This window comes from Eubalaena glacialis, chromosome 6 (genome assembly GCF_028564815.1).
Source record: "Eubalaena glacialis isolate mEubGla1 chromosome 6, mEubGla1.1.hap2.+ XY, whole genome shotgun sequence".
Lineage (NCBI taxonomy): Eukaryota > Metazoa > Chordata > Mammalia > Artiodactyla > Balaenidae > Eubalaena > Eubalaena glacialis.
This window is the reverse complement of record NC_083721.1, coordinates 146,136,500-146,260,549: the sequence shown is the minus strand read 5'-3', so window position 1 is coordinate 146,260,549 and position 124,050 is coordinate 146,136,500. Positions and strand designations below refer to the sequence as shown.

The 124,050-nt window shown below is 39.2% G+C and overlaps 3 protein-coding genes across 4 annotated transcripts; 2 read left to right on the top strand and 1 right to left on the bottom strand.

The window, feature by feature from the left end:
* The first annotated feature begins 4,880 nt into the window (after positions 1–4,880).
* Positions 4,881–26,856, top strand: PP2D1 (protein phosphatase 2C like domain containing 1). Its single transcript, XM_061192783.1, has 3 exons — positions 4,881–5,026; positions 9,253–10,310; positions 26,048–26,856. Exons 1-3 carry the CDS (start codon positions 4,881–4,883, stop codon positions 26,854–26,856), a joined length of 2,013 nt encoding a protein of 670 aa, XP_061048766.1.
* Positions 26,857–26,951: 95 nt separating this feature from the next.
* On the bottom strand, positions 26,952–58,385 carry RAB5A (RAB5A, member RAS oncogene family). Of its 2 annotated transcripts, XM_061193706.1 has the most exons (6): positions 58,008–58,379; positions 54,915–55,170; positions 33,521–33,672; positions 33,091–33,213; positions 31,551–31,644; positions 26,956–28,464 (listed from the first exon to the last, which is right to left on the bottom strand). In XM_061193706.1, the coding sequence occupies exons 2-6, from the start codon at positions 55,075–55,077 to the stop codon at positions 28,349–28,351; spliced, it is 648 nt and encodes a 215-aa protein (XP_061049689.1). In that variant the 5' UTR covers positions 55,078–55,170; positions 58,008–58,379; the 3' UTR covers positions 26,956–28,348. The 2 variants fall into 2 exon arrangements, with proteins under 2 accessions (XP_061049690.1, XP_061049689.1); XM_061193707.1 differs by lacking the exon at positions 33,091–33,213 and having other exon boundaries at positions 26,952–28,464; positions 58,008–58,385.
* A 5,461-nt stretch (positions 58,386–63,846) lies between these two features.
* Positions 63,847–112,214, top strand: EFHB (EF-hand domain family member B). The gene is given in 13 exon segments (XM_061193704.1): positions 63,847–64,767; positions 78,119–78,181; positions 78,640–78,783; positions 79,485–79,665; positions 81,955–82,065; positions 85,591–85,720; positions 91,622–91,705; positions 92,300–92,367; positions 96,239–96,393; positions 102,775–102,982; positions 105,957–106,169; positions 108,830–109,011; positions 112,041–112,214. Coding segments are annotated over 13 exon segments (2,634 nt in total).
* The last annotated feature ends 11,836 nt before the right edge of the window (positions 112,215–124,050 follow it).

The following is a 124,050-nucleotide window of genomic DNA, read 5'->3' as shown; positions in this document are numbered from 1 at the left end:
TTCAGTATTTTCTTTTCTGGCCACCTTTCCATTGAGCCACAGGTCATGGATTGGCCTTCAGAGGGGAGAGTGACAAGTGAAAGAATTTATTCCAGTGAAAGAAAGGCAAGAAGAGCGAAAAGGAGAGGAAAGACTTGTGAGTGTATTTGAACTTCAAAATAATGAGACTCCAACTTCCTTCACAAAATGCAACTGTTACTGTCCTCTTCTTCCAAAATGAATTGATTTTATCTCCTTCCCTGGCATCATAGAAAAGTCACCCGTTTTGCTGGTTAACACACTTGACCTTGATTCCCAGCTCTGCCGCTTACTCGGGGCAAGGTAACTCACCACCCAGAGCTTCAGGGTCCTTGTCTGTAAAATGGGTTAATGGTGCTTGTTTGCAGGGTTGTGTGGGTGTGAGACAATGTGGATGGAATGCTTAGAAATAAGCAGGGACTTCCCTGGCGGTCCAGGGACTCCGCGCTTCCAATGCCGGGGACGTGGGTTCGATCCCTGGTCCTGGAACTGAGATCCTGCAAGCTGTGCGGCACAGCCAAAAAAAAAAAAAAAGAAAAAGAAAAAGAAATAAGCACCGGCTTTGTTATTATCCAGTAATGCGTCTGTGTGTCTCTCTTCCCCATGACACTGAGCTCCTCAAGTGCAGAGAACTCTCATTGGCCTTTATATCTACTACCTACTCCTGCAAGTGCTCAAGATATAAAATGAATGGTTGATGTAGGTAGCTAATAGTGAAGGAATTCCTCTCTTCCTGCCCAAGATGGTCAATATTCTAATTTCCTACACCCTTGACTGTTTATTTAGACACAAATTGGGAAAATAAAATTAGTGGATACACTTCCAGAAAGATGTTTTCCTACAATGTTTCTACTTACACATACACATACATATTTTAAATTAAATAACTTTATTTTTAAAGCAGTTTTAGGGTTACAGAAAAATTGAGCAGAAAGTACAGAGATTTCCCACATGCCCCTTCACTCCCTTCCCTCTACTGTATTAACATCTGGCAATAGTGTGGTACATTTGTTACAACTAATGAGCCAGCAATGATACGTTGTTATTGACAAAGTCCATAGTTTACATTAAAGTTCACTCTTTGTGTTGTACATTCTATGAGTTTTGACAAATGTATAATGGCATGTAGCCACCATTACAGTTTCATACAGAATAGTTTTGTTGCTCTAAAAAGCCCCTGTGCCCATCCATTTATCCCTCCCACCCCCCAACCCCTAGAAACCACTGATCCTTTTACTATCTCCGTAGTTTTGTCTTTTCCAGAAGTTGTGTAGCCGGAATCATACAATATGTTGCCCTTTCAGATTGGCATCTTTTACCTAGTAACATGCATTTAAGATTTATCCATGGATGCAATGTTGGGAGGCCCACATGGCAAGAAGGTTGAGGGCAGCCTCTGGAAACTGAGGGCTACCTCCAGTGAACAGTCAGCAAAAAGCCAGGGTCCTCCGTCTTGGAAATGCAAGGAAATGAACTCTGCTATTGACCTGAGTGAAATTGTGAGTGTATCCTGCCCTACCTGAGCCTCCTGATGAGAACCTAGCTCTGACCAATATCTGATGGCAGCCTTACAGAAGACCCACCCAAGCTGTGCTGCACAGAAATCATGAGGTAATAAATATATGTTGATTTAAGTTACTAAGTCGCGGTAGTTTACTATGCAGCAATAGATATCTAATATACTCTTGTTGAGAGATATTTGGGTTGTTTCCAGTTTTTCCTGACTATCAACTATGCTAATATAACTGCTCTGATGCATGTCTCCTGGTGCATACCCACAATTGTTTCTATAGAGCAAATTACTCAAAATGGACTTACAGGCATAAGGCATTGGGCAAGACAGAGGGTGGCAAACTTTTTCTGGGAAGAACCAGGTAGTAACTGTTTTAAGCTCTGAAGGCCCTGTAGTCTCTGTTGCAGCTATTCAATTCTGAAATCATATTACGAAAGTGCCAAAGACAATCCATGTGAGAATGAGCATGGCTGTGTTTTAATATTTCATTTGTGAACACTGATACGTGAATTTTGAATAATTTTCACATGCTACAAAATATTGTATTTCTGGTTTGTTTCAACCAATTAAAAAAGTAAAAACCATTCTTAGCTTGCAGGCTACATAAAAACAGGTAGAGGCCAGATGGGCCCACAGGCCATAGTTCACAGGTCCTTGGGATTTTCAACTTACCAGATAGGGCAACGTTGTTTTCTGAAGTGATGGTCCTGATTTTCCCTCCCATCAGTAGTGTAATATTTAGGAGTTCTCATGGCTCCACATCCTCGCCCATATTTGTGACATCTATGCAATATTGAGTTTTCCAATCCAAAACATAGATGAGTCTTTGCCTTTATTCATATTTTCTTTTATGTTCTTGGTAGTGTTTTACAGTTTTTTCATATGAATATTTCCCTCATACTTTTTTTGAGTTTATTTCTTTTTTTTTTTTAAACGTTCTTTTTGGTTTTTTTTTGGCTGCGTTGGGTCTTCATTTCTGCGTGCGGGCTTTCTCTAGTTGCGGTGAGCGGGGGCTACTCTTCATTGCGGTGAGCGTGCTTCTCATTGCGGTGGCTTCTCTTGTTGCGGAGCATGGGCTCTAGGCACGCAGGCTTCAGTAGCTGTGGCTCACAGGCTCAGTAGTTGTGGCACACGGGCTTAGTTACTCCGCGGCATGTGGGATCTTCCCGGACCAGGGATCGAACCCGTGTCTCCTGTATTGGCAGGCTGATTCTTAACCACGACACAACCAGGGAAGTCCCGGGTTTATTTCTAATTAAGTTATTTTCTTGTTGTAATATCTAGTGGGTTCTTTTTTCTCTTGTATTTCAAATTATTTTTTGTACATTAATTATGTAATCCTCCACCTTAGAAGGTTGCTTTATTTTTTCTTTATATTTGGGCAAACTTAGTACAAGTTGTCATTTTAGTGGACACATGATGTTCTCAAGAATATTAAAGGCTTGGGACATCCCTGGTGGTCCAGTGGTTAAGAATCCACCTTCCAATGCAGGGGATGCGGGTTCAGTCCCTGGTCTGGGAAGATCCCACATGCCGCAGGGCAACTAAGCCCACACAACTAGAGTTGAGGCCTGCGTGCCACAACGAAGAGCCTGCACGCTGCAACTAAGATCTGATGCAGCCAAAAATAAATTAAAAAAAAAAAAAAGACTATTAAAGTCTTAAGACTCTGAAATAGCTTTGCATCGTTTCCTGCCCACTCTTTTAAGTTGCTTTTGAAACATGTATATGTTCATATTACATATGTGTGTGTGTGTATGTGTGTGTGTGTGTGTGTGTGTATAAAGGTGACATGGAGCTAGGGTGGTGAGGATAGATATAGACATAAGCAGGGCCGAAAGTGAGCAGAAAGAAACAAATAGGTGAAAGTGGATCATGGGGAGAGAATTTAATGGAAATGTTTATGCAAAGGTGGTTGTGGAACGTGGGGAGACTAAATAATGTTACTAAGTTAATATTAGTGATAATAACAATTACGTATTGAGCATCTATGCTGTACACTGTGCTCAGTGTTTGACAGACATCGCTCATTTCACATCAACCAGCAAGGTTCCTAGTATTATCTCTATTTCACTGCTGACAAAATTGGGGTCCCAAATGGCTAGATAACCTAAGAGAACCAACAAGCCAGCAGCAAGCTGGGATTCGAGTCCAGCCGGCGTGCTCCTAAGCCTACTTCCATTCTGCCGTGTTGACTTTCTGTGGGTCGGACATCCCGCAAGCAGCAGCATCCACATGAAGGGGCCTGGACCTCTGTGTTCGTGTTCATTGTAATGTTATTATAGCAAACAAAACAGAACAAAAGCAACCACTTCCATCATTACAGGTAAATGGTTCAATAAGCTATGTTACATATTTACACTTACTGTAGAATATAATATAGTGGTTAAAAAGAATGGGGTAGGGGGAATTCCTTGGCAGTCCACTGGTTAGGGCTCAGCACTCTCACTGCAGAGGACCAGGGTTTGATCCCTAGTCGGGGAACTAAGATCCCACAAGCCATGCAGCATGGAAAAAAAAAAAAAAAAAAATGGGGTAGGTTCATAGGTACTGACTATCAACCTAAAAAATCATCACCCCATACTAGACCCCACACTAGTAAGTGATGGGAAACGTTTACAGAATAATATTATGATTATGCTGCCATGTTATTTTTTAAGATACAGAAAACAAGACTTAATGGAGTCTACAAGTGTATTCCTGTATAAAAATTCATCAAGCTGTACATTTAGAATTTCTGCAACTGACTGTAAGCAAATTCAACCTGAATTTCAAATTAGACTGTGTCTATGTTTTCATGCACATACATATGAAAATACATAGAAACCGGTCTGGAACAATTTATACCCAATTTTTGGCAGTGGTAACTTTGGGGAAAGGACGATTTCTTCTTTTCCTCTACATACTTCTGTATTGTTTGAATATTTTAAAAAGGTGTCATTGGGTGTCTAATAAATAAATAGAAGTACATGTTTTTGTCAGTAAAAGAAATAACATAAGATAATTAATCAATTAATAGACAAAATTAACAGACAGCAAATACACTTTGGAAGAAAAGAAGCTACTGAGAATCCACGTAGAGATAGACCCAACTGCTCCCTTGCAAAGTATTTCAGGAATATGTTTTCTCTATTTTTGCCTCTCTGGAAAGAAGTTGATCCTAAGCCACTTTTGTAAGGAGGTTTTCCTACAACCCTAATCACCAGCGGGCCTGAGGGCTGCATGTGGAGATATGAACACTCAGCCACCCTGAGAGAGATACCTGACCCCGCCCGGGAGCTGGAGCTGACAGGAGATTCAGGACTTGCTTGAAAGAACCGCCTCGGTAAGCTTCCCACAGTGACGTGGCATGGGTGTGATGCAGCTGCTGGGAGTGAGCAGGCAGTACACCTGCATGAGTGGTGTGAAGGAATTATGGAATGAGGAATTCATTCTGGGGGACTTCCCTGGCGGTCCAGTGGTTAAGACCGTGCCCTTCCAATACAGGAGGCGTGGGTTTGATCCCTGGTTGGGGAACTAAGATCGATCCCACATGCCGTTCCGCGCGGACAAAAAAAAAAAAAAAAGAATTCATTGTTGAAATCTGACCTCACACGATTTGTGGAAGTAGCCGGGCAACTCAACATCTGGGAAAGGGACCTGGAAGGACCAGAGGAGTCCCTAGCCAGTCTGAGAAGCCAAGGATATCCAGCCACTGAAGTAGGACCACAGAAGGCATGCTGATGGAGGAATCTGGAGGTCCGCTTGCTGGTGGATCTGGGGCTGCTGTTGGCAGCGTAGAGGGAGCGAGGACAAGCTGGACCTGCTAGGCACCTCTGCATCTGGGGTCATCTCATTGAACCATGGCGGCGTTCAGATGTACTGCCCCCAAATTCCTTTCTTGCAAGTCTAACCTGGAACCACACAGGGAAAAGGATTCTGGAAAACATAGTTTCTAGCCTAACCAAATTAATCGTGGGAGATGATTCTGGAGGAAATGTGATGAGTTCCATTTTGGACATGTTAATTTGGGGTTGACTGGGATACGTGCTCGTGGTGATGTCCAGTAAGTAGTCGGGCTTGTCCAGTCTTCTTCAATATGCAAACAAGTTGTTCTAAGACTCTAGTTCTAATCCAGGCCTGGGGTGAGAAAGTGGAAGGCTGCTGTGGATTAAGAACCTAGGAACTAAAGATATCGACCAGGAATAAAGTCAGCCTCAAGAAATAAAGACAGTCCAAAAAACAAAACGCCTGTACCTTTCAAGCAGTGGCTTGGGGCGGCAGGATGGGAATGGGGATGGGGAGACCCTCCAGGGCAGGTAGGAAGGGGTGTCCTGGAGAGATGGCTTGAGATACCTTACCCCTGAGTGGGAAGACAACTGTACATTAATTGATAGTCACTCTTTTCATTTTTTAAGTCTTAGTATGCAGGCATAAGGCAGTCTATTCAATGAATGATCCTTCTTTCAGAAATTTCAAAGACAAGTTTGTTACTTAACACAATTTGTGACCTTATTGCTTCACAGTCCTTCAGAATCATAGAGTGAGTTCTGACTGAGGTTCCAGGTGATGTAGCAAACATTCCACGCAGAGAGGTCCAACAGCAAGTCAGGGGACCCTCCCACCAGCATCACCACCATCACCACTATCACCCACCCCTCCACTCCTACCACTGCCAACACTAGCCAGGTTGGAGGAACAGAGGCTGGGAAAGGTGGTAAAGAGAGGGCAAAGGATGGTGGCAATCCCAAAGGAACATGGAAGTTAATAGCGCTTTCAGGTAACATTTCTTCATTTGTGTTGGATAACAAATGTAGTCAACGAACAATTATATCCGCAGTTTTCTTTTTCCTCCACTTTCTCAGTCATCAAATGAAACTTTGGCTTCCTGTTAGACTATGTACGTGGAGGAGTGGTATATTCCTCTGACTACCTTATACAAAAAGGGCTTCTGTCTCTCTCTCTCTACTTTTATTCTGCTATATTTTTCATGATAGTACTTATCTCTGATATTACATGTTTCCCTGTTTCCTTTATTTATTGTCTGTCTTTCATATCAGAATATAAGTTTCATTACAGAAAATGCCTTCGTTCACATCTCTATCCCAAGCAAATAAACCAGTACCTGGCAAATTGCAGACATCCCAGTGTTTGTTGAATGAATGAATGAATGAACGAATATATGAAGATGCATTACATTCTAAGAATGGCTCCATGTGAAAGAGAGTTGTATTATGGCTATATATAGGAAAATAAAATTCTGGTATAACTTCATTGTATGCCTTATATATTGTCCCAACAGTTCCACAAGCCTCAGAAAAACTGTATCCTTTATATGAACATTACCGAATAATAGCAATTTAAAAATATTTGATACACGTTTTGGTCAGAAGAGCTGGACAGCTTTGCCGGTACCCATTTTTTCCACTACTTCTCTGCGTGCCTGTCCCCCTCCTTGGCTGGGTCCCCTTCCTCCTTCTGCCTGCTAACTGGTCATCCCTTTGGTTTGGCCTTGGAGCCCTTGCTACTCTTTATCAACTGAGCATTTTTCTAGGTCAGCTTCTCAAGTGTCATGGCGCCATTCCTAGCCAGATGAAGGTCGGGCCCCTGGTTGAGCCCTGTCATGGGGCTCTGTCCTGGCTTCATCTGACCTGTCTGGTTCTTTGTATGAGCACGTGGGTGGGACTATAGACTCCTCCCCTCATAGCTTCAAGGGCAAGACACCAGCCTTATTCGTAAGCTGCACTGTAGCTGCAGAGTAGCTGGCCTGTTGTAGGTATTGAAGGAGTGAATGGATGCTGACTAAATACTGAAATATCGATGAGTGAGATTGATAGAATTGGGGGATTTGCTTTAAAATACTCCAGTAAAAATGAGTAAAATGAAATTACGTGGCTGAGGACACAGAGGAAACAAGAGTGAAAAAATGTTGGTAATGGTTGAAGCTGGGCCTCATTATATGTTTCCATTTTTGTGTGATTTTAAAATTTTCCATTAAAAAAAGAAACAAGTTTCTTTTAGATTCTTAGGGTGGTTTTCTGCTGCTAAATCCAAATATTTGTACATTTTATAGACAACATTAATAAAATATATTGTTTTAATTAAGATAACTGAATAAAGAAAAAGTTAAAAATAGAAAAACAAACAAAAAAAAGAAACCAAAATTGGTTGGTGAGGCAAAGCCAGGAAAGCTTGCTAATAGGCTTATAGTTCAATGAGCATTTATGAAGTGGAAATTTGTAAATGAAATTTTACTGTAGGGATGAGTAGCTGTATCCAATAGAGTTGTGCACATCAGGGAATTAAATACACATAAGGAAAGGAGCAGACTAAATATACCCATATCAAATACAATTCATATGTGAGTTGAGTTGAAGTTAGCTAATTTTTTTAAATTAAATTGAAGTATAGTTGATTTACAATGTTGTGTTAGTTTCTGCTGTACAGCAAAGTGATTCAGTTATACATATGTATACTTTTTTTTTTAATTTTAATTTTTTATTTTTGTGTACTTTTTAAATATTCTTTTCCATTAGGGTTTATCACAAGATATTGAATATAGTTCCCTGTGCTATACAGTAGGGCCTTGTTGTTTATCTATTTTATATATAGTAGTTTGTATCTGTTAATCCCAAACTCCTAATTTATCCCTCCCCCACCCCCTTTTCCCTTTGGTAACCATAAGTTTGTTTTCATTTTTAAAATTTATTTTATTGAAGTATAGTTGATTTACAATGTTGTGTTAATTTCTACTGTACAGCAAAGTGATTCAGTTATACATACATATATTCTTTTTCATATTCTTTTGCATTATGTTTATCACAGGATACTGAATATAGTTCCCTGTGCTGTACAGTAGGACCTTGTTGTTTATGCATCCTATATATAATACTAGTTTGCATCTGGAAGTTAGCTGGTTTTAAGATATCACATTTCATAAACATTTAAAGTCACTAACTTTGATTTTTCAGGTTTTAAAATATTTTGTAACCAAAGCATTTTTTTTCAGGTCTCTCATACCTCCACAGGCCCTTTCAAAGATCTCCTGCCCTAGGAATTGCCCATAAAAATGGATACAAATAGCTTCATGTGCTGAGTACTGTTGTAGATGCTTCAGATAGGAAGGAGTGTAAGAAAGGGTGTCTGCTTTCTGGAAATTTATCATCCAGCTCCTTTCCTTTCCTCAGGCCATACCTCTTTCCCTTTGCAGTCCTAAAAAATTCTGTCCTTACTATCCATTCTTTTCATCATTCTGCTTGGTTTTGGCATCTCCCACTCATTTTCTTGAGAACTCTTTAATTAGGACAAAAGTGTTTTTAAAAAAATTATTATATTTCTTTATATAATATTATTATATAAATAAAATTATTTTATTATTAAGACAAAATCAAATACAAAAATAATTATGCTTATATTTGAAATCACATTCCTAGGTCTCAAGCATATACCTTCACTTGCCTAGATAAAATATTGTGCTGATTTATCTGAGTATTTGTTCTTCGAGGTCTAGCTGACCTTCTGGAGATTTTGCTGAATTTCACTCGGGCCTACACAGGCCAATCACCAATTCCTTAAGTACTTACTATGTGTTTTGGGGGGGAATCATAGAAAGAGGAATAAGAATAGTCTAGGCCGATATAAAATCTCAAGGAGCCAAAGCAAATTGCAAAGACAGGGGCCTGCTTGAAGAGATTTTCAGTGCATCATTCCAGGCATGTAAATATCTTTTATCCTGTTTGCAGAGTGTTTTGGAAATCAAGGCAATTGTACACAAGAAAACTGACATATGATTCAGATGAGGGAGTCCCACTTACACGGAGAACAAAGCATTTTAAAAGGAAAAAGAAGAGACCATCAAAAGACTCTGAAAAACACGAAGTGCAGGTCTATAATGAGATGATCACATTTCCCTGTTCCATATGCAAGCATGAAATTGACCTACCTGGAATATTCCTCCATAAAAAGCAGCATGTAGCTCTGGCTACATTGGGCTTTCAGTGGATGGGTGGGAAGAAACCAGGGCTCTCAACGATTGCTGATCAGAGGCAGTCCATCATTGCTAAACTATTGTCATCTTTTGCATTTACTGAAAAAATCTTACAGAGCATTAATAATGCTTTTGAGCTTCTTTGGAAGAAACAAATACCAGCGTACTATAAGATTACTGATAACATTCACAAGAGTTCAATATATCCTCAAAAAATCTGTCACCTATTAATTAAAGGAGCAGCCATTTGCGAAGACAGGAATTCTACATGGAGAGCTGACATGAATGATAAATTCACTGTCGTGAATAATTTTGGCAACAAACCCAATGTGTGTTTTTTTGGTTTGTTTGATGGACATCACGGTGCCTCGGCAGCAGACTTGACATCAATGGAACTCCCAGTTTTACTTCTCCACCAGCTTTCCAGACTTGATCCTTCCTACCAAATGACCCCTGAAGAGCAAAAAGTAATCAATTCTTTTCACACAGTGTTTAGAGAAGACTACAGAGCTATAGAAGACTCCTTCTCCTCCATAAAGAAAAAGGCAAAAGCATTGAAAAGTGAGTATGAGAACATACACAAAGCCTTTGCGAAAGCATTTTGGAGAATGGACAGGCTTTTACGTCTTGGAAGGAAAGAAGTGTCCAGGGCTCGATGGAGCGGCTGTTCTGCGGTTACTTGCATATTGGAAGGCAACATTAAAAGTCCCAAAGCTAAGAAGTCTTGGAGAAGATTCAGTGACCTTGATGCTTTGGTCCCTTTCCAGGGGATGCCGAAAATAATTTCTGGAGTGCTACATATTGCAAACACTGGTATGTATATTGAATGGTACCAGGTTACACCTTAACATGTTTTATTCCTGGCAGCAAAACCTCTCTTGCTTCCAGAATTATCTAGTGACCTATTATTTAATGACTTACTAGTGCCTAGATATTTCACTGACCAATTTAAGAAAGGATCAATAACCACAGTATAAATGTAGATTTGCAGGCACAAAACGAATTGTAATTATGTCTCAAGGAGGCACGTACATGAAATAATGTGACCAAAACATGACGTTTTCCAAATGGGGTAACAACACAGTTATTGATAAAGGCAAAGCAAATCTATTACATTTGCTCAGATCGGAATGAAACCAAAACATTTCCCACACTTACCTTTTTCGGGAGAATGGAAAGTTCTTTGAGTGTTATTAATATAGCTGCTCAAACTGGTCAGCTTTTCTGGTAACTAACATATTTGCAACAGGTCATTCTTGTGCTCACTGGCCAAGTTGCATCGATTTCATCTTAGGAAAAACAATCGTTCATGATTCAGTTTTATAGGTGTGTATTTCCTTCTCCAAAAATTTTGGCTGGATTCTTTTAATTTTATTTCAAGAAGCAAGTCTTTTGACATGCGGTGCTAAAGTTCTAGCTAAGGAGCTTGCCAAAATGGACAGCCCAGAGGTAAAACAGTTTTAGCCAAGTTAACCCGAGTTCCATGCTCATTTCCATGAGATGCTTAACTAGGGTTCCACCACCCCTTTCCTCGGTAGAATTATTATTAATGACAGTGTCCACTCACTGAATATTGCGTACAGAGTAATTTCTCATGTAGTCTTCCAAGAACTCTGATATCTAAAGATATCTAAGTATTGTTTTTAAAAAAATATATTCGACATGTAACATTGTATAAGTTTAAAAAGCACAACATGTTAATTTGATACATTTTTATATTGTAACATGATTGCCATTGTAGCGATAATTACCACTTCTATCACATTACATAATCATCATTTCTTTAGAGTGGTTGAAAAAATTAAGTTCTAGTCTCAGCAAGTTTGATGATTAAAATATATACGTTCTCTCTGTTCCCAATATTGTGCATTAGACCTCTAAGATGTATTTACTGCTCGTTGCAAGTTTGGACCCTTAAACCACATCTGTTCTCCTTCCCAAACCCTGCTGCCATTTCTAAGTGGTGTTGACCCAATTGCCCAGATGAGAAAATAGAAACTCGGAGAGGTGAAATTATTTGTTCAAGGTGTCAGAGGTAATAGGAATTGGAGGTGGAAATCAAACTGCCTCTGAAGGGGATTGCTTCCAGAGTCTGAGGAGTCTGGGCCTCAGGGAGTGGGACTTTGGCCCATACCAGGGCTAGATATACTCACCAAGACCATTACAATGTCAAGGTCCCTGGAAGCCAGCCTGTTTCTGATCTAACTCTGGTTGTGAGCCCAAAATGAGAACACCAGATTAAGCAATACCATGGAGCCAAGTGCAATGCCAATTTCCTCGGAGCAGTTGCCATTTCTCAGGCTCTACCTTGAGGTTCCTAAGTGCTTCAGAGCAGGCCTACTTCATGGATAGAGAGTTTTCAGATTTCAGACTAATCTGGGAACTGACCCATATCCTTGGACTTGGGACCTCTATTAGAAAATATCATTTGATATCATGGTTCCTGGGAAATTAAAGGAAAATATACGAGATACTCAATAAGTAGATACTATCATCAAATGTTCAGTTTACTATGATTCATTACTTCCAAGCTCACTGTTGTTTAGCAGGTTCTAATTTCCAGGTCAAACATTTTTTGGATCTAATTTACAGGCTTACATACATAACTGTGTTAAAATGTTTTCATTTGGGCATCCTTCATTCTAATAGAAACAAATAAGTAGGGGAAAAAAATCCAACTTGTGAAAGGGAGGTCATGATTTATGATACAAAAGTGCTCCTAAAAGAAAGTAATTTAAACGAGTTACAAAAAATAAATGTTCACACAAATTTATCAAGGGCATGTTTTGTATTTTATAAAACAAGACCTATAAAGATAACAAGGGAATTCATTTTTCTTGTTTGAAATTTGTCAAATACCAGTATCATCACAACTCTGGAATTAAAACCAAGAAAAAAACTCCACCTCACTTTATAATGAAACATGAGTGTGGTGATACAGTCATTGAATAAGTGTTGAATTTGTGCATGTGGAAAAAGATCCTTCCAAACAGACATTCTTGACTTTTTGTTCTTAGCACTTCTCATTTATATTGCATTTTATCACTTCTCCTGGTGCTCTCTTATTTTACTTCAGTTAATCCTCACAGGATTAAAACTCAAACATATTGATACAACATACATAATTACACTTTTTTCATAACATCAAATAAACCACAAATTTTTACATTTCTAATTAACCACACTAATCCCTTATAAACATATGGGATTCTTAATTGATCCCTTAAATCCTTTTCCCCAGTGATTTTATATTTAATAGCTTTATTGAGATACAATTCACAAAGCACACAATTCATCCAGGTAAAGTCTACAGTTCAATGGTTTTTAGTATATTCACTGATATAGCCTTTTCTCCCCATCTTTTTGTCTTTGAATCAAGTGTCTTCTTAGAGAACATATAGTTGGATCTTGTTTGTATTCGTTTCCTGTGGTTGCTGTTACAAATTTACCATAGATTTTGTGGCTTACACAACAGAAATTTATTCTCTTACAGTTCAAGAAGTTCTAAACCAGCATAACTGGCCCAGTGTCTTCATGGCAGTGCTCCCTCCAGAGGATGTGGGAAAGAATTTGTTCCTTGCTCCTTCCACCTTCTGCTTGGCTGCCAGTATTCCTTGGGTTGTGGCCACATCACTCTGATCTCAAATGTGCCTCCATATGCACATTTCCTTCTTCTGTGTCTGTAGCCAAATCTCCCTCTTGTGGTTGAATTTAGAACCCACCCAGACAATCTGGTGTTAAGCATCTCAGGATCATTAATCACATCTTCAAAGTCTTTGCCATATAAGGTAAAATTTACAGGCTCCAGAGATTAGGTTCTGATATCTTTGGGGATTCTATTCAGCCTGCCACCATGTTTGTTTGTTTGCTTTTCCATTCTGCCAATCTTTGCCTTTTGATTCAAGTTTTTAATTCATTTACATTTAATGTAATTAATTATAGGGTAGGATATATGTCAGACATTTTGCTGTTTGTTTTCTATATATATCTCTTTTGTTTTTCAATTCTTCCGTTACTGCTTTCTATTTTATTTTTTTCCTCAACTAAGATTAGTCATCCTTTTTTTTTTGAATTTAATTTTATTTATTTTTTTATACAGCAGGTTCTTATTAGTCATCCACTTTATACACATCAGTGTATACATGTCAATCCCAATCTCCCAATTCATCACACCACCACCCCCACCCCCGCCACTTTCCCTCCTTGGTGTCCATACGTTTGTTCTCTACATCTGTGTCTCAACTTCTGCTCTGCAAACTGGTTCATCTGCACCATTTTTCTAGGTTCCACATACATGTGTTAATATACGATATTTGTTTTTCTCTTTCTGACTTCACTCTGTATGACAGACTCTAGGTCCATCCACCTCACTACAAATAACTCAATTTCATTTCTTTTTATAAATTTATTTATTTATTTATTTAATTTATTTTTGGCTGTGTTGGGTCTTCGTTTCTGTGCGAGGGCTTTCTCCAGTTGCGGCGAGCAGGGGCCACTCTTCGTCACAGTGCACAGGCCTCTCACTGTCGCGGCCTCTCCTGTTGCAGAGCACAGGCTCCAGAAGTGCAGGCTCAGTAGTTGTGGCTCATGGGCCTAGTCACTCCGCGGCATGTGGGATCTTCCCAGACCAGGGCTGAACCCGTGTCCCCTGCATTGGCAGGCAGATTCGCAACCACTGCGCCACCAGGGAAGCCCAATTTCATTTCTTTTTATGGCTGAGTAATATTCCACTGTATATATGTGCCACATCTTCTTTATCCATTCATCTGTTGATGGACATTTAGGTTGCTTCCATGTCCTGGCTATTGTAAATAGAGCTGCAATGAATATTGTGGTACATGACTCTTTTTGAATTATGGTTTTCTCAGGGTATATGACCAGTAGTGGGATTGCTGGGTCATATGGTAATTCTATTTTTAGTTTTTTAAGGAACCTCCATACTGTTCTCCATAGTGGCTGTATCAATTTACATTTCCACCAACAATGCAAGAAGGTTGCCTTTTCTCCACACCCTCTCCAGCATTTGTTGTTTGTAGATTTTCTGATGGTGCCCATTCTAACTGGTGTGATACCTCGTTGTAGTTTTGATTTGCATTTCTCTAATAATTAGTGATGTTGAGCATCTTTTCATGTGCTTCTTGGCCATCTGTATGTCTTCTTTGGAGAAATGCCTATTTAGGTCTTCTGCCCATTTTTGGATTGGGTTGTTTGTTTCTTTAATATTGAGCTGCATGAGCTGTTTATATATTTTGGAGATTAATCCTTTGTCCGTTGATTCATTTGCAAATATTTTCTCCCATTCTGAGGGCTGTCCTTTCATCTTGTTTATGGTTTCCTTTGCTGTGCAAAAGCTTTGAAGTTTCACTAGGTCCCATTTGTTTATTTTTGTTTTTATTTCCATTACTCTAGGAAATGGATCAAACAAGACCTTGCTGTGATTTATGTCAAAAAGTGTTCTTCCTATGTTTTCCTCTAAGAGTTTTATAGTGTCCGGTCTTACATTTAGGTCTCGAATCCATTTTGAGTTTATTTTTGTGTATGGTGTTAGGGAGTGTTCTAATTTCATTCTTTTACATGTAGCTGTCCAGTTTTCCCAGCACCGCTTATTGAAGAGACTGTCTTTTCTCCACTTTATATCCTTGCCTCCTTTGTCATAGATTAGTTGACCATAGGTGCGTGGGTTTATCTCTGGGCTTTCTATCTTGGTCCATTGATCTATGTTTCTGTTTTTGTGCCAGTACCATATTGTCTTGATTACTGTAGCTTTGTAGTATAGTCTGAAGTCAGGGAATCTGATTCCTCCAGCTCCGTTTTTTCCCTCAAGACTGCTTTGGCTATTTGGGGTCTTTTGTGTCTCCATACAAATTTTAAGATTTTTTTGTTCTAGTTCTGTAAAAGATGCCATTGACAATTTGATAGGGATTGCATTGAATCTGTAGATTGCTTTTGGTAGTATAGTCATTTTCACAATACTGATTCTTCTAGTCCAAGAACATGGTATATCTCTCCATCTGTTGGTATCATCTTTAATTTCTTTCATCAGTGTCTTATATTTTTCTGCATACAGGTCTTTTGTCTCCCTAGGTAGGTTTATTCCTAGGTATTTTACTCTTTTTGTTGCAGTGGTAAATGGGAGTGTTTCCTTAATTTCTCTTTCAGATTTTTCATCATTAGTGTATAGGAATGCAAGAGATTTCTGTGAATTAATTCTATATCCTGCAGCTTTACCAAATTCATTGATTAGTGCCAGTAGTTTTCTGGTGGCATCTTTAGGATTCTCTATGTATATTATCATGTCATCTGCAAACAGTGACAGTTTTACTTCTTCTTTTCCAATTTGTATTCCTTTTATTCCTTTTTCTTCTCTGATTGCCGTGGCTAGGACTTCCAAAACTATGTTGAATAATAGTGGTGAGAGTGGACATCCTTGTCTTGTTCCTGATCTTAGAGGAAATGCTTTCAGTTTTTCACCATTAAGAGTGATGTTTGCTGTGGGTTTGTCGTATATGGCCTTTATTATGTTGAGGTAGGTTCCCTCTGTGCCCACTTTCTGGAGAGTTTTTATCATAAATGGGTGTTGAATTTTGTCAAAAGCTTTTTCTGCATCTATTGAGATGATCATATGGTTTTTATTCTTCAATTTGTTAATATGGTGTATCACATTGATTGATTTGCGTATATTGAAGAATCCTTGCATCCCTGGGATAAATCTTACTTGATCATGGTGTATGATCCTTTTAATGTGTTGTTGGAGTCTGTTTGCTAGTTTTTTGTTGAGGATTTTTGCATCTGTATTCATCAGTGATATTGGTCTGTAATTTTCTTTTTTTGTAATATCTTTGTCTGGTTTTGCTATCAGAGTGATGGTGGCCTCATAGAATGAGTTTGGGAGTGTTCCCGCCTCTGTAATTTATTGGAAGAGTTTGAGAAGGATGGGTGTTAGCTCTTCTCTAAATGTTTGATAGAATTCACCTGTGAAGCCATCTGGTCCTGGACTTTTGTTTGTTGGAAGATTTTTAATCACAGTTTCAATTTCATTACTTGTGATTGGTCTGTTCATATTTTCTATTTCTTCCTGGTTCAGTCTTGGGAAGTTATACCTTTCTAAGAATTTGTCCATTTCTTCCAGGTTGTCCATTTTATTGGCATAGAGTTGCTTGTAGTAGTCTCTTAGGATGCTTTGTATTTTTGCAGTGTCTGTTGTACCTTCTCTTTCATTTCTAATTTTACTGATTTGAGTCCTCTCCCTCTTTTTCTTGATGAGTATTAGAATATTTTGTATTAGATATTTTCTAGTACATCATTTTAATTCCTGTATTTCTTTTACTATATATTTAAAAAATATATTTTTAGTGGCTATTCTGAGGATTATAATAAAATCTTAACTTAAAAACAATTTGGCTTGTATTAATGCCAACTTAACTTCAAAAGATATATATGGCATCTTTGCTCCAATATAGCTCTATTTCCTCCAGCCTTCTTTTTACTTTATAGAATTACATCTTTACACATTACAAACCTATAAAGTTTTATATTATTGTTTTATGCAGCTTTCTTCTAAATAAGACAGGAAAATAAAAGTGTTAAAAATAAAATACATTTTTTACTGTTTTATATTTACCTATATACAGTTGACCCCTGAACAACATGAGTTTGAACTGTGTGGATCCACTTATATGCAGAATATTTTCAATAGTAAACACACTATTACACAATCCATGGTTGATTGAATCAGTGAATGTGGAACTGCAGATATGGAGGGCTGTCTATTGGACTTGCATATCCACAGATCTGTTGTGTGTCGTAGAACAGTGCTCCCCAGATACTAAAAGACAACTGTAGTTACCTTTCTTTTTTTGTGTGGGTTTGAGTTACAATCTAGTGTTTTCATTTTTGCCTGAAAGACTCCTTTAGTATTTCTTGTATGGAAAGTCTGCTAATGATGAATTCTCTCAGTCTTTTTTTAACTGGGAATGTGTTAATTTCTTCATTTTTAAAAGGATAGTTTTGCATTTTGAATATGTCATCCCATTGCCATCTAGCCTCCATGGTTTCTGATGAGACATAATTGTTGATCTTATTGAGTATCCCTTTGCTGTATGTAATGAACCACTTTTCTCATTCTACTTTCAATATTCTTTCTTTCTCTTTGTCTTTTGACAGTTTGACTATGATGTGTTTAAGTACTGACCTCTAATTTATACTCTTTGGAGTCTGTTGAGCTTCTTGTATGCTTTTATTCCAATTTGGGAAGTTTTTGGCTACTAGTTCTTCAAATATTCTTTTTTTTCCACTTCTGTCTTCTCCTTCCATTATGCATATGTTGGTATACTTGGTGGTGTCCCACAAGTCTCTGAGACTCTGTTCACTTTACTTCATTCTTTTTTTTTTTTCCTATTCTTCAGACTGGATAATCTCAATTTATCAATCAAGTTTGCTGATTCTTCTGCCAGATCAAACCTGATGCTGAGCTCATTCTAGTAATTTTTCGTTTAAGACATTGTACTTTTCAACTCCAGAATTTCGATTTGCTTCTTTGTTATAATTTCCATCTCTTTATTGATAGTCTCTAGGTTGGTGGATCATTGTTCTCATGCTTTCCTTTAATTTTTAGCCCCATTTTCCTTTAAACATGTTGATAAATTTTAAAACACTTTTCATCCAGTTAACTAATGCCTAGACTTCCTCATGGACAGTTTCTATTGACTTATTTTCTTTCCTGTGTATGGGCTATGCTTTCATTACTATGTTTCATTACTCTCATTACTCTTTTTTTGTTGAAAACTGTACATTTAAAATAATATAGATACCCTCCCTCTCCAGGGTTTGTTGTTGCTACTGTTTGTTTTGTGACTTTTATGAACTAATTCTGTAGAGTCTATATTCTGTTGTGTGCAGACACAAAGTCTCTTCTTGGTTGGTTATCTTAGTGTTCAGCTAAGGACTAGATGGAGATTTCCTTAAATACCTACTACTAATATGTATGTCTTCCAGTCTTTGCTGAGGCGCTGTCTTTTTTGAGGCTTGTCTTGTAAAAAATGGCAGGCAGTTTACAACTCTGCCTATGCTTTTACTTCCTACTTGGGTCAATCATCAAGATTAGCCATAGGTTAGAAATTAAGGCTTGTTCAGGTCCTGGGCATGTATACAGCCTGCACATGTGCATGCTCTTCTGTTTTCCCAGGAGTATGTTTGAGCTTTTCAAAACCCTCTATAGGTTCTCATTCCTCAGCTCTTTCTTATACGTTTTGGGGGGGTCAGCCTCTTGTCATCCCCAGATGCTTTCACTGCCTCAGGCAAGTGTGATTTTAAACAACTGCTGCTGATTGTTTTTGGCAAACACACTGAGGATGAGTTATTTGCATAGAGTAAGCTCTGAGTCAAGTCAAATGATGACAAGATTTGAGAATGGAGCTGTCTTCAGGGAATTGCAAGATAGTTCACATAATGACAATTCTCCAGGGATAGATATTTTTAGGGAGGTCCGAAGCCATCCTTTCTCCTGCAGAGGCTGCTAGACTGCAGATTTTCAGAGCTAGCATCACTATAAAATGTTTGGTTTTCAAGGCTACTGCAGAGCTGAGGAGAAGTGGTTGGAAGTAGGCCAAGTTACAAGGCCATGACCACTTGGTTTTACCTACTTTAAGTTGTTTCTCTTCAATGTTTCTCAGATTTTTGCAAGCCTTTGGTTAATTTCCAGCATTTTAGAAAAGTTGACTTTAACAATTTTTGCCAGTGCTCTCATTCCTTTTACTGAGGAGTAGATTTTCAGAGATCCTTACTCTGCAATATCTAATCCTTTCTTCTGCAATATTGAATCTGCTGTTAATCACATCCAGTGTATTGTTCATTTTAAATTTTGTATTTTTCATCTTCAGAAGTTTGATTTTTAAAATTACCTTCCATGTCTGTATTTAACTTTTTGAACACAGGCAATGCACTTATAACATTGAGAGTTCTCGCCTACTATTTCCCACGTCTGTGTCAGTTCTGGGTTGGTTTCAATTGATTTTTCATTTTATTATGGGTAGTATTTCCCTACTTATTTGCATGCTTGCTGTTGTAGTTTCTTAGGGCTGCCATAACAAATTAGCCGAAACTTGGCAGCTTAAAACAACGAAAATCCATTCTCACAGTTCTGGAGGCTAGTTGACCAAAATTAAGGTGTTTGCAAGGCCATGTTTCCCCTGAAGTCTTCAGGGAAGAATTCTTCCTTGCCTCTTTCAGCTTCTCTAGTGGCTCCAGGCACTCCTTAGCCTATGGCTGCAAAAACTCCTCCAATCTCTGCCTCTCTCTTCACTGGCTTCCTACTCTTCTCCCTGTGTGTCTCTTCTCTTTTCTGAGGACACTTCTTGGGTTTAGGACCAACTTGGATAATCCATCTCAAGACCCTAACTTAATTACACTTGCAAAGACTCTTTTTTTTCCAAATAAAATCATACTCACTCTCTCTAATCCTTCTCAGATAGATCTTTCCCAGTGTTAGGTGGTTTCCTCAAACACACACATTGATCAGTAACCTACTAAACACTTGAGGAGGCTTCTCTTCAGATCTCTGGCCATCTCTGTGCAGCATCCTTCCCTCTGGTACTCTTTCCTAGGTGAACTCTAGGTGCCTTGCTCTCCCTGGACTCTCAGTTCTGTCTCAACACAGATGAAAGGGTAAATCCAGTCACTGTTATTTTATCTTGGCCAGAAGCAGAAAAATCCCCTATAATTTATATTTGCGGGGATTTATTTGAAGCCTGTGTCATCCTGACTATGCACTGGCCACTGCCTGATACCTGCCTGTTAACACTATCAATCTGAGTTAAATAATCGATTTGAGATTTTCCAGATTACACATACACAAAGGTTGGTTGTTCCAAATTCTTTGTGGTTCCCTTTCTTTCCTCCACTGTTCAGCATCAGTTTGAAATAGTCCATTATTCTGGCAGTCTGCGTGGTGGGTGAGAGGCATATATTTATTTTCGGTTCAGTGTTTCAGTGAGGGCATGGTTCTTTGGGCTCCTAGCTTTGTTGGGGAGAACCACTAGTTTTCCCCACCTTGAACAAGCCTAGGTTTTGTTTCCTGTTCCATAACCCTGTGAAAAGTCTAAGCTCATTTATTCAGCTCAATAAATGCTCTCAGGTAAAAACTGGCTTTTGCTCTTGGCATACTCTGGGATTCAGCCATTATTCTTTTGACAGGAGAATTCTTTACTTTCTTACTAGCTCATCAATGTATACGACTTAAAAGTATATACGTTATCCAGGATATTTTCCTATTCTCAGTGGGAGAGTCAATCCAAGACCCACACTGGCACATTACTGCTCCTTTATAATATTTGAGTGTTTTAGTGTATCTGCTATTCCAGTATCTTTATGTCTAGATTATACATATTTGTTAATACTTTCTTTTAATGAGGCCCAAGAAACTACCTTTTTTTCCCTAGTGTCCTTGTTCTCTGTCCTGTGAGCTCACTCTAGATCCAGAGGCCAAGCATGACTTTACCCACTACTTCCCTATTACTCACAATTCTTTTAAAAAAAATTTTTTTTATTTTTAGCTGCGTTGGGTCTTCGTTGCTGTGCACGGGCTTTCTCTAGTTGCAGCGAGCGGGGATTACTCTTCGTTGTGGTGCGCGGGCTTCTCATTGCAGTGGCTTCTCTTGTTGTGGAGCATGGGCTCTAGGCACGTGGGCTTCAGTAGTTGTGGCACGTGGGCTCAGTAGTTGTGGCTCACGGGCTTAGTTGCTCCGCAGCATGTGGGCTCTTCCCAGACCAGGGCTCGAACCCATGTCCCCTGCATTGGCAGGCGAATTCTTAACCACTGTGCCACCAGGGAAGCCCTCACAATTCTTTATTTGTTCCTCAAGCCCCCTTTCTTCTCTCTTCTTCTCAAGGTTACCAATGACTCCTTTATCTAATCCTCACAACCTGTGAGGTAAGAATAATCCCATTTTAATAGAAGCTTGAGGTTCACCAAAGCCTTATTATATATGGTTATATCATTAGTAAGTGAGCCAGAACCCATGTCCTTTAAAGTCTCATTACTTCAAATGAACACCAGCAGCTTCCTGTTTCTAAGGTGTCCCTTCATTCTTATGTGTCTTCACCTTCCTCATTCACAACTGATGCTGTGTTTGCAGATCTTTTCATTTGTTGTGATTTTCCTTTCTAGATGTGATTGTCCTTAGTGGTTTAATAAGTTGCTTTTAAAATTACTTCCAGCCCCATCTTTTTCCCCTAAAACCTAATTCAACTCCAGAATCACCTTATCTTAAGCAGGGGGAAAAAAAAAATATATATATATATATATACACACACACACACATACATATTCTTAAATAACACTGACCTTTATAGACTTTTTCTTCCCCATCTCCCTTTTTTGGGGTATGTTGGTTTGTATATATGTGGACTCACATATATACAAACTGGATTCTGAGAATACAATCAACAAATATTTGACAGATAGTTGAGACTGATGTGTGAAGTACTGTTAGGCTCCAGTTGGAAAATGGTGAAAATGAGTTTCATGCTCACACATCTTACAAAACAATCAAAGGAATCTTTTGAACATACAGTGAAAACTAGCTCCACATCAATAAGGCTCTCATGCTAATCACCAGTAGGAAGAGTCAAAACCTGGCACCCATGCATACAATTTCAGCCTTTTGCCAAAATTAGAATCCTGAAAAAACTGGATATAAGTTGTTTTCCTAAGCTCATCTACAGGTATTTCTACTATGCTTCCATTTTAGGGATACTTCACTAGGGTTTAAATTTCCTTAGTTTGTTTATGCTGCTTTTCAACTGCTCCTTTTTCTTTCTCCAATAACTATTTCCTCATTTCCCAAGTTCCAAGTTCCTGCTCCCTACTCCCTTAAGCCTATAACTCTTTGTAAGGATTTTCTTGTAAGTTTTTTTTAAATGGGTCTGAAATGAAACATTCATAGCTTCATCTCAATCTCTTTTGGATAGACTCTCTTCACCTACTTTCCCCCTTCATGGAACACAAAGGAAAATAACCTTTGTCAAGTGTCTACTTATTAAATTACCTCCTTAAATATAAACTTGACAAAAAATATTGCAGGTGGTAAATTGTTACTCACGGAAATAAAGTGACTTAATGAAAGTCACACAGACAAAACTGGGATTGAAGTCCCAAGTATCGAGCTCTCAAGTCTCTCCTCTTCCTCATGCTGCTGCTTCTAAGCCAAGCTGTCTTTTTATCCAGGGCACTCATGCATCCTAGGGATGCTTCCTTTTCTCACCACCATATAACATTTCTCTTACTCTTTCCTCCAGTCCTTTCCTAAAACTTCCATTATTTTCAACAGTAAATGACCTTCATGGCCTCATCTGAAAAAAAAAAAAAAGATCTTGCCCATTCAGATCTAGAATTCCGTTTGGGATTCTAGAGGTCATTCTGAAGTTGACAGGGACACTCCTCCTTTTCACAAACTAGAGACAACCCAGCAATTGCAGAAGGCAGTTATGTCATTGCCTTCTGCATAAGGAGCACTTTGCCTGACTATACATGTCATCTATTTTATTATTTATTTATTTTATTGCTGAGTTGGGTCTTTGTTGCTGCGCACAGGCTTTCTCTAGTTGTGGCGAGTGGGGGCTACTCGTTGTGGTGCGCGGGCTTCTCATTGCGGTGGCTTCTCTTGTTGAGGAGCATGGGCTCCAGGCACGCGGGCTTCAGTAGTTGTGGCTCGTGGGCTCTAGAGCAGGCTCAGTAGTTGTGGCACACAGGCTTAGTTGCTCCACAGCATGTGGGATCTTCCTGGCGCAGGGCTCGAACCCGTGTCCCCTACATTGGCAGGTGGATTCTTAACCACTGCGCCACCAGGGAAGCCCCCATACGTGTCATCTTAAAAAGGCTTAAATATCATCTCAAATCAGTTCATTTTAGTTCCCATTAATGTCCTTAACCATGTTGCCCTTCCAGTAACACTATTCCGTTTGTTTTTTTTTTAATTGGAGTACAGTTGATTTACAATGTTGTGTTAGTTTCAGGTTCCACTTCTGTTCGATAACATTTTTCTGAACAGCACCATCTCTCCAACTACTGAAAGCTGGTAACTTTGTGTCTAGGAATTTGAATACTTATTTATGCTCAGATTCATTATGTTTTTGTGTAAAGGTCTTCTTCATCACAGTTCACTTAGTTATTCTCATTTCCTCCAAACAGATATTACAGGAACCCTTCTTTAAAGCCAATCTGTCTCTCAAACTGTCATGTCTTGCTCCTCTCTCTTCCTTCAGTTCTCCAAGACACATGGATATAGTGTTATTTTTAAATCTCCCTCCAATTTCCCATCTTCCTTGAAGCTCTTTGTTCATTATTCTATTCTAGCTTTCAGCTTAATGTAGACAACCACTTTCAACAACCCCAATTGCAACTGACAGCACATGCAACCCGAGGTTCAGGAAATAGAACTATTAACTCTGCATATCCACTTTTTTGCCATGTCTATTCCATTGATACTCTTCCAGGGCCTCTCATTATCCTCTATTTCCTGAGCTATGCACGAATAGTTGAGAAACACTGGGTACTTCTCCTTCACTTTCTTCTTCCTTCATGCAAATTCACACAGGTTAAGGATGTGAGTTAGTCAGAAGGCACCATTTATCAGGATGAATAAACTGTCCAAGTAATTAAATAACTCAAAAGTCAGATAGCAAGTCAATGGCAGGGCAAAACCTGCAGCCATTACTTACTGTCCTCATTTTCTAGAAAATTTTACTGTGCTGAACTTAAGGGATGTTCACAATAAAATCAACGAAAATGGCATTTCCTACTCTGTAGCACAGCAATTAAAAAAAAAAAGGCAAAGAGTAGTACATAAGATATGTTTACCAAGCTCTCTGCAGAGGCAACTAAAATCAAAATACCAATGTATTACCCTTCCACTGTAACTACATAATCATATTAAATGCTTTTCAAATCACACAGAAGAAACACAATGCTTTTCCTTTTTGCTGAGTGAGCTTTGGCTTGACACATGCAAATAAAACATTTAGAAGTCAGTGGATTGACTATTTTGAGCCCCCGTGTTTCCAGAGCTATGGTCGCACTATTTATATGTGTAGGTACACAAAGAAATTTTCTAATTTAAAAGAGGAACTGAACCATATGTTCTAAGAGAACAATTCAGTCTACCCAGTTGGCATGTTCAATACCAACCCATGCTGCTTTGCTGGTACAATAATAATTTAAAACTCAGCAGAAGTCAAGAATTATTTTACTGATTTCTCTTCTGCAGAGTGTAAACAGAATGACCAGCAAAAAAGTTAATAGAAAATATTAATAACCAAACCACAAATAAGAGGTTATTCAGTTTTGAGGACTATCATTTATACAGTTATCAGGTTTCCAAAATATTTTCCACACAATTATCTTTTGGTCCCATCCAATAGCTCAGATATTAACAATTGCCATTATGTAAATGAGCCAATAGGCTCACTCTATGCCTGACACTAATGCTTCACCAGCCCAGGCTCTGTCCAACATATTAGGTGTGTGAACCTTACCTTCTGAAACCTAAATCCCTTTACCTAAAACGTTAGGGGATTAGAAATGAAGGCCTGCAACAACAAAATTCTGATTCCAAGTACGGTGCGATGTTTGAAATCAGAATATTCTAACGTAAATTTTGCCTATGATTCCAGCAATATTAACTCTCATAGGTATTATAAATATACAATTATGTTCCTAAAAACTTGGGAAAGTCAATTTTTCCTAACAAACTAAAAGATTCTGAGTCTTTTTTTGTATACCAAAGAAAATTTTGGTAATACAACCATCCTTCAATCTGTTCAGAGCATTATGTTCAGATTTTCTTAAGATTTTAATAAAGCACACATCACAGGTTCATCTGAACCATGAACAAACTACAATCAGATTTTTAATACCTCAGTTTTCAATCAAAGGGTTTAATGTTGGTTAGCTATTATCCATTTAATACATTAATAACACATTATTTTTTTCTTCACGGGGCTGACTTAATTTCTTTTTAACACACATAACAAACCTAATAAGATGGACATTAACAGTGGCTTTCTAATTTTTTAATCACCCATACCTATAATATATTCAGGTTTTAACTTTGACCAGTTAAAAATTTACCGAACTGCACTCTTAGAAAAAAATCAATGTTTGTATTTTTAATTGAAAAGGCATTTATTAAAACATTTTTAAAATGTCTGCTCTATGGAATATGTTGGTTATAAAAAAGTTCAATTCTTGATTCTACAAATATGTAGCACTCAGAAGCTGCTTCATAAAACAATTACTTATTTTTCATTATCTGTAGTTTCAGTTATTTTAATACTAAATTCAGTATTTTAAACACTAAATTGCTTAAAAATGAGGAATAAATTAGCCCCCCAGTTTGAAATCTGAATTACTGTAAATCTTCTAATAATGATATCAACACTACATATATTTTAAAAATATTTTTAAGCGGCCTGATTTCTATTTATGAAGTTAACAGCATGCTTTGATATAAATGGTTATAAATCTCAAGGATCAATTTTTAAAAATAATCTTTTAGGTAATGTGCAAGCAGTCTTATGCAGAAATGGGAAAGGCTTCTGCCTAACCAAAGAACACACTACACAAAACACAGATGAAAGAAGAAGAGTACTTCAGAATGGAGCAATAATTAGTTCACATGAACCATACGGGCTCCTACAAGGGCAAATAAAAACCACACGAGGACTTGGATTTCATGGAAATCTCAAACTGAAAAAATTCATTATTCCAGCACCTCAAACTATTTCTGTGCCTATAGATGACTTATGTCAATTCCTTATCTTAGCTACTAATGGACTCTGGGAAGTTCTGGATACAAAGGAAGTCACTGCACTGACAATGACAGCTTTTCAAGTATATAAAGAAGCACAGTGTTCTATCACAGGAAACAAATTGTCACCATCCAAAGGGTCTCTGCTTCTCCCAATCGATGAACGAAACACATCTAAACCAGAAACTAACGTCCATATAGTGTTTCAGTGCAAATCTGAAGAATGTGTGTCAGCTATAAGTTCAAAAGAAAATTTGTCAGATTCAAAATATTCTATTTGTAACCTTAAAAATATAGGAACATTTCCACCAAAAATGACTAAGCATGATCCTTGCAGTGAGAAAGAAACTGATGGACCGACCAGTGTAGATGGTGTGCCAAAAGACTCAAGTGAAAAAGAGAAAGGATCATGCACTAAGAGTTTCTATGGAGGTGCTGCTGAGTATATCAGCCGTGAACTTGTAAGTGCTGCTTTGGCGGCTGGCTCCAGAGACAACATTACAGTCATGGTCACACTTTTCAATGGAAGCGAGTATCTCCAGAGAGCAAATACATGAAGACAATTCTTCAGTGAACCAGATGCTAGGATAACATATCAACACCACACAAATCATTTTTAAGAATGTAGTAAAGGAAATATAAAAGCAGATTGTGGGTTATACAGTACCATTTATATATGTTCACTGTTTCATGTCAAAAAAGAGAAAAACCAGTACCTGCTTTTTATACCACTTTATTCCAACCTGAGCACCTCAATATAAAACTAAACACTGGTGAACTGTTTTTCTTACTAATTTTGAATTACTGTAAATGTACAAGCTCTGCTAGCAGTTCAACATTTAAATAGATTAAATCATCTCTGACACATGGTAGATTTCATATAATGAAAATACCTAAAACAATTAGTGCAATATACTGAACTGATCAAAATAAAATGAACTTTGGAAAACAAGGCTGCAAGATTGTTACTAACATATCCAATACTTATGTTACAAATTACTGGTACATTGTTTATTATGGTTCTAGCCAGGTAGGAACAATTCAAGCCCCTTCCTTTCAAAGGGGGAGAGAAGGAAAAAATTAGCTGTTTTAGTAACTGTACATTTTGTATACTTTTAAGCAACTCTTAAATATTACAGAAAAGTAATAAACATATATGGAGACTACAATGCAGTATCCTATTTACAGTACAGCTGAAGATCGAATTTGAAATAATCAAGTTTGAATGTACATAATTGTTAGTGCATTGACTATTTCTATGTCCAAAGGGCACAAAAGCCCCTCCCTACTCCCAAACAACAAAAGCTATGTAATGGCCAGCAGTGATTAAACAGAAATCACGGACACCTGGTTTGTTTCATTTTTGTTGAAGAACTTACATGTTTGAAGGGAACACTATTCTTTAAGATGCATTTTATCAGTTTTCATATTCCTAAAATAAGACAGGGTTACATATGACTTTTTTTTTTTTTTTTACCCCATTTAAAAAATAACAGGACTAGCTATAATTCAGATGCCACTAATGTTCATTTTTTCCCCCTGAAGATGTGGGACTGCTTCATTGTGGCTAATTTGTTAAAATGTGGAATGTGTACTTTAAATAAGGATACTAAGAGAAATTACAGGTGGCCTGAATATCGTAGCTAAGCATAAATATCTTTAGAACCTCCTTCCAAAGAAAGAATTTTTTCTGAAAAGCCCAAATGAGTAAGTTCCAAATCTTTTTCACAGAACTGGCTGGTTACCTGTGGTTCAGAGTCATCTGTTTATATCCCTGGTGAAGAGAAGTGAGTCCCGCTAACATTCCAAGGAAATAAGTGTACACACAGCTCTCATTTTCCCCTTTCACTGCTGAAACATTAGTCAGAGGGTCACATGCATGTTATTAAAAATTAAGTTCAAAACACTTAAAATAATTCTGTATTAGAAACTTGACTATCGTAAGTCTCTTCTTTTTGGAAGTCATACTGGGCTGGTTAAATGCTCCAATTCCACTGTTATTAACAATTAGGAAGCAGAAGAACATTCCAGTTAGTTTAAACTGGAGGTTTAGTTACTACAGCATTGACTCCTGGTTGGCTGCGTGGGTTCAGTAAGGTCTACTCCTCTTCCTCTGGCAGAATTTGCTCCTGGATTCTGTGGTTCACTCTTCGGCAACTTTTTAGCTGAGAGATAAATTATCAGAATAAACACAATTAGAATAGCTGTATTTAATTCTTTATATAGATTCACTTAACAATACCAGAAAAGTTGTACTTTTAAGAAAATCTAAGTAAGTTCCTAAAGATAATGGCCAGCCATTATGTTTATAATAAAGAAGCTCAGCTCCAACCCATCAATGTTCTCTGGACTGCCACAAACTTTCTGGAACAAGTCAGGATATAAACAAATACCATCACCCCAGGAGAACTTGTCCTCTACTGTGCAAATTATTACCCCACATCATGACAGACTGTATCTCCTATTTTCTTTACTTATAGACTTTACCCTTCAAACATCTATCATTTTCCTCTCTTGTGGCTGATTAAGAATCCTAATCTGATTCAATAGTAGCTCTGCCTGATATACATGGACTTGATCCTGAAGGCACTATCTCAAAAAAACATTTTCCAATCTTGAGCCAGATAAGCATGGCTTGCCACACATTTGGACAAAGCCCCACAACTGGCAGTTATGGCTTTAGCTTTGCTAACGTCTATGGAGCTTAACAGCTGTTCTCTGGAGCATGGCTCCCACTGATGAGAAAATGTACCCGCTAGATGTAGTCTGCTTGGATCCCAAAGATCCTTGATGTGTTGGGATTCATTAAACATTAAATATCTCTAAGAGCACCGACTGTAAGGGTGGCTAGACACACTGGTTTCTATCAGCCTTGGGGATACATCACTGAGGTAAGACTCTAGCTTTACCTTAGCCGTGAGGTTACACAAAAGCTGAACAAGGTCTACTTCAAAATCTAAATGCCTAGTTGTGTTCTGGATCTTTTACAGTTTCTTTGTTGTAATATTCCACGATAGCATTAATCATCTTTAGAATCCTAGATGCTGGGCTGGGCACTGGATCTGGGAGCCAGGAGCACTGAGGTTTGTGAAGAAAAGCGTTCCCTTGGGCCACTTCTCTAGGAATGGCTCTAGGGATGGTAGTGTAAATGGTAATAAAATGGTAAATTTCCAGTCAAATGTATTTACAAACAAAGCCCCGCCAGGACAAAGAGTAGGCTAACATTACAAACTTTATTATAATTAATACCAAATTAGGTTTTGGACTAAGTGATCATTTCTCCCTTTGGCATACTTCTGCAAGGGCTTTTTGTAATTAGATCTGAGTGAAATTAGGAGGCTGAAAGAAATAAACTGGAATGAGGAACCTTTAACTTGTATTGGTTAATTTTTATTGTGTGAAGATGAACTAAAACATATCTTCAGGGGGTCTCAAAAGAAGTAGTTTCCTGTCTCCTATCTTAGTGAGTGCTACCCAAAGCGAAGCTGGTACTATCTGCTTTGTATATAGATAATTGCAGCTTACCAACCTGACCCTGAATTGATTAGGACTGTGAGAAGCTAAAAATCCTGAACCAAGTTAAGGAAGATGTGCAATGAAAAAAGCCACTGAAGACCTTATCAAATTAAAAGCAGATGATAAATTTATTGTAGACTCTCCCACTAAACAAGTGTACTCTACTTGGGAACCCATCAAAAGTACAAATATGAGTTCACTGTGTGATTTATTTAAGTTACTAATGGAGAGGTTACAACTCAATTTACACTTGGAGTTTCTTTCAAGGAAAGAAACATTCTAATTTTAGAAAAGTAAATGAAAGCTCTAATACGTAGGCTACTTTCTGACTGAAAGAAATACCTTATTAGCAAGTCTAAATAAAAGGTACAAATTAAATAAAGCCCATCTGGTGGAGTCTTAATAGCATCAGAAAGGTTTAAAAGTTCAGCCTGATTTGAGGGCCCTATTATCTCCTTGTTTCCTAACTTTTCAGATGTGGTTGTGGGTGTGATGTCCCATTTATTAAAAAAAAAAAACAACTATATATTGTCTCATAATCCTTCACAACTATGCTAGTATTTCCCTAATAAAATGCAAGCCTGAGTTTCTCAGGAAAATATTTTACACAGTACACAGGCAAGTTTTTCCCTAAATGAAGCCACCACTAAACTCTCTCATCTAGTGAAAGATAACGCGACAGTACCTGCAGCTCTTATTGGGTTTTCTTTAGCCTCTGAATCAGCTGTTAACTGGTTAATTTGTATGACTTCAGTATAAAAGAATACTTATTTGGGACCAAGGATGTGGACACCCCAGTTAATAATCACTGCTGTATAATAAAAGATGTTGTGGGATGAGATGAGCGCTTAGCACACGGACAGTGTGGACGCAGCAGACTGTGAGAGCCACCACAGTAGACCCCTCCCATGGGATCTGCACCTGAAAACTACTAGGAGGCGGCTAGGGTCAATAAAAATATTTTAATTGTTGTTATAGAAAAAAGGAGGCTTCAACTTCATTACCTATAATCAACGACTGTGCAACAGCAATCATTATTAGTTAAAAGTACTTAGAGGAAAGGTAAGAGCACAGTGTAGGATCAAATGACCATCGAGGCAATAGAAAGCCTGGATATTGTTTTGCTTTCCCTTGTTCTCTCTGTGCCTCAGTGCTTTGAAACTTTCTCCATTACAGTATTTGCGTTAAAACAATTTGTTAAATCTGTATGTACAATGTACTTGTCTGTGTTATAGTTGTCAGTAATCAATGATTTAAAAAGAACTTGAAAAATAAAAAGTGTTCAGAGCAAAGGAGATGAAAATAGTTATTGATCAGTAAGAAACAAATCTCATCATGCCTATATGTTGCATTGAAAAACATTACTGAGTTTATCTTCCTTTTACATAAAAACTAAAATCTAATAGAAAAACATGTATTTATCCAAAATTTTTGGTGAAATCTTTAGAAAATCTATCTGCTTGAACTATCAGCTCCAAGTTCTGGCTTTCCACTTACCTAGAAGAAACTTAACTAAACTGAAAGCACTGCAACCTAATGGGTAATAATTTTTCAAATTTAACAATATGCCTAACAAAGTAATGCTTCTGGAAGAAATCTAGGATAGTAGTATAATCATTAAAAACAAAACAAAACAAAATTCCAAGAATTAAAAAAAAGACAGTCAAACCAAATATGCCCCCAGTGTAACTTGTTCTACCTATATTTTTACTGTTTGCAAAAAAGTTAATCTTACCTATTGCCATGAATATTTCATTTACATTCATTGATGTTTTAGCTGATGTCTCCATAAATAATAAACTGTTGTCATCTGCATAGGACTGTGCTTCCTGTTTATAGAACAAAAATTGAGATATATCCTTTGCACATACTATTACTATACCTGCCTTATTTTTGTTATAGAAAAAAAGAGGCTTCCTTATTACTACTCCAACTTGATCACCTATAACCAACATCTGTAGAGTAAGCAATTATTTATAGTTAAAAGTAAAACAAAGGTAAGAGTACTGCGTAGTTTATAATTTCCCTTTTGCCTTAACTTCTTGCACTATCCCATCCTAGTTTATCTGGTCTCACATTAAATCTACTTTCAGATGACGAGTTTCGGAGAGAGGGACGACAATCCTAAATATAAAACTCTCTTTGATCTTTATGGCAATTTTACCTATGCTTGTTATTTGCAAGGAAGGTAAAGGGAAACCAAATGTTTAACACTGGCTTCAACCACTAAATGGTACCCTTGTATTTAATTCTGAATGACTTCGGCAAGTAACATTTTAATTTTGAATATGTCATGAATCATTCCTTTGAAAATTCTATTACTACTTTACGTTGTCACGCTTTACAGTTTACATGTATTATCGCCTTTGATCCTCACAGCTGTCGTGAAGAACAACCAATTATCATTCCAATTTGATAAAGAAAAAAATGAGGTTCCTTTGAAATGTTATGTGACAGGGCCACTTGTGACTATAATGTAAGTGCGCTATCTGCCTCTCTATGCTGAGGAGGTATCTTAGAAAGAGTAATAGATACTATACCTCACCTGGCTGTCACCAGAATTAAATGAAACCACATGTGTAGATGCTCAGTTTACTACCTAATGGTGCAAGAAATATTAGTGCCCTTTCTCCCAGTACGTGCACTCCATCATCAAAAAAGAACATTAACCCATCACTGATATTATACATATAATGGCCACAACCAAACTTCTCTGGTAGAGAAGCTGAAGAGCCAGAGGAGAAGTTTTAAAATGTCTAACTAGAGACATTGCTTTATTTTAAATGACTGTACTTTATTTTGCGGCTGGGAACACTCTTAATTAGCTATATTAGATAACATACATACTGGATTTTTTTAAGCTTTTATTTTTGAAGGCCCTTTTAAGAACCACCACATATATGTATGCGTACATGTGGGTATGTATATGTGTGGTGGTATATATAGGTAGATAAAAAAAGTTAGGATACTAAAGTATACGTGGGGTTGGAGGGATTAGGGTAGGAGGCAATCACCTTTTGCTTTATATATTTCCAGTTTGTGAACAATTACTTCTTTTGTAATTGTTTAGGTCAACAAAATCTTTGAATCAACTTATATTATACAATTAAATAAAGATATTTAAAAATTCAGGTTTATCATGAGATTTTATTACATAGTACACATCTGTCTAAAAATTTTCTATCATTTTCATCGTTTTAAAATTGTAACTGTAAATCAAGTGTGGGTACAGAAGAAAAATATGCGCCTCCAAGTGAAAGTTAAATTCAACATACCTGGAAATCGACAGCTCTTTTATTTGCGAGGTCAGCCTTGTTTCCTGACAAAGCTATAACAATGTTAGGGCTGGCCTGCCTCTGAAGCTCTTTAACCCAGTTTTTGGCTCTGGCAAAGGACTCCTGGGAAACAAAGAAACAGCTATTCGGCACAGGCTCAAAGAATGGCTAGGGAGCGTGTCTGTGAGGCGAGGCTTTAAAGACTGTCCAGTGTGACTCCTGGAAAGCAATTCTTAGCACTACTGTAGTAGCTGAGACAATTGCCTCTTATTTTTTAAAATCAGCTTCTCTATTTCATAAAAGCTTTGGCAGAAATGTCATGCTTGGCTAACAAAAAAAGATTAAGAAAAAATCTTTTCTATAATCGAAATTCTGAATACCAGAAACGGATATTCAAACAAGTTTCACTGTAGAATGCATTTCTACTTACCTCGTTTGTGATATCATATACAACTATGGCTGCTTGTGCTCCTCTGTAGTACATTGGTGCTAGGCTATGGTATCGTTCTTGACCAGCTGTATCCCATATTTCAAACTTTACCGTTGTGTCATCAAGACACACCGTTTGGGTTAGAAAAGCAGCTGAAAGAAGAAAATGTCTGCAATAAGTTTATCATTTTCCTACTAATATTTTAATACTACAGAAAACACCTAGAAACCTGATACACTGTGTACCCACAGTTAATAGTGGCTTTAAATACCTGTAAGATCTATGCTTCAAAGCTAGATAAATATATGCTTACATATAAAACCTTCATAGTAAAATCACAGCTTGAAAGTGTTTCCTACATTCTTAAAAAGTGTGTTGTAATATTAAATAAGTTTTTTAAAGTTTTAAAAATTGTTTTACAAATTGTGTATTTAAAAACTTTAAATTGTCACATGATTTAAGAAATATATATATTGATATTCTTGAAAAAACGGGGGGAAGGTGGATCAGCATACCTATACCTACCATCTATACTGACAACAGCATACCTCTTGCTCCATTCTCCTGGGTTTAATTGGCATAATCTGGGAATTTAGTCCCAGTCCATTACCACTAATCAATATATTTTTTATATTATTCCATCAAAACATCGACACTAATTTTTGTAATCGTTATTACCTCAACCTAGACTTAATTTGTTTAATAGAGATTCAATATTAACTCCTAGCTTTCATTCCTTGCCTTAAGGATTTTGTGATTTGTACTTTTTCCATCTGTTCTTTTCTGAGACTTTAATCTTAATAAGAAAGTAGCATTTTATAATGATATTCCTCTTTTTAAAATTAAGAGATTGCCGTCACATCTTGCAAAGAATTACTGTATCATTTATTTTCTCAATTGCTTCCTGAGAACAATATGAAGTAAAGTGTCTATTATAAGTATGATTCTCTTGGCTCTAAGAATAAACATCAGGAAAGACACCACATGGATACTTCTGAAAATAAAAAATTGATTTATAAGAGGTACATTATAATCAAGTGAATTGAACTTTAAAATATAACTCTTAGAGTAAGTTTTTAGATGTTGTTAGCTGCACCAAAGACCTACACACAGCCATTTTCCCCAGCATGCTGGCCAACAGTAAGCACACCTTACAGTTCCTTTCCTTCATTAACTTTGGTAGTTAAACCCTGCTGCTCTATCACTCAATATTAGTTGGTATGCTCCTTCCTTTTTCTTTCAGCTCAAGGTGTATTCAACTCCTCTGAAACTGGCATAGAATTAAGTTATAAAGTTTTCAAAAACTCTGTCCTCCCATGCAAGAGAATTATGATCCAATCCTGTAAATTGTAGCAGTTTACGAGTGATGTCAATCTTAAGAGATTTACTAGTTAATACCAATGTGCTGAATAAACCAAGTCTAATTTGATTTACATCTCTTTTATATTAGACATAACATTTATTTTCTGTGCTATTTTTATTAGGTCAACTGACTGCTGTACTGGCTTTGGTATCAACAAACTATAATCTCAATTTTGCAACCATCATGATTGGAAATTTCTTTATTTTTAGTTAATTCTATTAAGGGTTCTGTGAATTCTCACAATTGGCTAGTCATATTTAAAATACACTCCAATTCAAACTTCTTTTACCATCCAAAATTAGCAAAAATATCCATTTTTAAAAATCCTGTATTTATGATAAAGGATACCAAGAAAGTACTATGTCACTTTTTCCCAGTCACGAAAAGTTCTCATGCAGAATCAGTATTTTTAAACACTTAAAATTAAGCCCTAAGACAGAACTCCTTTCTTAACAAAAGGGGATAAAAGGTAAGGAATGGATCACAAAATATAATCCCTTTCTCAAGTACAGTTTGATGCAACTTGAAAAAAACTGGATTATAATTTGCATTCAAACTTTGTTTTCTCTGTTCCATAACCACAAAGTACACTGGTAGCAAAATGATTCATTTACACTTCCGTAAGTCAATTCTAGGCTTAGGGAAGAACTATTAATTATGCTGCCTTAAAGGAAATAAAATCTGATTCTCAAACCAGTTAAAGATGTCACAAAAGGCTACCAATTCTTTTTTATAAAGGCACGTACAAAAGTGACAAGATACAGGAAAAGAAATTCCAACCAATATATTAAAAGAATAACAGCCCATGACCACTTCTTTCAGAAATATAAAGCTATTACACCAGTAGGCTAAAAAAGAAAAATCATGCATTATTTAAATAAATTACAAAAGGGCATTTGAATCAATATTCCTAATATACACACAGAATTCTTCCTTAAAATTTATCAAGTGTCGGGCTTCCCTGGTGGCACAGTGGTTAAGAATCTGCCTGCCAATGCTAGGGACACGGGTTCTAGCCCTGGATCCCACATGCCGCGGAGCAACTAAGCCCATGCGCCACAACTACTGAGCCTGTGCTCTGGAGCCCGCGAGCCACAACAACTGAAGCCCACGTGCCACAACTACTGAAGCCCGCCCGCCTAGAGTCCGTGCTCCACAGCAAGAGAAGCCACCGCAATGAGAAGCCTGCGCACCGCAACGAAGAGTAGCCCCCACTCGCCGCAACTAGAGAAAGCCCGCGTGCAGCAACGAAGACCCAACACAGCCAAAAATAATAAATAAAATAAATAAATTAAAAAAAAATGTATCGGGGCTTCCCTGGTAGTGCTGTGGTTAATAATCCGCCTGCCAATGCAGGGGACAAGGGTTCGAGCCCTGGTCCAGGAAGATCCCACATGCCGCAGAGCAGCTAAGCCCGTGTGCCACAACTACTGAGCCTGCACTCTAGAGCCCGCGAGCCACAACTACTGAAGCCCACGCGCCTAGAGCCCATGACCCGCAACAAGAGAAGCCACCGCAATGAGAAGCCCCCGCTCACCACAACTAGAGAAAGCCCACGCACAGCAACGAAGACTCAACGCAGCCAAAAATAAATAAATTAATTAATAAAATTATTTTAAAAAATGTATCAAGTGTCCATTCCATCCTTAAGCCTGAAACCTGCATTTTGCACAAAGCTCTTAGGCAATCTCTCTTAACCTAGAAACCAGAAGAGAATGTCCACCATCACGATTATGTAATATCACTTCAGATATTCTTATAATAATTAAAGTAATAAATTACTGGAAAGAGACATTATTTGGAAGAGGCAAGAAGACTGAAATGAAAATCCAAAGGCGTCAGCTAAAATAAAGCAGATAGTAAATTCTTTAAATTGGCTGGAACAGATCAAAGAAACAGCCTTACGATACACAGGCAGTGACCAGATTTCAGTGTTATGCTGGGAGGAGACTGGATACCTATCAAATTAACAAAGAACAAGAACAATCAATTCAGTCAACTCCTCTCAGAAGCCATCCTTCATCACACCCTTTTAAGCAGGTCCTACCTTTGTGCTCCCAGAGTTCCCTATGCAAGAACATGTTTCACACTTTATAATCACTGGTTTACATTATCTTCTCCTAGACTGGGAAGTTCCTTGAGAAACTAGCTATTCTTGTCCATATTCAATACCTAAAATAAATCTCAGTTCATATAAATGTCCAAAAAGTTTGCTGAAGTCCATGAAAGATATGTACAACTATTTGGGGGCTATTCTGACTAGATACAGTTCCCAAATGGGAAAAAATAGGTATTTCAAAAGGCCTCTCTCTACTCAAGTTATTATGTAACAAACACAATCTCAAAGTACCAACAAGATCTTTTTACCTGGGTAACACCATACTGTTAACATGATATGATAAAAAGAGCATAATTGGGGGGGAGGAGAAAAAAGACCAATATTAGAGGCCAGTGGAATGAGTTTTAGCGTACAATCAAAAACACATTAGAGGGCTTCCCTGGTGGCGCAGTGATTAAGAATCTGCCTGCCAATGCAGGGGACACGGGTTCGAGCCCTGGTCTGGGAAGATCCCACATGCCGCGGAGCAACTGGGCCCGTGAGCCACAATTACTGAGCCTGCGCGTCTGGAGCCTGTGCTCTGCAACAGGAGAGGCCGCGATAGTGAGAGGCCCGCGCACCGCGATGAAGAGTGGCCCCCACTTGCCACAACTAGAGAAAGCCCTTGCACAGAAACGAAGACCCAACACAGCCATAAATAAATAAATAAATAAATAAATAAATAAAATAAAATAAAAAATAAAATTTAAAGCAAGATAAATAGCATGACATTTCTTAAAAACAAAACAAAACAAAACACATTAGAACTACTTCAAAGTGCTGTAGTGCCACAAGGGCAGAAATATTATGGGAATAGGATAACCCAGTATTATAAACATTATATACCACAAAGACCATCAAGATTTCCCAAAGCTCTCAAGTTTTCAAATACTACCAAAGTATTTAACTTCTCCCATAAAAGTCAGTGAAGTATAGCTTACATCTTCAAATCCTCAGTGCTTCTACATTACTAGTAATTTACAAAGTTGTAAAAATATATTCTAGCACTCAAAATATAAACTACTACATAAATACTGTAGCAACATTAACCAACCACCAACTTACCTGAATCTGCAAAACCACCTTAATTTATCCAAAACATCTATTTTCTGGCTAAGAACCATCACTTTCTTAGACCTCTTCATTTTCTCTTCACTTCCATCACCAGCACTAGCAGTTGGTTTTCTTTTCGGGCCCATATTTCACAAAGAAACAGCTTTTATCACTTCGAGAGTTACTGTGTACGCGATGACAAGTAAAGAAAAACAAAGCTGCGTTGAGATGCAGGTGCTGGCCTGTCTAATAGGCTCCCTCTTTGGGCTTCCACGATCAGTTCCTATGTGCAACCTTGGCAGCAAGCAAGTAACACTTCAGTCTCAGCAAAACTACAAATTACTGAATGACAGACCTTGGGGTCAGCTGAGAGTTGGTGAAACTGTAAATGTTAAATCTGTAAATACCAAAGGCCTATAATGTGTAAGACCTTGATAAATAGTAAGCAAGGAGGAGACACTGCAATACACTGGGCAAGGGAAAGAACATCCAAAATCAATAGCATTAACCAAAGGTTAACAACTCATAAAAAAAGTTTAAACTAACACCTAAAATGATTCTACATGAACTAAACAGAAGGGCAAAAAAGGAAAAACCAAGGAACCAGTATCACCCCAACCCTCAACTTATTATTTTATCAAATTTGATAGGAAAGAATTACTTTATTAGAACTGACCAAAAATCCTATAAGACTATCAGGTTTGATTATATAAAAATTAAAGACTTCAGGTTTGTAAAACATGTATCATACACTCAAAACACAGGGACAACCCATTTAGAAAAATCTCTATAGTGGATGTTATGAGATTAATTTTTAATATGTAGAAAGCTCATATAAATCTTAAGATAACTCCAAAAGCATCAAAGATAAATGTGTAAGAAAATCCACAAAAGGCATGTAACACAGAAAAAAATCAACACCACTAGTAATCAATGAAATCATCCTCACAGCAAAAATAGTTAAGTATTATCCCTTAACTTAGCAAAATTAAAAAATGAAAATAAAAGAGTGTAGCAAAAACTCATGCTCTGCTGGAGATACTGTATAACTGTTTTGAAATAATTTTGCCAACATGTGGCAAAGCCATGAAAACTCTATTTGTTAACCTAATATCTCATGGAATCTCTAAAAGATGATATGGGAGCAGGAGCATAGGGAGAACACACCTTTAAGTTCAAAGTATTTTTGTATTTAATAATAAGAAATAACCTAATGTATAAGTGAAAAAGCACTGATGGCTTGGTTAAGTATTAAGAAGCAACTAAATTTAAAATACTAATAAAATGACCTCTTAATTGCCAGAAAGTAAAAAAACAAAAACAAAAAAAACCACATACATACATACACGCACACACACACATATATATATATATATATACATATTTTTTTTTTTTTCCACGACTATGTCCTCCCTTACATAAAACTTGCACGGAAGTGGTGGATTTGATGCCCTATTAAAATTGAAAGGATATAGTTGCTAGAGAGGGGAAGAGCCTTGTTCAACATCTCAGATGCTGATCAGGGGCTTGTGATCATAAAATCCAAGTTAGAGGTTGTTTGGAAGTGATGTGTAGGGGAAGCAAAGGTTTTTAGAGCCAAGTAATTCAATGGTTGAGTTCGATGGATCTGGATCAAACTTCAGGGAGAAAGATGGCAGAAACTGACCAAGTGGCATCAAGAACAAGGTATAAAAGTTATCTGCGAAGGTAGAAATTGCTTTGCTGGGAAAATGAGTATCAGTGGCAGTAGTATTATAATACAATATAATGAATTTTATCAGACAGATGAGCACTGACTTCAGATGATAAAATCGTACACAGACAAGGCTATATGGATGGTCTGTGGCAGTGGTCCCCAACCATTTTGGCTCCGGGGACCAGTTTCATGGAAGACAATTTTTCCACGGATTGGGGGAGATGGGTTCAGGAGGTAATGCGAGCCATGGGCAACGACGGAGAGCAGCAGATGAAGCTTCGCTTGCTTGCCTGCCACTCACCTCCTGCTGTGCGGCTCGGTTCTTAACAGGTCACGGACTGTTACCAGTTCGCGGCCCGGGGGTTGGGGACCCCTGGTCTATGGGACTTCCTTGGTGGTGCAGTGGTAAGAATCCATCTTACAATGCAGGGTAGGTGGGTTTGATCCTTGGTAAGGGAACTGAGATCCCACATGCCGCAGGGCAACTAAGCCCGCGTGCCGCAACTACTGAGCTCACACGCCTCAACAAGAGAGCACGTGTGCCGCAAACTACAGGGCTCACGCGCTCTGGAACCCGTGTGCCGCAGCTAGAGAGAAGCCCATGTGTCACAATGAAGAGCCTGCGAGCCGCAACAAAAGATCCTGCATGCCGCAACTAAGACCCAAAGCAGCCAAGAATAAATAAAATAAATAAATAATAAATAAATGATAAATCTTTAAAAAAAGAATATATGGATGGTCTAAAAGCCAACAACAGCCAAAATAAAAGCTGAGGCCATTTTTTATTTTCAATTGTATATGTGTATAGAAGAGAGTACCCAGTAGACCATGGCAGCAAAGAAGATGAAGACCACGTAGTCTTGGAAGAGTTACAGTTCAACTAACGCAAGGAGGAAGGTAAGAAAGGGGATAAAAAAAGACTGGGGCAGAAAGGAAAGCGTACACAGTGATTAAGCCCAAACAGAAAACACTCCAAAAGCCTGGCAACAAAGTAAAAATTTAATATAGAGATCATATATAAAAGATGGCCATACAGATGGCCAAGAAGCACATGAAAAGCTGTTCAACATCACTAATTATTAGAGAAATGCAAATCAAAACTACAATGAGGTATCACCTCACACCAGTTAGAATAGGCACCATCAGAAAATCTACAAACAACAAATGTTGGAAAGGGTGTGGACAAAAGGGAACTTTCTTGCACTGTTGGTGGGAATGTAAATTGATACAGCCACTATGGAGAACAGTATGGAGGTTCCTTAAAAAACTAAAAATAGAATTACCATATGACCCAGCAATCCCACTCCTGGGCATATACCCTGAGAAAACCATAATTCAAAAAGAGTCATGTACCACAATGTTCACTGCAGCTCTATTTAAAATAGCCAGGACATGGAAGCAACCTAAATGTCCATCGACAGATGAATGGATAAAGAAGATGTGGCAATATTACTCAGTCATAAAAAGAAATGAAATTGAGTTATTTGTAGTGAGGTGGATGGACCTAGAGTCTGTCATACAGAGTGAAGTAAGTCAGAAAGAGAAAAACAAATACCGTATGCTAACACATATTTATGGAATCCAAAAAAAAACAAGAAAGGTCATGAAGAACCTAGGAGCAGGACGGGAATAAAGACGCAGACCTACTAGAGAATGGACTTGAGGACACAGAGAGGGGAAAGGGTAAGCTGGGACAAAGTGAGAGAGTGGCATCTACATATACACACTACCAAACGTGAAACCGATAGCTAGCGGGAAGCAGCCGCATAGCACAGGGAGATCAGCTCGGTGCTTTGTGACCACCTAGAGGGGTGGGATAGGGAGGGTGGGAGGGAGAGAGACGCAAGTGGGAAGAGATATGGGGATATATGTATATGTATAGCTGATTCACTTTGTTATAAAGCAGAAACTAACACACCATTGTAAAGCAATTATACTCTAATAAAGATGTTTAAAAAAAAAAAGACACATGCACCCCAATGTTCACTGCAGTACTATTTACAATAGCCAGGTCATGGAAGCAACCTAAATGCCCATTGACAGACGAATGGATAAAGATGTGGTACATATATACAATGGAATATTACTCAGTCATAAAAAGGGACGAAATTGGGTCATTTGTAGAGATGTGGATAGATCTAGAGACTGTCATACAGAGTGAAGTAAGTCAGAAAGAGAAAAACAAATATCATATATTAACGCATATATGTGGAACCTAGAAAAATGGTACAGATGAACCGGTTTGCAGGGCAGAAATAGAGACACAGATGTAGTGAAAAAACGTATGGACAACAAGGGGGAAAAGTGGTGTGGGGGGTCATGGTGGTGTAATGAATTGGGAGATTGGGACTGATATATATACACTAATATGTATAAAATGGATAACTAATAAGAACCTGCTCTATAAAAAAATAAATTCAAAAATTCAAAAATAAATAAATAAATATGCCATAAATTAATCAACCAAAAAATAAAAAATAAAAAAATAAAAAGATGGCCATATTCCCAAAGTAAATCCAACTTATGAGATGATCTATATAAATACTCATCATATCGAACTCATTCTTAAAGACCAATAAGCATCTGATAAGGACTGATATCCAGAATATACACAAAACTCCTACAACTTAGCAACACAAAAACCCAAACTACCCAATTAAAAAAATGGACAAAGGACTTTAATAAACATTTCTCCAAAGATAAATGGCTGGGAATTCCCTGGTGGTCCAGTGGTCAAGACTTGGCACTTTAACTGCTGGGGCCCAGGTTCGATCCCTGGTCAGGGAACTAAGATCCCACAAGCCATGCAGCATGGCCAAAAAAACAAAAAACATACACACACACACACAAATGGCCAAGAAGCACATGAAACGATGCTCAACATCACTAATTAATAGGAAAATGCAAATCAATACCACAATGAGATACCACTTCACACCCATTAGAATAGCTATTATCAAAACGAAAACAAGAGTTCCCAGGATATGGAGAAATTGAAACCCTTGTGCACTGATGGTGGGAATGTAAAATGGTGCAGCCACTGTGGAAAACGGTATAGAAATTCTTCAAAAATACTAAACACAGAATTTCCATATGATCCAACAATTCCACTTCCAGATATATGTCCAAAAGATGTGAAAGATATTTGTACACCAATGTTCACAGCAGCGTTATTCACAATAGCCAAAAGGTGGAAGAGACCCAGGAGTCCATCAAAGGATGAAAGAATAAGCAAAATGTTGTATATACATAAAATGGAATATTATTCTGCCTTAAAAAGGAAGAAAATTTTGACATGTTTACAAGATGGATGAACCTTGATGACATGCTAAGTGAAAAAAGCCAGTCATAAAAGGACACTATCATATATAATTTCTCTTATATGAGTGAGGTTCCTAGAGTAGTCAAATTCAGAGACAGAAAGTAGGATGGTATTTGCCACAGGTGGGGGGCGGAGTGGGGAAATAGGGAGTTATTGTTTAATGGATAGGGTTTCAGTTGGGCAAGATAAAGTTCTGAAGATGGACATGATGTTTGCACAACAATGTGAATATACCTAATGCCATAAAACTGCACACTTAAAATGGTTAAAACTGTAAAATTTTTATTATGCATATTTTACCACAACAAAAATCATTCAAGCAACATCTAAAGATAATTGTTGCCAAATGAATGCAATCTTGGAAAATATTAATGATACATAGGGAAGTCTGCATGAAGTCATGCAAAATGAGGATCAGTTTTTCTCCATCATTATCTAGGAGGAAGATATACTTTTCAAAAGACTAATTCATGCAATTTTTTTCAGAAATAATATAGGAGTAACAGAGGTCAATGTGTTTTTCTTTTACTGTCATAGCTTGACAGTTACTCTTAAAGGACACGAACTTTTCTAAGGGAATCTACTAGCCAGGACATAAGCTAGTCACATGTCACTAGCTGAACATTAACGTACTAATATTTCTGATAGTACATTAATGTACACTGTTTTAAAATTAGTCGTAGGAGTTTGAACTTGGTTAGTATTAAGTTAGTACCCCAAACCCAATCACCCTAGAATGAACTGATAAAACCAATATTTGAACCTTCAACGCTGGGAGTCTGTGGTTACCACACCAAGGGCACAATCCTTAAAGTCTTTACTCACCTGATTGGTTTTATATAACAATCATGTTCCAAATACTAAATTGCAAAGCAGAATGAAGGCACACGTCACAAAGAGGAAAGGTGAAGAAATGGGAGAAAGGCGAGAGGTTGTTACTAGCTATTAGCTAGTATCAGACAAATGCTCCCCAACAAACATCAAGAGAAAAAGTTAATGAAATTAACTCAGCTTTAAGGGATATATGTCCATGAAAGATATTTATGGACAACAGATACTTAGTTAAATAGTTTAAACAGTACTTTAAAAAATTCCTATAATGTGCAAGCAAAGATGACTTCTGGTTCTGCATATAAGGAACTTAGAAGTCGCCACTCCATCCTGACAAATGAAAAGCTAAATAAACTGAAAAATCAACAGTTGTTCTTAGATCTGAAAAAGAAGTGAGGTCACAGGGCAATCTGCTGTCCCCCAAATTGGAGAGACAAGCCAGGTGGATACAGAAAACCACAACATGAAAGAGCAGAAACCTGAGGAAACCAGTGCTGGTGTAGGAAACTGTAATTGACAAATTGCTGGAGGTTAGGTATGGACAAATCTGAGTTAAAAACTCCAGGGGAAGCCACCAGCCATGGGGGAGGAGGGGGGCACCACACTTTTGTGAGTTTTACATCCAGGAACTTGATCAGGTTCTCACAGTACATATCAGAGAAAAATCCCTACCTGCTTCTGGCAAGGTAAGAGGAAAAGGAACCATTTTGAAATAAACCAGACTACCATGTTCTTAACAAAGCCTGTCCCCATGAGAAACTAGTTAATCTGAGAATAACCTGTTGGAGTATTATCAGACTCTTAACTGACTTGGGGGAAGAAATATCCAACTCAAGCCAGTTCTATCCTTCCATGTGGGAGAAGGGAAATCTCTAATTCCAGCCCATTCTAGCCATCCTGTCTCATCTAAGGGGGGGAGAAAAAAAACTGATGACCACTTGTGAAGTTCACTGTTTAGACAAACAGGCTCACTAAAAGACAGACCTAATCACAGGACTACAGAATGGTTCCCCCCCCCCCCCACACAACTCTTTACTGCACTACTAAAGGCCTATTTATGGCACTTGCTTTTACCCACTATATCATATCCAGCTAGCAAGAAAAATCACAAGGCATACTAAAGGCAAAACACAGTTTGAAGAGACAGAGCAAGCATCAGAACCAGGAGCAGCAGAGGTGCTGGAATTACCAGACTGGGAATTTAAAACAACTAGGATTAATGTGCTAAGGACCCTAATGGTAAAGACAGAATACAAGAATAGATGGACAATGTCAGCAGAGAAATGGAAATCTTAAGAACACCCCAAAATTGCCAGAGGTCAAAAACACCATAAGAGAAATAAACAATGCCTTTGATGGGCTTATTAGATGACTGGAAAGGGCTGAGGAAAGAATCTCAGACCTTGAGGTCTATCAATAGTAACCTCCAAAACTGAAATATAAAGAGAATAAAGACTGAAAAACACTGAACAGAATATCCAAGGACTGTGGGACAACTACAAAATGTGTACTATATTCATAACAGGAATACCAGAAGAAAGGAATAGAATATGTGAAGCAATAAAGACTGAGAATTTCCCCAAAATAATGTCAGACACCAAACTACAGATCCAGGAAGCTCAGAGAACATCAAGAAAGAGAAATGCTGAAAATTCTACACCCAGGCATATAATTTTCAAACTAAAGAAAATCAAAGATAATGTGCAAGGGTTGTGCCCTGGCTATTTTGCAAAGGAGGCCTCTTTCCCCCTTCTCCTTAGTGATATTCCTTCTCCATTTGGTTTAAGAACCTAGCACTTAATACTTCCCAAGTCTCAAGGAAATCTACCAGACTTTAAAAAAATTACTGGCTTTGAAAGTGACTCTTTTAATGCTTAGCAATAAGCCTATCCATTAAGTGAGCTTAAAATAAAAGTTCCGATATCTGAGTATTTTACAATATAAGACTGGAAAAGGGCAAGCTACAGAAGGCAGAAGAGACAGAGAAGACTAAGCCCCAGAGTAACAATTACAGGAAACCTGTAATCCCAAAATATAATTATCTATGCCAAGCAAGGCCCAAAGAAATTGCAAATATCTATCTTTAAGGGAAGAAAAAAGTGATGAAGAGACTGGAATCCCTTTGATTCCATAATCATTAAATAAAATTACTTTAGTTCAGTAACCACATCTAGAAATTGATCCTACAGAAATAAGTCCAGAGAAGAAAAAATTCCAAGAATACATCCACTATTAGATGATTACCTAAAACAGCAAACAAAAATGCAAACATTAAATGTCTAACAATAAGGGTATGGTTAAAAAATAGGAGACTGCCAGTTACTAAAATTAGTATGAATACAATATAATACAATACAGATATTGAGTATTATCATTAATAAATGAAATACAATAGTATGACTACTATAAATGATTCTATATAAAAATATCATGAAGTTATAAATCACAGAGAATGGAAACATAATGGGCTCTAAAAATATGAAAAGATGCTTGACCTCGCCCTTATTATGGGAAAAATATACATTAAAAAATACAGAGATCAATGTACATAAGCATGGCAAAGATCTGTAAGTATGACACTACCTTGAGTTAGTATAATAGGATAACAGGCATTCTGTGCGTTGCTGGTTGGAGGGCAGTGTGGAAAAATGTATCAGAATTACAAAAGTATATAACCTAAGACACAGCAATCAACTTCGAGGAATTCATGTTACAGAAATACTTGGAATATGTGAGAAATGACTATGAATTAAATTATTCAATGCAGCACTGTTAAAGCCCCAAAATATAAAACAATGTGCAAATCTGAAACTGGAACTGAAAAAGCATATTGATTATGACCCATTCAAAGGAATGCTGATACAGCCAAGAAAAATGAGGATGCTCCTCATAAAATGATATGAAAAATCAGATTGTATTTTCCAAGATGGCCAGAAGATTTCACACACATTCTTGTTACAACATGACATTGACATTCTTTCCTCAAATCTGTACAAGCCTGTGATATGAACATAATTGACGCTATCTATGTGAACTTCTGGGGGGTAGGTCATAAAAAGCTACCCAGCCTCTGCCTGGTATTTTGCGGATATTCATGTTTGAACCCAGCCATCATGCTGTGAGGAAACCCAAACGAGGTGCAAGGCCACATGCAGGTGTTCTGGCTGACAGCCCCAGCTGAGGTCCCAACCAATAGCCAGAATGAGCTGCCAGATGTGTTGAGATGATTCTAGCCCCAGCACTGACTGCCACCCATGACATCAGAAAATCACCTAAGCCCACTCAACCCCCAGAAACAAAAGAGATAATAATTGTTTTAAATGACTAAGCTTTGGGTTCATTTGTTTCTGAGCAGTAGATAACTGGGACAGTATTAAAGTGAAAAATAAAAAGTATACTACAGTAGGTCTGGTATGTTTCAAATTGCATAAAAAGGAGAAAATACACAGGTTTAAATATAATAGTAACTTTGCAAGGACAAAGTAACACTACCTCTGGGAAAAAGAGCTAAGTGGGTAGAAGATAGGAGGGAGACTTTTCGATGTCAACCATTTGAGATTTGACTTATAAGAACAAATCAATGAAATAATAAAAATGTGATACATGTGGATGGCATAAAAATGAACACAGTGGTGCTCACCTTGGAACATGAGTGATTTGAATTTTTATTTAAAAATACTTTCACATTATTTTCCTTATATCAATAAATCAATATATAAGGGGCTCTGTACCTGCCAAGTACCACACATTTTATAACAGAATGCTTATGTCATACACATCCTGACCCTAAACTTTATCAATTCCAGAATACAGGTGGCAATGAAGAAAGATCTGTCTTTAATCCCAGCTGTCACTTAGTTGCAAAACCTCAGGCAAATCACTTTTGTTGCCTCAGTTTCCTCATCTATAAGATTAGTATTTCCTCATATAGCTATCTTAAGGTCCAGATGACACTGTGAGAATGCCGTATAAGTTCTATGACTGCATCATATGACATGTAACTAACTTAAAAATTACCTTACAAACTATCCTAAAATTACCCTGTATTTCCTTGAAGTCACATTTTTCTAAAATTTACAAATTACTTATGAATACAATAGTTAGGATTGTCTAAGTTCAAGCTCAAGCCCTCTAATATTAAAGTACCCTATGTGTCCAAGATACATTCACGTTACACCTCAAATAGAATTGATATCAACTAAGTGGAACCCCTCCTGGCTCTCGTTCTATGTGAGGATAAATAACTTTTTTTTTTTTTTTTTTTAATTTCTTGGCCGTGCTACATGGCACGTGGGATCTTAATTCCCCAACTAGGGATCGAACCCGCACCCCCTGGCAGTGGAAGCAGGAGTCCTAACCACTGAACCACTGAAGTCCCTAAATAACTATTTTTTTAACTGAGAAACGCTGAAGGTGTCTGATAATTAGAGTGACTACAGTCCCATATCATCACAGTATCTCTTCTTTTTGAATCCAAAGAGTGCCTGCTATCTTCAGCTTTGCAAACAGGCTAAAAAACCACGAATGACTGGTTCCTCATCCTGCTGTTACCCTTCCTTATCTATATTACCTGGAAAAGAGGATGAATGTTGTTCACCAGCACTTCCCTCAAATACTGTTTTGCAACACTTGTAAAACACTAAGGATTATTTCTTATTTTCAAAATCCAGTATGTGACTTCACTCTCATCTTGAGGAATTTAGTAATTTGGTAGTCGCAGTTCATGTTTACATCAAAATAGCCAATGATCAAAAATCAGAAGCCTCTGGAATTACTCCTGTTGCTTTTCTCACTCTAATACATCCCTACTTGCCACCAAGAGGCCTGGTAACAAAAGGCTCTCAATGATGACTCCAAATGATGAATTAATTCAGCATGCATCGTAAGGAAGACTGCATATAAGTAACCTCAGATTACTATGGTGTAAAACCCAAAAGGGGGAAAGGTTATCTTTGATTTCTAATATTTAGCACAGTGCTAGGAGCTTGGTAAATTTGTTGAGTAAATGAATTTCAGAAAAGCTTGATAATCTTATTTCCCAGTAATAGCAGAATAAAAGCAGCAAATTAGTGAATCAACAGAGGTAGTTCACCATAGTTAGAGCTAATTGGCAAAATCATTCCACCAAACAGCTCTGAACACTTCAGCAACGCCAGAAGGCATCGATGAATTAAGTAAGACAGGGCAAAAACAGACGTTCATGATCCCAAATTGTGTAATAAATTTTAAGAGGAAGAAAAGGTTTAACTATATTGATTGCATTGTTTAATGTGGAGGAGAGTACACACTTTAAAAAAAGTCTGCCCTAAAAGAATCCTTATTTAGCTCACTCTTCTCATTTTATAAATGTGTAAACAGTGCTGTTTGTAAAAGGAAGCCAGGATTGAAGCTAAGCTTATTGGCTCCTAATTCACAGCAATGCTTCAGTAGCCACATATGATAACATTTTAAACTGGAACACTGGGGAATAACTGATGTTAAGACTATTAAATTTTTTTAGGTCAGAACTGGTACAAACATATAAAATACCAAATCTTTACCAATTTCTCCTAGTAATACAACCTATCTCAAATACTGAATATGTACTTTCTAGAAGGAAATATTATTATGCATAAAGGGAATATTCTTTCACTTAAAACCAAAAGATAAACTCCCACAAATTTTAACTCTCACTGTAACAGAAAGAATAATGAATATTTCAAAAACCATTTTTCTCATGAATTGAAAACTATATGCTGGTAGTTTGTCCCTAGGTCTTCTATCCTTTCTCAAAAGTACTTTTAACTGAAAACAATATGCAGATGCAAAAAGATAAAGGAAGTAAACAAATGCACAGATTACAATTACACAAACAAGTCTTTCTTACAGCTAACAAGTGAAGGGCAATAATAGAAAGCTTACTACTACAGGAAAAACATGAGTTATTCAGATTTAAATTTTCTAGCTGCTTTTATTTCTCAGTTTAGGAAGCAACTTTAATATCTACATACATGTCGTATTCTATCTAACTGTGTAATTTCTCTCTGAGAAAACTTCCAAAATATCTTAGTTGATGTGGGGAGCAGGCATTCAATGTAACATACATGAATAACCACTTTTTTGAAAATCAACAAATGGTGGGAGGGTTAAGCAAGAATCTACCATATAGAATTTAAAGAAACTTAGTTGTATATGCTCATGCTATTTACTTGAAGGAATCTGCAAAAACTCCATTTTTGGAAAGGCTCAAATTTAGGAAGTACCTGCTCATAAAGTTTTTTACATCTTATTTGTTCCTATAACTTTTAATAAGAAACTTTATCTTCCAAGAGGAGAAAATCTGGACATAAAATTCTTTAACACTATCAAATCCTAAATCCAATGCTCTGCACTAGGTGGAAAAGTCACGGTTCTAAAATAACGTCATATGACAATACAACAAAAATATCAACAGCGATAAAAATGACTCAGCAAAAAGTAATGGTGGTGATGGTAATGGTAATAGCTAATATTTAATAAGCATTTTACTCCATGCTAGGCATTGTGCCAAGAAATGTATATGCACTTTCATTTAATCCTTACCAAAAACTTCTCAAGTAAGGTACTATTATTTCCATTTCATATAAGACACAAATAAAGCTGGGTATGACTTGCCTCAGATGATACGTGGTATGTGCTGGAGCTAGAATTTTAAATCAAACAATGTGGATATAGAGCCGCCCGCCACCCCTTTCTTAACCACAACGCTCGACTCTTAAGAAGGTCCTGGGGGGCTTCCCTGGTGGCGCAGTGGTTGAGAATCTTCCTGCCAATGCAGGGGACACGGGTTCGAGCCCTGGTCTGGGAAGATCCCACGTGCCGCGGAGCAGCTGGGCCCGTGAGCCACAACTACTGAGCCTGCGCGTCTGGAGCCTGTGCTCCGCAACAAGAGAGGCCGCGATAGTGAGAGGCCCGCGCACCGCGATGAAGAGTGGCCCCCGCTTGCCGCAACTAGAGAAAGTCCTCACACAGAAACGAAGACCCAACACAGCCATAAATAAATAAATAAATAAACTTGAAAAAAGGCCACAAGCAAAATTATTAAAAAAAAAAAAAAAAAAAAAAAAAGAAGGTCCTGGTCGTAAATTGATAAGGTAAGGTAAAAGACTGTTAATAATAACTTTGAAACCAACCTTGTTTTTCTTAATTTTAATAATTTTTCCCCCAGATGTTTTTGAATCTGAATAGAAAAACAAGTCCTGGTAGCCCCTTAGAGGAAACTGGACGGATGTTAAATATAGAATAAACTTTGTTCTTCCAGTAAAAACGACCCTGAAATAATTATTTTAGACACTCTACTTAGGGTTAATAACTGCTGAAAATAGCTTAAAAAAGAAGGCACTTATTTCTTTAATTTCGTGTATAACCAGTCCTTGATTATTTGTGGCAATAAAAGGGAGCAGCATCGGTACAGATAACTGAAAACTATGGATATTCTAACTCCCGTAAGTAAAGACAAGGCAGGGTATCCTTGATGGAACAGAGAAGGAAAGGAGCCATCCTCTCTTAAAGAGGCCTAGCAGGTTAACAGGAAGGAGTTCCCATACAGAGAAATAACAGGTAATACGTAATGTAACCAGTGCATAATACTTGTAATTCTCAAACTGGAGGAGTTAGATAAACAGTAAGTTTTTTAAAAATCCTACAGTTTAAAAAGAAGAAAAGCAATTATTCCATTCGTGGGAGAACTTTAATATGTAGTGTAAATGTAATACTGGCTCCTCAGAACACAGAAAGCAGGGGTTCTCAAACTTTGGCATGTATTAGAATCACGTGGAAGACTTGTTAAAACTTAGGATAAATCTTTAGGTGTTCAAGGTGTTAAATGAAAGATGGCCAGTCCAAACATCCAACAAGTATTTACTGAAGAGCCATGCGCCTCCAGATGAGATAGCAAGAAGGATGACAACCCTCTGAGCCTAATGCTCCCTGCTAACCTTATGGGCTCGTCTTAGACAAACAATGGGAACATAAATGTCATGCAGACTTTAAACCCCTACAGATAAGCTAGAACTCCCCAAAGCGCTAAACCCACCACCTAACTACCTATCTCATTATGAGTGCTATAGAGTCAAGGCGCAGGGGTGTGGGGTATTGTGAGACAACATGGATTCTTAAATCAAGCTATCATGTTTAGGAAGAACCACAAAAACTAAAGAAACCTTCATGTTCTTGATGAATATAAGGTTCTAGAATACACAAATTCAAGAGTGCAGTATATGATTTCCACCTTACAACACAATCAGAGATGAAAATTTTAAGTGAGCTCTTCAGACCGCAACTAATGTTATTAAACATAAACAGTTAAGTAAAAAATAAAGAACAGATGAAATGTAAACATCTGGCCAGGTTCATTTTTAGATAGCTCTTACCACACATCACCCAAAACAAAAAGACATATTACCTACAAGTTACAGACCTTAAATAGCTCAAACCTTGAGATCCTTAAATGCTTAGATTCTACTCTAGTCCTTAAGGGTGAAGAGCTGCTAGCAAAGAGCATAAAAAAACAGTGCTCACTTTGTAGGCAAGTTAAACCAATACGTCTTACACCTTAAACTTACACAATATTATGTCAGTTATCTCTCAAAAACAAACAAAAAAAAAAACCAGGGCTCAAAGCTGTAATCATAATGGCACTGTCATACCTCCTAAGGATATTAATATGTGGTCAACATAGTGGAAAGGTATCCAGCCAGTAACCATTAACATAGAAACTGGGGGCTTCCCTGGTGGCACAGTGGTTGAGAATCTGCCTGCCAATGCAGGGGACACGGGTTCGAGCCCTGGTCTGGGAAGATCCCACATGTCACGGAGCAACTGGGCCCGTGAGCCACGATTACTGAGCCTGCGCGTCTGGAGCCTGTGCCCCGCAACAAGAGAGCCCGCGATAGTGAGAGGCCCGCGCATCGCGATGAAGAGTGGCCCCCGCATGCCACAACTAGAGAAAGCCCTCGCAGAGAAACGAAGACCCAACACAGCCATAAATAAAATAAATTAATAAATTAAAAAAAAAAAAAGAAATTGGGATGTAAAGTCCTTCTAAAGTTGGTTTAAAAAGCCAGCTCAATCTGTACTCGTAGAAAATATTAAGGAAGTTTTATGTGTTAGAATGAAAACCTTTTGACAATTTCATTAATGAAATGTAGACAATCTAATTGGTATTAAATGGAAATGGAGATTACATATATATACACACCCATACACACATATCAGAGGATATGTATATTTAGGATGATGCACTGATAAGGGGTTAAATTTCTCTTTTAAATGTCCTTCCTGAGATGTCATTAGGAAAAAATACACTCCGAAGATAATTGGGAGTATCCAAAACAAAAACAAAGTTCTAGTCTTAGGCTACATTCCCCAGGATTTAAGTCCTTTACTACAGTACTTCAGTGTTTTTGTTATTTTAATATGTACTGTGAAGGGGGTCAGGGTTAGCACATAGCAAGTCCCAAACATATCGGCCCAGGTATTTTGCCTACGATGCATATGTACTTTGGAAAATGCTGCAACTGACAATCACTTGCCAAAAAGCAGTTATAATAACTAACTTTTTGCACCAGTTTAAGGTGGGTGGACATAACCTCAAACTCTTTAAAACTCTTCCTACCATGTGGGCTAGTTAACTTTGGCCCAATTTGCTTTCTGGAGGAGACTAAAGCTTGAGAGGTAATACTTCATTATTAAATCATACGTATATATATTTTTATATTTCATTATTAAACGGTATACACACACATACACACAAACACGTATTAACAAAGAAACCACAAAGAACGTGTGATACACTTGATTAAAATTTTTTAAAATACCAAGATTTCTGAATCAAAATAAAAGCTGCATGATATGGACTATATTTTTGATGCTCATCCATTATAAAAACCATAAAATACTAAAATGGGATCACACTGTAACATGATATACAAATGGAGGGGGTTGGCAATCACTGTTATACTGCTGAGTCTATTAAAGTGGAAATACCACTCATCTACTATATTCCCTATATGTAGGGAAAAGCCAGGAGTTCTGTAATTTATCTTATTGGGAGGATCTGAAACTACAAATAAAATTCTCAAGTGTAATTACTTGAGAACATACACTCAATGCATAGCATAAAATTATGCTCCTGAAAGACGGACTCCAAGAAGTTGCTACGTGCCAATGGGTATCTGCCTTACATATTTCAAAAGTATGACTTTAAAACGTATAAAATACCTGGAAAAAACATGGTACTGCTTAGTTACACACCCCCTGCAAAATACTGCTAATCTTAAAGCTGTCCACACAGTATCTAATTCAAAAGCTTCATTTGGCAGATGAAACTGACGCCCAAAAAAGGCTGTTTTGCCCCTCTGCTATATACAGTTGTGGATTTCTCTGATGAGGTTCAATTATCTAATTTCTTGTCTTCTATTCACAACAATGCTCTGTTAGTTGTCTCCTCTTTGTCCTGCATCTTACCGTCCCCTTGCCTCAGTCTTACCAAAAACACTGTAAGCAGGGCTTACTCTACCTCTTTCCCCTCTCCTTCCATCTTTCTCTCCAGGCCCCATTTCCCTTTCATGTCCCTCTTCATTAATCACTCACTTTTTCTCTTCCCTCAGTTATTTAGAATTAGAATTTTAATGTTAACTCTTTTACTATTTACTTTTACTATTTTCACTATTCATTCTAAAGCCAATATAATTCAGCACAAACATGTATTAACTTGAAGAAGCTTCTAATCATTATCAAGAAAGATACCAATCAAATCTTATACTTGAGGACACTGTTTCCACTCATGTTTGCATCTGTATTTTAGCTTCCATACAACCATCTTGGGGATAACCAGTAAATCAAAATATTAAACAACATTATCTTAACAAAAATCAAGTTATAAAGCTTGAGTCTGCTGCTCAGCTCTTCACTCTGTGACCTATTTAGTACCCATCATCATACAATCAGAACAGGAAAATCTTGTCAACGTATGATTCAATTAAATGAAGAAAGGATAAAAGAAAATCTTACCCCCAATGGTACTCTCTTGAAATTCATGAAATTGGCCCTTCACAAAACGAAGCACCAGGCTCGATTTGCCAACAGCAGACTCTCCCAGAAGTACTAATTTGAACTGGCATATTTTATTTCCAGTATTTGGCCCATTGGGTCTTGTTGCTCCTCGATTAGCCATGTCCAAATTTGAAAGAAGTCCCTAATTTCAGTCTCTTAAATGAACTTCCAGGATGCAAGGTGTCAATTTTTTTCTTTCTGGAGGTAGAGAAACCTGTAAAAAAACAAATATGAAGTAATTAAGTATACAAATCAGCAAAACAAAGCAAATCTACTATTAATCACTTTGGTAAATTCTCCCTGTAACACATTATTGCATGACAATTATAACCTCTAATAGACACTGAATGTCATTTAGTTTAATTCACTACCTTTGTCAATACTGTAAAGGCATGAGATTTGAACCTAAAATCATGCTGTAATTTTCAAGGCTTTTAAAACATTTTAAAGCTAACCTTTATCAAAGACTCAATTTTGTGCCAGGTGGTTTTAAGTACTTAACACAGCCACTCAACAATCCTGTAAAGTTGACTATTACAATCCTTAAAAATGAGGAAAACAGGCACAGAGAGGTTAAGTAACTTGAGGTCACACAGTTACTGTGACAGAGCTTCAACAGAGCTGAGTTTCAAACCCTGGCAACCTGAGAGGTGACTCAAGTACTTAGGTTAAAACAAGGGCTGTTTTGGGCTTCCCTGGTGGCGCAGTGGTTGGGGGTCCGCCTGCCAATGCAGGGGACACAGGTTCGAGCCCTGGTCTGGGAAGAGCCCACATGCCGCGGAGCAACTGGGCCCGTGAGCCACAACTGCTGAGCCTGCGCGTCTGGAGCCTGTGCTCCGCAACAAGAGAGGCCGCGACAGTGAGAGGCCCGCGCACCGCGATGAAGAGTGGCCCCCGCTCGCCGCAACTAGAGAAAGCCTTCCCACAGAAACAAGGACCCAACACAGCCAAAAATAAATAAATTAATTTTAAAAAAATTAAAATTAAAAAATTAAAAAAAAAGTTTTGAGTAAAATTAATAAGTGGAAAGCTCTTAGAATAGATCTTAGAACATAGTAACAGCTCAATAAATGTTGGCCATTATTATTTGAAGGCTTCTGTTAAACGGTACATGTTTTTTGTTTATTTAACGGTAGCTTTGGAGCAACAGACATATTAAGTAGGTGGTGTGTCTGGTGCCTAAAAGACTTAAAACTGTTTTCTGATGTGCTCAAGTACATCAGACGTGGAACTGTTAACTGTGGTTCTCTACGTGGTGAGTGAATTAGTGTCTTATTTAGTTATACTTTTCTGTAGTTCTGGAGCTAACAAACGTGTCGTTACTTTCTATTTAACACATTTAGAAAAAACTAGCCTGAAGGGCAACTTCTATGTCTTCTACTATTATTTAAGAACGCTAATTTTCAATCTCAAAGGAATTAGGGAACTTTCAAAGAACTCTTTTCCAATCTACTCACAAATCAATCATAATAGTTTTCTTCCATCTTTAATCAAAACCTGATCATGTGCTAATAACATTAAATCTGATGATTCCCCTTCTCAAATCACTGTTCTGTTTCATTTAGGTACCTAATAAGAAATTTGCCTTACCGATGAAATGAGTTTATACAAGAATCCCTCTTGACCATGAACTCATTAATAAACATATCCATGAGACCTTACATTCATGGCAATAAAATCACCTCTGCCTTACCTAAACAGCAGCTTTGACGAGTCCTTATCTTTTAGTAATACGTACTGAAATATTGACAAATGAAATAATAGGTCTGAGGTGCTTCCAAACAATGGGGGCGTAAATAAAACAAGATTGGCCATAAGATAACTGAAGCTAGGTGATGGGTTCATTATACTATTCGTCCTACTTCTGTACATTTAAAAAATTTTCTGTAATAAAAAAATGCTCCAACCCCACATCTACCCTCCTACCATCCCAAAAACATAACAGATTTGGGGATCTAATCCTGGCTAGCTATACCAATTTCTACTGGAGCAAGTGCTTTCATTTCAAAGCCTCTATTTCCAGTATACCTAACTTTCATAGCTGCTGTGGGAAGTAAACAAGAGACTATATATATTTTGATCTTTGATCAAAACTAACAGCAGCTTACATTTCTGGGTACTTATTTTGTGCCAAGCACCATCCTATGAATTAGGCTCACAGCAACCCTACGAGCTCTTTTTATTACCCCCATTTTACACTAAGAATAAAGTTTCTGAGCTGTCCTGAATTATCGCAGTGGTGTCCATGTGGGTTTTTTCCCTACTAGTTATGTGAAAGGCAATTGACTGGACACTTAGGCACCACTTCAGCAAAAGACAAAAACCAAATATGTGAATTATGACGTTCAGAGCTTGAAAAAGTCTCAGGAGGGTAACCAGCTTCCAGGGAGGCGAACAACAGAGAACGTTTAAAGGGCTCTACCCACTGAGTATATTCAGCGACCTACTTGTGCCGAGTTGTTTAAGGCTACGGTTCACCACCTTCCAACGATGAGACAAGAGTCCCTAGACAGCCCGGCTTCCCGAGCCGCCTCCTCCCTCCATTACCCGGCTCAGGGAGTCGGGGGGTAGGCGGAGCTCCCCAAATTCACACCTGCTGGAGGCCCCAGTTCCTCCTCCGAGAGCACCTGAGCAACTGACACCCAGCTCCGATCGCCCAAGCAGGCAGGCCCCGCCAGGCCCCTGGGCCGTCTCTCCCACCCTCCTCCCCCGAATCCGGCCTGCTTGTGGCCGGAGACCACCCCCCCAACCCCGGGCTGCCAGGACGGAGCAGGCGGAACCGCGGCCTCCGGCCCTCTCTCGCGGCGCCATCTTGAGAAGGGAACAGGGTGACACCCGTCGCTCCCTCGGCCGGTCCCCAAATCCTGGTCTCCGGAGCCCCTCGAAGGATGAGTCACCAGGGCCGGCGGGTCGAGACGCCGGGTTCGGCCCATCTCCGGTCCCGGGCCCCGACGCGCGAGAGAGAAGGGCGGAGGACTCCGCGCCGGCAGGGCCCGCGGACCACCCGGGGTCCCGACCCGCTCCGCGCAGGCGGAGGGCCGGCTCGGTTACCTGAGTCCGCAGCGCGCGGGGCCGCGGCGCCGAAGCTTCCGGCTGCAGGTCCCAGGCGGAGCCCGAGAGGAGGCTGAGGCTAAGGCGGCGGCGGCGGCGCGTCTCCTCGTCTCGCCGCTCCCCTCAGACTGGACGGTGCGGGGCTCGTGCCGCGGTGCCGCCCCCGTCGGTCTCCGTCTCCGCCTCCCGCCGCTCCGCCTTCCTCTTTGCTTTTTCCTCCTCCGCCGCCGCCGGCGCTCGAGTTCCCACTAATTCTTCTTCCTCCTCCCTCCTCCCCTCAGGCCGGCCGCCGGCTCCTTCGCTAACCAAAACACAAACACTCCAGTCCCAGCGCGGTAACCACTTCCGCCGCCCGGCGCCGGCCTCGCCGCCACGTCGCCGCACGTCGCGGACTACGCCCCTTCGTCACTTCCGGTCGTCCCCCGTCCGCCCGTTCCATCCACTCCCCCGCCCCTTCTCAGAGCCTGAAGAGTCCGGGCTGGGCCGCGGGGCGGGCGGCCGCGTCACGTGACCCCAGCGAGCCGCGGGGTCGGGTACGGCCGCGGGCCGCCTCCCCTCCCCCGCTTCCCCGGGGCGCGCGCGGCCCCGCCCCCGCCGGCGCCATTGTTATCTGGGCGGCGGTCCGTGGCTCTTCGTGGCCGAGGGCGGGGACGGGGCGGGGGTACTCCTTGGGCGGCCTGCTCTAGGGGGAGCCCAGGAGAACTTGGGTTTGTTGCTCCCAGCCGGTGTGGGGCGGCGAAGTTCCCTCTGTGAATATTAGCTCCCAGTTCCCCTTACCCTACCTCTGCAACACCCCAACTCTGCCAGCTCGGCTAAGGGGCCTTTTTGTGGGGGCTTTTCTAGCACAAGAGAGCCTTCCAACACGTCCCTGGGGATGGGTGGATAGGTAAGGGCATTTACTCCAGGGAGGAGGATGCGATCCTCCCCCCCCCCCCGAAAGTTGTCTTTAGGCGGGGACATTTTCCATAATAACTTGCTTTTCTTGAGAGCCTACCTGTTTTGGGTGCGGAGGGGCAAGTTATAAAATAATAGGTAGCTTTTACAAAGAATTTCCCGTCGCGGGTTACTGCACTAAACGCTTTACAGGAATTATGCCATTTTCTTCCTACGCTATGAGGCTCTCACTCTGAAACTAGCTCTATCGTCCGCCTCTCTACATTGGAATATTACCTCCCCAAAGTGGTCCTCGCCGCAGTCTAGCACAGCGGCTGGCAGCCGGGAGTCTTCAGTCGTGGCTGTGGAATTCACGAATGTGCCGTGCCTGTTTTACAGGTAAAGAATTTGAGGCACAGAGATTGTGTAACTTGTCCAAAATCACCGCGGAGTAGGTGATGAAATTGTGTTCTAACCTGCAGGCTGGCTCCAGAATCTGAGTTCTTAAGCACAATTCCAGTAAAAGAACCCAAGACATTCATTAGCTTCCATTGCAGACCTACTTAAGACAAGCTGTTTTGGCTCCATCTCACACAACAGTCCCTGGCTGGGCATCTGAAACAAAACAAAACAAAATTCCTTTCGGAATTTGGTAGAATGTTAAATCGATTTTTCCTCAGGATGAGGGTTGCTTTTTCAGTTTGCTGTTTACTATTTATAGCCCTGCCGTGAGGCCATCAGTATTGATCGTCTAGATGTGTACTTGGCCTAAGGTATCCTGTCGGTGCTCAATCAACATTTTGCAATGAAGGTGATTTGAACCCTTGAACAGCCAGCCTTTCAGATCAACCTCCCAGTTACTAACCCCAAGAACATGATGTGTCATGTGCAAACGGTGTCTGTGGCACTTTATCCCAAGGGGTGGTTCCAATATGGTATGTTAGTCATGGTGATACCTCTTGGACAATCCCAGGAAGAATCAGGAAATAGGATATGTCACATCAGTTTTGGCATGTCAACAGTATGCCCCAAACCAAACCTATTCCATCCCAAACATGCTTCTGCTTGGTGACTGGTATTAACAGCCTCCCAGTCACCTAGACTTGAAAGAGCAGAATCATCTTCAGCTCTTCGTTGTCCCAGTCTGTCACCCAAAATTCTCTAATTCCAAATCTAAGCTCTAATCCCAAAGCCTGGGCCATGGTAGTATTTGTATAAGCTGAAATTAATGCACACTCCTGCCTTTTCAACCCATTCTTTACACTTTGGCCAGTCACTCTCCTACTCAAAAATATGCAATTGCTAAATAGAGTACAAAGTTCTTCAACTCTGGTCCCAACCCATGTTTCTTTCATTCTATTTCTAAAGCCTCCCTCTCCCCAAACTCTTGCCTTGTGACCTAATCATACCAGTCTACTCTGTGTTCCCAGAGTGTCTCCTGTGTGTTTCCATCTTGGCATCTTTGATCACTTTGTTCTCTGCACCTTGGAATACCACTACCTCTCATCACTGCAGGTCTCACCTTGGCCAGGATGCCAACTCCTCTGGATGGCATCTGAGGCTACTTCTACTGGATTTAGTGGTCTTTTTCCTGTAGTTTCATGATACTTTACTCTCTGTAATAGTTCTAATATGTATCTGCCTTACTTTACAGTTAGAGAGTACCTGCCTAGACTTTCCTCCTCAGGCTTTCATTCCCATTAGAATTTTAAAGTTCTTAAGGACCAGGACCATAATTTATTCATGATTTAAATTCCTCTCAGAGGAACTTTGATTGATATAATAGGGACTCCCCAAAATTTGTGAGCTTAATTGCATTTTTTGTTTTGGCCGTGCCATGCAGCTTGTGCAATCTTAGTTCCCTGACCAGGGATCAAACCCGGCCTTTGGTAGTGAAAGCACTGAGTCACTAACTACTGAACCGCCAGGGAATTCCCGAGCTTAATTACATTTAGAATGGTGAACATTTGACTTAAGTCCTCACAAATAACACCTGGATGCTGAAATTTATACATTGTTAGGAACTCCCCATCATTGTTCTAGGGTATTGCTTCCTCATTCATTTCTTTCTACCAATTTTTAAAATATTTATTTATTTATTTATTTTGGCTGTGCTGGGTCTTAGGTGAGGCACACAGGATCTTTGTTGCGGCATGCAGACTTCTTAGTTGTGGCATGCATGCGGGATCTAGTTCCCCGACCAGAGGTCTAACCCGGGCTCCCTGCATTGGGAGCGCAGAGCAGAGTCTTACCCACTGGACCACCAGGGGAGTCCCACTTTCTACCAATTTTGTCTTTTAATTCACCTGCTTCGTGAGGGAATTCCTGGTGGTCCAGAGGTTAGCAGCACTTTCATTGCTGGGGCCTGGGTTCAATGGTCGGGGAACTAAGATCTTGCAAGCTGCGGGGCAAGGCCAAAAAACCCCCAATTCTCTGTATTCATGAATACATTCCACAGTATTTTATAGTTTAGTCATAATGTTTACCTGGGGAGTGCTGCTCCAGTGGCTGGTACCTCTAAGATCCAGTAGTAATTTTGGAGAGATGGAAATGCCACAGTAAAGCTTTGCTTTTGTACTGCCACTCACAATAGGCCTGTTTTTTTTTTTCCCTAACCCTGGATAACTGAGGAGGACTGATAATTGGATACATTCTAGTAGCAAATGAGAGATCCTACTGAAGCCGTGTAACTTGGAGTGGGACTTGAACCCACAGGCCGGGACCTAAACCCAGCCAAAACCCAGACTGGGACTTGAACCCATGGTCTTTTAACGGAGATCACACCTAGTCTCAGGACTTAATGAAGCTCAGGTTCTTGATGTCTCATCGCAGAAAGAATTCAGTGAGAGACAAAGTGATAGGTAAGAAGTGGATTTATTTAGAGAGAGACACACTCCAAAGACAGGGTGTGGGCCATCTCAGAAGGTGAGAGCAGCACGAGGGTACGGGGGTTGTCAGTTTTTATAGGGGTGGGTAATTTCATAGGCTAAAGAGTGGGAGGAGTATTCCAGCTATTTTGGGGAGGGGGTGGGGATTTCCAGGAATTGGGCCACTGCCCACTTTTTGACCTTTATGGTTGGTCTTGGAACTGTCATGGCGCCTGTGGGTGTGTCATCAGCTTGCTGATGTGTTACAATGATCGTATACTGAGGCTCAAGGTCTAGTGGAAGTCGACTTGTCCACCATCTTGGACCTATCTGGTTCTAATCTGTTTATGTCATGTCCTCAGGCTATGTTATTCTTTTAAAGGTTGTGCCCTGCCCCCTTCTCTCCTGTTTAACTACTAGGTGGTAAAATTTCTTAAGGAAGCTACAAAATGGATGGAGCCTAAATAAAGTCATGCAGAACTGAACACTGCCCTTAGTGCTGCCTTTGCCCTCAAATCTCTAAACACCGACTCAGGAATTCCCAGCACCTTGCATCTCTCAATCATCCACAGCACTCCATGTCTTCTACCTTCTCCTCCAGGAAATCTTTCCATTGTGTAGTTGAAGAATGACTTTTTGCCTAGATGGTAATGAATGGTAACATTTACTTTTAACTGGGACTGTCTGGAGGCAAACTGAAGGGTAATTCTGGCATAAGGAATTGTAGGCATGGTGGCAAGGCAGTGAGAAAAAGGCTATGGAAACTTGAGCTATTCAGGTTTAAAAGCTAGTGTCTTTGCAGGGCATCATGAAAGCCTCAGCTCAATGTCACATACTTAAGGGATTTCTAAGCCCATCAATTCTAAAGTAGCTTCCCTCCATATTAAAGTGTTCTGTTTTCTTCATGATACTCATCACTCATCATGGGAAATGATCTTATTTATTGGTTTACTTGATGGTTATCTATCTCTACTAGAATATAAATTCTATGAGGTAGGGATTGGCTTAGTCCATTGCATTCCCAGAACTGACACAAAATGAGGACTCAGTACTGTAGATATTTGTAAACAAAAGAATCGAATGAACACTTATACAGACATACCTTGATTTACACACAATCAAGTCATTTAAATTGCTTAGGGGGAGAAGAATATTTATATTAGCTATCTAGAAAATTACAGTACACTGTTTTTACAAATGTAAAATAGTATCCCTTAACCACTTTTTAAAAAAATTTGGATTTTGCAAGTTTTTCATTAGGCTTTCTTAAAAAAGTGGAATCTCATAAATTTCATTCAAATTCTAAGCGAGGTGTTCTGTATCCCCTATATGTGTAGAGCATGACAAATATTCACCAAATACACATTCATTAAAACTTGAGTTTAAAAAAAATCCCATACTTAATTTTGAGTTCGCCACATTATTTTAAAAATTCAATATGCATTATTGTGTAATGCATTTCAAATTTTAATATATTTACTTGAAATGCTATTTAAAGCCTATTTATTGAAGTGTGTTTTCAAAGACTTTAAGATGTTCCTTACCACAGCTGCCAAATATAGTAACTTTACAGAATTTTTAAAGGATGTCTTAAGCGCTGAAAGAACTACATGCAGTGTGCATGTACTTTCACAAGGAAGGATCTAAAATTGGTGGTCACCACCAGAAAGAGGGTTATTTATTCTCTGATCGCCAGTAAAATTAATAGACCCGTGGCCAGGAGGAGGCCCCTGGCTGAAACCATCCTAACGGGACTGCGTTGCTTGGGAAACCAAAGAGAAGTTTGGGGTCATTTGCTCTAGAGCCCAAGACCACATCCTTCAAGTTTTCCTGCCCTCCAAATCTACTAAAGAAGGGGGAAAAAAGAGAGAAGGAATAAGGGAGGATGGGGGGAATGAAGGGGAGAGAAAGAGGAGCGGGGGAGAGGAGAAAGAAGGAGAGAGATGGGCGGGGGCCTGCCCTGGAAAGAGCTGCGCTCCAAGCCCCGCCCCCGTTTCCCAGGTAACCGGTTAAACAGACCTCCATCTCCTTTTCCCCAGTGAACTCTGCTAGGTGTGAAGTGGCGGGCAGGAAGCAGTGGGCAGGGAGTCCGAGTGGAGATGTGCTCTTTTGTGAGAGTGGGGTCCCCCAAAGGGTTGGGGCCCTCCAAGGGATTGTGATCTTCCCTCGAGCCAGGTACAGCTTACCCCTTAGAGATGAGTGCCCTTGGAGGAATGAGGGTATCTGAGAGGAAATCTCCCCTGAGCATGGACGTGGCACTCACCCAGGAAGGAAAAGATGACTTAGGAGAGAGAAGGGTCTTCATGGGAACAACATCTCCCACGGAGTTGGGGCTCAGAGTCGGATTAGGAAAAGAAGATTCTCCATGCAGTAATAAATATGAGGAGAGGATGGCTTCACCGGAAACAAAATGTCCATCGAGCAATGGGCTTGATATAAGATTAAAAAGACAGAATATTTCTAGGACTTTAATGGACAGGAGTAATTTAGGAGTCAACAGGGTCTCAGCCTCACAGGAAACAAACTGTCCTCTGAGAATGTTGCCAGGAAGAGCGGGTTTAGAAAATGAGCGTTTTCTGGCAGGGTGTTGTCCTCGAAGGGTAACACAGTCTCCACTGGGCCTGGTGTGTGAAAGTCCACAGGCTCTAGGGAGCAGGAGATGTCCTGTGGCTGGTGACCCTAAAGAGTTAGGGGCTTCAGTGGGGAAGCAACATACTTTGGGTATGGAACCCAGACAGGAACTGGAAAAAGAGTCCACCTGTGTGGTGATGAAGCCCAGCATGGAGATGCAGCCTCATGTGGAGGTGGACATAGGGCTCCCCCAACCAAAGGATCCAGATGAAAGTAAGCCTACAGAGCCCCAAATGGGCTTGGTGATAGAACCTCCTGAGTGCCAGTTGGCTCAACAACCTGAAGTGCAAAGAGAGGCTGAGAACATTGAACCAGGAGTAGAACCTCCAGATCGCATCAGACCCATATACTCTGGGAAATTTTTTGATCGGTTGCCTTGCTTGCCAAGTGTAAGTTTTTTCCTAGTACTTTCCCTAGGAACTATGTATAGCCATGTCTCTATCAAGATGATAAAGTAGTGAGACTTGTTTGGATTTGCGGAGTCAAACTGCAGAGATTTTGTTGAGATTCTGATATTCCTTGTCCCAAGAGACTCTTTCCAGCTGTTACTTTGTCCGATCTCTGACTCTCTGCCTCCTTTTCTAATGTCAGCTTTGTTTTCTGTGCACACGAATGGTTCCTCTTGATTTTTCCCTCCTTTCTCCTTTGACCTACATTTCATTCCTCAATCTGCATTTTCTCAACCCTCCAACTGCAATACATGTTATATCCTAATATTCACGTACTTTTTTCAAAAACAGTTTGCTTTTTCTATTCATTATTCTGTGAGTTATTTATTCTTTCAGCAAAGACTTGTGGTGGTCCTTATGCTGGGTCCAGGGCACTATCAAATGAAAAGCACATGATTCTTATCCCATGGGTTTAGGCTCTCACTCCAATGTTGGCGACAATAACTAAACAAATATTATATAGATGTCTAAATGCATAGAAAACAAATTCTTCCTTAATAGAAGTACACTCTAAATATGAAGCACAATGGAAAGTTCGGACAATTTTTTTTTGGAGGAGATAGGAAAGGCTTTACAGAGCAAGTAATATTTCAGCTAATTTAGAAAGGTGTCAGTATTTGTCAGATGGAAACGGTTGGAGCATCTTGGGCAAAGAATGGCGTAGAGTATGACCAAAGCTTCTTGTGTTGGGAGGTATAAGCAATTCTGTTTAGCCAGCATGGTGGTAAGAGATGAAGAAGAAATCTAAAGGTCCAGAATGCAGGGGTAAAACATATGGGTACAGAAGCAATGGTGGATCTTCATGAGGGAAGAAATAAATAAAATTTGCCTTTTGGAAAGATAATTCTGATATGAATAATAATGGTGGACTGGAATTGGGAAGATATTGGATGACAGGAAAAAGTTAGAAGGCTATTTCAAGGTAATGATGGCCTGAAATTAACGTAGAGTTGGAAAGAATTGGAGAGGAGAGAGCAATTCTGAGAACGTTTTAGGAGATGGTATTGTTAAGAATTGCCATCCAGTTGTGGATCTATGTGGTGAAAGAGAGGGAAGTTGATGGATGACTTAGGAATTTCTAGGTTGATAATGAGACATCTTCTGGTTTGGTGACACACGAATATCTGGTGTTGGCCATCCTGAGTTTCAGATATTTACAGGATATCAGATGAAAAAGCCAGGGAGACAGTTGGAGCCATGGGTGGAAATGGGACAAAGAAGGTCTAGGCAAGATCTTACCTTGGGAAACACATGAGATGATCAGAGAAAGAAATGTCAACTAGGTGAGTTCTTGAGGACAAGGATTTTCTCTTATTTATCATGTAGCTTCATGGCATATCACAATGTCCAGCTTATACTGGTCATTCAGTAAATATACGTTTGATAAATGGAAGGAAGGCTGGATGATTAAGTGGGAGAAAAAACAGTCAGAGAAGAAAGAGGTGAGTCTGAGAGGGTGGTATTGAGCAACATAAGGGGAGCATCCTTAAAGTATTCTGGGAATAAAGGAGAGATTAGAGAACACAGTTCTGCTGAAGTGGTCACAGGGATTCTGCAGAACTGTTTGTTTGTTTTTTTTTTGGCATCTGCAGACTTTTGTTCCCCTTGGGACTCAGGGTGTTCTTTTGTCTTCGACCCACTTTGCTTTCTGGTTCCGTTACTGGATTTCCCCAGCCACTCTCTTCTCACTTGACCATGCCTGCTTCTCCTTTCTGGATCTGTTCTGCAGTCTATGGGTCTATGGCTTCAGACCTGATCTCACGCACAAGCAGAAACCAGCTTCCGGTTTCCAATACTGGCAGTTCTAAAACCTCTGCTTCCTGCTACCTCTCACGTCCTCCTTTCTAAATGTGAGAGGACAGGGAAGAGAGCTTCAAGGAGAAAGTGACCAACAGTGTTAAAACGTCTCTGATAGGGTAAATAGAATAAAGATGAATTAGCTTTGGGCATTAAGGGAATTAGCAACATAGTGAGAATGCAGATTCCAATATACTGAAGAGTGAAATTAGAATTGGAGAAAACTATTGTAACTTTTTTTTTCCCTTAAGAAGTGTGGCAGTGAAGAGAACAGAGTAAAGATTCCATTTAGGAATACTTTTATTTATTTAGTGAATCTGTAGGGGAGTTTGAGATAACACAAATGAGATAATGGGTGGAACCAGACCCTAGATAAGCAGGAGGCAGTGGAAACGGGATCACAGGCCAGGGGAGAGATTAGCCTAGACTAGAAACAAGGTTCCTTTTAAAATAATTTTTTAAATATTAAAATATCTACTTTCACTATAAAACAAAGATAATAACATGGAAAATTTAGAAAACAGGAATGAAAACACAATAATATTATCACCCTAACACTATGCCTACTGGCACTTTGCTGCCCTCACATTAATTGTTATCAGTGGCTTTACTATATCAACATCACTACCCATGGAGCTTTGCAGGTATTAACTCTTTACCGGTGAGGAAACTGAGGAAAATTAGATAATTTGGCCAAAGTCTTACAGCTAAGAAGTGGTAGCCCCAGGATTTGAAGTCACCACTTCCAATTTAAGAGTCTGAGTTCTAGACTGTACTATACTTCCCATGACACTTTTCTCCTAATTCATTTTTATGTAGTTGTTACAGCAAGCATAAAAATTGTCTTGAGTTTTCACTTACTATTATTTAATAAAATTTTCAGTGTTATTACAGAGAACTTAAAAGGTGTTTTAGTGATAAAAGCAATATTTCCTTAAGCCCATATATGATTCTTTAGATAACTCATTCCCTCTCTTTTTGGACAATAGATTTTTTTCCAGATTTTTCTGTAAAAATAGTCTATGAACTTCTTTATGTATATGTTTTAGAATATTTCCTTAGGATAGAGTTTCCACAGAAGCCAAAGGATGAATCTTTCTCTAGTTCTTGTTGCCAAATCCCTTCCTAAAAGATTGTACCACTAAGTTTTAAAAACTAATAATGATTTGTAAGGCATTGTTTTAATTCACATTTCTTTGATTTATAGTGAGATTGAAAATTGTTTCATATGTTTGTTTTCATTGTTTTGGTTTTTTTTATTCTTATATCTGGTCATCTTGCTGAACTCTGATTGGTCTTAATTGCTTATTATTTCTTTTGGATTTGCTAGGTAGACAATCATATTGACACTTTTGTCTTTCCTTCTTTAATATATATAACTCTCATTTCAATTTCCTATCTCACTGCATTGCCTACGATCAATAATACAATATTGAAAGGTCACTTTTCAGACTTTAATGGGAATGATTCTAATGGTTCACCATTAAGTATTATTTTTGCCATATCCAGTCCCAGTTTGCTAAGTATGTTTAAAAGTCAGGAATAGAGCTTGAACTATGAAGAGCTTTCCCCACGTTTGTTGAAATATATCTTTCCTGAATTAATACAGTTAATTTTCTAATAGCAAACCATCTTCATATTTTTGGGCTAAACCCTACTTGGTTGTGATATATTATTATTATAATATATTCTAGGATTTGATTTGCCAGTTTTTAGTGGGATTTTTGCATCTATGATCCCATGTAATATTGGACACAGTTTTCCTTTTTGTGTTATCTTTCTGGGAGTTTGGTATTAGGGTAATGCTAGCACATGAAAAGAATTGAGAAGTCTTCCATATTTTCATTTTCTTTATGCTTGTAACAGTTTAGATATTGTGTGTATTATCTACTTCTCGTAGGCTTAGTGGAACACGTACAACTGATAGGAAAAGAATAGGAGATCCCCAGCATCCTGATCAAGGGATGGGATGGTGAAGTATTTGATGCCCCTGAGTTCATCCAGTTTCAGAGAAGGGAAGAAGTTCATTTGGGAGAGGTCAAAACCCATTTTCAAGTATGACAGTGAGCAGAGTTCAGATGGAAATACCTATGTGAAGAGCCTGCTAAAATCAACCTGCGTGGACACTAGCTTTTCATCAGGGTGCACTCAGGAAACTGTCGTCTCCACGAGAGGCCGCTCCAGTGTTGGGGGGAGGGGAACAGATGCATCTCACTGTAAGGACACTCATACTGTGGTTTGAAGTTGCTGCCCAGAGTTGGCTGCAAGTGAAGGTCTGCTCTGATGGATTTATGAGACCCCATTAGGCCTTCTCGTCCTGCTGGTAAAACAGTCATTGGTATAGCAGCAAGGACCTGTATTCAGGAAAAGCCAAGAAATGGTGGCCCAAGAGGAGAGTTTTGGAGTGCTCTTCAAGAACTAAAGAGTCTGGTAAAATGAGGTCCTCTCTGTGTAGACCCTTGAAAGGGCTCTTGGACAGCACTCTGGTAGAGATCAAAATCTCTCTAATGGTCATTTCTCCAAGACATCCTGACGCTGTCCCTTGATTGACATTAATGCACTGACTATGGCAGAAACCTTGGGGTTATTAAGACTAAACAACTCAACCTTACAAAGTGCATTGATAAATGGTATTGAGGCCTGAAGTACAAAGAGGAGGAAGGAAGAAAAGTTTCAAAGAAAGGTTTTAAAAAGATAATATTGTCTACAATGACTAGACTGTATCATTTTTCATCTTTGTAGGCGCTAGGGCTACAAAGATGAAAAATGATACAGTACCGTCTTTCCAAAAACCTTACAGTCTAGAGACTTGAGACCAATAGACCAATGATTTTACAATGTGGTAAATGTCATGCAAAGGGATGCCTTATTTTTTTCCTCTTCTACACAAAGAGACCCTGATAGCTATTTGGGGGATGGGTAGAGGCAAAGGGGTCACCTATTTGTAAATCTTGTGAGAACCTGATAGTCATGCAAGCCCTGATACTCAAAAAAAAAAAAAAAAAAAAAAAAGTCACAAAGATTCATTCTGTCTGAATTTGCAAAGAGCCAATCTCTGCAGAATTCTGAGAAGTGGGTGGTTTTATTTGCCTAATGGGTTCAGGGCCTTCTGGGCAGAAAGATTGATGCCATCATTCCTAACTTTTTTGCTGAGATATTCCAAGTTAGGAATATCTATGAGTAAAACAGCGTGATCTTGACCAAGGGAGAGATTGGGACCATTATGCCAGCCCACACTGAGTTTGGAGAGTGGATGATTATGGGTCAGTGGGTCTTCAGCAGCTGAAAATGGTCTTGTATCAACCTTCCTGAGTTGACTTGAATCATACTTGGTCACTGAAACCTGCAATATTGGGGACCAACTGATGAGGTGGCCAAGGGAGGTGGCACTGCTGTGGCTGGGAACTGAGGAAGGAGGTGCCTGAGTGAGGAGGTGGTCAGTGCAGTTGGGAGTTTGATTACAGACAGAGGGCCTGAGCAGATAAGTAAAGACTGAGGACAGTAGGAGCCAGGTTTCTTACTGGTAGAGAAAAAACTTAGTAATACGAAAAGGAGAAGGATAGAAGGAATCCTGTTGTGTTGGATTGTAATTGGAGGTATTGGTGGAAACTCATGGTATATCTATGTCTATGTCTATGTCTATATCTATATGTATATCTATATCTATATATCTATGTCTATATCCATGTCAATATCTAAGCTAGATACATTTTACTAAGCAGAGTATCATAGAATTGATATAGATGTAAGTGTGTGGGGTGTGTATACACCACACATTTCCTAGCTCCATCCTCTAAGAGGATCTAGAAACAATGTTTACTTAGTAGCAATGAACACACCAGAACCGGGATCTTGACTTCTAAATATCATTCTCTACTAAAAGGAATCAGGACTCTTTGGGGGAATGGCTGACTCTAGGGCTGGTGTAGTACGCTATGAACTTGGAACACCTTTGAGAACAAAAAAGTAAGAAAATGCTCAAAGAATAATGCAGATATGTCAAAGGGGTGCAGAAACAAGCTTGAAGGAGCTCCCAGTGGCCCAAACTGTTATACTTTGAGCACTGAATAAAATTAACATTGAATAAAAGGGGAAGGGAGGGAGAGATAAACTAGGAGTTTGGGATTAACAGATACACACTGCCATATATAAAATAGATGAACAACAAGGACCTACTGTATAGCACAGGGAACTATATTCAATATCTTGTAATAACCTATGGAAAAAAATTGAAAAAAATAACCAAATCACTTTGCTGTAAACTGGAAACTAACACAATATTGTAAGTGAACTATACTTCAATTAAGAAATTACCATTGAATAAAGCAGAAATCCATGAGCCCATACTGATATACATACATGAGTGTTTGAAAAAATAGCAAGAAAAAAAAATTTCCTTGCAGTATAGTGTAGATGGAATGATGGAATTAGAAAGTCACCATTTGGCATCCATCATAGTAGTAATGATTTAGGTAAGAGTCATCAGTGGATGACTCTTAAAACAGTAGGTAAAAGTTTAGTGAGGAACTGGATATTTACACAGAATAATTTTTTAAATTGATACATAGTTGATTTACAATGTTGTGTTAATTTCTGCCGTACAGCAATGTGATTCAGTTACACATATATATAAATCTTTTTTATATTCTTATCCATTATGTTTATCACAGGATATTGAATATAGTTCCCTGTGTTTTACATAAGACCTTGTTGTTTATCCATTACATAGAATAATTATTGATTACAAACTTTACAGTGGAGAAACCTAGCTGGCTTTACCTTCCTTTAGTGATCAAAGTTAACACTATCAGTAATAGGACAAATTGACAGCGTGTGCTTCCTGATAGAAAAACACAGCATTGTTCCTCTGATAGCCCTGACAAAAATGTATAGCTTTCATCATAAGAGAACACTAGTCAAACCCAAACTGAGGAACATTTAACAAAATAACTGACCTATACTCAATAAATGTCAAGGTCATAAAAGATAAGAGAACATTAGGAACTGTTCCTGACCAAAGAAGACAGAACAGACATGACAAGTAAATGCTATGCATGTGTGCTGGTTACCGAGGCACTTGGATCCTGACTCCCCTCAAGAGGACCTGCTGGGTGGGGGTCTGGGCCGGGGTCGGGGGGTGGGGAGAGTGTAGCCGGTTGACAGACTTCACCTGCTGCCCCATGGATCCCCTGCAGCATTCCTTCACCAGGCCTCACTCCCCAGGACAGAGCAAGGCAGGGACTCTAGAACTGAACTTGTTTGGCCAACACAGATTCCTTTAATGGGAAACGTAGTCTCAGAGACCACACACTGGCCTGGCCAAAGTGTTCTCAGACCTGTGCTGTGGCCTGAAGCTCTTCTTAATACTTCCTTCCTGCTCTCCCTTCACAGGTGACATGGTCTGAAAGCTCTCCCTGCCTACCCTCCTCCTCCCCCTTCATCTTTCACAGGTGTTTCCCTTCATAAATCTCTTGTATGGCTAATGGGGGTGTCTGGTTTTCAGCGGAGCCAAGCACTCACGCTGTGACCTTGGATTTACTCCTTTTTCTAGAAAGGACTGTACTGGGGCAACTGGTGATATTTGAATCTGGTCCTTATATTAGATACTAGAATTATATCCATGCTAATTTCCTGACTTTTGTGGCCTGCAATTGTTTTTTTTTCTTAAGATAATAAACCATGAGGAAAAAGAAAATAAAAGAGGGCACAACAGTTTAAAAATTTCAATAAATTTTAGAAAATAGGAAGATGGAGACATGGCCACTGATTTTGCAGGGAGAAATGAAATATGAGGGAAATCAGGGGGTAATTTCCACCAGAAATGATCCCATTTGCCTGGAATAATCCCTGAGAAGCTCAGCCCATGGAAGAAGATGTAGTAAAACTTGGATCTGAAAACTGAAGGATTGGTTGAAGGTCCAAATTCAGTGTAGCTGGGTTTCCAGTTCCCCTCCTCCATTCTATGCTACCATGATTCCTACCTCTCTCCACCAGCTCCCACGCCGTTCTGCCAAAACTGTGGATTTATTTTCCCAAAGTGGTTTTTGGAGTCAAAAGACTCCAAGTCAAAGATAAGGCAGGAGGGCAGCTCCAGGATGAAAATGGGATGTTAGTAAGTAAAAGTGTAGTTTCTGTAGTGCAGTTTCCCTAGCTTCCTCTCCTGGTGGGCCCTTCAAGGGCCAGCAGCCGGAGGTAAAGCCCACCCTCTCACCAGTAGGCAGTGACTAGAGAGACAGGAGGGCATGACGGATAAGAGTAGAGACTCAGAAGCCAGCCTGCTTGGGCTCAGATATCTGCCAATATAGGAGCAGTGTAACCCTGTTACTCAAACTCTCTGTGCCTCAGTTTGCTTACGAAGGAGATGATAATAGTACCTACCTTGTGGAAACCATTATGAGTATTAAATGAAATAATACATAGGAAGCCCTTAGAATGGTATCCAGCCTATGTGATGTGCTTTATTATCGTCAGTTATTATTACCATTATTATTAATCTCTGGAAATTCTGAATAGCCTAGAGGAAAAAAGAAATTTATACTGGGGATTCTACCAAAATAAAGGCTGCCTCATTAACTGATCATCTTATAGGAAAGCCTGAGAGTCAACAAGCCCTGTAACACGGAGCTCCATAATCATCTCTGTGGAGCCTTAAACTTTGTGATGATCAGACGCCAGCTGGAAGGGAGGGGCCGAAACAAGCTAACAGAAAACCCAGAGAGAACAGGGGAAATGTAAGCACACAGGAAAGTTACTTGAGAGATAAAAGATGTTGCATTAGTAAGACAAGATTGGAACTTTTAAAAGAACAGCCAGAAACTAACACAACATTGTAAAGCAACTATATCCAATAAAAATTAATAATAAATAAATAAATAAAAATTAAAAAAAAAAAGAACAGCCAGAGAAGAAGAAACGACATTTTAGAACTTAAATATAAGTTATTTAGAGAGTCTAAATAAAAATTCAGTAGAGGATTGGAGGATGAAATCAAAGACATTTCCGAGACATTAAAACAAATGCCCTTGAGGCAAAAGGAAAAAGACTCAGAAAAGATCATTGTTCCCTTTCTCGGGTTAAGGGGTCCCTAGGATCAGCAGAGGTCCCCCCTTTAGAGCTGAGGAAGTAGAACTTAAGGTGACCGTTAAAGCTGCTCTTAACTTCTGTCCTGGCTCTGCATATACTTGATTCTCATTCTTATTTCTAGTGCTCTTGCAGCTGTTTCCCTTCTATTTGATATTGTTTATAGATTTTTTGAAAGCCTTCATTGCTTTCTTTTGCTTAATAAAGCAGTACGCAGTAAAATATTGAGAAAACAGTACAAAGAAGAAAATAAAAGCACATGTAATCTCACCACTCAGAAATGGCGATCACAACTAACAACTTTTTGTCTATGGTGTTCTGTGCATATCGCAGATAGAGATGTGATTCTTTGAATTTGTACGATGCAAATTTACGTCTTTGTTTTAAATTCATGAACATTTTCCTATACCATTAAAATGATTTATATACATCATATTAAATGATTCCACGATAGCATATCTTTTGAAGGTACCATATTTTATTTAACCATTTGCCTGTTGTTGCGTATTTAGTGTGTTTATATCTATATAAATAAAACAAAAGTTCATTCCGTTTGTCTCTTACTGGACCACATGAAAAATTACACAACAGATTTTCACCAAACTTGGGAAAGCCAGATTCAAAGTGTAGGCTATGAAGAATAGAGTATATTCATGTTGTGGAGCTTGATGGAGAAATAATAGGGGAGGGAAAATAATTTTCCCTCTACCTTTCTGAGTTCTTGGCTGAGACTTCCTGTGACAAAAGACAGATTAACAAGAGAAAAGCAAACACATTTATTAACATGTATACCTCATGTATACATGGGAGATACCCAGGAAAATATTTCCCAAGATGGCCCAAGTCACCACCTTAAATACCATCTTTAGCTACAGACAAAAAAGGATGTTGGGGGACTTCCCTGGTGGTCCAGTGGTTAAGACTTCACCTTCCAATGCAGGGGGTGCAGGTTCGATCCCAGATCAAGGAGCTAAGATCCCACATGCCTCGTGGCCAAAAAACCAAAAACATAAAACAGAAGCAGTATTGTAACAAATTCAATAAAGACTTTAAAAATGGCCCACATCAAAAAAAAAACAAAGGATGTTGACAGAGAACTATATTAACCATAATGGAAAAGAATATCAAAAAAATAACTGAATCACTTTGCTGTACAGCAGAAATGAACAGAACATTGTAAATCAACTATACTTCAACAAAAGAAGAAAACTCATCTAACTATGAAAAAAAAAAAAAAAAAAGATGTTGGGGCAAAAAGAAGGCCAGCTATGGGAGGTTACCAGGGAAAGCATGGTAAACAAAGGTAAGGTTTATTATGCAGATTAAATCGGTGACTTCTCCATTGATAAGAGTTCCTGGACATTTAGAGTCAACCTTCTCTTCCTAGTACAGAGAGGGAAACACCTTTACAAGCGATTTCCTTTGTAAAATGTACATGTCCCTTACAAAAGGGTAATTCCTACTCTGTTTTCAGAGCTTCTGCTGTTTCTTAAAATAATTGGTTCAAAACAATCCTTATGCCAAAGAGGCATATTTGGGGGTGGCAAGTTCTGCTATCCTTCACACCTCAAATTGATGAACAGGCATCCTTGAAAACAACTGAAATAAAAAGAGATAAAAAGAGATCCATGGCTGGAGCGAGACTTGTCACACATAATATGACACTGTAGATAGAAATCAGACATAATGGCTTCCATCTTTGTGTCCCCAGTCAAATGGCCTGAGAACATCCAAACCTGATTACAGCTACTGATTTGGAATCTACTGATTTTCAAGTAGGCAACTCGATGAGGAATACCGAGGGCATTTCTGTCCAACAGAATGTTTACAGTGATAGAAACCTGGAATATCCACTGTCAAACACTTGGAAGGTCAGCAGATGACGGACAAGTAAAGTCATCTCTCAGGCCATGGACTGATTGATCTGTCAATCAATCCATCCTTCCTTCCATCTCTCTCATCATGTAGCACCTGGCGAGTAGCTGCCCTGGGTATCCCCAGCCTTAGGAGTTAGTTAGTCTTTTTTCTTTTTAACTTTTTATTTTATATTGGAGTATAGTTGATTAACAATGTTGCGATATATCGTTTCAGGTGTAGAGCAAACTGATTCAGTTATGTATATGCATGTATCAATTCTTTTTCAAATTCTTTTCCCATTTAGGTTGTTACATAATATTGAACAATAGTTCCCTGTGCTATACAGTAGGTCCTTGTTGGTTATACATTTTAAATTTAGCACTGTGTACATGTTAATCCCAAACTCCCTAACTATCCCTTCCCCCAACCCTTCCCCCTGGTAACCATAAGTTTGTTCTTTAAGTCTGCAAGTCTGTTTCCGTTTTGTAAATAAGTTCATTTGTATCATTTCTTTTTAGATTCCTTTCTCTTTCTCTTTCTCTGTCTGACTTTCTTCACTCAGTATGACAATCTCTAGGTCCACCCATGTCGCTGCAAATGGCATTATTTCATTCCTTTTAATGGCTGAGTAATATTCCATTGTATATATGTACCACATCTGCTCCATTCCTTATGAGTTAATCTTTACATTAAATATTTAAAAGAATGTCTGGAGCTTCTATAACATGTATAGCAAGAGAGACTTTATATTCCCTGACATATCTGAGATTTCTTACAATTTCCAGCTGAATTAAAAATCACTTGTATCTCAAAAAAAAAAAAAAAACCAAACAAATAAATAAAATAAAAAACAAACAAAAAGAAATTTTAAAAAATCACTTGCATCCCTCCTCTCTTTTCCCCACCCTGCTTCAGCTCAAGTTAGAGCACAGCCCCTTTCCTTTTTAACCCAAGGTTCTTCTCCCATTGTGTAGTTGTGTAAGTAGAATTTACTCAAGATTTGGCATTAAGGTTGGGCTGCTTGTGACTGGCCAGTTTCGCATCTTGGGCCCCCTGGTGTCTGACCTTGTTGCTAGATCATTCCCTCCTCCCACCTCTTTCTCAGTCTTTCTCTCATCTCTCTTAATCCTTCTTTAGTCTATCCCATCAAGAGTTCATATTTTCTCCCATTTTTTAGCAAAGCAATTAACTTCTCTGTCTGACCATGTCTACAGGCTTCCTCTTTTATACACAGAGATGTCATCAAGATACTCTCTTAATGTCTTTTTTTTAAATCAATCAATCAATTAATTTTTGGCTGCGTTGGGTCTTTGTTGCTGCGTGCGGGCTTTCTCTGGTTGCGGAGAGCGGGGGCTACTCTTCGTAGCGGTGCACAGGCTTCTCATTGCGGTGGCTTCTCTTGTTGTGGAGCACGGGCTCTAGGTGCACAGGCTTCAGTAGTTGTGACACACAGGCTCAGTAGTTGTGGCACGTGGGCTCAATAGTTGTGGTGCACAGGCTTTGTTGCTCTGCGGCATGTGGGATCTTCCTGGACCAGGGCTCTAACCCGTGTCCCCTGCATTGGCAGGTGGATTCTTAACCACTGAGCCACCAGGGAAGTCCCTACTCTCTTAATCCTTGATGGTTCTCCCTCTAAGAGGAATCCCGCAGTTAACATTTAACATAATAAAAAACTTTCACCTACCCATCTATATCCATCTGTCTTTATTGTCATCCAGTCATCCCTCATTTATCTAATTGATCCATCCCCCTGCCAACACCTACACATTCATCCATTCACCCAGCTCTCAGCCTCTCTGCTTTTCACTGATTTCCTCCCATCCTCCTCCAGAGACCTAGAACATTCTGTATGGGAAGTTTCTTTCTCTTGGTTTTTTAAAGAGAAACTTATGCTTTGCAGAAATAACTATCAGCTGCCTTGAAATGATAAAGGGGAAATAGATAAGAGGTGCATTGCTGGGAATGAACTGTTATAATCTTTGCTTGGGCAAGGGAAGGGCAGATAAGACCCAAATTAGAATTAAGTGAACAAAGCCAAGTGAGGTTTGGGCCATTCACTGAAGGAGCTTGGCCAGGGGTGACATGTTCGCATATATCAAAAGTTAGGGTGTTGGTGGAAATACACCCACAATGCAAACACACCCACACTCACTCAGAAATACTTAATACTTTGAGTTTAGCTTGAATTCAGCCACACTCTCATTGTACTGATGACAATAGGACAGCCGATAATTAACCTGTGAACTATGACAGGATTATTTCTGAAAGTTGAATCCCTCAGCATGTTGCAGAGGCCCTATAATTGATGGATCACTAACAATGCTGCACTGTAAAAAAAAAAGGTACACTTGAATATATGTAGCATCTAATGTTTATATTATACATCAGGATTGTCTTAGATTTGCTAATTGTTCTTACTACTTTTCTTAATTGTGTTAAGTAGTTGAAAGTAACTTTTTAGCATTAGATACATAGGCCAAATTTGAAATACATTCCATTCTTCAAAACACTCCCCCTGGACCTGACAATGACCAATTATTGCTTTTTTCCTCTTTAGGCAGGGAAAATTCTTCCGATTGGATACAGAGCTGCAAACTGCTTGACTGAAAAACTTCCCAGGGTGAGTGTTTTCAAAATGCATTTGTGTGAACATAAGATAAGCAACGCTCAACATTCCTCCTGAGAGTTGCATAAATTTAATGTGGTCAATTTGGATTATTTTTACTGTATTTTGGGGCCTTCTATTGAGTTTGTCCGAGGAAGTGAAAATTCCAGGCTTACAATTTCCAGCTCTACAAAAACTACTGGGGATTCCATTTATTTCGATGGGAAATAGTCATTTATGGTATGCTTCCTAACCTGGATACTTCTTGGTTGTTTTCTAAATATAACTTTTAAAATATGTTGTTTATTTCCATTAAAAAAATTTCAGGATGTTTCATTTTTTGGAGCTGTAGATCCCCAGGTACTGATTAAACTCATGTAATGAAGGGTGTTCATTGATTGGTATAGATCAGTCTTGCTAATAACTAATCGACTGTACTTAATAATTCTATTTTCTTCTCTCCCTGTTGGTAGCTAATGACCCCACCTGAGGCAAAAAAATTTTTCAACTTCAGATATCCACCTGCTGGAGCCGAAAGAGTATTTTACGGCAGAGCAAATGATCCCCAAATTGCACCTTCTTTGACACATGGAATAAGATCTAAAATTTCAACACCGGTAACTTCTTTTCTATTTTTCCCTGTGCATTATTCACTTACCAAGGTGAAAATGCACAAATGAGGTATTAGTGAAATATCTCCTTCCCACTCTTAATCTTGGGCAGTGAAAAAAATCCAAGCAGCAGCAGCCAAGAGGGTGAGTGTAGAAAAGTCGATGGTTTAAGCCACAGACTAATATTCTCCCCTCAGATAATAAAAGCCAAGCTGCACTTAATTTTCTCCCAGTAAAGAGAAGTGCTGTCAACGTTTGTTAAAGCATGGTGAGGACAAAGGCTGGGTGATATTGCTGGAGATGCTAAGAGCGCTTGTACATGCATTGTGTGCACGCAGGGTGTCGGTGTTACCTGCTACTGATTGAATGGACAGTCAAGGGTCAGAAGACCTGATCTTATACCTGGAGGGAGCTGGTGGGAAGCACGTGGCTCTTGCGCTTGTCATTCCTACTTTTCTGGAACCTTTGAGTCGAGTAACCAGGGAGTTGCCCTCATAAATGCTTTAGCCCCAATGAAAAGTCATGTTTAGACATGTCTAAGCTGCATAGCCCCAATTCTGATGGTTCATTTGAAGGTGAGCCAAGACAACGATCATGAAATGTTTTCGCACAATCATATTCTCTTCTCCCCAGCTATTGAGTTTCAGTGTTCAGATTTTTTTCCTTTTTTTTGGTTGTTACATCTTTGCTTTGTACGATTTCTTTAGGCAAAGGTACTGATCAACCCACAGCCTATTACAACATTTCAACAGAAAATGAAAGATAAGAAGGAATCAGTATATTTTAGCAATCAACGGGCACCGTTAGGAAAATCTCATGATCAGACGCCAGGATTACCTAAAGGCCTGGATATACTCAATACGACATTTGGGACGGCAGTCATCAGAGGTAGTGAAAATAAAGGGTGGGGAAGGAGTGATAAAAAGTCTTCTTAGAAAATGGGATTAAATATCCTGTTGGGATTTATTTAGTGCTGGTGTAAATGGCGATCCAAGAATGAAATATGGGAATCATAGCAAGAAAGTTACTCTCAGACTCAGAAGCCTTAGAGTTGATGTATGTCAAGGCAGTAAGAGTTCAGGGTTTGGGGAGGAGATTCAGGGAGCAGAGTAGAGATGGTGTAAAGACAGGAAAGAGACTCAGGGAAGTTGATGTTGGGACCAGCTGTGAGGGCTGCTATCTCTTTCCCCTGGACATCTATTTGTGTGTTTTATTTCCACCAAAGCCTCTAATGTGTTCATAACTCTTAATTCTTTTTAAAAAATTTTTTTGTATTGAAGTATAGTTGATGTACAATGTTGTGTAAACTTCTGCTGTACAGCAAAGTGACTCAGTAATACACATATATACATACTTTTTTGTATTCTTCTCCATGATGGTTTATCCCAGGATATTAAATATAGTTCCCTGTGCTATACAGTAGGACCGTATTGTTTATCCATTCTATATATACCAGTTTGCATCTGCTAGCCCCAAACTTCCCATCCATCCCTCCTCCACCTCCCCTCCCCCTCGGCAACCACCAGTTTGTTCTCTAGGTCTGTGCATAACTCTTTAACTCTTTATGAAATTCTGTTTCATACAAAGACCACAAAACAGATAAGTTAGGTAAATGCTGTGTACAACACTCATTCATGAAGATCCATGATGTGTACACTTGCTTATTAACCGAACAGGCAGTATCAGAGCAGATTCCCCTCTCATCTTGAGAGGGAGTGGAGCAATCTTTCAACAAACGACTTAGAATAGAATTGGTCACAGGCAATTTTTTCTTCTGCAGCCCCAGCGTCCTGCCACGTTGTTGGGTGCTTTCCCTTTACACCTTCTCACATTTAGCCTTTTCTGGTCTCTTACCCTCTCCTTCCAGGGATCTTATTACAGGAAAACTCAAATTCCATCTTTTTTTCATCCTGCAGAGGAATTCGCTTCTTTCTTTGTCTTTCTGCACCCACTGAGGCTCTGCTCCAGGAACTTACCTTTTTTTCACCAAAATGTCCATTAGATTATTTTCCTTAACATAGTAACATCCGTTCTGGAGATAAATTATGCCTTTCTCTTGGAATGCAAAATCTGCAGTTGTACTTTAGTTTATCAGATCTAAAGTTAAAACTTGTTAAAATTTGAAACATGAAAAATGTATTTTAGAACAGATAAAATACCTTTTTTTTTCTTTTAAATAGGATTAAAAATTGTATTTAAGTACACCAGGCATTACAGAATTACGGTAATTATATCGTAACCGCTATCAAGGATTACTTCATTTAATATGGAAAGTACTGTCTAGGTGTGTCTCATTTAATTATGTAATGGAAAGAATGTTCCAAAATGTGTATGTGTGTATTCATAGGTGTAATGGTTCCCACATCAAAAAGAAGCACTGCTTTACAGGATTATTCTGAGTAGGGCTACCTTCTGGTATTCTTAACTGTTTACAGACCCCACTTCTTGGCAGAAAGTCCAAAAGAAGACATCTTAATGTATGTTGTTAGGTTGAAAGAGAAGAGTGAAATTGTAAATGGAATTATATTTAAAAATCATTACATGAAACAATAAAAACAAAATAATTCGCTGTATATAAAACCAGGGACCACCAGTCCTGGGAAAGCAGCTGTTCAACAAAGATCTTCTAGCTCTAGGTTTGGGAGCAGTAAGAAGAAGAATTTCTTTCTGATTCCAGTGACTTCCCTGGCACTTTGGGCTACTTTGAAGAGGGATATTCACATCTAAACAGATTCAGGGTGTGTGCTGTTGTCTACAGCTGCCAAAATTTGCATCAAGTCTTCCCCACAGGGCATCAGGGTTTCTGAAACTGATATGTGATTCAAATTTGCCTAGATCATCTTGGGAAGTCTGGAGCAAACTAAAATAAAAAGTATCCTGAGATCCTCAAAATTGGGAATTTAACTGGGCTTGGCATATAGCTCAGGACAACCAAAGTGGTTAACCAGCATGGAGTTCTTCAGAATTCTAGGGATTGAATCTGTTCAAGTGGGATCCTTAAGACAGTGACGCCTGGGCTATTCCTGTCTTTGGTGATAAATCTCTATGTATGTTGGCTTTTTACCCATGTAGCTTAAGTAGTTAGCATACCAGTTTGTCATTTGCTCTAGTCAACTTAAATATGTTATAAAGAGCTGAAAAATGCCTTAAAACTGATTTCATTAATTCTTCTTTCAGAATTATCCGCTAGAGAGGTGGTGAATCCACCAAAATCCTATCAAGAAGTATTTGAAGAAGGACAGGCAGGACACGATCTGTATATTGTATCTCACAATGATTATTATGCAGGTAAGTCTCCTCCAGTGTAAAATGGGCCTGAGAATATGAGACTCAGATTTGTGAAGAGGAATAAGGGAGATGATGTGCTTAAAGTTAAAATGCCTGGCATATAATAGGTGATCAATAAATAATAACTTATTACTTATAAGGTTATAAACCCCGATAGCTGGGAACACATACACTTACGCATTTTGTGTGTAAAATGTAGAAAGATATGTTTCATTAAAATGAAAAAAATAGCTAAGTAAGATTAAATGTTGGGTAGTCTAATCTTGTTTTTTATTCAAATAGTAGGATTATTCTAAGTGCTTCGCTTTACATGAGGAATATTAGATAATGGTCAAGCGCAGAAATTTTCGAGTCAGATCAAGTTCAAGGCCTAGCTTGTCCATTTATTATCTTTTAGACCTTGAATATTTTACTTATCACCATCTATTTTAAATTTCTTAAATAGGGATAATAATGTTGCGAGGATGAAGTGAGTGCCTGCAAAATGCCAAGCATGGTGCCTGGAACATAGTGAGGGCTCAGTAACTATTATCATTATTATTATTATTATTAAGTGATCTTGACTAAAAGCCTTATTACTAGAATTATTCTATAGCATAACTAAAAGGCATTGGATGTTTAAGTGCTGTAAACTACAACTTAATTGTTGACATGTGGATGCTAAGTAGAATCTTGATCTAACGGAGGATTGACAATTAGACTCTGATACCTGTCCTGAGAAAGCCGATGGCCTGTGCATGATTCACGAACTAATCTGCATTAGTTAGAAGCAAGACTAGCCCTTCACTGCAGCACAAGACCCCTCTCTCCGTCTTTATTTCTTTACTTTTCTCCTCCACCGCCCCTTCACATCATACTCCTTCTGGGGCTTGTCTGCTATGCCCATTGCTCTCCGGCTGGAGTCAGCCATTCCCTTCTCCCATGACCAGTCTCTGCTGGTTCCTTATGCTGCCCGGTACACCCCGGTCCTGAGATCATCTCCATCCTCCCACGGCTGCTTCCACCCCGTGCTTTTTCACAACCTTGACAAGGCTTCTCTCCGTGTCTCCTCCGCTGCCACTTCCTTGGCTCTGTCCTTCCCTTTCTTCTTCTTTAATATTATTTATTTTATTTTATTTATTTTTGGCTGAGTGGGGTCTTTGTTGCTGCGCGTGGGCTTCCTTTAGTTGTGGTGAGCGGGGGCTACTCTTCGTTGCAGTGCGTGGGCTTCTCATTGCGGTGGCTTCTCTTGTTGCGGAGCACGGGCTCTAGGCGCGTGGGCTTCAGTAGTTCTGGCACGCGGGCTCAGTGGTTGTGGCTCGCGGGCTCTAGAGCGCAGGCTCGGTAGTTGTGGTGCGCGGGCTTAGCTGCTCTGTGGCATCTTCCCGGACCAGGGCTGGAACCCGTGTCTCCTTCTCTGGCAGGCGGATTCTTAACCACTGCACCACCAGGGAAGTCCCCTCTCTTTCTTCTTTTCCTCCTTTTAGTCTTCCTTTTCTTTATTCCTCCTTCCCTCCATTCCTCTCTTGTGAAAATATTTTATTCATTTTTGGAAAAGTTTAGCATCGATAGCACAATCTAATCCAATGCCATTTGATTGTTTTAAGAAAGAACGATTTCAATGAATATGTATATAGACGCCCTTTACGTGCATTTAGCATTTGGAGGAAAATTTGGAGGAAAATGAGTGTAGTTTTAAAAATTATTTATTTATTTATTTATATTGGAATATAGTTGATTTACAATGTTGTGTTAGTTTCTGGTGTACAGCAAAGTGATTCAGTTATACATATGTGCATTCTTTTCCATTATGGTTTATTACAGGATATTGAATATAGTTCCCTGTGCTATACAGTAGGACCTTGTTGTTTATCCATTCTATATATAGTAGTTTGCATCTGTTAGTCCGAAACTCCCAGTCCAATTTTTTTTTTTAATATTTAGAAGACTCTAATGGACTATCACATGACTGAAATTACTTTCACTTGCTGATTTTTACAGAAGTTTCACTAGCCTCTTGAAAAGGAATAGAATCCAATCCTTTAAATATTTATTTTTTACTTTTTCCCTTTAATGAAAGCACTATTTTTTATTATAAAAATGTAATTGTAGAGAATGTAAATATCATGGAAAAATGAAGAAAAAGTAAATGTAATCTTGAAATCCCATTAGCCAGAGATAACTACATTTGATATATTGAACATCTTTCTAACCCCCATCCACGGAGCTATCTTCAGTTAAATGTGACAATAATCTCCATGCTTTTGGAGAACCTGCTATATGCATTTAAAATTTTTTACTTGAAATAGTATGTCAAGGGCATCATTCAATAACAATAACAACCTCTTTTAAATACACTTAATTTAAATTATTACTAAAGTAATAAATATTTTCTTTTATAAAATGCAGGTTGTATAGAAGTATATGAAATGCAAAGAAAATCTCCCACAATTCCCAGTCTGCCATAGGTGATACTTTCATATATGTTTTTCTTTGCTCATTCATATATGAGTGTATGTGTGTGTTTTGCATCCTACTGTACACACTTTTTTTTTTCCCTTTTGCTTCCCCCCACTCCCCACATACGAAATTTCTTGGTTGTCTTTTCAGGTCAGTTATCGATATTGTATTTTTCAGGATTACAAAAATGTATTGTTTATTTATCTTTGTGAATGTGATTTGTTTCCATAGGATACATTCCTAGATTTCTGAGCATCTGAAAATTTCACTCTTAGAGCCAAACTCTCCACCTGAATAGCTGCCCCAGTTTGCCCTCACAGGCACAGTGTATGAGAATGTCCATTTCCCTGCATCCTCCCCAATGGCGAGCTTTGCCAATCTTCTTTATTTTTGCTTAACTGAGAGTCGAATTATGACTGCGCGCTATTGTTTTTGCTTACATTATCTGGGTTACTGGTGAGGCTGAATATCTTTTCTCCATCATTTTATAAACTTTTAGCTGATCTCTAGTTTCAGTCTTACTTTCTTATCTACAAATAGAAAACTAATACCACATCATGACTCGAAAAAAGTATAGTACTAGATCTTAAAAATAAAGACCTCCCTGTTGGGTTCTCAGCCCTCTATCACCCTTTGAATGTCTCTAATATGAGATAAGTGATTATAACGAAATGTGAAGGTTGTAATGCAAATCTGAGTGGGAGCAAGTATAAAACACCAATCTCTCAAATCTTAGCATAGCTTAAAGCACCACTGGGGTCACAAAGCCTTGCAGTACCTCCCCTGATCTTCAGGATTTCTTTAACATTGATGGGGCCTGAATTTTTCATCAGTTATATGTCTTTCTCCTACATCATTTTTCTACTTACTTTCCAAATATTAACACAAGGAACCCTTGTTCCACCAGTCTCCCAGCTCACATGGGAGAATGCGTCTGTCATCTGTAGCCAAATGTGTGCAGTTTCCTGCGCGGTGACAGTTCCATTCTTTTTCCCACTCTCATTTTCATTGTCAATGAGAACATCATGTGCTTCTTGCACAAAGTTGTGTTGCTTAAGTCAGAAGTCTTCCCTTTTCTTTTCTTAGGAGAAGCAAAGCACCGAAAGTATAACCCATCAAGTTTTCATAGATTTAACTTGTATGGGATCCCAACACCACATTTTAATGATGGACGAAACATGGCAAAAACTTTACATTGGCTTCACGAACTACAAATGTAAGTTTAAGTATGTTGTGTCTTGGAACAAGTGTTAGATATATGGCATACGGACTTGAAAGTTTATTACGTTTATTTTTGGAAGAGGTAATGCAGTGACATGGTTCAAACATAAAAATAATAGAAAAAGATACACAGTGATATGTCTTCTAAACTGTCCAGTTCCCCGAGAGATAACCATGATACTGTCTTTTTGTTGTTGTTGGGTTTTTTTCTGTTTGATTTTTTGTTTGTTTGTTTTTGACCGCGTGGCTTGCAGGATCTTAGTTCCTGCAGCAGGTATAGAACCTAGGCCCCCTGCAATGGAAGTGCAGAGTCCTAACCACTGGACTGCCATGGAATTCCCTGTGTGTGTGTGTTTGTGATTCTAAAGTTATTTCATGTCTTTTCAGCAGATTGGAAGACATACATGAATGTTTTTAATCTATGGGATCAACCCTACTACGTTTCTTAAAGATAGTGGGCTTTCAAGTCTCTAAAAAGACAATCATGTCACATATAATTGACCTGTCATTTAGCTTTGTTTAATAGTTATTTGGGCACCTGAGCATCTGACTTAACTCTCACAAACTGTGACCTTTTTACACCTGCATTATACATTTTGACTACTTTCCTAAGAAATTAAAATAAGGTTCCTTAGTTTTTCATTCCCTGTCTTATATTTTATATCTAAGCCAACAAACAAAATAAAAACCTATATTTCCTACTATGTTTAAAAAATCAGAAGATTGAAAATACTGAGGTACTGGGTTGAATGGTGGCCCCCAAAGATGTCCATGTTCTAATTCCCAAAACCTATGAAGGTTATATTATATGAGAAAAGGGTCTTTGTAAATGCAATTAAGTTAAAGATCTTGAGATGAAGAGATCATTCTGGATGATCTGGGTGGGCCCTAGATCCAATGACAAGTGTCCTCATAAGGGAAAGGCAGAGGGAGGTTTGGGACAGAAAAGCAGAAGACATTCAGAGGAGAAGAAGGTGATGTGAAGATGGAGGAGGCTGGAATGATGTGACAGCAAGCTAAGGAAGGCCAAAAAAAAAAAAAAAGAAAAAATGCCAACAGCCTCCAGATGTTGGAAGAAGCAATGAACATATTCTACCCTAGAGCCTTTGGAGGGAATGCAGCCTTGCTGTCACCTTGATCTCAGACTTCTGGTCTCTAGAACTGCGAGAGAATACATTTTTATTGTTTTAAGCCACAAGTTCATGGTAATTTGTCTAGCACCCACAGGAAACGAATATACTGGGCTTGCATTTCTATACATCAATGGTGGGAGTGGATTTGCTTTGCTCTCTGCCCTCTTTATTTTTTTATTTTTATTTTTTTAGTTTATAACTTTTTAAAAATTAATTTTTATTGGAGTATAGTTGATTTACAATGTGTTGGGACTTCCCTGGCCGTCCACTCCGAGCTTCCACTGCAGGGGTTGCGGGTTCGATCCCTGGTCAGGGAACTGAGATCCCACATGCCACACAGTGCGGCCAAAAACAAAACCAAAAAAAAACAAAAAACAAAACAAAACAAATACAATGTTGCATTACTTTCTGCTGTACAGCAAAGTGGATCAGTCATACATGTACATCTATCCACTCTTTTTTAGATTCTTTTCCCATATAGGTCATTACAGTGTATTGAGTAGAGTTCCCTGTGCTCTACAGTAGGTCCTTGTTGTTTATCTATTTTATATACAGTAGTGTGTATAAGTCAATCCCAATCTTCCAATTTATCCCTCCCCCCCATTCCCCCTTGGTAACCATAAGTTTGTTTTCTACATCTGTGACGTCATTTCTGTTTTGTAAATAAGTTCATTTGTACCATTTTTTACACCCTCTGCCCTCTTTAAAGGATACACTGGCCCTCCAAGTTTCCATAGGCCCCCAGGGTGCACACAGAGTTTGCACATTCCCACAGGCACCCACCTGCCTCGCTCATTTGCCTGTCTGGTCGCTGAAATAACAGTTCCTAGTTATAGAGGCCAAATGCTTAGTACTTTATATATGATTAATTTAATCCTACCAACACCTCTGTGAGGTAGGTGTACTATAATTTTTTTTGGGGGGGGTATGGAAAAGTTTATTCACTGAACCTATCTATGAAACAGAAACAAAATCAGGGACACAGAGAATAGACTGGTGGTTGCCAAGGGGGGGAGAGGGTGGGAGGGGGTAGGATTGGGAGTTTAGGATTAGCAGATGCAAACTGGTATATACAGAATGGATAAACAACAGGGTACCACTGTACAGCACAGGGAACTATATTCAACATCCTGTGATAAACCATCATGGAAAAGAATATGAGAAAGAATGTATATATATGCATAACTGAGTCACTTTGCTATACAGCAAACTAACAACACTGTAATTCAACTATACTTCAGGTGTACTATAATTTTTAGCCTTTCCATTTTACAGATGAAGAAACTGAAGTACAGAGAAGTGAAATCATTTGCCCAAGATCATGCAGCTGAGAAATACTAGGGGTAGGGATGAAACCCTGGCAGTGTGTCTCCAGGGGCTGCCTTTAACCACTACACCAGGGGTATAGGCACTGGATTCTGTGATCACAGGCCTGAAATTTTGATTTCCATTCTTCTCCCACTCCCTTATTATATGAGTTTCTGATACTTGAATTATTGAAAACAATAATGTTAAAACACAAACACAGAAGAACTTCTTTCAATATTATACTAAACGCATATGAGATAGTTTTTCTTTAGGGTATAGAAGAAGAGCTTATAAAGCAAATATTCATTAATTTATCGCTATTAAAGTTGTTAAAACATACATAAAGTAAAACAAGAAGAAATGATTTAAGTATTTAACTAGATATTTATAATTAAATATAACATAGAAATTGATACTTAAAAGAAGATGACAAATATGGTTTATCCACTTCTGAGAGCTTAGAAATATTAAACCTACTATCCATTTCTTAAAGATATGAAATAAACATATTCACAGGGTGGTCCTTAAGAAGGTCCTAAGAGCAGAGCTTTTGGGTCATTAACAAGCACATATTTATCAATGATTTGGGATAGTCATAGAAAAACACACTGAATTTATAAAAGCAGGCCATATGCAGGATGCATTTCCCACCAACTTGTCTCTACCCACAAGGAAACATCATTTATGGAACACTTTTATTTGATCATTCTTTCTGTATTTTGAAACTTAGTTGGAAAATTATTGCTGAACTGATAGATTCTTTATTCCCTTGATTTGTTGTATTTCAAAAAGGACTCACTACTTCGTTCTTCAGTGTGATTTCTATTATAAACTTGGAGTGAAGTATATTCGTTTACATCTCTTTTTTATTGTGTTAGTTTCAGGTGTACAGCAAAGTGATTTAGTTATTCATATATATATAAATTTAATCTTTTTCAGATTCTTTTCCATTCTAAGTTATTATAAGATATGCAGTATAGTTCCCTGTGCTATACAGGGTCTACTATATAGCACAGGGCCTACTGTATAGCACAGAGAACTATATTCCCTGTTATCTATATTGGTTATCTATTTTATACATAGTAGTGTGTATCTGTTAATCCTAAACTCCTAATTTATCCCTCCCCCCACCTCCCCCTTTGGTAACGATTAAGTTTGTCTTCTATGTCTGTGAGTCTCTTTCTGTTTTGTTTACATCTCAATTTGATATGCACTATTTGAACATAAATTTTGTTTACTCTTAACTTTTGAGAGTTATTAGGGATATATACTTTTAAGGAATATATTTCCTCTATAAAACTACCTCTATCTATATTCTGTTTATGAACTTTGGTCTGAAAAATCAGTTAGAATGTTGAAATGGGGTGTGTGTGTGTGTGTGTGTGTATGTGTCTGAATGAAACAATTGATTGGCACACAGAGACTTTACTCTGAGTTGGTTAGTGGATACTGTGAGGTGTGTAATGATGTTACAGTTATTGATATTCTGACATACTTGGCTGCTCACAAATACTTCCCGATTCTCCCAGAAACATAACCCAGGCACTTTTAGGCTGAGAAGCGTAGGCTCCATGACTTAGAATCCTTACCTTTACCATCCAGGCATGTTCCTAATCATGCCCCTTGGAGCTGGTTTTATTTATTTATTTATTTTTAAAAATAAATTTTATTTTATTTATTTTTTATTTTTGGCCACGTTGGGTCTTCGTTGCTGCATGCGGGCTTTCTCTAGCTGCGGCCAGCAGGGGCTACTCTTTGTTGTGGTGCACGGGCTTCTCACTGAAGTGGCTTCTCTTTGTTGCAGAGCACGGGCTCTAGGCGCATGGGCTTCGGGGCTCCGTAGTTGTGGTTCTCGAGCTCTAGAGCGCAGGCTCAGTAGTTGTGGCGCACGGGCTTAGTTGCTCCGCGGCATGTGGGATCTTCCTGGACCAGGGCTCGAACCTGTGTCCCCTGTATTGGCAGGTGGATTCTTAACCACTGTGCCACCAGGGAAGTCCTTGGAGCAGGTTTTAGATTGTCAACTTTATTTGTTCAAATTACAGCCCTTAAACTGCCTCTGATTTATTCTGACTTTACCCATATTGCTCTTTTTCTCCCTTTTTGAACTAATGGGAAGTAAATGAAGAAATAAAAGATGAATTACTTTATATTTCATCTTTCGTTTCTCCACAGAGTGTCACTCTTCTCCAGAAATTTATTCAACTCCATATTTCTTCAGTACAGGAAATAGTTTTAAAAGCAAATGGAATCTAAGAGTTTAATGTTCATTGTTTTTAGTCTTAGCAAAACAATAGAGAATTTATTAATTTTAATGTTATTAAATAGCGGTGTTGTAATTTTGCAGTTCTCAAAAGAAATTCTTACTCATTTAATCACAGTGATAGAAGTAATGAAATTATATTACAGAAAATTGGCAAAATAAAATCACCCGTAATCCTGTCACCTTAATTCAACCTTTATTATCTTTTTAATCTATTCCTTTCTAGTGTGGCTTCCTGTGTTGATTTTTGCATAGCTTTAATCAGAGTGCAATACCATTTTATATCCTGGTTTTTCACTTAACATAAAATAATTTTATATTGCTGTGTATTCTAAATAACCAACATTTTGAATGTGCACAGAGTGTGTTCTTGTTAATACGACATAATTAATCACCCTCTAGGATTGAACATTTAGATTCTTTTCTTTTTGTTTTTTTTTCATCGTAGACAGTGAGGCTACAAGCATTTTTATAAATGTAACTTCTTTTCACACTTAATTATGTGGATTATCTCCTTATGATTGGTTTTCAGATGTGGATAAAAGAGGATGAACATTTTTATGCTTTTTGAATCATGTTACCAAATTATTTCCAAAAGGGTTATAGCGATTTGCACTCGCAATCTACAAGTGTTTTACCATACTTTTTGCCAATGTTAGATATTCTCTTTCTCTGCCTCTTGTCTCTCTCTCTCTATATATATGTGTGTGTGTACATATATATATTTATTTATGTACTGTGTTAAAAGTGGTACTTTGTTGTTCTTTTATCTTATATTTCTTTTATTACTGGAGAGTATTATAATTTCTCCATATATTTGCTTACTAGATTTGAGTTATTTGTTTATATCCTTCGGTTATTTATTTCTTTGATGCTTACTTTTCCGTTAGCAATTTTAGGAGTTACACTTATAAGAATGATATTAACACTTTTTGTTTACTGAAAAAAATTTTGTTTGCTTGTCTTATTCTTTAATCAAAATTTTATATTCTATTATAAACTTATCTTTATAATAGAATATACATGATAGAAGAATGAACATATAAAGCTTTCTTTTTAGCATATCATTTCTTTTGAAACTGGATTTATTTTTTGATGGCCCAAATGATACTATGGTATTCCTCACCATATGTATATTTGGTAGCCAAGAATACTTTAGGTAATACAGATACCTGACAATTTTCTAATTTTATAGGAAAAGAGGAGCTAAGGTTGTATCCAAGAGAGTTGATGATTTCAAAGAAAAATTTCAACATAAACTTGGAAGAATTTTAGATCCGTAAGTTCATGATTAACTTAGAATTGAAAATGTTTTTGGATCAAATTTACAAACTACTCTTGTGGTAAATTTTGGTTTGTGTTCTATTAGGTTCTATCTATTAAATGAGAATCATCCTTTTGTGTTAATCAGGGAACTCTTGTTAGCCTCTATAGCGCTTGGGGTTCCAGGAAAGTACTGAGTCTCCAAAATGGACAGGGCATTTGGAGAACAGGGTGGAAGAATTTTGTGTAAAGCTTTATTTCTGGGATCTCAGAAATTTAACTTATTGCATTAATTTTCCTCTCTCTTCCCTGCCCCCCCCCACCCCCCATATATATGTATGTATGTACTTCCATAATTCTGCTTTGAGTATGTTCTGTTTTTTTCTTTTTCAGTCTGGACTTTTTCACTGGAAGCCAGTGAAAGCATTCAGCCATTGCTAATGCAAGTGGGAGATTAGGAAAAAGATCTGTTGGAGAACTTCTGTTTGATTCTCATAGTTTGGTTATAGGAGAAAATATAGGCGATTAAAAACATATGGCAAACATATTTTAAATTCCAGGGATGCCATGTGGTGGGAATTTTCACTAAAGGATTTGTTTTCTTTGATAGCATTGCAGAAACAATGAATGTTCCCCCAGACCACACATTTGGGGCTTGTCTCCGTCCTGAGGAGTATGGTAAATATACAAACTTTCTTCTTAAAAAACAAACAACAAAATCCCCCCCCACCCCCCAAATCATGCAGTTAAGTTCACCATCTCCTTCTCTCAAAGCTTCTAATTTTAATGGCTTAAAATATTACATTAGCAGTAAAGAGAACAATTTGTAGCACAAGAAAGAAACAAAATTTTCATATATTTGAAATAGGAACAGTTTAAAGCCCTTGTAATGAATTCCTTAAGTGTATTTAAGGCTCAGAATTTTATTTAGAAAATAAATGAGGCCTGTATTAAACAAGCCAAAGTGAAGTGAGGCAGCTTTTTAATGAATTCCAATATTGTACTAGGCCCTTGTTACTCAAAATGTGGTTGCAGATGGGCAGTGTTGGTGTCCCCTGCAAGGTTCTTAGAAATGCAGAATCTCAGGCTCCACCCCAGACCTACTGAATCAGAAACTGCATTTTAACAACATTCCCAGATGAACTGTAGGGACATTCAAGTTCCAGAAAGCCCTGTACTCTACAACCACATACTTAAGAACTACTCTTCCCACCAGCCAATCAATTAATCAACCTATAAAGTGGCAGAAGAAACTTCCCCGGATTTTGTCTTTAGTGCTAAGGGATCTAAACAGCAGACTTCCAAAGGGAAAACTATGCCAAAACTTATCAGGATTGGGCTGTATTTTACTGGTTTTCAAAATACAGTCTGCAGTCTACCTGCATTAAAATCACCCAGAGAGTTTATTAAATACGCAGGTTCCTGGGACCCATGCTCATATATTCTCATGTACACTAAACTTTAAGAACTGCTACTAAAAATGTGTTAAAGTCCACTCACTGACAAATAAAATAAATATTTACTGAGCTTCTGCAACATGGTGTTTCAGAGCACCATGAATCACCACATTAGGAGATTATATTTTGGTTGTGTTTTTAGATCAACTGTTACATGTTTAATGGATGCCTGCCCATCTTAGAGGCTTTTCATAGCTCTAGAAGTGGGTAAGGGATGATTTAGGAAACCCATCAGTTAGCCTGAAATACAAGTAGATAATCATGCCCAGCTGCCTACTTGAGGGCAGGTTCATGATGGTTGGCACCCCATCTGGCTGTCTGTTGGATTCTTGGGGTCTAGCGTACAGTACATTGTTTTCCCCGGTATCTATAGCATGAATCAATGAATCTAACACATAGTTTATCATGTTGACAATTAGGCAACATTGACAAATTTCCTAATAGTTGAGCTACGTTATCCTTAAAAGTTGAATGATAAGATAGAGCTATAAAATGAAAAAGAAGGACACTGACATTAATAGTTTAAAAAATGTGTCAGTATTGGCCTTGGCACTGTACAGCGTAACTGTGAAAGGTGACTGTCAGCCCTCTCTAGACTTTTCGTGGAGCTCATGGACGGACACAGATTAACCCCAGTGGCCTTTTGTGACTACTATTGGGGTTAACTAGCAGCATCTATTCCGTGGAAAGCTTCAGGGTCTGCCTGCTTCCGAGAACATATTGGTTTCTTTACTGGGCCTGGATTGCTCCCTTACCCTTACTTAGGGAAAGAAAGGCAACTGCACAAAGAATGCCTCATCCCTCAGGCCTGGGGTTGTTGGTTATGTTACGATGTTTCCAGGAAGAGTGCAAGGGCTGTGTCCAGCTCCCAGAATGCACCAGGGCAGAGGCGATGTGGAGGAGAATCATGGGCAGTTGTGCATCATGGGAATTGGTTGCAGGCAGGGTGTAACTGAGGAGCAGGCGTGGCTTTTCTGATGTCCCTGGTGTGGTAGCGAGGTCATGGTTCTCTCTCTTAGGGCCACAGCTTGTACTCCTGATTTCAGCTCTTTAGAGGTGGCTCTTGAGTAGTTGTCAGTGATTTTTCATGAGCTTCATAAATATTCTCTCAGGGCCAGGCCCGAAGAGGGTATCAGCGTACCTCTCATCCACTAGGCAGTCATACCTGGTAGGGTTGTGGTGGGAAAACCAGGTAGAGTTGGAGATACCACCATTCAAATGGTTATTTTTGGATGTTAATGGAGAGGGAAGGCCTCTCAAGATAAAAAAAAACTCAACCAAGAGCCATCTTTTGGAAGAGTTGGGGTGGGGGGAGGTCCTTATACAGAGCAGCCCCCCAGAGGGTTGACATCAGGGGAAGGAATGTGGAAGAGAAAAGGAAGTCACACTTATTTGTCAAAAATCACCCCTAACTACTTTGATTTCCTCTCGCAGAGCCTTACCTGGGTTTTGCCTATGTTAGGATGGTCTGATAGTAGCTGACCCCATTTCAGATGATCTTGTTCTGAGGCACTTGCCTGGTTGCTGGAACCAGCACTGGTTGTGGGCTTTTCACCCATACTTAGGGTCTACCCTTAGAAAGAAGGCTTTTATCAGAATATGCAGGATTAACTCCTGATTTTATAATAAACTTAGAGGTGATATGAGTACCTATTAAAAGAGACCCTTGACAGAGCCTAATAATATAGGGCCTTGTACAAAGTAGGTGTGAATATTAGTTGCCTTGACCTGCAACCAATGTTGCAATTTATTTTTTTTCAATTTTTAAAAATTGAAGTATAGTTGATTTACAATGTTGTGTTAATTTCTGCTGTACAGCAAAGTTATACATACATATACATATACATTTTAAAAAATTCTTCTCCTTTATGGTTTATCATGGGCTGTTGAATATACTGCCCTGTGCTATATAGTAGGACTTTGTTGTTTATCCATTCTACATATAATAGTTTGCATCTGCTAACCCCAAACTCCCAATCCTTCCCTCCCCCAACCCCTTCCCCCCTCGGCAACCACCAGTCTGTTCTCTATGTTTGTGATTCTGTTTCATAGATAGGTTCATTTGTGTCATATTTTAAATTCCACATATAAGTGATATCCTATGGGCTTTGTCTTTCTCCTTCTGACTTACTTCACTTAGTATGATCCTCTGTAGTTGCATCCATCAATGTTGCAATTTAAATTAACCTACCCAGGATATCACAGCCAACTGCCAGCATGACCCTGTCACAAGAAAGCAGGAAGGGAGGGGTATAGGCCAGGGGAAAAAGAACAGAGGCAGAAGGTTTCTTCTGGTGACATCCACCAAGCCGTCACATCTGAAGCAACATGGTCAACTCTGGTCTGATCTGTGTCACCATTAACATCCAAGGAATGGGGTTTAGAGGTAGTGTATTTGTACTTTCTTTGTGTCATAATTCAGGAAAGTTCCTTTAAGTCATGAAACAAAAGTGGAAGCAAGGGCCGGGTCTGGCGGTGGTAGCAGGTGGATTGGAGGGGCTATTGCTTGGGGTTGTGGGTCAGGACGCACTTAATGGACTGTGGATGGAGGTCTCCTGTGCTGGTCATAGTGTAGGGGAAGCAGGACAGAAGTGGGGACTTGGCATGCAGACTGAAGGCAGACTGGAAACTCACATTAGGAAGGAGTAGGGAACTTGTGTCCAGGTTTTACAAGGTTTCCCAGACGTTTAGTCAACCCCGAGGCACACAGAGTGACCCCCACGTGGAATCAGCCCCAGCTTTCAGATCCTCAGCCTTGTAGACAAATGTCTGCCAAGAGGGTGCCAGGCAAGGACTTTGCTGTCTTAGGAAAGGATTTGACAGCTGAGTGGGCTCATGATTCCCCCATAAAATTCATTTTTTCAGATTTTTTTCATTGAGCAAAGAAGTCGCATAAAGCAGAAGTATTCATTTTTATCACTTCGTACTTTTTTTTTATACAAAAGAATTTTCTGTCATGCTGCATGACAGTATTGGAGTTAGGCTTTTTCATTCACAGAAGTTGCTAGATCTCTCTCTTTTTTAGTGTGGGAATAATTGTGACAGACTTTAAATTCAGATAAAAGACTTTCTTTTCCCCTTCTCTTCAATAGGAGCTGGTGATCTCATCCACAGAAGACTTCCGGGAGAATATCTCCGAGGCAAGGACAGACAGAGAGCCCTGGTTGCAGCAGTGCGCCATCACTTAAAGAAAGTTAACTACCAAAACTTTGACACTTTGCTGGCAGCCTTCAGACACTATGACAAGGCCAGTAGTAAAGTGAAGCTTTTTTGGTCTACCCATGGGCTTACAGGTCCCAGCAGGCTGGTGTAGATCAGGATCAAGTCCAATCCACCACCTGTTTTTGTAAATAGTTTTACATGCCTATATTTTAAAAAATTGGGGTGCATGTATCTCTTTGAATTAGAGTTTTCTTTGGATGTATACTCAGGAGTGAGATTGCTGGATCATATGCATGCCCATTTGTTTTAAGTATTGTCCACGGCTGCTTTTGCAACTACACATGCAGAGTAGTGCATCAGAGACGGAATGGCTTGCAAAACCTATGATATCTACTTTTTGGCCCTTGACAGAAAAAGTTTGCTGGAGTAGATCTGAGTTGTCAAAATGTGGTTCTTTCACCATCATCAGTATCACTTGGGAACATGCTAGAGATGCACATCCTAAGGCCCACCCCAGACCTCCTGAATTAGGAGCTTGGGGTTGGGGTCTAGCAATTGTGTTTTAACAAGCTTTTCAGTGATTCTGATGCAGGTTCAGGTTTGAGAACCACTGCTGCACATCATTAAACTGGAGTGTGCTGGGAGCCTGGGGGATGGACAGTCTCTGCCTCCCTCTGAATCTGTACACACGGTACTGTCAGTCTGGTCCAAGTCAAGCTTAGAACACTCTCCCCTGGGGACCAGGTGTGGTTTCAGTTTTGAGAGCAAGATCACTCAATTTTCAAGCTACTCTAAATTTTATTCTTTGATCAAGTCAGATCGACCCGGGGCTGCATAATTACCTGACATCATTTTAGGCTATCACAGGATTTACCAAGCTGCACAGTGCCTTAGGCTTGCACTAAGGAGCGCTACTACACAAACAATTTGTGAAACGTGGCACATTTTTTATTAGTACGCCCATGCGGCTGTTGTTTATTTTTGTCACATGCATCCTCTTTATAAGGAAACCCAGTCTTTCTAAAGCACATAACTGTGCTTTGTCTAAGTATCTGGTTTGTTTTTACTTCATGTACAGCATGACTTTGGACCAATAGTGCATACCTTTTTGACTTGGCTGCCAGGAAGCTTAGAGCCAACACAAACACATCTAGTTTGTGAACGTGATCTTATAGCATACATTTTGTGCACTCTTTTTATTTCAGGTTTCATCTTATTTTAGTCCAACTTTATTTTCTCTTTGCCCTGATTTCCTCACTTTTTTTGGCTCTCATTGTACTTCTTTTTCTAGGCAGCCTCAAACCGTTTTAGAATGAGTCTAACATAAACAAATAAAAGCTCATAAATAAACCCGTGATGATGTAGTGCATCATAATCTTAATAGGAGAAGAAAAGAAAGAGCAGAATAATTTTAGTTTATCTTGAAAGGAAAAGATAATATTCTTATCTCCATTCCGACGTTGAGTGCGGTTTTAGAAAAGTGACACCTCACAATTTTTATCTTATAAAAAAATCTTGATCGCTCATTGGCTAATTCATTTTAAGCCCATTCGTTTTATTTGATTTTAGATTAGGGGCCTGTGTGCCTGTGATGTACTGGTGAATAAAAAGTGGGTTAAATATCTCAGTTAAGTTTGTACTAATTATGTCGGGACAAACACCAATCAGTCATCAACGACATTTCTCACAAAGTTGTGTTTAAAGAAAATGTAAGTATTCAACTGTTTCTCTGGTTTTTAGTAGAGACCGATGGCTATTTACAGGTAATTTAAAAATTATTCTTCAGAATTAAATTACGTAAGCAAAAACAAGTATATTTTAAACTTTACTCAACTCCAAGTATCTACAAAGATGATATTGGGGAAATTTACATGGTAGTAAAGTGAATAAGGAAAACGAGCGGGCTGTATAGTGCTCCTCTTTCTAAAAATTCCTCATGTTAAATGTAATCATAGTCAAGACGATCATCTTAATAGCTGTTGATGATCTCAGTGAACCACCAGGCATGTTCCTTATGATAAAATTAAATTAAGCAGGAGGAAATTACTGAGAATTAGTTAATGCTGATATACCTTTTAAATAGTTAACTTTTAATATGTACAATGTAGTGTTCAGTGTCCTTGAGGAGCTTTTTTTTTTTCTGAGTGGGTAATAAGATGTGGGTCTTCCTAGTACAGCTGTAGGATTGTTTTTGATGATTTGAATCTTATACTGTTGAATGCCCAGATTTAATTTAATTGAAAAGCAAAACAAAACAGAAGAAATAAACTGTGATTTCCTAAATGACTCTTCTTGGCTTAGAGGATTAATTCTGTTATTTGTTGAACACTCCCAGCACATCAAACATTATCCCAGATCACGTGCAGGCTTTTAACTCAGGGAACTTAAAATCTAAAGCAGGGGGAAAAATAAAGACTCATCACGTCCAAGAATGGTCACAGCAGAGTCTCAGATTTTCAAAATAGGTATCTATAATTCCAACTCCTTTTATTCTGCTTATTATCCAGGAAGTAGCTGAGATGGGATGATTCCTTTTGGGGGACAGTTGCATTCATTGACAAAACTGGTTTACTAAGACGTGTGAGCTGGGAGCTGGTGAGGAAGGGAGGTGGTTTTTGAGAAGGCTGTTCCAAAACTCAGTAATACCAGACTGCTGTGGATGGTTGGGAGCAGAAAAGGTTCATTGAATACCTTGACTAACAGCTCATTGTTGAGTAGCCTTTGTGTTATAAGTCACGCCACTGTCAGACTGAAAGTGGTCCAGAAAGCAAAGCACGTGACTCAGATGAATTGCATGGGCCATACTTTTGTGTCTGGAGCTGGCTCATTGGACTGAAATAGCAATTCTATAACTTGAAAATGTGTCAACAGAGAGATGCACCATCAATAGCTCTGAGTGGGGACAAAGGTTCATATAGTCAGTATGCCAGGAGCATGGGGCAATGCCTTGTGTGTGATGTGTCCTCCCTCACCATGAGACAAATGGGTCAGCTTGTGGCAGGAGTCACAAGTTAGGCATGTGGTGGTAGCCTCTGCCTCAGAAACATCGACTGCTTTTTTGGCACCTGGTCTAATGGTGCATGTATTGTCATGTCTGCTACAAGGATGGATCCAGGCAGCGATGGTGCAACCTGGGTGGTGCAGGCTCAGTCCAAAGCTTGATTCCTGTCATCCACATTGGAGGATGGACCCTTATCCTGGGCATCTATATGAATTACCTGGATGGTTCACTCAGCAGCTGTGATTTGTTTCCATAGTTCTCTTTTTTCTTTTTTTTTTTTATTGGAGTACAGTTGATTTATAATATGTTAGTTTCAGGTGTACAGCAAAGTGAGTCAGTTATACATATACATATATCCACACTTTTTGTTTTAGATTCTTTTCCCATGTAGGTCATTACAGAGTATTGAGTAGAGTTCCCTGTGCTATACAGCAGGTTCTTATTAGTTATCTATTTTATATATAGTAGTGTGTATATGTCAATCCCAATCTCCCAATTTATCCTTCCCCCCCATTCCCTGGTAACCATAAGTTTGTTTTCTACATTCGTGATGCTATTTCTGTTTTGTAAATAAGTTCATTTGTACCCCCTTCTTTTTTAGATCCACATATAAGCGATATCATATGATATTTGTCTTTCTGTGTCTGATTTATGTCACTCAGTATGACAATCTCTAGGTCCATCCATGTTGCTGCAAATGGCATTATTTTGTTCGTTTTTATTCCATTGTATATATGTACCACATCTTCTTTATCCATTCCTCTGTTGATCCATAGTTATCTGTCTCAAAAAGAGGTGTCTTTGGGGCTTCCCTGGTGGTGCAGTGGTTGAGAGTCTGCCTGCCATTGCAGGGGACACGGGTTCGAGCCCTGGTCTGGGAAGATCCCACATGCCGCAGAGCAGCTGGGCCCGTGAGCCATAATTACTGAGCCTGCGCATCTGGAGCCTGTGCTCCGCAACAAGAGAGGCCACGATAGTGAGAGGCCCGCGCACCGTGATGAAGAGTGGCCCCCGCTTGCCGCAACTAGAGAAAGCCCTCGCACAGAAACGAAGACCCAACACAACCATAAAATAAAATAAATTAAAAAAAAATGCAAACCTTTAAAAAAAAAAAAGAGGTGTTTTTAATCTCCCAATCTGTAGTGTTCTTTTTTTAAATTTTTTAAATTTAAAAAATTTTAATTTTCTATACTTTTGGCCATGCCGGGTGGCATGTGGGGTCTTAGTTCCCCAACCAGGGATCGAACCCATGCCCCCTGCATTGGAAGCATGGAGTCCTAACCACTGGACTACCAGGGAAGTCCCCAGTCTGTAGTTTTCCAAGTGGCAACCAAGCAGGCAGGCCATTGGCAACTGTCCAAGAGTCAGTAAAAATATAACAGATTCATCAATGGCAGTATTGGCCAGAGCTGTGAGAATAAACTTGAGTTCTGCCCACTGAGTAGAGTGACTATGCCCTTTTTTGGTCCTTAGCTCTCACTGAGGTTGAAAGCCACAGCAGACCAGTGAAGACCATTGGGTTTCAGGTTAGTGAACCAGGCCCAGTGGCTCTACGTGGTGAAATCGTTATTCATAGAGACTTGCAGCTCAAAGGGGTTATGAGGGTTGAGGGGCCCCAAAGGTACTAGCATTCTCTCCATGTGGCTTCTCTTGATCATAAGTGCCTGAACATTCATAAGACAGGTATGGAAAGCATCAATACCAATTGACACATCCAGCAGTGGAAGCCACAGAAATAATATATTGTTAACTTTCCTTCTCCACTTTGAACAAACCCTGCCCAAACCCCACCAGCTGATTCCTGACATCTCTTCTTGCTGCACACTCAGTAGGGTGACGACTTTGGCACCCATAGCCAATGAAGCCATACTAGTTTCAGTCTCCACCCCTCTGAAGTTCCACAACATACTGGGACAGATACTTGTGGCCTGTGATCCCCCTTGGGGACAAGGATATCTTGTCCCATACTTAGTCCTCCTTAGAACAGCTGAGGTTGGGGTATGGGGGGAGGGAAACGTCAAGGCTGCAGAGGCAGGAGTGGCTCTGTACCCAGTGAATAAGAAGCATTTTCTTTCATTATCGCCACCATCTTTTTCAGATTTGGGGACCCTCGATTCAACAGCCCACCACCCCCCCTTTGCTTTTCAGTTAGGGCTGTGGGGCTCGTAGTTTTGGTTGACTTGGGCTGGCAGCAGAGACTTTCATAAAGCAGTCTACTTTAATCCAGGGCATTGCAGCTCCCTGCCCATATAATATATTTTAAATTCTCATTCTGTTTCAACATGAGGGTTAGGAACATTCTCCAGGTCTATGGGTCTGGCTGCAGGAATTTATCTAGAATTCACTGGGTCAGTTTCTTGTTCTCAAGGGGATTGCCTTCACCAGCGATGTGAATCCAACCCTGGGCCTAGGAGCTGATTGTTAGTGAGTCATTTATGTTTTCCCTTGGGAGTTTAACTATCTCGGGGAAATATCTCTGAGAGGGCCAAAGCTCCCTTATAGCCGCTGGTACCCACTTTGAAAACACTGGGACCTTTCCCTGTCATCTCGGATGGATCTAAGTTTGGCTTGACGGGCTGCAGTAGGGCTGAGTGGTAAGACGCCCAGCTCTGGCCATTCTTCCTTAACAAGCATTATGTGCTCCGGCCCCTCACCCCGCAAGTGAATCAGCCGGGTTCTGCCCAGAGCCTTTCTAAATTTCCCTCCTTTCATGCTCAGCGTAGGTGCTTCTGTCTTTAACTGTTGTCTGAAAGGGGTGGAAACTTCCCCTCCTCCCGCTTCCAGGATGAATCTGAGTGAATCCTCTTGTCCACGTGAGCGTTAATATCCAGGGACAGCTGCCTTTGAATCCACTCTCTGTGCTTGGCCTGCAGCCACTTCCCTAATTTCTTCTTTTTACCAGGCAATGGAGTGTAGGATAATCACTGCCCAGTTGACTTTTAAATTTTTTTCCCCCACACCGCGCAGCATGTGGGATCTTAGTTCCCCGACCAGGGATTGAACCCAGGCCCTCGTGAGTGAAAGTGTGGAGTCCTAACCACTGGACCACCAGGGAAGTCCCTGACTGCCTAGTTGGAACACCAACTTTGAAAGCATTGAAAATTGCAGAAAGCTGTCAAAAGTACACAACATTGGTCAAATGAAATGTCAAGCATGAATCATGCTTAGGCCTGCTCAACCCGAGTGTAAACAACATGATTTAATGAGAAAGATATTAAAATGAACAAAGGCTGTGAGCCACACTCCACTCCAACCAGGGTTGAAATTACCGCGCACATATCAGATGGACACGATGGAGACCAATCTCGCTTAATATCTGTCTCTCCTTACGTGAAAAATAGGACCGATTCTTTGAATTTATGTGATAGAGCTCTTTCTTTTTTTCTTAAAGGAAATAACAGATGTTGCCCACTCTACTCTTGAAGACAATGCTCACGTCATCTTTTTTTGCTTCGTGTCTAACAGAAGGGAGATGGGGCCATAGATAAAGCTGAGCTTCGGGAAGCATGTGACCAGGCCAGTGTGCACATAGATGAGAAGCTCCTGGACCAGCTATTTGAATACTGTGATGTGGATAACGACGGGCTGATTAACTACCTTGAATTTGCAAATTTTCTTAACTGGAAAGATAAAACCCCCCTTAAAGAGTATGAAGAGAGGGTCATTATTAAAGGTATTTAATTTCTGAAGGCTTGCTAAATTCTTAAATGGACTTTAGTATTTTCTTTTTCTTAGGAGTTTGACTCTTGTCAACTTTAATATTATATATTTAAAGATATGCACATATACATATATTTGTTTTCGTTTTTATGCATAGAATATCTGTGGAAGGTTAGGAAAGAATTTGATAACATTTATTATTTCCGGGGAGGGGACACTGGTTGCTGAGGGTCAAAGTGGCAGCGAGACTCACTTTTCAATCTATGTTTTTGTATCTTTTAAGTTTGGAACCGTGTATTACTCATTCAAAAGAAAACAATTACAAGCAAAACAATTTACACAGAAGCCCAAAATATGAAAGAGAGTTCCTCAGAAAGCTGTTTGAAAACCATTTTCTTAGAGAAATTAGCTCCCCTCCCTCAGGAAAAGTCAATTGTAAAATAGAATTTGATCTGTTAAATTTTTTAAGAAAAGGAAAAACATAATCTTTACTTTTATTCAAATATCTTCATGTTTACATATTATCTTCCTGCATCACTAACCATATATAGATATACATATATACATATGTGTGTGTGCGTATGGAAATTTTTTTTTATAAGCTTGTTCTTTGTTGTTAAAATTAATTAATTAATTAATTTTATTTTTGGCTGTGTTGGGTCTTTGTTGCTGCATGCGGGCTTTCTCTACTTGCGGTGAGCAAGGACTACTCTTCGTAGCGGTGCACAGGCTTCTTATTGCGGTGGCTTCTCTTGTTGTGGAGCATGGACTCTAGGCGCACAGGCTTCAGTAGTTGTGTCACGCGGGCTCAGTAGTTGTGGCTTGTGGGCTCTAGAGCACAGGCTCAGTAGTTGTGGCACATGAGCTTAGTTGCTCCGTGGCATGTGGGATCTTCCCAGACCAGGGCTCGAACCTGTGTCCCCTGAATTGGCAGGCGGATTCTTAACCACTGTGCCACCAGGGAAGTCCGTGTATGGAAATATTTTAAAATAGCTAAAATCACGGTGACTGTACCATTTTTATTTGGCTAAAAAAAAAACTTAGTTCTCAAATTTCTATGGAATGAAGAGATACTTTTATGGTTTTTGTAAACTTCATTCTCAGTTCCCTTAAGCTGAGGTATTATGAATTACTAAATCATTTCCTCACTTTTTAAAACTTAGGTTATTTCCAGATATTTTAAAAGTAATATGGGTGACGCTATAATGATTATCATCTCTCAGAAAGCTTTCTGTTTCTAATTATATCTCATTTCTTATGAATGTTATTTTTGTCCCAGAAGTAACTCTCTCTTTCATTAGGCTTTTTTAAATGATTGTACCAATTTGCAATTTTATCAGTCACGGTGGTGAGAAGGTTTTACTCCAATCTTGCTACCATTGAGTGTTATTTCAAACTTTCTTGTGATTTAGTTGTTATATAATGATACCTCGTTTGCTTTAATTTTCAAGTCTTGATTCTTACAGACGATTAACTTTTGAAAGATTGTCTACATTTTTATCTCCTCTTGGAATATCTCTCCTCTAAAACGTGAAGATACTCCTGTTTTCACTTTTATTCCTGCAAAGCCAGTACCACACTTGGGGCTTTATCGATCACGGGAGCCCTTACCAGTTTCTGGGATGGCTTTTCTCTGCTGTCCACTAGGAGAGCAGGAGAATCTTCTCTACGTAATGAAGCTTTTTATAGAAAACAAGTCTACCCTAGTTCTCTCAGAAATAAATAGAGGGTGACAGAGTACTTTCCTTCTTGGTACAACTCATGAAGCAGTGGGGGAAACAAAAGCCTGCTTTCAAACCAGGTGGTTCTTCTAATTGTTCCTGGTTGGGGGGTCCTGACTTGAGCAGCCATTTTCAATGGAGTTCTTGAGGTTTTCCTCTTCTTCTAAGACAGTGGCTGGTGGGTCAGTCAGAAGGGACTCGGGAATGTATTGCCAGGAATTTTCTTATATCAAGTTCCATCTTACTGTTGACGGCTGGAGAAAAGGGGGTGCGTCCTTTCAGGCAGGGGCTTTCGAGCAGTTTTCTGAGAAACTATCTTTCATACTTGGTCCAGATTTCTGACTTTTGCGGAGAGTGGGTGCAGGGAGGGGATTAGAGGGTCTGGAACACTGGGCCCGACGCTTTCACGGCAGCGATTGGCAGCGGCTGAGTCGGGGGGTGCAGACTTTAGATGGGCCTGTCTTTTCTGGTTTGCCACGCTGAGCTGGCACTGGGGCACCCTTCGCCTGTGTAACCGGGGCTGGGCCTTCCCCAGCACCTTGAGTTCCTCCAGCGCTCGAGAGACCACAGCGCCGCCTAGTGCTAGCTGTGTACTTAGCAGCTCCGTGAAAAAGCTGTGTCAGGAATTTCCTCCTCAACTTCAGAACTGACTCAGCAAAGCAAATCTGCAAAAGAGAACAGAATCTTACAATCGTAGTTGTACCTCAGGGTTTTCTCTTATACACTGATTGGAAGGGAGTTATTTATAGAATCGATTCCTGCGCTCACAGCGAGCTCTCGTCGCCTCTCCAAATGTCACAGTGCATGGGGGCTCCCTCCCTACCGCGATCAGGTATGTGTGGAATTTACAGCTCCAAATATTTCTTCTCCTGTCCCTCCCCAGGGCACAGTCTTAGGAACAACTCTGGTAATCCTGTAGTTCAAGTCAAATATGAAAATAGGCTCTAATTTTAAAAAAGAGGAAAGAAAAAAAAATTCTCTGTTTTCATTTGGTGTTTCAGATTTAAAAGCTTTATTCTAGCATAAAATGAGCGAAGTGGTGAGCAGAAACATTAGACCTTGTTCAGATTTCCTGGTGTGTGACCTTGGACTGAACTTGTGATTCCACAGTGGCTACTGGTGTCAGCGGAGTGTCTACACCAGCTCAGCCTCCGTTTCCACCAGCAAGAAGAGACTAAATGGGAAAACTCATCGTGTTACAAGTTGAGCACCAGGTAGTAACTTTGTCCTGTACTTTTTTCCCCCCCTTTCCGTCTTTGCTTGAAGGTGGAAAACCAGATTGTGCAAACCCTGCTGAGGCTAATGTAGAAGAATCTGAACCAGCTCTCCTGATAAAGCCTGAAGATATTGTCTTGAAAGAGCCAGGGAGCTCAGAAAAGACTCTGCGGACACTTCTGAGGCCAAGCGATAAAGTTTCTAATCACTACAAGACAACTTCTTCGGAGATCAGTGCAGTTGTAGGCGCTGTTCCTTCTACTTGTGAGTATGTCACATTATTTGCTGAGTGTTAAAAGGATCAACAAACACAGAAGGGGAGTGTCCTTTGTCTGTCCTTGCATTGTCCCCCAGCCTCTATTAGACTCTAACTTTCTCAAAGCCCAGGACCTTTCATTCAGTTCTGTATTCTAAGCACCCAGGAGGGCTCAATAAATGTAGGCTGAATTGAACTAGTGTTCATGGTGACCCAACTAAAATGATTCTCTCTGTATTAATGAAACTGAAACCATCATAGCTCAGAACCTGGAATGTTAGACCTCGTCGGAATTCAGACTTCACCAAGTGCTAGGAGACTTTTGAACCACGTGATTCTTAGCTACAAACAGATTTGCCTTCAAATATTTGAAGAACTCTTACAGAACAGTTCCTTACGTCTTTATTCCCCGTCTGTTAGTCTGCTAGGGCTGTCATAACAAATACCACAAACTGAATGCCTAAACAGCAGAAATTGATCATCTCATGATGGCTGGAAGTCCGAGATCAAGGTGTTGGCAGGGTGGCTTCCTTCTGAGCGCGGTGAGGGAGAATCTGCTCCAGGCCCTATCCTGGATTCTGGGGGTTTGCCGGCAGTCTTTGGTGCTACTCAGCTTCTGCTGCACCAGCCTGATCTCTGCCTTCATCTTCATCTGATGTTCTCCTGTGTGAGCATCTGTGTCCCAATGTCCCCTTTTTATAAGGACTCCAGTCATATTGGACTAAGGGTCCACCCTTCTCCCGTATAACCTCATCTTAATTAATTATTCCTGCAATGACCCTCTTTCCAAATAAGGTCACCTCCTGAGGTACTAAGGGTTAGGACTTTAACATAAAAGTCTGGGGAAGATACAGTTCAACCCATAACTGCCCAGATCTCAATATCAAGCATGATGAATTTAGAAAGACTCTTTTATATTGGTCAAGATCCCTTTTTTGGACTAAGGCCATGATTAAGGATTTACATATTTTTCTTAACTGGATTTCATAGACATGCTTTACATTCTGTTGTGACGAGAGCTTGCTACTTGCTTTGGAATAGTGTTGCCCAATAGAAATACAATTGGTGTTGTATGTTTTTTTTTTTTAATTTATTATTTATTTTTGGCTGCGTTGGGGCTTGCTTGCTGCGTGCAGGCCTTCTCTAGTTGCTGCGAGCGGGGGCTACTCTTCATTGCAGTGCGTGGGCTTCTCAGTGAGGTGGCTTCTCTTGTTGCAGAGCATGGGCTCTAGGTGCGCGGGCTTCAGTAGTTGTGCCTCGCGGGCTCTGGAGCGCAGGCTCAGTAGTTGTGGCACACGGGCTTAGCTGCTCCACGGCATGTGGGATCTTCCCGGACCAGGGCTCGAACCTGTGTCTCCTGCATTGGCAGGTGGATTCTTTTGTTTGTTTGTTTGTTTGTTTGTTTTTAAACATCTTTATTGAAGTATAATTGCTTTACAATGGTGTGTTAGTTTCTGCTTTATAACAAAGTGAATCAGTTATACATATACATATGTTCCCATATCTCTTCCCTCTTGCATCTCCCTCCCTCCCACCCTCCCTGTCCCACCCCTCTAGGTGGTCACAAATCACCGAGCTGATCTCCCTGTGCTATGCGGCTGCTTCCCACTAGCTATCTATTTTACATTTGGTAGTGTATATATGTCCATGACACTCTCTCACCCTGTCACATCTCACCCCTCCCCCTCCCCATATCCTCAAGTCCATTCTCTAGTAGGTCTGTGTCTTTATTCCCGTCTTGCCACTAGGTTCTTCATGACCTTTTTTTTTTTTTTCCTTAGATTCCATATATATGTGTTAGCATACTGTATTTCTTTTTCTCTTTCTGACTTACTTCACTCTGTATGACAGACTCTAACTCCATCCACCTCATTACAAATACCTCCATTTCATTTCTTTTTATGGCTGAGTAATATTCCATTGTATATATGTGCCACATCTTCTTTATCCATTCATCCGATGATGGACACCTAGGTTGCTTCCATGTCCTGGCTATTGTAAACAGAGCTGCAATGAATATTTTGGTACATGACTCTTTCTGAATTATGCTTTCCTCAGGGTATATGCCCAGTAGTGGGATTGCTGGGTTGTATGGTAGTTCTATTTTTAGTTTTTTAAGGAACCTCCATACTGTTCTCCATAGTGGCTGTATCAATTTACATTCCCGGCAGGTGGATTCTTAACCACTGCGCCACCAGGGAAGTCCTGGTGTCATATGTTTTTAAAAAATTTTAGTAACCACATTAAGAAGAAGAAACAGGTGAAATTAACTTTAATAGTATGTTGGGAATTCCCTGGCAGTCCAGTGGTTAGGGCTTGGTGCTTTCACTGCCGAGGCCCAGGTTCAATCCCTGGTCAGGGAACTAAGTTCCTGAATGCTGCGTGGCACAGCCAAAAGAAAAAAAAATTTTTAATAGTATATATATATATATATATATTATATACAATATGTATCTCCAAAGTACTATCATCTCAACAAGGAATCAATATAAAATGATTAATTAAATGTCTCACATTCTTTTTTTGGGTTCTACATCTTTGAAATTGTGTATTTTACACTCAGAGCACAGCTCAGTTTGGACTAGCCACATTTCCAGTGCTCAGTAGCCACATGGTTGGTGGCGGCTGTATTTAGAATGTCTGTTTTCCTCCCCCATCCATGTCCTAGGTTATCCCATCTACGGTGTTCCAACCATTCGGTCCGATATTCCCGCCCCCCAAATTCGCCGCATCAGTGACAGAACTAATTATGGTGAAGAGGGAAATGCCTATTCATTGCTGCATCCTACCATCTTTGGCCAGAAAGGATTGTTTGAAAGAGACTTCTTCAAGACCAGATCCAAAAAAGAGGTACAACATGTGATTTCAAAAGGGTTGAAAGAAAGGCCAACTACACACAAAGGTGGAAATGTTTATTTGCTTGAGCGTTTATATTACAAAAGTCATCAGGAGCACCCCGCCCCCCCCCCCACCCCGAATTAGGATTCTTGAGGATAATGTTCAATTTGGTTGTGATATTTGGTACAATTCTTGAAGTAGAATTTACTCTAATAAGAAGCATTACACTCACATCATATATTCACTATGACCTATGTATAAAAAGAAAACTGTTTTCCCAAGATATTCAACACTATTCTTTGTTGAGTAAAAGCAAAGAGGCTCAATCCCTTCCTTGTGTAAGTACCCTTGTGGTCGTGGGTCTCCGAAACCAAAGAATAAGTGTGAGGAGGGCCACTCTGCCATCCTTATGAGCTGCTATCTCAGATTATCTGCAACAAGCACTGATTTAAAATGTTCTGTCCTGTTGCCACGTGTCAGCCCATGTATCTTGTTTTTTCACTCGGTAAACATGGTCTTCATGCCCCAGGTGATTTTCTTCCTAGGTTGGTTATAAAGCAGGTGCAACTGGCTAGGCCAGAATAGCCATTGGGGTTCTGAGGGCCAAGGAGTAATGGCAGGTCTTGGTCAGAGCAGCCTGTCTAGATCTGCCATTGTGGAAAGCAGGCTGTGATCAAGGGAGCAATTGCTTCTTCGAACTTTCAAATCCAGAGCTAGAAATGATGTGAACAGACGTGTGATGCTTTCTGGGACTTCACATGCAGGGTTGATGGCTTGCAAACTTGCAAACTTAGTAACAGATTCATTCCAATGATTCATTCCCACTGAGATGGGGGAGAGGAGGGGAGAAACTCAGAGGAAGGTGCCTACTGGCTGGTCCCAAAGAAGGAACCCAGGATCCACCACAGAGGGTCAGAGAAGAGACATTCACAGACTGTATTTTCTCGTCCCTCAGTCACTCTAAAGGGCCTATGAAATAGGGCTTCAGGGCCACCAAAAGAAACAAAAATCTCCTGCTTGTTTCCTGATGCCTAAAATTCTTTTAACTAGGAAGTCATCCTTTATCTCACAATTCTAGGTAGGAAGTAAGAACCCAGAGGCCTGCACATATAGTATTCCAACTAAATGACATTCTAGAAAAGGCAAAACAATGGAGAAAGTAGAAAGACCGTTGCTTGCTAGAGGGTTGGAGAGAAAAAGGGAAGGATGAATAGGTGTAGCACAGAGGATCTTTAGGGCAGTGAAACTATTTTGTATGATACCATAATGGTGGATACGTGTTACTATACATTTGTCAAAACCCATAGATTATGCAACACAGAGAGTGAACCCTCACATGAACTACGGACTTTGGTTAATAATAATGTATCAATATTGGCTCATCAACTGTAACAAATATACCGCGCTAATGCAAGATGTTACTAACAGTGGAAAAGAGGGGGCAAGTGATAGAGCATACAGGAACTCTCTATAATTTCTGCTCGATTTTTCTAGAAACCTAAAACTGCTCTAAAAAATAAAGTCTATTAAAAAAATAAAAAAAAAAAAGAACCCAGAGACCTGGTTGGAGTAATAACGTCACCTTGAGAATAGATGGGTTTCTGTAAAAGTTAATCAATACACGAGGATGGAAAGCTGAACGAGGGTAGGAATGCCTCCCAAAGAGTTGGGAAGGAAGCAGCGGAGAAGGGCTGGGATGCCCAAGAACGCACCTCAGGGCTTCACTCTGCAGGGAACTTTTTTTTTTTTTGGCTGCACCACATGGCATGCGGGATCTTAGTTTCCTGACCAGGGACTGAACCCAAGACCCCTACAGTGGAAGCGTGGAGTCTTAACCACTGGACCGCCAGGGAAGTCCCTGCAGGGACTTTCTTTACCTTTCACTGGGTGGAGGAAAATAGCAACTATGCACGGGTGCCTTGAGGCGCTTCTGCTGTGTAGCTGCTGCCCCTGACAGCACTGCTCTCCTGAATTTCAAGTGTATTCGATTATATTGTTAATTTCCCACAAGGCACATCATATCTAGGGGACCTTTTAATTGTTAAGATTTAGTTTAATAGAGGTATTCTGCAGCTCTTCTATTTCTTTGGCTTTCCTATTCACTGTCTAACCTTTCTTTCCATTTCCCTCTTTGCTTCCCTCCTGTATGCTTCATAGTAAATGTCTTTCCTCTTTTAAATTTAGTTTCATTTTTTTTTTTTCCAAATCTTTTCTTCCCTCTACTCATTCTAATATTTCTTCCCACTACCAGTTCTTATCTTTCCTTTCTTATATTTTCCCTGGGACATATAAAGCATGTTTCCCCCCTCCCTTTATCTCTTTTACTAATTATCACTGCAGAGAGATGATTAATAACCAAAGTTTGCTGGTTTTCAATACGCTCAGATTTTAGTCTGCTCACTTGCTCGCGCATGCACTATCTCTCTGACATTTGCACACCCCCAGCTATAATTAAAGTTTACAACAGGCCAGTTAGAGACATTCCATAAATGTTCTTTATCTTTTGGCCACGTGGCTCGTGGGATCTTAGTTCCCCGACCAGGGATAGAACGTGTGTCCCCTGCAGTGGAAGCGCCCTGGACCGCCAGGGAAGTCCCATAAATATTCTTATTTTAAAGAAGAGAAACTAATATGCAAGGGGTTTAGATAACATACATAAGAGGTGACTGGGATAGAAATCAAATCCAGCAAGTCTTCTATCTTTAACTCTTTTACCCTTTCTGCTTGAATTTGGCCACCTCCCTTTAAAAGAAACAGAAACACTTAGAGTTGAAAGTAATTTTGTATACTGGCTAGTAGAGTTGAACATGCTCATATTCATTCATATTAGCAAAATGATTCCTGAGCTGAAAGTACTGGAATTTTAATATTGGCTTATTATACGTAATAAGCCCTCCTCCCCCACCACACACACACATCCACACATCTTTTTTGGGGATAAATGTCCATAGTCTTAGATATTATAAAGATATTTTTAAAAATACAAACTGAAAAACACATAAATATTAGCCTGACTTTCAAAGTTTTTTTTTTTCCCCTAGATTGCAGAGATATTATGTAACATTGGTGTCAAGCTTTCGGAGGATGAATTTGAAAATGTATGGAATCTTGCATCAAAAAGACATCACAGGGGAGAAGTTTGTGTTGAGAATATCAGAAATGTTCTGAATGAGTTACAACACGCAGACTGGACCAAGTGCAAAACAGCCGTGTGATCTTTGTGGAGTTCATTCATTTACACCAAAGAATTGTTAAATCCGTGTTCATCTAAAATATTCAGTCCATTCTGGTTTTAGATATTATAATTCAGCAATCACTGTGGTAGGGCTTATATGCCTGCATGCGTTGCTAATAAATTAGATCTTGGACTTTAAACTTTATTTTCTTGTTTCCTATAAAGCACCAAAGAATTTGCCAAGCACTTGGAGTTAACCTTTAAGCTCACCAAAGGCGTAGCTCAGAATGATGCTGGAAGTTTGTCATGTTTAGTATGCTTAAGAATGCTATGCGTTTGAGTGGGTGGCTTGATATTCAAAGTCTGGTTTGTGATACCAGGTTCACAAAATTCTGCCTTCAACATTTTGTTATTTTTCTCTTTAGGTGTCACTGTGACACAACTGAAGCTTAATGGGCTTTTAAGTCTCTGTCAGCATCTGGGGAAAACAGACTTAATCACAAGGAGCAGAATTTTGGGAATAAAAACTTGAGTTCCAACAACGACATGATGTCTGGTGGCTTTTCACATCTTTTTATGGCCAGAAAAGCATATTGTCCTTGGAGTATCTGAAGAGGACACAGCTGACCACACCGTTAGATGTAGCTTTAGAGAGTTATTGTAGCAAATTGTGCTGAATCATTCCCTCCCTCCTGCCTCGGCTCTTTGATATACAAATGTGATGCTGGGGCGGGATGAGATCCGGATGGTGATGGGGAAGTGGGAGCCCGGTCCAGCGTGTTCTTTCTGCGCATCAGGAAAGCCCCAGGGTGGGTTGAATCCATGACTGAAGCTTTCTCAGCAATATCACTTGATGAATTGAATGATCAATAGCATGTATTCTACCAGTATTTCTCTGTGATAGACCTTGACATTTTGTTGTTTGGTTTTTGTCTATTAGTCTAAAAAAATTACTCTTTAACTTAGATGTTGTGGTTATTCTGTAGTCTACTGTTACTTAAAAAAAAAAAAAAAAGAACTAAGGTTCAAAAGATTGCTTTACCCAATCCCTAGGAAAAATTTGTATAATCCATTTATTTTATAGGTAATTTATGTGAAAATTTTTAACTTTTTATTTTGAAATGATTTTAGACTTCCAGAAGATTTGCACAAGTAGCACGAAGAATTATGCAGGGGTGGGCTGGAGCCTTCTCCTACTGTCCACTGCGGTCAACTGTGGGCATTTCTTCCCAGCACTGTGTCTGTGACCCCTTGTTGGTAGCCTGAAACCAGCTACAGTGAGAGTATTTACACTAAGCAAACCAACACATGCTACAGATCGGGGATCCCCGCCCTTCCCAAAGAACATTTACAAGCACATCTACATCTATCTATCTATCTATTTCCCTGTCTATCTATCTATTTCCCTGTCTATCTATCTATTTCCCTGTCTATCTATCTATCTATCTATCTATCTATCTATCTATCTATCTATCTATCTATCTATCTACCTATCTGTCTATCTACCTATCGATCTATCATCTATCTTCCTATCTATCCATCCATCCGTCCATCCACCTACCTACATACCTATATATGTCTCTATCTATCCATCTATCTTCGTATCTATTTATCTATCCATCCATCTACCTACCTATGTCTCTATCTATGTCTCTATCTATGTCTCTATCTATGTCTCTATCTATCTATCTATCTATCTATCTATCTATCTATCTATCTATCTATCTATCTGATCTGTCATCTGTATATTCACCCATCTATTGACAGAGGCAGGCTCCTTGACCAAACTTTAGTCAGGCTCCTTTGAACCCTTTTCTCAATTAGGTTTTGACCTTGAGCTTCTGTGTCTGTCCTTCCTGGGCCTGCATTGCACAGTTTTAGCAAGAATCTTGCTAAGTCAGTTTACAGAGAATCCTCCCATCGTCGATATCTGATTACCCTCCATATCTGATGAAATTCTTCATCCCCCAACTATGATGTATTAACTTTGGCCTGCTTTTTTTTTTTTTTTGATAGCTATTATAAAATGTTTATTATTGATTTGTATTTACTTCCTGAATTTTTTCTTTTGAATTTTATTTTATTTTTTTATACAGCAGGTTCTTATTAGGCATCAATTTTATACACATCAGTGTATACATGTCAATCCCAATCGCCCAATTCAGCACACCACCATCCCCACCCCCCCGTGGCTTTCCCCCCTTGGTATCCATACATTTGTTTTCTACATCTGTGTCTTAACTTCTGCCCTGCAAACCAGTTCATCTGTACCATTTTTCTAGGTTCCACATACATGCATTAATATTCGATATTTGTTTTTCTCTTTCTGACTCACTTCACTCTGTATGACAGTCTCTAGATCCATCCACGTCTCAACAAATGACTCAATTTCGTTCCTTTTTATGGCTGAGTAATATTCCATTGTATATATGTATCACATCTTCTTTATCCATTTGTCTGTCGATCGGCATTTAGGTTGCTTCCATGACCTAGCTATTGTAAATAGTGCTGCAATGAACATTGGGGTGCATATGTCTTTTTGAATTATGGTTTTCTCTGGGTATATGCCCAGTAGTGGGATTGCTGGGTCACATGGTAATTCTATTTTTAGTTTTTTAAGGAAGTTCCATACTGTTCTCCATAGTGGCTGTATCAATTTACATTCCCACCAACAGTGCAAGAGGGTTCCCTTTCCTCCACCTCCTCTCCAGCATTTGGTGTTTGTAGATTTTCTGATGATGCCCATTCTAACTGGTGTGAGGTAATACCTCATTGTAGTTTTGATTTGCATTTCTCTAATAATTAGTGATGTTGAGCAGCTTTTCATGTGCTTCTTGGCCATCTGTATGTCTTCTTTGGAGACATGTCTATTTAGGTCTTCTGCCCATTTTTGGATTGGGTTGTTTGTTTCTTTAATATTGAGCTGCATGAGTTGTTCATATATATTGGAGATTAATCCTTTGTCCGTTGATTCGTTTGCAAATATTTCCCCATTTCTGAGGGTTGTCTTTTCGTCTTGTTTATGGTTTCCTCTGCTGTGCAAAAGCTTTTAAGTTTCATTAGGTCCCATTTGTTTATTTTTGGTTTTATTTCCATTACTCTAGGAGGTGGATCAAAAAAGATCTTGGTGTGATTTATGTCAAAGAGTGTTCTTCCTATGTTTTCCTCTAATAGTTTTATAGTGTCCGGTCTTACGTTTAGGTCTGTAATCCATTTTGAGTTTATTTTTGTGTATGGTGTTAGGGAGTGTTCTAATTTCATCCTTTTACATGTAGCTGCCTAGTTTTCCCAGCACCACTTACTGAAGAGACTGTCTTTTCTCCATTGTATATCCTTGCCTCCTTTGTCATAGATTAGTTGACCATAGGTGCCTGGGTTTATCTCTGGGCTTTCTATCTTGTTCTATTGATTTATGTTTCTGTTTTTGTGCCAGTACCATATTGTCTTGATTACTGTAGCTTTGTAGTATAGTCTGAAGTCAGGGAGTCTGATTCCTCCAGCTCCGTTTTTTCCCCTCAAGACTGCTTTGGCTATTCGGGGTCTTTTGTGTCTCCATACAGATTTCAAGATTTTTTGTTCTAGTCCCGTAAAAAATGCCATTGGTAATTTGATAGGGATTGCATTGAATCTGTAGATTGCTTTGGGTAGTATAGTCATTTTCACAATATTGATTCTTCCAATCCAAGAACATGGTATATCTCTCCATCTGTTGGTATCATCTTTAATTTCTTTCATCAGTGTCTTATAGTTTTCTGCCTACAGGTCTTTTGTCTCCCTAGGTAGGTTTATTCCTAAGTATTTTATTCTTTTGTTGCAATGGTAAATGGGAGTGTTTCCTTAATTTCTCTTTCAGACTTTTCATCATTAGTGTATAGGAATGCAAGAGATTTCTGTGCATTAATTTTGTGTCATGCAACTTTACCAAATTCATTGATTAGCTCTAGTAGTTTTCCGGTGGCATTTTTAGGATTCTCTATGTATAGTATCATGTAATCTGCAAACAGTGACAGATTTACTTCTTCTTTTCCAATTTGTATTCCTTTTATTTCTTTTTCTTCTCTGATTGCCATGGCTAGGACTTCCAAAACTATGTTGAATTATAGTGGTGAGAGTGGATATCCTTGTATTGTTCCTGATCTTAGAGGAAATGCTTTCAGTTTTTCACCATTGAGAATGATGTTTGCTGTGGGTTTGTCATATATGGCCTTTATTATGCTGAGGTAGGTTCCCTCTATGCCCACTTTCTGGAGAGTTTTTATCATAAATGGGTGTTGAAATTTGTCAAAAGCTTTTTCTGCATCTATTGAGATGATCATATGGTTTTTATACTTCAATTTGTTAATATGGTGTATCACACTGATTGATTTGCGTATATTGAAGAATCCTTGCATCCCTGGGATAAATCCCACTTGATCATGGTGTATGATCCTTTTAATGTGTTGTTGGATACTGTTTTTTAATATTTTGTTGAGGATTTTTGCATCTATATTCATCAGTGATATTGGTTTGTAATTTTCTTTTTTTGTAGTATCTTTGTCTGGTTTTGGTGTCAGGGTGATGGTGGCCTCATAGAATGAGTTTGGGAATGTTCCTTCCTCGGCAATTTTTTGGAAGAGTTTGAGAAGGAAGGGTGTTAGCTCTTCTCTAAATGTTTGATAGAATTCACCTGTGAAGCCATCTGGTCCTGGACTTTTGTTTGTTGGAAGATTTTTAATCACAGTTTCAATTTCATTACTTGGGATTGGTCTGTTCATATTTTCTATTTCTTCCTGGTTCAGTCTTGGAATGTTATACTTTTCTAAGAATTTGTCCATTTCTTCCAGGTTGTCCATTTTGTTGTCATAGTGTTGCTTGTAGTAGTCTCTTAGGATGTTTTGTATTTCTGCGGTGTCTGTTGTAACTTCTCCTTTTTCATTTCTAATTGTATTGATTTGAGTCCTCTCCCTCTTTTTCTTGATGAATCTGGCTAATGGTTTATCAATTTTGTTTATCTTCTCAAAGAACCAGTTTTTAGTTTTATTGATATTTGCTATTGTTTTCTTTCTTTCTATTTCATTTATTTCTGCTCTGATCTTTATGATTTCTTTCCTTCTGCTAACTTTGGGTTTTGTTTGTTCCTCTTTATCTAGTTCCTTTAGGTGTAAGGTTAGATTGTTTATTTGAGATTTTTCTTGTTTCTTGAGGTAGGCTTGTATAGCTATAAACTTTCCTCTTAGAACTGCTTTTGCTGCATCCCATAGGTTTTGGATCGTCGTGTTTTCTTTGTCATTTGTCTCTAGGTATTTTTTGATTTCCTCTCTGATTTCTTCAGTGATCTCTCGGTTATTTAGTAACGTATTGTTTAGACTCCATGTGTTTGTGTTTTTTACGTTTTTTTCCCTGTAATTCATTTCTAATCTCATAGCGTTGTGGTCAGAAAAGATGCTTGATATGATTTCAATTTTCTTAAATTTACTGAGGCTTGATTTATGACCCAAGATGTGATCTATCCTGGAGAATGTTCCGTGCACACTTGAGAAGAAAGTGTAATCTGCTGTTTTTGGATGGAATGTCCTTTAAATATCAATTAAATCTATCTGGTCTATTGTGTCATTTAAAGCTTCTGTATCCTTATTTATTTTCATTTTGGATGATCTGTGCATTGGTGTAAGTGAGGTGTTAAAGTCCCCTTTAGTGTAAAATAGTGTTAAAGTAACACTATTACTGTGTTACTGTTGATTTCCTCTTTTTTAGCTGTTAGCAGTTGCCTTATGTATTGAGGTGCTCCTATGTTGGGTGCATATATATTTATAATTGTTATATATTCTTCTTGGATTGATCCCTTGATCATTATGTAGTGTCCTTCCTTGTCTCTTGTAATGTTCTTTATTTTAAAGTCTATTTTATCTGATATGAGTATTGCTACTCCAGCTTTCTTTTGATTTCCATTGGCATGGAATATCTTTTTCCATCCCCTCACTTTCAGTCTGTATGTGTCCCTAGTTCTGAAGTGGGTCTCTTGTAGACAGCATATATATGGGTCTTGTTTTTGTATCCATTCAGCAAGCCCGTGTCTTTTGGTTGGAGAATTTAATCCATTCACGTTTAAGGTAATTATCGATATGTATGTTCCTATGACCATTTTCTTAATTGTTTTGGGTTTGTTTTTATAGCTTCTCTTCTTCTCTTGTGTTTCCCACTTAGAGGAGTTCCTTTAGCATTTGTTGTAGAGCTGGTTTGGTGGTGCTGAATTCTCTTAGCTTTTGCTTGTCTGTAAAGCTTTTGATTTCTCCATTGAATCTCAATGAGATCCTTGCTGGGTAGAGTAATCTCGGTTGTAGGTTCTTCCCTTTCACCACTTTAAGTATATCATGGCACTCCCTTCTGGCTTGTAGAGTTTCTGCTGAGAAATCAGCTGTTAACCTTATGGGAGTTCCCTTGTATGTTATTTGTCATTTTTCCCTTGCTCCTTTCAATAATTTTTCTTTGTCTTTAATTTTTGCCAGTTTGATTACTATGCATCTCGGCGTGTTTCTCCATGGGTTTATCCTGTATGGGACTCCCTGCGCTTCCTCGTCTTGGGTGGCTATTTCCTTTCTTATGTTAGGGAAGTTTTTGACTATAATCTCTTCAAATATTTTCTCTGGTCCTTTCTCTCTCTTCTCCTTCTGGGACCCGTATAATGCGAATGTTGTTGCATTTAATGTTGTCCTAGAGGCTTCTTAGGCTCTCTTCATTTCTTTTCATTCTTTTTTCTTTATTCTGTTCCGCAGCCGTGAATTCCATCATTCTGTCTTCCAGGTCACTTTTCCATTCTTCTGCCTCAGTTATTCTGCTATTGATTCCTTCTAGTTTAGTTTTCATTTCAGTTATTGAATTGTTCATCTCTGTTTGTTCTTTAATTCTTGTAGGTCTTTGTTAAACATTTCTTGCATCTTCTCAATCTTTGCCTCCATTGTTTTTCTGAGGTCCTGGATCATCTTCACTATCATTATTCTGAATTCTTTTTCTGGAAGGTTGCCTATCTCCACTTCATTTAGTTGTTTTTCTGGGGTTTTATCGTGTTCCTTCATCTGGTGCATAGCCCTCTGCCTTTTCATCTTGTCTATCTTTCTGTGAATGTAGTTTTTGTTCCACAGGCTGCAGGATTGTAGTTCTTCTTGCTTCTGCTGTCTGCCTTCTGCCCTATCTAAGAGGCTTGTGGAAGTTTCCTGATGGGAGGGACTGGTGGTGGGTAGGGCTGACTGTTGCTCTGGTGGGCAGAGCTTAGTAAAACTTTAATCCACTTGACTGTTGATGGGTGGGGCTGGGTTCCCTCCTTGTTAGTTGTTTGACCTGAGGCAACCCAACACTGGAGACTACCTGGGGTCTTTTGTGGGGCTAATGACAGACTCTGGGAGGGCTCACGCCAAGAAGTACTTCCCAGAACTTCTGCCTCCAGTGTCCTTTTCCTCACGGTGAGCCATAGCCACCCCCACCTCTGCAGGAGACCCTCCAACACTAGCAGGTAGGTCTGGTTCAGTCTCCCCTGGGGTCACCGCTCCTCTCCCTGGGTCTTGATGTGCACACTACTTTTTGTGTGCTGTCCACGAGTGGAGTCTCTGTTTCCCCCAGTCCTGTCGAAGTCCTGCAATCCAATCCCACTAGCCTTCAAAGTCTGATTCTCTATGAAGTCCTCCTCCTGTTGCCGGACCCCCAGGTTGGGAAGCCTGACATGGGGCTCAGAACCTTCACTCCAGTGGGTTGACTTCTGTGGTATAAGTTTTCTCCAGTCTGTGAGTCACCCACCTAGCAGTTATGGGATTTGATTTTACACTGATTGCGCCCCTCCTACCATCTCACTGTGGCTTCTCCTTTGTCTTTGGATGTGGGGTATCTTTTTTGGTGAGTTCCAGTGTCTTCCTGTCGATGATTGTCCAGCAGCTAGTTGTGATTCTGGTGTTCTCACAAGAGGGAGTGAGAGCACGTCCTTCTACTCCTTGGCCTGCTTTTGGCAAAAACTCCTGTTAAGTCAGCTTAGCAAGAATTCCCCCTACCTTGATGTCTCCTCTTAATAACTTTCTGTCCACTGACCTCCCTTGGTTATAAATCTCTTCTTTTCCTTGTTTTATTCAAAATTGAGCCCAGTTTTATACTGAGGTCCCTTTCCCCCTATTGCAATAGTTCCTGGATAAAATCTGTCTTTTGCTGCTTTAACTAATTTCCAGCTCTGTCTTCTTTAATTCCATCCATCCACCCATCTGTAAAAATGAATAAAGGAAAACCTCATTCAGAAGGAGTCAGGAAGCTCTGAAGGGGAAGCTCTCATGCACATCCTACTCTTTGCAGCTAACTTCACATACCTCTGCAGGAAAAAGCTTGCTTCACATACCCCAGCAGGAAGAAGGAAGATTTTTCCCCTTTCCCAGCAACAACCCAGCCAATGAGGAACCACCGCAACTCAATGAGAAGTTGCCATGGTGCCTAACTCTCAATCTCCTCCAATGAGCTTTTGTTCAAAACGGCCCCTTTCAACTTTCTCCTTTCCTCTATAGACAAATGCTCTTCTCTTTTGTTCTCCAGACTTGCCTATGGTTCGCCATAGTTTGCCTGACCAGAATTGCAATTCCTCTGCTATTCCCAGCTAAACATGATTTTGCTGGATAAATAGCTTACCTTTTTGTTTTAAAGGTTGGCACATCTATCCTTTCCTTCATCTTTCCATCCACCTACCCACCCATCCATACATGTGCACATGTTACTTCTATGTACTTTGGTATGTGCTTCCTGAAAATGAGGACATGCTATTACCCAACCATAGTGAAAATTTCAAAATCAGGAAATTGTCATTACCAGGGCATTATTATCTAATTCACAGACTGTATTCCAATTTCTCCAATAATCTTTTCTACTGAAAATTTTTTTTCTTGATCTAGGTTGGATCCAGTCTACAAACACATGCTGCATTTAATTGTCGTGTCTCTTTAGTTTGCATTAACTTGGAACATTTTTTTGTATCTTTAAGCTTCAAGCCTCTAGGGACTGAGTTGAGTGTAGGTGTTACATCACAGCCTATTATAAATATTTCTTTGCGAGTGGGCTCCTTCAATCCTACACCCAGGAGCTGTTCCATTGCTTCTTGCTTTGGAATTGCTTACAAGTCGGAAACCTACCTCCTGTGAAAGTTTTTTCCTCCAATGAATTAGAACATCTAGAGTCATAGGGTATGTGTAGGGGGGGTGATCCTTAAGCCACATGAATCCAAGTGAAGCTGACTGATGGTTTGCTCCCTGCCCTGATGCAGGTGTCTTTGGGCCCATGGACCTAGTGATGCCTATCTGGGTAAGCCCTGTTTAAAAGCTACTACCAAGCTCTGTAGCAAAAAGGCATCTGAATTAACTTACCATTTAAAAGTTTTATCTCCTATTGTCTAAAAGGTTTACGTACATGGAAAACACTTTTCTAGAATTGAATCCTTGCCTTAGCTCCTTCTTACTGGGTCTTGGCAATCTGCTATCAGCTGAGGTCACTGCCACTCACAAGCACACCTTGTGTTGTAACTGAAATGCACAGTCAAGTTGAAGCACGCTGCACCCTGAGGCCACCTCTGCCTGTTGCAGGCGCTGGCTGCTGTGGGCTTGCTAGAAGCCTAGCTGAGGGCACCTCCATGGCTTGTGGTGTCACCAAGGCCCCCCTTGTGGCTTTAAAAACGTCGTACTTTTCTAACATGTGAGCAATTGGAAACTTTCTAGTTTACCTGTAGTTGAGGCCAGCATCTCTTTGCTTGATGTTATTTGCATATGTCGTGCTGTCACTGAAGAAGCAGCCTTTAACCTGTGGACAGAGCTGCCACAAGCTGCAGTCCTCTCTGACCAGGGCTCAGTAGAAAGCGGGCAACCCAACTGTGAAATCAGCTGTGTTGCCCCACACAGACTCCTGGAATCAAAGAGTTGTAGGGCTGTTCAGGGTGCTCGGGAAGCTGTAAGGTACATGATGCTAGAAATTTTGTTTTCATGCAGAATATGAGCATTTTGTGATTTAAATTTCTTACCTTTGGCTCTAATAATAAAGTATGAAGAACCGGAATTTCAATCAAGTTTCATGCCTCCATGATTTCTAATTCATCGTTAGGTTTTTTTCTGCCTTTTGCTACAATGAGTCCCTTTTCCTAAATTGTATTTCATCAGATACGGAGTGCTGGTTTCTTGATTCCCATTTGCAGGAATCATGGTCCCCAGTATGACACAGTCTTCAGGCCCTCAGGCTTCACTAAGTCTGACTGCACAATGTTATAAAGCTTAGCGGTTCATCAATCAGACCCCTTCTGAGGAGAAAATTGAGAGCATTAGATATGAATAATAAATCTGTCATTCACTGCATCTGTGACTTTGGGAAAGACCCCTAACCTTACAAAGCTGTGGTGTTCTTATTTACAAAATGGAAATAACAAGGGCTTCCTTATCAGCTTGTAAGCTGGTTTTGATGGTTATGGAGATATTAGGCAGGGGAGTATCTTGTACTGTTTTAGCTCAGGAAATATTATCAAAAGGCCTAGTTTAGGTCATAGCTCATCCCATCCACTTGTAAGTACCCCTTTGTTCTCCACCTATTCATATAATCTTTATGTTGACCTCTTGGCTTTGCCCTCATCCCCGTGATTCTTATTTTTCTTAATTAGGTGTCTATTGTTGATTTTGGCAGATATGACAATTCCTCCTAATACCTCTCATTGTCTGTCTATCACTTTTCTATGCTTTGAGCAGACCTCCTCATTCTATTTTTAAAAAAAATGTGCACACACACACACACACACACACACACAGTCTGCTGGAATTTTTATTGTGATCGTATTGACTCTAAAGATCAGTTAGGGGAACTGACATCTTGATAATGTTTTGACTTCCAAACAATAAATACGGTACATCCATGCATTTACTTAGCTTTTCTTTATCTCAGTAAACGCTCTTTAGTTTTCCACGTTAAGATATTGTACATCTTCTGTCAGATTTATTTCTATATATTGTTTTTGACGTTGTGATAAATTACATCAATTTTTAAATAGGTTTCTTGAAATATCATTTACATACATTAAAATCCACTCTTTTTAAGGGTGTAAGTCTATGAGTGTTGACAGATGCATGGAGGTTGTGTAACCACCATCACAAACAAAATAGAGAACTGTTCTACCACTTGCCAGAATTCTCTCATTTCCCTTTGTAGGGAACATCTTCCACTCCCCACTCCAGTCCCTACAACAACTGATCTGTTTTCTGTCCCTATCGTTTCGCCTTTTTCAAATTGTCATATAAATGGAATTGTGGAGTATGTAGCTCACCTTTTGAGACTGGCTTCTTTTACTTAGTCCAATGCTTTCAAGATCCATCCATATCACTGTGTGAATCAGTACTACATTCTTTTTATTGCTGAGTGGTTTTCCACTGTATGGATAGACTACAATTTATCCATTTACCAATTAAAGACATTTGAGTTGTTTCCAGTTTGTGGCAATTCTGAATAAAGCTGCTATGGATACTCATGTATAGGTTTTGTGTAAAGATAAGTTTTCATTTCCCTTGGGGAAATACTTATGGGTAAGATTGCTGGGCTATATGGTAAGTATATATTTAACTTTATGAGAAACTGAAAATCTGTTTTCCAAAATGGCTGTATCATTTTGTGTTATCACCAGTAGTTTATGATGGTCTTAGTGCATCCTGGTATTGTCAGTTTTTTCTTTTTAAATTTTAGTCATCCTAACAGGTACACAGTAATAGCACACTGTGGTTTTAATTTGCATTTCTGTGATAACTAATGATATTGAGCATCCTTCATGGGCTCATTGGCCATGACAGTAACTTCTTTGGTAAAGTGTCTGTTCCAATACGTTGCCTTTTTTTGAATTGACTTGTTATTATTAA

What these genes read in the sequence shown, in the direction of transcription:
- RAB5A (XM_061193706.1), bottom strand. Translation starts at nt 55,077, where the DNA reads ATGGCTAATCGAGGAGCAACAAGACCCAATGGGCCAAATACTGGAAAT. An exon ending in TCAAGAGAGTACCATTGGGG is followed by an intron (nt 33,673 to 54,914) that starts GTAAGATTTTCT and finishes TTCTTCTTTCAG; the next exon opens with CTGCTTTTCTAACCCAAACG. An exon ending in TATATGATATCACAAACGAG is followed by an intron (nt 33,214 to 33,520) that starts GTAAGTAGAAAT and finishes TTTGTTTCCCAG; the next exon opens with GAGTCCTTTGCCAGAGCCAA.
- PP2D1 (XM_061192783.1), top strand. Translation starts at nt 4,881, where the DNA reads ATGGGTGTGATGCAGCTGCTGGGAGTGAGCAGGCAGTACACCTGCATG. An exon ending in TTCCAATACAGGAGGCGTGG is followed by an intron (nt 5,027 to 9,252) that starts GTTTGATCCCTG and finishes TCCTGTTTGCAG; the next exon opens with AGTGTTTTGGAAATCAAGGC. An exon ending in GCTACATATTGCAAACACTG is followed by an intron (nt 10,311 to 26,047) that starts GTATGTATATTG and finishes ATAATCTTTTAG; the next exon opens with GTAATGTGCAAGCAGTCTTA.